This window comes from Tauraco erythrolophus, chromosome 22 (genome assembly GCF_009769465.1).
Source record: "Tauraco erythrolophus isolate bTauEry1 chromosome 22, bTauEry1.pri, whole genome shotgun sequence".
In the NCBI taxonomy this organism is placed as follows: Eukaryota; Metazoa; Chordata; class Aves; order Musophagiformes; family Musophagidae; genus Tauraco; species Tauraco erythrolophus.
Window position 1 is genome coordinate 12,185,436 of NC_141486.1, and position 123,723 is coordinate 12,309,158.

Consider the following 123,723-nt stretch of genomic DNA (forward strand, 5'->3'; position numbering starts at 1 on the left):
TCCTATGGTGGGAAGGCGTGAGGGTCTCTGCACGGCATGCGGTGGGCTGTGGAGGTCCGTCCTCACTATGGCCACGCTTAAAAAGGGCTTAAAAAGAATTAAGTCAGCATGGGGTAGGTGCTGAAAGCGTTTCTGCCCATGGGAAGAGGGAGTTTTGGCTAGCTCCCATGCCAGCTGGGACTGGTCCAACTCCGTATCGCAGCAGCAGATACAGATTTGATCCTCTCCATCTCCTGCCCGGACACTCGGGCAGCAGGAAGGGAAACGACAGGCTCTAAGCAGAGAAAGTTTGAAATCTGCTCACCTGTTTTGTCAGCTGATGATGGGGTTTAGGGAAAACTGTGCTTCCATCTAAATGGGAAGTTTCTGGCTAAGGGTAACCATCAGCTCACGGAAGGAGATGCACCTCGACACGTTTCGGGTGCTACAGCTCCAAGCGCCGCTGACCCAGCTCGTGGAGCTGGAGAGCGGGAGGTGACCGCAGGAGCTCTTCCAGAAGGTGGGTTGGGAAGCCAGCAGAGGCAGGGGCCCGGTGGCCTTTCGCGGAGAACTTCGCTCCCGTCGATCCATCCTCTGGGACAGAGGCTCTTTGCCCACAACGGAGCTGATTCATAACTCCTGTGAAAGGGCAGGGATGCTGCCCTGCTCCAAGAGCTCACCTTGGTCAGGGACCCTGCCAGGCGGGGCCGGCAGCACCGGCCTTCTCCAGGATTTTGCATTCCCCACGAGCAGGAGAGGCTCATCCCTGACACTGCTGGATCCATTATGCAGGATTGATGCCCGTTTTCTTGTTGCACCTTCTGTTGCGGAAATAATGCTGCAGCTTTGACTTGCTTCCAGCAGGGCACTGGAGAAAGCGGAGTTAGTATTGTGCCAGAGCAGAGGAGAGAGGAGCGGTTTTTCTTGGAAGCAGTAATGTATGCAAGGAGCTTGTGTCACCTAAAGCCCATTCGACATCGTGCGTCGCCTTCCTTGCCATTGCGTGTGAATTTAATAAAGTGGCCGTGACTCATCCGCTCTCGGCAGCGGAGCTGACATAAGTAAATACGCAGGCAGGAACCTCGCTGGAGATTTTATACCATCTGTATTTACAACATTAATATTTCAGCAAATTTGACATTTTGGAGACTTCTGTCTTCCAGGTTTAGTGGCGGCGAGTACCTGGGTCAGGAGTGCTGCAGGTTCACAAGCAGCATCCTGTCAATAATTCGACGCTCCGCGCGCTAAGCAGCGCTCGCAGGACGCACGCCGGCACTGCAGGGTTTGTTGGCTCATTGAGCCGACACAGCTCTGAAGCGACATAAAAAACAGTTTTTGATCTCTTGCTGCTGGCCTCTGCCTGAAAAGCATAAAGCAGGAGGCAACCCTGTGGCAGCTATTCTGCTAATGTCACCGTAACACAGATGCTGTTTCACTGTCACTTTTAAGATGAAAACAGCAGCACATGGGGCAGGATAGGACGAGGCGTTTCTCAGCCCTTTCCTGCTGCCGAGGTGTGAGAGCTGCCTGGGGAGGGAGGAGGGTGCCCCGTCGAGCGCTGGGACGTGCTGCACGGCCGCAGCCTCTGTGAAATCCCCAGGGGAGCTTGTGCTCCGGCAGCCCGTGCCCTGGCACAAGGCTGGTGGGGGCAGCCTTGCAGCCACCCAAGCTCTCCCTCCAGTCGCTGCCCGGACCTGAGCTGGTGCCACTGGAGCACAAAGGGATTCCTGTACACAGGGGCACCCTGGGAACTTCACAAGGTTTTGTCTCTGATTAGTTTTGATGGTTTTTACAGACACAAGGTCAGAGTCTCTAGTCACCATGTCATTGGAGATGGTGGGCAGGGTGCCCTTGGCATGGCCGTAACTGGGGCAACTTCGGTGGGCTGTCACAGCAACACCCGACAGCCTCTGTCCTGCTGAGAACGGGCACAGGTCGTCACACCTGTGGGAGATGGCAGTGTTTCCCCGGCGAGCTCTGCTCAGACAGTGGGGCACTAATTGCCCTAATGGTCCTGACCAGCCCCACCTGGGCCCCCCACACTCTGCCCAGGAGCCCAGCAGCCCAGGAGCCCATTTAAGCTCAGCTCTGGGCCCTCAGCCCTTGCTTGAGCTATGCTGTGAGGGGCCCATGCCCATGCCCTGTGGATCCTGCCCTTACCGAGGGTGCTGTGATGCCCTTGGGGCAGTGACCTTGTGTTTGGGGACAGCCATGGGGAGGCTCTTGCTGCTCCTGCTGGCTCCTCATTAAGGATATTTGGATTGCAATTTTTCTGGTCTCCCAGTGATACTGTAATTGTCCGGTTACGACCGACTTTGGCATCGTTATCCACACTGAGTCCTGTCAGACGGATGAGGAACTCGCTGGGGTGCTAATATGCACAAGCTGCAGCAGCCAAGGAGCCAAGCAGCAGTGCCTAATGCTGCCAGCTGGCCTGGGAATTGCAACGGAGGGAGCCGACGTGCTCTTGCAGGAGGGGACGGGGCCCCCGGTGTTACCCAGTGCCGCTGCGATGGCGGGAGGTAGGTGGGGCTGGGGGCTGCAGCAGTTTAGCTGATATGTGAATTATTTCTTCAGGTTTAAGAGGAGGGAAGGGTGCTGGCTGTGGCCCTGCTTTGGGGAGTTTGAGACCAGAGCTGTATCTTTGGGGTTCTGCACGGCCGAATGGAGAAGGGGCTGCACCTAGAGAAAGTCTTGCGAAGGCAGCTGGACTGCGACCGACTTCCCAGCGCCGCCTGCCAAATGCTCACCCCCAAACTCACTGGCATTCCCTCCTGCAAACACCCGCTCAGCTGAATGCCTCTTGCTGCCAGTGTGTTCCTGGGACAGCGGCTTCACAGCCCTGACAGTCACCATCCATGGATTTTCCCTGCAAGTATCCGCAGGGAAGGTCGTGGCAAAGCAGTAACGGTGTGTGCTCAGCCCAGCACCCGCCGGCAGCAGGGCACGGCACGGGGCTGGGGCAGTGCTGCAGGGCAGTGCCCACCCCGAGCGAGAAAGCAAGGCAAGCAGCAGTGTTTCATCAGAGGAGGTCTGCAAAGAAAACATTATTTCCCTAAATGTGTTCATCATTCAAAATTATTCAAGCAAAGGTTTCCATCTCGCTGTGGCTATTATTCATAATCTGAGAATCTGGATGTGTGGCTCTCCTTGGTAATTAAGCTGCACGGAGTTTTTTCTGCCCTCTCTTTGGGTGGAACTGCAGTCGTACCTCGGTCCCGGGGTGTCTCTGCAGGGCAGACAGGGCTGGTCCTACTGCAGGGCCTCGAAACAGGGCTCATGACTCCAGATTTCAGCCCTGTGCCATCGAATGGTGCCTGCTCCCTGTGCCCCCCCCGGGCAGGGGCTCCCTGTGCCCCAGGCAGGTCATAGGATGCTTTGGGCTTGGGTTTCCCTGTCACAGGAGGGAGCTGGTGAAAAATCCCTCCTCCTGGACCACCTCTCTGGATGAGGAATGCCTTGAGCCTCCTTCCGGGGGGTGAGGCTGAATGCCTGCCCTGGCCGGAGCAGTCACTTCGTGCCATGTAAATCACAATTATCGCTAACGGTATTGTGTATTCTGCACATCCTGGCTGAAATGGGGACTATAGTACAAAGTGAGGGTTTACCTATACAGCATCACTGCTATTCAGTAGCAACTATGGGATAGGAAAGTAAACAGGAAATAAATCAAGAAACAGTGCCTTTTCCAGATCACTTCATCTGTTCCAGAGTGGATTCCTGAAACAACAGCTGAGCAGTTTCCTGCAGAGGTTATTTTGGGAACTTTCCAGGCATTGCTCACTCGTGTTCTGTGAGTGTGATGCTCCAGGTAGTGAATCCACTTGCCAACAATATTTTCCTAAACATGTGTGTGGTGGGAACAAAGGAAGCTGGAACCAGTTGCTGCCAGAGCTGGATCCTGTGCAAGGTCCTGGAAATGCACTTGCAGGCGCCAGCGGGACACTGACCTGTGCGAGTGGGTAAGTGCCTCCTCTCCCCACAGCAAATGTGGTTTGGGGTGGCTGCTGACTCTCTTAGGGAGAGGGGTCAGAGCCTGCTCCCCTCGGCCCAGTGCCCCCCAGGCTCTGAACCTACCCACCTGCGGTGAGGGCGAGGGCATCGCCCACCGGTGCCCAGCCCTGCCGCTGTGTGAGCCTCACAGCCACGCGTGTGCCCCCGGAGGGACTCACCCTCCCCCGGGAGCCTGCCAGCGCGGGGGCATGGCGGAGGCTCCACCGCTGCTGTCGGGGCTGTCTGGCTGCAAGAAGCAGACACGCAGGCTCCTTCCTTTGGGGCTGCCATTGAGTCACCGACCCCGCAGCCATTGCTCTAGTTCAGGAGCCGGTTAAGCGTGTGCTTGAGTCTGAACGCCTGTTTGCAGCGCCTCGCTGACCCGGGGCTCAGTGGGAGCTGCTAACAGGGGATACAGCCCTTTCCTTTTGTTCGCGGGCTCCTGCGCGAGCGCGGCATCTCCTCGGGACCCGCCATGGCTGTGGCAGGAGCCACAACACGTGTGATGGACGGAGCCCGGCGCGAGCCGCCTGCCTGGTCCTTCTGCTGGAGGTCCTGGGTGGTGCTCCTGCCCTGGGCACCTTGTCCGTCAGGTGGGACAGGAGTCAGAACAGGACCACTGACGAGGTCATGTTACTCAGTGAGCAGGACTGTTCCTTCTCCATGCCGATGTCCCAGCCATGAGCCCGCTCTGGAGCAGGCTGGCTGCCAGTCTTCTCCGCGCGGGGCTCTGCCCGAGCGTGCTCAGCATCTGCGGGAGGGACCTTGCCCCAGGCTCCCCCTGGCACCTGCCCCCTGGGCCCCTCGCCCTGGGGTGCAGCCAGCATCAGTGTTGCCCCGGGTGGCAGGAGGGGGACAGGCGGCACCCACCTGTGCGGGGGCTCCCGGAGCAGCGCGGGGGCCTCGCTGCGGGGTTTGCCACCGTTGGGAAATTTATGAACAATTCATAAATGTGTTTTACAGACAGCTGTTAGTATGTGCTGAGCAATACTCATTCTGTCAAGGAAAACTAGTTACAGGGTTATAGCCAGGCCACTTAAATATTATGATCCATAATATATAAATAGTGGGCTGAGCGCTGCTGCCACTTTGTGCTGCGCGGAGCCCTGCGCATGCTGCAATCCTGCGCTGGCTGAAGGTGTCTGCCAGCCATCGACTTGCACAGACACTTGGCACTTCCCAAAGTCGCTTTCCAGCCTGTCCTGGGGTCACACAGCTTGCTCGCTCGCTGAGCCATGGGCCAGCAGCCTGCTGCAGCTGGGTGAAGGTGGTGCCGGTGGCTGCAGAGGTTGGCTGCGGGTGGGCAGCAGAGCTGGAAGCTGTGCCACCAGCCGTGGGAGCAGGCTCCTGTGCTGCCGCTTGTATATGGACAGACACACCTTTCCCACGTACTGAGGTGCCTGAATTAAAACGTGCACAGGAGACACGAGTACCTTCCCATTCCTTTTAGGATAATCAAGATTTAAAATAGAAGGGAAGTTGTAGCTGCAAAGAGACACTCTGCAGCACTGAATTAGAGACAGCAGGTTAAACCTGCCTCCAAGAAACCTTAGAACCAGGCAGCAGCTGAGCCTCAACCTGCAGCTGTTCCAGCATGAAACTGAACTCTGGGCTGCCTCTTCTCTAAAGGCAGGCATGGAAAAAAACGGTTCACGCAGCAGTATTTCACTGTTACACTAAATGTAGCTACAGAGACAGATGAATTCCTGCAGCATAAAGGCTTTTAAACAAGGGTTTGATCTCACAGTCAGGATGAGGATGCAGGATCCTTTAGAGGTTGTCATAGCATTTGTCCCTGCAGACTGGGAATCCTTTTAATGGTGAAGCCTGACCAGCAGTTGCCAGTTCCTGCTCCCCCTTGGGAGCAGCATGAGAAGCAGAGCTGGACCAGCAGCCCTGCACGAGGCTGCGGTGCTGCACATCCCCATCCTGGCGCCAGCGCAGCACCCAACACCTCTGCTGTGCCTTCCCGAGGGAGCTGGCAGCTGGGAGAGGTGCCTCACAGGCTGCACTTCAGCACAAATTTTGCTTATAATAAATGAGGACTCTGGATTTCATCTGTTCTCAGCTGAAAGTGTAGAAACCTGTGCTGTGCTGCTCTTCTGAGGTGTTGCCCAGGAATGGACAGATTTTACTTTTAGAATCTGCTTGAAATACGAAGAGGGTGGTGGGGCTCGACCACAATCCCTTGTCTCAGTCCAGCCCCTCACCGAGGAGCAGATTTAGCTGTTCCCCGAGGTGCTCTCAGGCTGGAGGCACACGACGTGGGCTCTGCCCTCCTGCAGAGAGCACAAGCTGGGGGTGCAGCGGGCAGGACCTCGGTGCAGCTAGGGACGAGCTCGCCAGTGCAGCACTGGCCTTCCTCCAGAGTGGCTGCAGGAACAGCTCCCTGAGCACCTTCGTCACCGCTGCGAATGCCACAGGCACCAGCCATCAGCACCCATGCAGCAAAGCTGTGCTGCTGCGGTCAAAGGGAGTGGGGTAACACAAATGGCAAACATCGTGCGCTGCTGACAGTCCCGGCTAGCACGTACATTTATTTGGAACAATGTTCTGGAGGAAGCAATTCTGGCATCTGTCCACTCAAGGATGAGTGAGCCGTGTTCATTCAGCCACAGCTCCAGCAGCGTAGCCAAGACCGACTTGAATTCCTCCTATTCAGCGTCCTGAAAACAAGACACTGGTACAAACTGGACAGCATGTACGTGACTGCAGAACTCGTGAGAAAAGACATGCTCTGAATAAACAGAAGTAAATAAATGCATTTTGAAAAAGATTTATGTAAAATATTCAGAGGAAAACATTATACTTGCAAATACTTATGCTTTTGAATAACTCCACACTGGTAGATTAACCAACTCCAGTACAGTTATTCACGTACCTAATACCAAGTGTGCAAGTATTTGCTGATTCAGAGCCCGTGCTTGCACTCTGTGAAAGAGCACAATGGTGCCTTTCCCCCAGCCTCCAAACTCTGCCCAGGTTTGAAGGTCTCCCCAGGCAGAAGCGCCGAGAGCTTCGCCCTGCGCTGCACGGGCCAGCCCCGCTGCAGCAGAGGCGTTCGCTCCCTCATGCCACGCAGGGCTCTGTGGGCAGCTTCTCCAAGGGCAAAACTGAAGAAGCAGCTAAACTGTGCTGGAAAGTGACTGTCTCTTCGGAAAAAATGTTATTGCAGATCATGCCACAGACACGTTGGGATATATGTTTGCTGTGTATCTCAGAATATTTCGTGGATACTAAGCAGCAGTTAGAGTCTTCCTTTGGAATCAATTCATTTCCTACCACCGTGGTAGCAGGGAGGATCTTATTGAAACTCTAGGATTTTTAATATTATTTCACTAAAGACTCTCTCAGTATCAGCATCTCCGTGGGGGAGCATTAGCACACTGTAATGTGTAACAACTTCTCCAGTTCAGGAAATCTTGTTGTATTTGTAATAGGGCATTTGGGGCATATATTATGTATGGGACATATATTTCTCATTTCCACCAGGCATCATCTTTCCTTCTCTCTAAATTACTCTCCAAATCAAAAAAATGCATTGTATTCCTTATCGCTAAAAAAAAAATAAAAATTTAATCTTTGGACCTAGAAGACACTACCAGGGCTGTAAGCGGTAGAAGCCAGAAAGCGTTGGTCGAACAGTGAGGGACTAGAGCCGTAAGAATACCCAATTAATTAAGAATACCCAATTATTACCATGGTTCAGCAAGCACCAGTCTAAAATGTTTTCCTGGAGACAAGCACCAGCCAGGACAGGAGGAAGGTTTGTGTCCAGCCCAGGGTTGTATCCAGGAGAGAGCGGGACGCCAGGACTCTGCTGCTGCAGAACGCTTTGCTTTATGGACAAAATGCCACTACTGTGCATGTTGCTTTTCAGACAAGCATCTCAAACACTAACTAGTGAAAGCTCATAGTGTTTCTCTCGGTAGTGTCTGACCCCACCAGGATGAAGAACAAGGAGCTGGAACAACCCTGAGGATCAAACCCAAGAACTCCCCTCGTCCTCAGCGGCACCCAGCTCTGCAGACACCTCAACTACAGAGCAGCCCCAGCTGGACCTTGGTCAGCCAAGCTCCTACCTGCCTCAGTGAGAACCAGATAGGTGCAAAACTAGCCTGGAGACACCCGTGGAAGGAAAGAGAAGGGCTGTTTGCTCAACTGCTCCTGCTCAGTTCAGCCTGGCTAAAAGGATGCACCTAGACAGAGAGTCTGAATAGGATGGAAGAAGCAAATGGTTATCCAGGTGGGAAAAGAACAGGCTGAACAGAGCTCCTCAAAATATTACCAAATCTGAGCAAAAAGAAAATGGGAGTGCGCAAAAAATCAGGACTATTTGGGAATTGGTGGTACAGTTAAAGGCAGAATATCAGGCAGGGAATCACCCTGTACAACAGAGATGGACCATCCATTAAATGCGCCACCCCTTCAGACAGTACCTGATTTTGTCAGGGCAAAAGAGGACAGCAGGAGGAAATTTGGGTGACATCATCTGAGTGAGATCTTTCTCCTCCTGTAAGTCACGAAGGCCACGTTTCCAGTGCAAAGGAAACCATGGCTCTGAGCAGGTGGCATATCATGGAAAATAGTTAGAGGAAACCAGCTCTAGAAAGGACCTGGGAGATTGTCCTGTCTGGTCTGAGGGAACGACTTGAGTAATGTCTGGTAAGTGCTTTCAGGAGAGCTTTTGACCGGTGGTAAAAACTCTCCAAGCTGTGCTCCGCTGTCTTTGCTATTGCAAAGTTTTTCACAGTACCTTTGCAGAATCCCTTGCTGCACTTCACGCCCATCGCTTCCCAGTCTAGCCACAAAGGACAGAACAGGTTACTGCCCTCCTCTTTGATTCACCTACAAATTAACATGTTTTCCTCCCTTCTTTATTTCATTCTTCACCCCAGGATTTTTCTTTTTCTTTAGATTAGCAGCAGACTCTTTCAGTCTTGCATCAAAGGCAATGATGTCAACCCCTACAACAACCTTGCTGCTCTCCAGATTATCGTTGATGACCTTCCTTGAGGTAAGGTGCTCAAAACCAAATGCGGGACAGCTGCAGGATTAGTTCATATGATTATGGCTACAGGCCATGCTACTGTTCCAGGTTTTGCTGTGATTTGCTTCATCTGCTAATTTAATAAGCGTGTCCTCAATTTCATCACCAGCATGTGGTAATATTGAGCAGAACCAGACCTCTGCAGAACCTCAGGCCAGGATGTCTTCAGTGCTGCAAGGGGACCCCTTTGGCTCTGGTTAGCCAAGCAGCCTGGCAAACCCTGACCTCTCTGCACCATATTTGCTTAGTTTGTTTTTCAGGCCGTGGTGAGAGAGAGCATCAAATATCTGACTGAAGTCAAGGTAGCTCCCAAAAGCGGTTTGCCCCTAACCCCAAGGACTGTTTCTCAAGACGACGACTAGCTTGGTTTGACACCGTTCGCCCTTCATCAGCCCACAGCAGCTGCTGCCGATCTGCTAGATGTAGTTTATTTCAGAAGGAAGATGGAGGTTACATTGCCCAAATTACAATTATTCAGCTCTGTTTCCACCTGGCATCGCCCACCTTCCAAAGGCTGAAGGACCACAGCTCACGGCTGGCACGGACCACCAGCCAGGAGAAGCCCCCACCCAAGCAGAGGCCGGCAGGCGGATCATTTTCTCCACGGAGTTTAATTTTGCGTGGCACGGGGCTGGCGGCGGCTGCCCCGAGCTGCGGGGCCCGTGGTTGCTGGCACCCAAGGTGGGGCGCGGGGGGTCCCGGGGCGCGCCCGCCGTGCGTGGGGCAGGGTCCGCGGGGCCCGTGCCGCTGCGGGCCGCACCGGGGGGCGGCGGCGGGAGGCACCGCCGCGCGGCCGCCACGGTGAGTGCCCGGGGGGGACGGAGCGGGGTCGCGGTGCCGCCGGTGCGGGGCGGGCTCTGGGCCCGGAGCGGCGGGTGGGCGCGGAGCGGCGGGGGCGGGGGCCTGCGCGGCGGCGGCGGCGGCGAGGGCAGCCCGGGCTGTGCCGTGCTGCGCTGCTGCGGCCGCGGCCCCGCCGCTGCCCGGGCCCGGCACACGCGCTCCGCCGGGTAAGGCTCCGCGCGGGGCCGGGCCGCGGCCTGCCCGCCGCTCCCCGCCCCGCTCCGCCCGGGCCCGCAGGCCGCTCCCCCGCCGCCGCCGCTCCTCCCGCCGGGCCGCGCCGCGCCGGCCCCGCCGGGCGATGAGGAGCTGCTTCTGCCTGCGACGGGGGAGCCGCGACCCGCCGCCCGCTGCACGGGCAACAGTTAAGTGTCCGCGCACCCGCCGCGGCCCCTCGGCGCGGCGCGGCCCGGCGCGGCCGCCGCGCTCCCGGGTGGGGGGCCGGGCCCGGCGGGCGCTCGGGGCTCCTGCGCGGCGACCCGGCGGGGGCGGCGCGTCCGAGAGGGGGGACCGGCCCGGCGGCGAGGGCGCTCCCACGGCCGGGGCGCCGCGGGTGCGGGCTCGGGGGGCCGGCCGGGACCCCCGTCCGCTCGGGGCGGCCCCAGGGCCCCGCTCCGCCGGCCGGGGCAGAGCCCTCCCGGGCCCCCCGGAGCGCCCCGGGTGCCCGCGCGCAGGGGCCGGCGGAGCGCCCCGGGCTCGGGCGGGGCCCTGCCGGTGCCGTGCGTCGTGGGGAGGCCGGGCCTCCGCGGTGCTGCCCGGGCGGCCGCGCTGCGGGGCGGTCCGGGGCTCCCGGCGGGGCCGGGGGCTGCGCTGGGCCGGCGGTCGGTGGCAGGAACAGCTTCAGCGGTCGGCGGTGGGGCGAGGCGCTGGTGACCTTGACCTGCTCAAGAGTTCACTGCAAATGTTGTTAGTGGCTGGTCAGAGAAAACGACATAAAAAGGGTATTTCTCGTGCTCTTTTGCTGCAGTTGTTTACAGAGTGGGTTTACTCGGCTGCCCGTTTTTCTCGGGGTTCTGCGTATCTGGAGGTGACAACGTGGGCGCTCCCCTTGCAGCATGCCCAGAGCGGCGATGCCGAGCTGCCTGTGTCTGTGTACTCACCTCTTGCATTTCTCGTGAGCTTTCACTGTGGTTTCTCGAGAGGTCCTCAAAGATCCACCAGGCTTCAGTGTTTTCTGTGCATTCTCAGAGCTGGGCTGTTCACAGCTTGGTCACGGTAGCGCAAGCAGAGCCCTTCGACTGGAACGGCACAGGCCGGGCTTCAGCTGGGGTTCAGCTTGTTGAGCTAAAACTTACCCTTCTCCATCTTGGGCTTTATTTTAAGTGAGTGCGAACATGCTAATGTATAGCATCATATAGCTATATATGTTATATACCTTAGCGGAACCTGCCCGTCATGTGGCAGGTTGGCAGTGCCATCCCTGTAATTTGTAGCTGAGAGCACCTTAACCGCTAGATTTTCTCAGCGTATTGGGATGAAGGTGTCTTTTGAGCTTCTGGAGGTGTGGGATAAAACACAGAATGCTTTAGTCTTGCAGCGCGTGCTGCCCTGACAAAGCGAACCCCAGGCTCAGGGGTTCCTGTGACCCCCAGGGACTTGTTCACACACGTGTAGGATAGAAACCACCGAACTGACTGTCATTTAAATTTTGCTGCCCTGGTGCATGGTCATCTGTGTACAGAAACCCATTTTGGTTTGAAATAGGGCACTTCACAAATGTGCGACCATAGTTAGAACTGCTGCGAAACAATAGATCTCAATTTCGCTCATTCCTCGACCGAAGTTCCTGTTTCCATGCAGTTCGGTCACAAACTGTAGAGATTTTGCAGCTGATATATCAGGGGCAGCTGTCTCAAAGATGGGAGTCTGGGTGCAGGGGTGATTCCAGACATACCTTCGTTTGGGGTGAAATGTGAAACTGAAATTCTGCCTGCTTGCGATGGAGGCCCCCAGGGCCCTGACCCGGTGTTCTGCCACAGTCTCCTGTTTTTCTGATTGGAACTATGTCCTATTCCATGAACAGAAATAGAAAATTGGCTGGGGCCGTGTCCTGTTCCCGGATGCAGTGGGAGGACTGGGTGCGCGGAGGAGGACGTCAGTGTAACTTCTAAGCAAGCCGCATTGTTGCAGCAGTACCTACTGCCTTTTCAAAATGATGGTGTGATAACCTGAGCGTGCGAGCAAGGGTTTTAGCAGTGTGTCTGCTTTGGTTTGATGGGATTCTTTCCTGCAGGGTGCAGGAACTCAGTGAGGTAGTTGATAATTTTTTTCCAGTTGTGCCTTAGCTCATACGTTCTGCCTGTGGGAAGAGCAAGTCAGTGTCAAAGTGCAGGGCTTGTAGTTGAAGGAAGAAACAATAAGACCATTCTCTCTCCAAGTCCCTCGCTATTTAACTTGCGAACTTGACCCGCTTTGCTGGCAGCGTGATGCTTCTGAAGCAAATACGTCGTCAGGCCTGATCTGATCATGTACCTACCAGCTCTTGAACTTGCCTAACTTGTTGAAAAGGAACGCTGAGAGGGAAAAAACGCTCTACAAACTCACAATAATACATTTATTTATGAAAACGTATTCCTTTGCTATGTGTGTGTCCCAGCCAAAGCCCAGCAGTGCGTGTGGTCAGTCACCTCAGTGGAAGAGTTGAAACGGACAGTGAAGCCAGCAGAAAAGCATGCCTAGGATAAACTGATAAAAGGCAGAGATGAGCTGGCAAGAAAATGGGGGTGAGCGAGTAAAAAGGACATAAACAGACAATCTTGAGGGTGCTGGGAGAAGGGGAGGTGTGTGCGACTGCAGGCATGGGCTGCAAGACAGCCCTCTCCAGGGTCTGGAGCTGCCCTTGGCTTTGCCATCTCTGCAGGGTGCGAGGCAGCTCCCTGGTGCTGCAGTGCCACTTGGCAGAGGGCTTTGTGCTGCCAGGACAACACAGGCCCCGTGTTACACGTCTCCTAGGGAGCAGACCGGTGTGTGTGTTGGAAGTAAGGTATGTCGCAGCAGGAGGACGCGGAGCGGAGCACCGGTGAGCGTTGTGCGGTGACAGATCAAGCTGAGATGCTGCCCGGGCTGTGTGTGCCCCTCCGACTAAATGTCACTGCCTGCTGCCTGCACTCCTCTGCCCGAGCCTGGTGCCTTGTCCTGCAGGCCGGTGGTATCAGGAGCAGCAGGACACTGCATTTCCCAGGACCCCCACGCGTCCTGCCCTGCAGCATGGCTGGTTTGAGGGGGTGGGAAGCGTTCGGGATAAAGCCAGCAGCGTGGCAGCTGCGTGCCAAGAGCGCGTTCTCTGTGTCTTGTCCTGTGGCCATCTTGCCCCTCTGTGCCGCGTGCTGCTTGGGTCCAGTGCCAGCAGGATGCATGGCGACTTTCTCTGGTGGAGGCACATCCTTTCCCCGCTGACTTTGAGCGGCCCCTCAGTGTTTTGAAGCTTCTTCCTGCCCCAGGGCTTGTGTCCGGCTTCCCTCCACCGCCTGCGTGTGCAGGGGGCTGGTGTGGCCCTGCCGCTGAGAAGGGCCTCCGGGGAGCGTGCTCCCGACTAATGGGAAAAATGCTCTTTTGATTGTTTTGGGCTGTTCCCAGAATAACCCTGGAGCAGTGGAGGCCCGTTGGCGGAGCTCAGTGAACGCAGCTCAGCGCAGGATGGTGAAAGGCCTTCTCCTGCTCAACGGGGCTGAGCTCAGCCACCACCACGTTAGCCGGGCACGACGGTCAGGCTCGCGTTGTTTAAAGAGAGCTCCATTAAAATAACAAGCTGTCTAATAGAAGAATTTCTAGAATCCTGCTCCTTAATTTAATCTGTTCTTTCACTGTTTGTTTTTTATTTTTAAGTTCAAAGGTGCAATAGAAAAGAAACCAAACTTTGCAGAGCCCCGGGGGAGAAGCACGGTGTAGCTAACGGTCTGTGCGATGGCCCGGCCGGAGGCTGCCCCTGACCTGCGCAGAGTGCACGGAAACGTTTGTCCGAGCGTGCAAACCGACTGCCGCAGCTCCACAGCTGTTCCAGATGCATCCTCGACGCCGCCTGCCCCAATGGCTGCCCCAGGCCTTCTCAGTGGGACGGGCTGCGCTGCCCAGAGCTTTGCCGTCTGGGCAGAGGCTCTGCCCGCCCGTGCCCACGGGCTGAGCGCCGGTGCCAGGCTCGCCCGGCGGTGGGCGCAGGGAGTGCGGCGGGGCCCCGCTCCGGGCCTTACCCCGCGGCTTCCGCCCTCGCGAGGCGGAAGGCCCCGTTCACCACCGCCGCCATAGCAGGGCTTTGTGCGAGCCGGCACAACTGAGGATTGATGCTGCGTCGCCTCCCCTGCCGCTCCCACAAAGGTCCCTTCTTCCTCCCACTGTGGCTGCGGGTCCGGCTGGCAGCACCGCGCTGCGGCTGAGGCACCCGCCCCCTTCCTGCGGTGGTGCCGAGACCCCCTGGGCCCCGTCCTTGGCCTCTGCCGGCCACCCCTGCTGCTGGGGCTCCTGCCCCGGTGCAGTGAGCCAGGGCGTGGGCACGCATTAGCCCCATCTGTGCCATAACTGCTGTGGAAGAGGAGGGAGTGCCAAGGGCTCCCTGCCTGCCGGGGCTCTCCTAGGGCCTGGGAGGGGACACAGCCCCTCCGCTTCCCTGCGCGGTGAGGTGCTGGTGCCATCCCAGCCGCCCTTGCTCCCTTGCCACTATGGAGCAAGTCGACGCTTCGTTGGGGCGGGTTTGGTGGAGGCTGGAGGTGCCAGGGGAGTGGATCCGCTTCCCCACGGCACAGCTCAGCTGTGCTGGAACCTGCCGTGCGGTGTTCTCAGTGCGCTGGGGAGTATCATCCATTCCCTGGATTTCAGTTCAAAACAGCCAAAGAGGAGCTTGTATCAGCTTTCGTTATCTGCCAGCTCCTCCCGACGCGTAATAACAAGTCATTGCGTTACTGGGAGTGAGTTGGGAAAGCTTCAGAGAACGTGCATCTGTGCGAAGAGCAGATTGTAAGTTCTTTGTTAAATTCACGCTACGTTTGCTCAGTACTGTGTGTTTCAGGCAGCAGGTTCTGGATTATTTGCAAGGCACCTGGATGAGCTGGTGGAGCAGCGCAGACGGCAGTGCGGGGCTTGTCTGGGCTGTGCCAGGTGTCACCAGCTGCAGGGCTGCCTGCTCCTCGCCAGCCCCATGGCCAGGGAGCCCGTCGGGAGGGGAGGCTGAGCCCCTGCGCCCCGGGGTGCCCTTCTGGTTGTGCTTTGGAGTCTGAAAACTGTGAAGGGAGCAAAGCGGGTCCGCTCTGCTCTGTGCCTGCTGGATGGCTGCCTGGGTGCCAGAGCAGAGCTCTCTCCGGGGTTTGGTTCATTGGCAATAGTGTTTTTGCCGTTACTGGTCACCAGCTTCTGTTGCTTTGGACTCCTCAGGTAGTCTGGCTCTTGGAGTGACATTATTATTATTTACATAGGGCCCCGACTTGCTCTTTTTTATTGCCTGCAGCACGATGTTTGTTCAGACTGGGCATTGTGAAGTGTAAACCCAGGTCCCACTGGCACCAGCACTCACCTCTGCCTTTTCTAGAAGCAGTAAGTAACCAGCTGTCTCCATGGCCTAGAAACGCTGGGATTTAATTGCTCTGAGGAGGGAATTGAATTAGGTAGCTCTGGTTCACGGCTTGTCTGGCTGCGCAGCAGTGATGCTTGTTTACACAAAGCACTGCCCTTTTATCTCGGGGTGCGTGGGGGGCGGTTTCCTGGGGCATTCCTGCCTGAAAGCCAGAGAAGACTTGCCCTGACTGGCTGCCTCTGCAGGAGACCACATGCTGAGGCAGCGGCACCTTTTCCTGTCCTCCTCCTCAGCGAGTTGTTTCAGCAGCTCTCTTGTCTTCTCCTTCTGCTTCCTGCAACAGCATCTCTCCAGAATTGGTTGGTCTTACCTGCTTCTGTCTCCCTTTGCGTATCTCCCTCCCTTGAAGTACTCAGTGATGTCTCCCTTCTCCTGGAAGATGCTCGGGCCTCTTCACAGGCTCTGTCTGCTTTGCATCAGACCATCCTGTGCTGCTTCATCTGTGTTCCCCCGGTGTCGAGGCTCTCTGCAGCGAGCGCGGTTTTGCATACAGCGCCAGATACATCTGTGCTGCTACATGAAAATGGTCTGGTTCAGGAGGGTGCGATGGGACCAAGGAGTCGCGGGGAAACCCGCAGTGTGTCTAACCCATAACAGATGGGGAACCTCCCAAAGAAACCATTAGGAGCAGACTTCTTGCTGCCTAAAATGGCAGAGCTGCTTCAACCAGCCTGACTCAGGGATGAAATTTGCTCTCTGTTTGGGAGGGAAGGGAATAAGCTTGGGTTTTCCCATCGTCGTCAGATGGAGATCAGCCCATGCTGAGTATCCTGGAAATAACAAAATTAATCTCAGAAGACAGAATTCCAAACCTATTGGGCATTGCACAAACGTACCCTCTTATCAAAAGCAAATGAAAGTGCAGAAGGTGTGTCTGGCCTAATCCCGTGTTGAACTTGGCAGTCCGTGGTGTGTCAGCACAGGCACTGTGGCATGCATGCAGGCGCTCGGTGCTCTCTGTCTTCTGCTGGGGTGTACTGCCGAGCAGCCCTTTAATTCTGCTCCTTTCTTTCAGGATCAGTCCATAATGCCTGAAGTGCGAGACCTCTCAGATGCCTTGCCCGACTTGCCGATGGATCCCATCACGGGTGTTGGTGTACTTGCATCCCGGAACCGAGCACCCACCGGTTATGATGTAGTAAGTAAAGCTGTTTCAGCTGCCGTTGCTGATGCTTTGGCTCTGCACTAATGAGGCACTCTGCCAGAGAGGGCTTGCCTTCAGCCGTGTGCTTTAAGAAGTAATTTGATATCCAGCTGCCCACCTCTCAGCCCACAGCACTTAGTGCTTTCCCTCAGTGGGGGTTTGTGGGTGCAATTGTGCTACTTCATCTGTGCCACTCCAGAGGAGCATAATTACCTGGAGGAGGGGTTTTCAGAAACATCTGGCCACTGTGGCATGCAAATTTAATAATCCTCGTAACATTCATCCTGAAGGAGTCCTAAGTATTGCACAAATTATATCTCTGAATAAATGGATCCCGCATCAGCTGTTTAATCCCACATATCAGCACTGTGCAATGATGATGAGAAGCTCCAGAATGGGAAGCAGAGTTTCGCATCCAGCTTGAAATTGCAAGGATGATTTTGATGGACAGAATGCAAACCTCTAAACTAAGCTTTGGCAGGAGGCTGGGCAGCAGAAAAACGCAGCTGGATACAGCAGAGATGAATATGTGAATGGATAAAGGGAGGTCACTGTTTAACAGCTGCTCGTTCCTTGGGTTAGTTGCTGTGTAACCAACAGCGTGATTTTTCTCTCTATAGATTAGAGTCCCAAACAGTGAGATATAAAATACTGACCTTGCAGAACTCTATATGGAAAGACTTGGCCTATAGTCCATCTGCTCACTTTTCTGTGTATCCTGCTCCAGCTGTGCTACATCACACCTTGGGTTTCCAGAGTCACGCAGCTTGCGTGGTCAGGGGTGGAACCCAGTCGGCTTGAGGCTTTGCTCTCACCTTTCCAGCTCTGCATCGTTGCATACCCTGCTCAGTGTGAGAAGGAAGAAAACAGATCAGGCTGAAGTAAGGACACAAGGGAGGGAGTTGTGAAAAGGCTTCTTAACGACCTGGAAGGTTTTTGCATTTGCTGCATTTTTCTGAGTGCTCATTACCTGTGTGAGCCAGGCTGTGTAATTAGCTGCTTGGCCTGATAAAGGAGCACAGGACAATGTGAGAGTTGCAATAACAGAATCGCGTTCTGCCTAAATGCCTGGGCTGAGAGAGCGCTCACCCCAGATAGCCTGTCTGTGGTTTAATAGGGAGCTTCTGCGCTAACGCAGTTTGCACTAAACAAGATAAAAGAGTCTTCCTGTGGCTTAATCCAATTACGGTGGTGGTGTAATAATGCTTGCGAATGTGGGTCGCTCTCTCCTGGGGGGTGCAGAGAGGAGGCTGCCTTTGCCCTGGTCCTCCTGCCTCCCTCTGTTTACAAGGAGCTGTCCTTGTCCTGCTGCCCCGGGGCCAGCAGTCCGTGGGGCAGGCAGCGGGGCGTGCAGCAGGCTGCAGGATGTGCAGCAGGCTGCAGGATATGCCAGCTGTCTGCACTTGTCTTACCCTAAGTGTGGCTTCCACACGCCTACTCCTTCAGCCTCGTGCGTGGCAAATCAGCAGTCTGGCTCTGTGCCTGGGTGCTGTGAGCCGCGGTCAGTGTCCTTTGCACCGTGGAGCACCTGCTGTGGTGGGACTGCTCTGGGTGCCACCCTCATGTGACAGGATGTCCTAGTGCCCAAAGCCACGGGATGGTGGCATGCAGGGCTGTGCTTTTCTTGCCTAGATGTCTGGGAAGGTGGCTTCTCTGAGTTGGAGCTTTGGAGCAGGATGTGGTATGTGGGGCTGCCACTTCCCCGGGGCCTCTCTGGAGCCCAGAATGCCCTATCTGAAGGCACGAAGCTGTGTGTGCAGAAGGGCACTTCAGTGCAGTGGAGAAAGTCACGTTCTGAGATGTGGGCGGTGTGCAGGCTTGGGCAGTCTCAGGCTCTGTGTTTCTCCAGATATGCAGTTTCCCTAATGAGACACTGACAGTTGATGTTGCTTGAGGGTGTAAAGCCTTGATGAAGGCAGCTGTGGCAGCTCCATCCTAAAGCCCTCACAGTTAAAGGTTCAAACTGCAGCTTGAAAAGCCAAAGCATGAACACCAGTTTATCTTGGGATGATGTTGTAGTCCCCTGAGGGATCTGACAGCTTCGCCTTTTGTTACAGCATCCTGCAGCATTCAGTTCCACAGGTGGATTCAGAGTTGCGTGAGAAAGTATTTCCTCTTTTTAGGGATAAATTAACGTCATATAGTTTCACTGACGGTTTTGGGTTTTGTGATGGTCAAGTACCCACTTCTCTCTTTCTGTGGTATTTATAGGCTTTACACAGTTTCCCTTTCGTTCACGTCCTTTCTCCAGTAAACAGCTGTTGCCATGTTTTCCGTCCTTTTCCCTTGGCTCCAACAAGCAAAGGCACGGGTGCTTTCAGCCCTAGTGTAAGTTAAATGCCCAGGGCATGTCCTGGTCTGTTTCCCGGGTTCGGCATAGTGCCTGGCTGGAGGTGGTGGTATGGCAGAGCCCAGGGTACCAGGCCTGGGGGGATCTTGGCGAATGTGTCAGAGATCTTTTTCCCTCGGTAGTTTTTTAATTACTCAAATCTCCAGTGGCTCTGTGTCTGCTTAGAAAACAGCTACTGACAGTTGAAATGACCAGGCAGGGCTTCGAACAGCTGAAGCATCGAAGACCTGATTTTGCCAGAATGTATGGAGTATGTCTGAACTGAGATTCCTGAAAACCTGCCCAAACTGGCAAGACTGAGCGTATGGGTGGGGAGGAAAGGGAGGAGAGGTGGGTGGCCAGGAGCCTGGGGTAGGAGAGAGGTGTGGTACCCGCGCAGCTGCGTTCCTTGCTGCGGGCTGAATGCCAGCTCCACGGTGGGGTTTGCTCTGGGGTGAGAGCCTGAGCATGCTGCTCAGCCAGGGCCGTGCTGGAGCAAGGACAACCTGGTGCACCACTGGCGAGCAGACCTACCTGTGGGCAAATGGTTTAGTGGGCTGTATTCCAAAGGCCTGTCCTGTGGCTGCAGTAACCCCTACTGACTGCTGGGCAGCAGGTAGGTCACCCTGCGTCTGGAGGGGTGGGCTGGGAACACCTTCCTTCCAGGGTGTCACTCTATCGAATTCATGTGTTTGTAGCATGTGCTTGACGAGTGTCTTCCCCGAGTTCCATGAGGAAAAGGGCCGTTCCTTCTGCCTGGGTGCCCAGTGCTGGGTGCTGTCCTCAGTCCCGCATGTTCCTTGCCTCTTGGCCAAGTGGAAGCCTTGGTGAGCTGGGGCTGCACAGCGCCTGTCCTGCTGGACAGGTCTGCCCCGGCCGGCTCCCTGCCCGCGCTGCCGAGGGCACGCTGCCATGGTGAAACAGCGCTGCTCAGGCACAGCTCTGCTGCCAGAGGTGGTGGGGATCCTCCTTGCCTGCAGGAGCCCAGCAGATGATGTAAGAAGTTTCCTGTTTACATTGCTCTGTTTTCTTTCCCCATGAGTTTTCTGACAAGTTAATGCATGCTTACATTCTCCTGGCTTGGATAGAGCCTTCATCAGGATGATGCGGGGGCAGAGCACTCAGGGTTAATCGCTGGGGATGTCGCCTGCGACTGTTTCGTTTCAGCAGAAGCAGGAATGGTTTTGCTGGTGTTCCCATGGCCCCGGGGCTGGCGAGCTCTTACCCCCAGCTGCTTTTTACTCTGCCACTCACTGCTTGCATCCTCCTGTGAGGCTTCAGGTAGCACGGTGTGGTGTGGCATGGCACGGTGCGGCGTGCCTGGTGCTGCCAAGGCAGACAGCTGGGCAGCGACCAGCAGCTCAGCTGGGCGGGAAGTGTTGGAGGGGCTGGGAGGGACTGCGGGGTCAGCCTGGACTGCTGTGCCTCCCTGGAGATGGGTGCTGCGCGCTGCACCTTGCGCCTCCCCGCAGAGCAGGCTTGGGTCTTTCTGCTGGCTATTTGATGGGTTAGAATGGCAGGGTTGTTCCCAAAAGGGTGTATGGTGGGAGTTGGAGTTTTGGGGTTTTTTCATTGTTAAGTCAAAGTATAACAGTGCTGAGCTTCCCTTCCTCTGGCGGGGCGGCAGTGCCAGCACCTGGGCCCTTCACACCTCTCAGCCAGCCGTGATCCAGCTGTGCCCTGGGCAGTGAGTTGTAGAGGAGATGATACCATCTCAAGTGATGTACCTCCACCTCAAAAATTATTTGGTATTGTTTTAAGTAATGTACCTAAAACTTTAGGAGGTTAAATAAACAGTTAAATAAACTTTAGGAGGTTAAATTGATGGCAACTTGGAGAGCACCGGTTTTACAGCTGCAGACTGGGTCCATTGCTGCGTGTTGAGTTTTGAGCATCTCTAGTGTGGGAACAAAGAAAACAAAACCAGCCAAGACAAGAAAGACTGAAACATAGAGCTCGAACCATATTAATTACCAAAGTGATTAAATCTGGTTGTAGTCCTTCAGACTGTTTCTAACAAGGGCTGGAGTTCAAACTAAGTGTCCCTATATGTCAACAGTTTTTTTGAAGCAGTCTGTTTCTGAATATCTCTTCACCAAGTCTGACTTACTCAAAGGGGAGGCAGATGCACATAGATTTTGCATGTTCCTAAGCTAGCACTTTAGGAAAGAGTTTAATTCAAGGGATAATAAATAAAACCCCCCAAAATCCTACCAAAATCCTGTTTTAAAATTTTACTATTTAAAAATGATGCATATTTCCTTGCAGAAGCCTGACCACAAGAGCTGTGTGTGTCGTACAAGGGCTTGAGCTGAGCAGGGGCTTGTGAACAGCAGCCGCCGAAACGCCAAGAGCAGCCCAGGCGCTTTGCTGATCCGACAATAAACACGCGCTTCTCTCCCGCACTTCGGATAATTGGAGGGTCTTGTCAGCACACATCTCCTGTGCAGTCTCTGCTCGACAAAACATGGGTGCAAACAGTGACAACAAATGTCAGCTCTTTGTTATCAGGCTGCTCTGGGGCCAAGGTCTTAATTCCATGAGATTAGCCTTGGAAGAGCTGAGCGGAGCGCCGTGCCCCGGCTGAGAGGCATGCGGCAGAAGTTCAGCTGTGCTGCGTAGCTTCAGACCATGCGGGAGCGTCCTGTTGGGAGCCCTCGGTCGGATGTTAGTCTGGTGGGCTGATCTTATTTCTGCTGCCCTTCTTCTGGTGTTCATCTGGTTGTCTCTTCTCTTACTTGACAACAAACCTTTTGGGGCAGGGGCTCTCGCCAGCGGGCAGGGCGAGTGCACGGCTGCCGATAGAGCAGAGCCCTTTCCCCGGACATGGTGCTGCCTCCTGCCCACTCCTTGAATCAGCTCAAAGGAGAGATCTTCTCCTGCCTTTCTCTTCCTGCACGTGTCTCTGTCTCTTTGGTGGAGGGCCCAGGGGCTGTTTCCTTTGCCCTCTGCGCGGTGCGCGCTGCTGGTGCGACTGGACGCAGGGATGCGTTTGCAGCGTGCAGCCTCACACGTGGCACTGCTGCTGAAGCCTGCGGGTGACCAGGGCTTTCCCCAGCTGCCGAAGCAGCTTTTTGGCCTGGGAGCCAGAATTCCTTGGTGGCTTTTCTGTGGAAATAGTACTGAGATCGGGCAGTTTCTGTGCTTTGTCTGCACAGACTCCTCCTTGCAGCTTGCCCCAACGCACCCTTCCCTGTAGGGTGGTAATGAGAGCCTCGATATGCTGACTTTTCCGAACTATTGTTTGGAGACTGTGGCCAAAGTTGCTGCTTCCTTATTAGAATAGCCTTTGTCAGAGCATCTTTAATCAGCGGGCTCCTGGGAGACAGCATTTTTAGAAACTCTTTTTATACCTCCTCTTGGAAGTTCTTTGCACTGCACCTCGTGAAGAAACTAATGAGATGCTGTGAGAGTTCGGGCTGCCGTTAATTAGGAGAGGTCTGAGGAAGAAGTACTGCATGTATATTAACTTTATCTTGGCTTACATGTCTCCTCTCTCCCTCTGTCTCTTCTTTCCAGGTTGCACAAACAGCAGATGGCTTGGATGCTGACCTCTGGAAAGATGGCTTATTTAAATCCAAGGTCACGCGATACCTGTGCTTCACGAGATCATTTTCAAAAGAAAATGTAAGTCCGTTTGAGTGTCTGCATGATTTGCATCTGTGCCTGGTATGCTCTTACCCATAAGATGATTCATTTTATGGAGCCAATTATAATTCAAGCAGGCATTTCACTGAGTTTGGGTGAGTCAGGAGGCAAGCTGCAATGCATATTTGCATTTTGTCAATGTTCTTCATGGAAAGAAATCACCGGCAAAACCTGCAATAAAAGCAGCAGAAAAGGGAATGCTTGCATTTCAGTGCTCGTGTTTCCTTGCTACATTTGCTAGCCTAGCAACGAGCACTGGATGAGCATGACCCTGATGAATTTCTAACTCTAATTACTTAGAGAAGCAAATGCTCCAGGTAGCGTTGATGAAGGAAGTGTTAGCTTCTGAATCCAGAGGCATCCTAGATATTTTCTTGCAGGATTAGCTTTTCTTTCTTTGTTTTTGGTGCTGATTCTTGAAAATTTGCCCATGTTGTGCATTTGCTACCATGTTCTTGTAATCTTCTAGTATGGCTATTAAGCATAAGTTAATTTCTGATTAGAGGCAGTTGTCTGCCCACATCTTCTGTGGAGGAGAGGAGGTCACGTGCAGTGACAGCCTGATGCCTTCTGTAGTGTTTTTGGTTGAGGCCAGTGTGAAAACTTCCTTTTTTCTGGAGGAACTATTTAATTCCACAATGAATGCACTCCATCTAGTGGGTAATCCTGCTTTTCGTCGTGTTTTGGATATTCACAGCGACTCAGTTGTCAGGGTTTGGAGATACCATTTTGTGCTCGTGCTTTCACCAACGACGGGAACAGAAAAGCAACTGTGACTTCAGAGGCTGATCGCGGGTCCTGACAGGAACGCCAAGGGCTGCCAATTTCCAGCATTTGGCCTTTGTTCCATCCACTTCCCTGCCTGCCTCTAGATTAAAATAAAGGTCCAGTGTTACGAGAAAATATCACCTCCTGGGCTGGATGATTAATAATTGTGCTTTTCATCCTGGAGTACCTGCAGTAGCAGGAATAATAGCCCCAGAAAAGGCAGGGAGGGTGTTAAGCAGAAAGATTTGTGATGATTCGAGTGTTAAGTTTATCTGTGGCTACCTTAAATGCGAGGTTGTCAGAAATAATTACAGGATAGGAGCAACTGCTGGCTACCAGAGACAGTGTAAATACCCTCGGTCGGTGCCTGTTGGGCTTTTGGCAGGAATCCCCTGCTCAGCACGGTTTGGGAATATGTTCCTCATGTTGATGAGGAGTGAATCGAAGGGATCGGGGGGAGGACTGCTGGTCCCAGCTGCACAGCAGCCTGGCGTGCGAGGCCTGGCACGAGTCGCTGCGTGCTGTGTGCGGGTTGTCTCGAGCCCCACGTCAGTGGCACGTTGGGCGTGCAGGCACCTCTGGGCAGCAGCCGCAGGCGGTGCTGCCCGTGCCCAGAGGCTGCCATGGAGCCGATGCTCCTGCAGTCTGCCATGGCTGTACCCGAGGGACGGCGGGAGCACCCTCTCTTCTCACAGAGTGGATTCCTGAGGCCGGTCAGCCTCCGCTGCCTGTCTGAGCAGGCCCATGCTGGACAGGACATGCATCCGTACCGCTTGAGGCCGTGGGCTTCACGTGTGCCTCATGAGGCAGAGCCCAGACCGGTAGGCACTGGCATGTCTGCCAGCCCTGGTAAGCACGCAGAGCTCATCAGCGTTCCTGGCCTCCGGCTGCAGGATGGCTGGAAGCGGGCTGATGGGCTGGGGGGAGGAGGGGACCCGAGCGGTGGGGGAACACCCTTCTCCCCTCGTGCAGGGAGCGGCATCCTTGCCCACTTAGCCCAGAAAGAGCTTTCCCTCTCCTCTCAGTCCACTCCAGCCATGCAGGGCTATGATGTGCTGCCCAACTGGGGACCTCCGAGGGTTGGAAGGCCTCGGTCCTCCCTGGCATCAGTGACCTGGAGCTCTCACCCGAGAGGCAGAGGCTCCTCTGCCTGGATGTTGATGTCTTGCTGCGCTTTGGGTTGAAAGTTTTACTGCTCAGGGCTTCTTGTTTTTAACAAAACACTGGGAACGGTTTGTCCTGAAGAACACATTGTAGTTAGCAGAGATAAAGCACCTCACATACCTGGTTTATAACAGAGATGGTCCGTGATGTCTCTTTATCAAAATCGTCATTCTTACCAGCTTGCAGTATTTGACAGATTCTGAGGACCTTGCTGGTATTCGAGTGTTGTGGTGAGGAGGCCCCGAATGGTGCAGCTCCCGAGCGGGGAGGCTGTGTGCCCTTTTCTGCTGTGCACGTGGCGGAGCGTCAGTGCTGACTCCCAGTGCTGCAGCAGCTAACGAACTTATCGGAGGCATCTCTGCTCGCTGTCTGCTGCTGATGGAGGGATGATCGTTGGTTCAGCTGAAAGTTGCACGCTGATGTAACACAGCCAGACAGTTTGGATAAATAAAACATGAAAGATGAATCAGCAGCGACCACTTCATCTACTGTTTGCTGTGCCAGAACCATGTTAACTGATAACATTCAGGCTTTGCAGCATCCAGCATTCCTTGCTGAGATGCCCTGGCCAAAGAGGGGATGGGGGCATGTGGGAGCTGCCCGACCTTGGCCACTTTGCATGAGCAAAGGACCTGTGCCACGCTTGTGTGTGGTGGGACAGGGCTGCAGGCGTGGTGGCCCTCCTGGTAAGGAGTTGATCGTGAAATGCAGAACCTCCAAAACATAAACTCAGACCTGATCTCCCCTTGTTTCAGAGGCTGCAAATTTAAATATGGTTTAAAATATTTCAGTGTAATAATCAGAGAGCAGAGGTTTGCCTGAAATACTCTGCCAGATAAAAAGTAAAGGAGGTACTTAGCAACCAGTAACAGTAAAACACACTGATGTGGTTTGATGGCTTAGGATGAAATTTTAATTGTTCTATATTGCGTTTCTGTTTATAAAGGCTGTGCAGTAACTAAAGTGTGTTTTTTCTTCCATACGTGAATCCAAATTATTGGCAGCGATGCTGGCTTTAACGAGAACTGCAAAGAAAATCTGGTCTCTAAACAATTGTGGAGGCTGTCATTCTCAATTGTGTTTTGAGCTCTTCAAGCCTTGATTAATAGGATAAGGCATCAGTTCAGAATTCATATGGACTCCAAATGAAGTTCTTCATTCCAAATGGCCTGCTCTTCTGGAGTGTGCTGTGTTTGGAGCTAGAACCATGTCTATTCAGTACTAATTAGCTAATGCATGTAATGACTTTGGCTGTGTCTGCATGAACCATCTTCCCGTAATGCTTTCTGCTGTAACTGTCACAGAAATGTCATGTTGCTGTTGTAGATGTGGAGTGTGTGAGAACTAAGGTGACTCACTTAGTGGATGAGTTGGTGGAGGTAATACTTTCAACTGCCGTGTTTCCAAAGGGAAGAATTTGATTCTGTTTCCAAGGATTTAGAAGTATGGCAGTGGATGAGGTGTGAGAATCTGTAAGTGCTGACAGTTGTCTGGTATCTCCTAGTCAATCATGGTGTAGTTCCTGCAGAAGGAACAGTTGCAAGTGTTGGCCTGATACCTCCTTACCGTTTTTGAAGTTGGTGGTCTGATACCATGACAAGGCGTCTTGGGGTTCAGCAGGCGAGGAAAGCTGGATTTGAATTTGGTGATATTGTCATAATCAACTGTTTCTATTCTCTCTCCAAAGAGTCATTTAGGCAACGTCTTGGTTGATATGAAGCTCATTGATATCAAGGACACTTTACCCGTGGGCTTCATCCCCATCCAGGAGACCATCGATACACGTAAGTTGGCATCTGTTCTCTGGTCCCATGCCTTGGGAGCAGCTGCTGCACTGGTGCCAGCGTGTCCAGGCGATGGAGGGCTGTGTCCAGGCACAGGGATGCTCTCAGTGCTGCTGCTCTCTGGGGTTACATGAGCATGTTTAGGGGCAGCTCTGCACTGCAATGAGACAGCCTTTGATTTTCCAGTACTCTTCAGGCTTTTTCACACTGCTGCCTGCCTGACTCACCAGTTCTCCTGCTAGAGCAGCACAGCTCCAGGGCGGGATGGAATACTTCATGCTTTCCTTTTGCAAGGGTGGACAAGGGTAGTGGGAGCAGAGCTGCTGTGCCGAGGGATGTTCACAAATGGATACCGAAAGAAAAGGCTTGTGCTTGTGGTTCTGGGTTCATGGCTTTACACCTCCCTCCATGAACAAATGCAGGCCCTTGTGCTTGGTGAGAGAAGGCCCAAGTGAAATGTCCAGGGAAAATACCATCCTCGTTTCTGCAAGACAGAAACGGCTTTGCTGCAGCATTTAAACCAGCAGTTCCCAACCAGTGTATTGGGAGAGCTGGAGCCGTGTCTGGTCGCCGCTCGGCAGCAGGCATCAAGCGCGTCGGGCTCACGGTGCGGAGGTGGCTGGACGAGCCCCCGGGGAGCCGAGCGTGGAAGGGCTGCAGGACACCGTGTTGGTGCTGAGCGTGCAGCTACTGCGCGAGAGCAGGGCTGGCACCAGTGCTCGTCAGTAACGAAATCCAGCCTGGTTATGAGTAGGAAGGAGTTACGTGAGCCTGCCTTTTCATCCAGATCTGCAGCAGATGAGGATGGTTTGTCAGTCACTACTGACCTGGTTCTGATGTGAACCCGTGACCTAGAATCGAAAGGCTCTGCAGCCCGTTTCCCATTCCCCTGGGTCACCCCCTTTCCCTGGAGAGTTCCTGGGTGCATGTGACACGGGGGAGAGTTGGCTTATCCTGCTCACCCTTGGGGCTGCCAGACATTTACCGTGTGCTGCTGTAATTTTTGTGAAAATCCTGGTGGAAAGGTGGAAGGAGACTTTGTGATTAATTTAAAATGCATTGGATTGCAACCCATCCAATCTTCAAAGCAGAGGCACTGTCTGTATTAACGAAGTGGTGCATGTCCCTGCCTCTGTTAGCATGAATGAACGCATTTCGATTGACTGTTTATAATATGTTTGCTTAAAATTAACTCTGGTTAAATATGTGTAATTAATGAATCCAGCCCCTAAACCAAGTTTGCTATAGACTGCAGGCTCTAGCCAAGTGTGAAAGAGACCGAAGACAAAAGCAAATAGTCAGCTTTTTACTTACTGTGGAAGTCAAATAAGAGGCACTGATTTTGTTCAGAGTTAAATTTGTGGTTATGTGTGTTTCTGTGCTCTTTAAGAGTGACAGTTGACTTGTAGTACTGTATTTCATATAGTACTCTCTACGAGGTTCTGAGAAAGTTTTCAGATGTGGAAGCCTTGAACTCTGGGCTCCTAAAATCTGGTTTAGGCATTTCAAAGAAAAGCCTTAGTTTTGCAAAGCAGGAGGAGACTAGACTTCAGGGATACGGGTATTTAACATCTCTGACAAGCAGCGCTGAAGCTGCAAAGCTGCACGCACAGATGCTGCGTTGTGACGCACCTCGCGCTGCCTGTGCGGTTAGTGGTGCTGGTGTGACAGCACGTTTCGGAGGCCGGGATGGATGGCTTTCTCCAAGGTGTGGATTACAAAGCAGGAGGAGCCTATAGAGACAGGGCTGCTTGCCATCTGTTGAAGTGAGAGCGTGTTTTTAAGCTGGAGCATATTTATTCATATTAAACTGAAAGGTTTTATTTTGCAGGCACTTGTTCGTAGCTGTTGGTTGTTTCCAGATTTTCATTCAGTGCCTGCGCTTTAGATTTTCAGTTTATCCATAGGCTTCTGTCATGTCTTTCAAGTGCCTGCATTCACAAACAAAAACCTGACCTTGCTCACACTGAGACTCTCGCCGATGCTTCAGGGTGAGAGCGTGATGGTTTCCCAGCACCACAAAGGGGTACCTGTGTGCCAGTACCACCCGTTGTCCTGTGAGTGACCCGTGGCTGGGTGTGGGTTGTACCTGCAGACAGACAGCATGCATGTACATGAATTCGTGATACAGATAAGCCTTAACTCTGATGGGCTTGAGTTCTTCTTGATGGATAACATGGAAACAAGAGAAATCTCTCTGCGGTGCATAGCAGGAAAGGGCCATGCAGGAGGTTATCCACGCTCTGAGCACAGGTCAGTGCAGCAGTTGCCCCGTAGGAGGTCCTGGCAATTCCTGCTTTGCAAATCTGGTTTATCCCTACGAAGGTACCAGGGCAGACTCAAAGGGAGTATCACTTCAGTGCCTGCTGACTGAGCCGGGAGAGGTCACTAACACCCGGGATGTGTGAGGTTCGGGCAGACAGCTTTTACTGTTAGCCACTCTGCATGGCAGTGGGCTTTTCCGCCTGCTTCTCCTCTTGGTTTGGTTGGCTGTTCGGAAGCACTTGGCAGAAAAAACTGACCAGTTGTGTGGCCTCCAGGTAGTTCCTAGAGGCAGTGCTTGTGGGAGGAATGTTTAGATATGACTATCCAGGCCAGTAAGGCAAACATTACCTTGGAAAGAGAAAGTGCGTGTGGGAAGTATGTGGAAGTGGAAAAATCAGCGGCCGTTTCTGTTCTGTGGTGCAGTACTGTGGCGTACATGATGTCTTATCTTCTCTGCAGAGGGTAGCAGGGAGTATTGGTTTATCGCAGTGCCTAATAACAAATCTCACGCAGCGTACAGAGAGCTCCTGATAGAAAATTTCTCCAGTCACTGAATGGCACTGCACTGTCTGGTTTGCTGACATATATCTGTTCCTTGGCTCCAGTTTCTGCCATAATTATCTGCCTAATATCTGGAGAGACAATAAATAACATTTATACCCTAATCTTGCATAAAAACCACCCTGTGTCCTGGGTTGTTTTTGCAGAAGAAATAGCTTTCAGAAAGAAGAGACTGTGCATTAAATTCATCCCTCGAGATTCTACAGAGGCAGCGATCTGTGATATCCGAATCCTGGGTAGATCTAAACAAGCCCCTCCTCAGTACACGTTCATAGGGTAAGTGAACTCCAGAAGCTGTTGTCATAAATTCAGTTGTGCTGAGGCTAAGCACCCTGTTTTCCTATTATAATTACTAAGTAGTAGTTCGTGAGAGCTGAGCTTGTCATTAGAAAGTCTATGTAAGTACAAGTGTTACTGAGTTTGATGTAGGAATTAACTAACCTCTTTTTTCTTTTTTTTCCCAATTAGGCTGGTTCTCACTAATCAAGGTGTTTGTGAACCACATCAGCGCTTGATACTTGTGCACGTGTGCAGCATTTGCTAATAGTGTTAATGTCTTCTGTGTTGGTTACACAGGGAGCTGAACAACATGGGCATTTGGTACCGGATGGGCAGAGTTCCACGCAACCATGAATCTTCGCAGCCTGCGACTCCCCAAGCACCATCTTCCACACCAGCTCCGAACCTGCCCAGGTGAGTTTTCTGCTCTCCAGCCCCTTCTGCTTGATGGTGTGTGATGCAGTTACTAACCTTGCCTGGTGGAATCAAGACCAGGGTACCGCATCGGTGTGCATGATTGTGGTGTGATCTGATACTGAGGGAATGTGTTGTTCTTTCAAGTGTTTGCCTACTGGAAGTTCCTTTGGCTGCTGTTGTTTAAAGATGTGAGAGTAAAGAAGTCAGAAGAAAGAGAAAGCCTGCAGAGGGAGGGGAAAACAGCAAAAACTACACCTCTTCTTTGCTTTAAACTATGGGGCATGTTGTAGTTTGCAGCAGGTACCCATGGGCCACCCTGGAGAGTGGGCCAGAACTGCAGCCAAGCCAATGTCTCTCCTTGACCAAAGGGAGGGAGGAACGTTCATACAGGTTTTAATGCCTAGGGAGGCAAGTTTCGCCTGTTCTCCAGAATCAGTCCACTCATGGTTTGAAGTACTGGCCCTGTTTTTTTTTTCTTGGACCCAACTACTGTGCTGCAGTCTTGCAGCTGTCATTGAGCGTGCAGAGCAGACTGCTCCTGCCACAGAGACTGACAGGAGCAGCACTTCTGGGCAGATGTTGGCATAGTGTCTGTCCAGGTGGTTTTCCCTGTGTTAGAGACAGTATTTGTGTGTGTGTATAGATGTATGCACTGGGGTGTATACTTACTTACAACAGTAGTCCTGTATTGAAAGCTTACTTGTTGGATTTCTTGGGACAACACAAGAGTGTTGTTAAGCAACAAAGCCCCCAGACAGAGGCTAAACTGAGCGCTTTATACTGCTGGTGCTTGGTGTGGAAGCACAGCATCATCCAGCATGAGGTGGGCTCCTGCTGGTGAGCCTCAGTGACGGAACTCTGGGCCAGGCTGTTGCTGAGGGACAGCATGTTCTCTGTGGGTCCCTCTGGGCTTTTGCTTAATTAAGCGAACACGTATTTTGCACCAGGCGTTTGATATGCTGCAGGTACGTTTACAGTATGACAAGAACCGCTGAGAGCTAGAATTTCACAGGAGGCAGCGGAGGCAAGTTCCAGGGGGATCGGTTTGTGAACGAAGGTCATGGTATTGTATGGGTGGAAAATACTCGTGTTCTTCAGAGTCTTGATTTGCAGGTCGTCTTGGAGAGTGACGCTTTCAAACTGCTGTAAGCTATTCCCAAAAAAGCTGTCGGGTATCTTTTTAAGGCAGATGTGTACATTTGAGCCTTCACCCGTGACCCCGACTTAAACCTGCTGTCTTGCGGTGGCTCTGTGAACTCTCCGAAGCGTTTGGGCGTTTCTTTCACTGAGGGTTTTGCTCAGTTGCCTGCCGTGCCGTGGCACGCTGCCTGCTGTCCTCTGCTGTCAGGGGTGCTGCCGGCAGAGATGCCGTCTTGCTTCTCAAACAGAGACGGAGGCAACAGGGATGAAACGCCGACAGTCTTCTGGAGACTTCAGCCTGTCCCACCGGGGGCTGATCCGTTGTTTTGAAGCTCCGCTGGACATAAGCTACATGCTAGCAGAGGCCACGCCAGATCAGAGAAAAAGATGTCTTGATTTTTAGAGCACGGATCTTCATTTTTTTTGTCTGCAAGAAATTCTGCCTGGGCAGATTTCCACAATAAAGAGAAAAAATTATCATAGCGAGAGAATGTCAATGGCAGTCCTTAATCACTAAGTGTGGAAGGGTCACTTTATGGCCAAGCAGGGAAGGCTGCAGAGCAGCGTCAGAGCTGTTGGGAACAGGGCCAAAATTAGAGCTCAGAGCATCAGCGACGGTCTGAAAAGAAGTGTTTACAAGGCTTATATATTTTATAACCTCTTGTTGTACAGTTTATGGTTTACAATGGCTGCAAGGAAATTGGATCAGTTTTGTTTTACTTGCCAAATAAAGCAAATGTCAAAATAGTCAATATAAAATGTATTCTAATTTGGCTGAGTTAAAACAGCCAGTATGCAGTGGAATAATTGAATGTTACATTAATGCCTCCTAGTAAAAACCACCTGTCTGTAGCCAGCTCCACTCTCGTGCCCTGCGTATGATTTACAGGTAACTTTTACACCACCAGCCTGATCATTCAAAGCATCTTTCATGTCTGTTTTTTTACTCTGATTATTTATTATCCAATATATTTTTTAAGAAATAGAAATGTATATAAAGGTGCACCCTGCAAATATTTCATTATTACGGGGAACACATACTACTTGAGAGCCTTCTCTAATACATTATCAGCAATGTGGTAACTTAACACCTAATGTTTGTGGAACACTGTAGTCACAAGTAACCTCTTAGTTTTACGTCACCATAGAGAGATGAGATTACCCCGGTAGCCGGTTTGCTGGTTTATTCCGTGTGGATATATCCTGGCAGGAACAACAGCGAGTTACTCTGATGCTGCTGAGCGCGCTAAGAGAAAGCAGGTGAGCAGTGCCAAACAGAGCACTGTGGAGATCCTGCTGTTAGGCTGGTCAGATGTTTGAGCTATTCTCTTCAGTTGCTGTCTAGCATTATAAAATTATTTTAAATCTGGAGAGTATGCTTGGGTGCTTCAGAGGAATTGCTAACACTGGCTATAAACTAAACCAGTGAAACACACCAGAGAGCTTCGGCACAGCAAAACCTTCCTGCATGGAAGAACTTTTTACTGTGGGAGATGTTTATTTCTGCGCCAGCCGTGTTTCCTCCTGTGATCCCTGATGTAAGTTACTGATGGCAGCGGATGGCGGCACATCGATTTTGTCATGTGTCAGAGGTTTGACCTCCACAGCTTGCTGCACGTCAGCAATGCTGCTTCCGCTGCTCGTGTCGCGGGGTTACGGCTCGCAGTCAGAACTGCACAAGGGGAGGCTTTGTTTGATATTCGTGCTGGACTACATGTGGTATTTTTCAGCCGTTTCTTCTCCTTGGTGTTTCCTAGTGCAGGCATCTGGCTTAATGGTCTCTAGCGGCAGCCCTGGCGCATCCCAGTGAGGATGGCATGCTGTGCCGCGGAGCACAGCCGTGCCATTGTGCACGGCATCAAGCTGCTTTACTGTCTTTTCTCTCCAAACTCTGCGACAGCTTCTTGGCACTAATGGCAGCCCGGAGAAATGCACTTGCAGTTTCCCATCCTAGAAGGCTGCCACTAAAGAACTGCTTTTGTTGCCTCGAGTCACGGGTGGGAGTTTAATGTCACTTTGCTCCGTACCTCTGCTCTGGGTTCAAGGCCCGCGCTCTCCCGTGCTGCGCAGTGGCACCTCTTTCGGGGACAAGCAGGTCATCCTCCCCCGAAGAGGTGCGAGTAGCAGGTAACTCACGTGGCCCTTTGCACGCTCCTGCCTGGCCCAGCCTGCGGTTGGGACTCGGAGAAAAGTAACGTCATGAGTGTTTGAGCAGTGTCTCGGGGCGCAGCCGCTCCGTGCCTCACGCTCGCTGGAGCAGGATTTGTGCGTGGCGTTCTTTTCGTGAGCCCCGTTCCAGCCTTTTGGGAGCAGGTCCCGGACTCCCGTGAACGCACACAGAGCCAGCCTCGAACCGTTGTGCCTTGCGGCTGCCCGCGCGACGGCTCCGGTCGCGGCCGCGGTGCTTTGTGAGCCCCCGTGGTTGCCGTGGTTCGGGAGCACGTTGCGAATCCCTTCCCGAGGTGCTGCAGGAGTCTCCACCGCCGTCATTCGAACCGCCCTCGCAATTTGTCAGCTGTGAGCAAGATGTCAGTCAGTGCTGCTGAAGTGTGTTTTACAGTGACAGACATAATTGCGCTTAACTTTTTGCGTGGATGTTATCAATCTGTGACGGATACTTTGGGAAATGGAGCACTCTGATTGCAGATGATGTGTCACAGGCGTTTAATCTTCCTCTCGGAGAGACCGGGATTCAGTCACAACTTTTACTTGTTGATGTCAGGTTTTGAAAATGTAGATTCGTGCTGACCCTGGGAATCGTTCAGTCATTTAGTTTGCAGGGCTGTCATCGGAAAGGTTAATGGCTTACCAGGGAGGAGGAAGATCTTGCTGCAATCCACTTACATTCATATCATGCGTTAGCGTGGCTGGGCACTCGGCGTTTCATTTTGGAAGGGCAGAACTCCCCCGGCTGCCTTCCAAGGGTGCCTGTGGCATGTCTGCATGGCTGTTCTGATTGAGAACCGCAGAGGTAGGGCAGGCTGGTCCTGGGGCTGGGTAAGCCCAAGCTGCAGGTCTGGGTGGGGCTCACGGTGCCCACGGCTGTCCAGGAGGCAGAGCTGCGAGTCGGTCGCTCGTGCTCTGGACTGACCAGAATGGCACACAGGTGAGTGAAACAGTGTCGGCCCTGAGTGCAGCACCTCCGAGCATGCCTGGAGCAGGGCTGGTGGGACGCCTGGAGCAGGGCTGGTGGGACGCCTGGCCTGGCTGGGAGAGGCCAGTGGCCTGGGAGCACCACAGCTGCCAGGGGAGTTGCCATCCTGGTGGGGTAGCAGTTGGGAACGCAGCCCCGTGCCAGTCTGTCCTGGGGAGGTGGTGGCCCCTCTGGATGGTGCCTGTGGGGCTCTGCCCCAGCCCAGCAGCAATGCCCAGGGACAGGGCAGCATGTGTGCTGCTGCCACTGCGGGCTCTGCAGGCGGTGGGGCTGCATGCCGTGCCAGACTCGGGGCCCCAGCACACGCCTGCTGCGCTTGTAGCCCCTCCTGATCCGCATGGCTCATGGGCTGCAGAAACAGCTCGTTTGTGCTGCAGCTGACACCCCTCGCAGCTGTGGGTCTGCAGTGTGGCCAGCAGCCGTCCCTCCCCACGCGCCCTCTCCGTGCTCAGAGCACTGTCAGTCTGTGCCACCAAGTGCTCAGGCCTTGAAATACTGACCTGGCAGGAGATTGCAGCGGGGAAGTGCTGCTCCGATTTCGGTAAGATAACAATTGCCCTACTTAAACCCCTGAAATAAGAGCAGGACATGTAAATTTTCCTCCCGTGCTCCCAGTTGCCTTTTAAGTAGCTAAGCTACCCCTCCTTAGAAAAGGGAAATTATTTGCTCCTGTTCCTCTGCTCCCAGTGGAGCTTAATGTTAAGGAATGTAAGAATTTCCTTTCTTAGGCGGAGAAACCTGATTTTTCAAATTGATTTATTAATGGTGTTTGAACTTTGTCGTGTAAGCTTGGAAAGTGATCAGTGTGTGGCTTTCTGCTGGAGCCTGACGATGTGCAATAGGTGGCAGCTAATAAAGCAGCTCCAACAAGCCGCTGTGCTGGAGACCTGAGCCTGGTCTGATGATAAGCCAGTCCTACTCCGGGCAGCGGGTTGGTTGAAGGGAAGTGGAAAGCCTTTTACTTTCCCTATTTTTTAAGTAGCAACAATATTATTTATAAATAACTATCTTAATTTTTTTCTTTAAGATGTTTAAAATAGATTTTATGGAGAGTCTGTAGAGGAAAAGGTTCCAGGGTTTCAGGGCTTTTCTGCTCTGGTGGGGAACAAAGCCAAGACTTCAGAAAGCTGCCGTGGACTGGAGGCAAACACCACTGGTAGCCTGATGGCCAGGATGCTTTCGCAGAGTGGTGGGGGTCTAACTTAGTCTCTCATCTGAACCAGGTGCTACCACGTAAGGAGTACTTTGGGATGGGTGTTTCTGGTTTGACTGGAAGCTGCTCTGAGAAACATTGCCAGTGGAATCTCTTGACAGTCTGATCCTTTCTACAAAACCCTTCTTGATGGAGTTGCATTTTCTAATCCGTTTCATCAAAAAAGCTCTAAAGTAAAGCTGCCTTCTGATTTGCAACTAATAAAACATATTCTTTGGCTTGAGTGGTCAAATCACTTGTATTGTGAAATTCAGCACAATATTCCTAGTTTTTAAATTATGTACCCTACAAGAGGCCAAGGATGGTACAAGGGCTGGGTTCACGTAGATATGGATTAAAAAAATCCAGTGAGAATGAAACAATAAGTTAAAGCTTGGAGGAAGTGTTTCCATAGACCCATTCCAGTGGGCACGGTAAGCAGCAAAATTTAAGGATGAAATGTCCGTGATGCGTGTATGCTGTGCAAATCTGAACATGATGGTTGGTTCGAGTGGGTAAGGGGTGCTGGCATACATTTATCCAGAGTCTGTTTCCCATAAGGAATTTGTTATGAAACTGCACTGACCGTATGGCTTGCGTCCAACTCAGCTGGATGAAGACGTGCAAAAATTGGTCACAGTCCAGTATGTTCTAGTGGTAGAAAACGATGATTAGGAAAAAACGTTTCAACAATATGAGTGGTTGGTTTCCAGGCACAAGAGTCCTTTGCAGCAGCGGAGGAAGAGCGACGTTAACTGCCGTTAGAAGTTTGATACAGCTGATTTTGAAGAGGCATTGAAAAATTTGGGGAGTGCTTGGAGTGAAGAGGGTTCAATGTCCTTAGAGTCATTTTTCTTTATAGAGCCCTCTTCCTGGTATAGTAATATTCCTGGAGGCGTATTTTCTTTAGGGTATAGCATAGGGTCGTTAAGTACAGCCCGAAGGTTTTCATTCTGAGAAGCTATATGCTTAGTTGTTAAATAAGCCCTGCAGGGGAATTGAGCATTTTTTCCCCTAAAACTTCTGTGTTGTCTGCTATTTAATGTGATCTCTGCCACTGTTGATTTGTAATCTGTGCTTTCACCCTGAAGTGCATGTGGTTGTGTTCAGATATTTCCTTCTTTAAATCAATCACTTTCACCATTTTCCAAAACACTTCTTGAGTTTATTGCTTTTAGTAAAGTGTTTGGACTGTCATTATTTATTACCAGCAAAGTGCTGACAACGTCCTCTTCCCAAATGAGTCTTTATGTGGAATATTTGTTTAACAGGTTTTGCAGGGGAGACGTGGCTGCTCCCCGTGGGCTGGGCTGTGCCGGCACCCCGGTGCTGCAGGGTGTGCCTGGGCGGCAGAGCCCCTCGGCCCCGGTGAGGGGCTCGCTTTGGCAGTGTGCTTCTGGTGGGACGCATGAGCCCAGGCTTCGTCGTGCTGATTAACTTGACAGAATTTAAAATCCTAGCCAAGGAAGCTTACGCCGTGTGTAATTTATCTTTTTGGAGTATTTCTGCTGTTTGGTGATTATTTTTTTTTATTTTATTTTTATTTTTTTCCCCTACTGCTTCATTATGTGAAAACTCCTGACTCCGGAGAGTAGGTAGTGAAGGATGCGGAAAGCCGCGCTCTTCCCGCTGCAGCCTCCGGAGACGCCGCGCTGCTCCTCCAAGACAACCACTTCATAAGCACTTGATGCTTACAGTATGAGGTCTTGGTTCTTTGATGCAGTCCTCTGCCTATAACAATTTAATGGGCTACAGCTCAGACTTTCAAGCAGTGTAAATTAAACTTGTTGGGTTTTTTCTATTGTTTGGCAGCTGTTCTATCCTGGTTACTTAAGTCCTCTGATCTAAATTAATCCCTGTATAGAGGAAGCTGCAGGAGCTTCATTCTGCATTAAGCCTTACATTTTGGGTTGCTGGTCTGCAGTAGATCATGCTCCCTTGTTAGCAACATCGGGGTTTGTTCCGTGCAGCTGGCGATTGCTTGAGTTTTGACAGAGTAGCGCAGCATCGCTTCCCCCGTCCTCGAGGCGCAGTCGTTTCGGGAGGGGGCTGCGCGGAGACGCGCTGTACGTGGTGCATCGGCTGCGTGTGCTGCAGATAGACCTTCTTCCCTTGCTTCAGCTGGGAAAATTAAATGGGTAAATCTAAAAGTGGAAAGAACACTCGCTCCCTTTTTCATTCTCTCATGTGTTTGGGCTTGTATAAAATCTGAATCTGGCACCACCAGCTCTCGTTGATTTTTGGGAAACAGGATATTTTAGTAGCTTGGAATGAGATGAAATGCTTGCAAAGCCCATATGTTGCTTGTTTTAGGGAAAAGGTCAGGAAGGTTTTAGAAAGTATTTAAATATTTGGTTTACACGATTAGAATAGATTGTCTGGAATGAAGTCCATTACCCGAGGTGATTCTTGCCTCACAGTTTTGTTTTTCATTGCAGTTCTTTGGAGTATGAGGTAGGTGTTCTGGCATCGCAATGCTTGAGCACAGTAAAAGTTAAGGACTGTGAATAAATACTGTAGATGGGATTCTGGACACTGCCGGAGCCACGGATATCTGCTGTGGCGTTGTCTGTAAGCTGCAGTTTGGAAAACACATTCTGGTAGAGCGAGCAGTTGCTGAGAGGTCCCTCTGATCTCTGGCAGTGAAACTCCAGCAGCTCCTTTCTTAGAAACCAGCTTTTTCCTCCCTCCCTTGGCAGGGCTTTCAAGCTGGATTATGTTTCTTGAGAGCTACAGCCTGATACTAACTTCTTGGGGGTGTTTTCAGCTTTCTACAACTTGGAATTTAATTGTTTGTCCTCAGTTTTTCCTGAGGCATGATCTTCGTGTAATCCATTGATTATGGAAGATACAGTTCTTTTTATTTGAAGGGATTGCTATGAGACTGTGGTTTTTGCAGCCCTGTTGCCGAGTTCGTTTCAAACAAATTGCAGTCGTGACAGTGGTACATCAAAGAATAGGGCGATTCCAGTCTGCGGGATGCGGTGTGGTTTCTAATGTGTTTCTTAAAGTTTTGCCTGATTTCTCGACCACGCTCATCCCGTCCAGTTGGAAAGCAAAAGCTTATCGTGTTCTTTACTGTGCATTGTTGATCTTTTTATATGAGTTATGAAGCATCCTTTGATATCTGGCATTTCCCCTTACGATCCTCTGTTACTTTTTATGAGTACTTGCCCCCTAACTTCAAAAGCAGTTCATCACCTTCCTGCAGACAGTTATTAATAACTGATTTGGAACCGTCAGGCGTTCCTGGGCCTGTTTTATGTGAGCTTCCCTCCAAAAACATTCAGAAAGCGGCCATGATGTGTGCAGACCTCGAACCGCCGGAGCTGGCCCGTGAAGGATCGCTCTCGTCACGTGCTGCTCCTGTTACTGTCGTATGTCGACTTGTTCTGCAGATTTAATGACTAAAAGAAAAACCGAAGTTAAGAGAGTAATTAAATCTACCCTGTCTTGAACCGTACTGTTGCAGTTGTTTCATCCTAAATTGCCTGGAAATTATCGTATGCTGGGGAAAAATATTTTTTTATTTAACCCGTGCTGGAACAGTGTGGTTTTGACTTCAGCATTGGGGAGCGTGGGCTGGAGCGCTGACGGCTGCCCTCGTCCGTCCTTCCCTCCTTCCCAGCACCGAATCTGCCTCCTTGCTTTCATTCGACAGGGAGGAAGAAAGCGACTTTTTGTGACAGTTCAGAAGGAAAATAATTGGCATGGGGATAGTTAATGTGAGTTGCCGTTCCTTAAGGTTAGAGATTCCACTGAAGTACTCATAATTACTGTTAATATCTTTCAGTGGAAACTTTCAGAGTAAACGAGCGCCGGTTGACGCGGTATTTAACGGCGTGCTGCTGGCATGATAAGAATGCAAATAAGCGTTATTAGCCTAATGATTTTGCTGTCGCCACGGCTGTGCAGCAGTAGTGTTGTGAATATGTCATGCAGTACCCGTGAATTTGGAAAGTGTGTCAAAACACAACTTCAATTAGTTTGCTCTAATTATGGCTCTAGAGAGTTCATAACTATATCACTCCTCATTAAAAGAGATTTTCTTATATGGATTAATACAGCACATAAAGGGACGTTTGAGCGATGTGAGGCAGAGCTGTGCCAGGGAGGATGCCCACAGTGCAGCAGGAGGTGCAGTGGGTCTGGAGCAGCACCGGGGTCCGGCCCCGTCCCGTGAGCTCCCGGTGCAGGGCAGGGGCTGGGAAACCTCCGGTGCAGGGCGGGCAGGACCGGGCGGCTGCACCAGCTCAGCCGGTGGGTGGCTGCTTCGGTATCCCTCGAAAGTGGGTTTTATCCCTCTGAACGTGAACCTGGTGGATGATTCTGGACAGGCTCTTCAGCTTAAAAAAACCAAACAAACAAAACCCCAAAAAACAAAACCCAGGGAAAAAAAGCAAACAAACAGAAAACCCTAAACCAAAACAAGAAAACAAACACAAAAGCCCTGGTAGCAGCCGTGCTTGCTGCTGAAATAGAGATCTGGCCTGAAAGCTTTGCTCTGATAAAGGTCGAGGAGTCAGGAGCCTGTGTCAGTCTGGCGTCTCCGAAGGAGCCCCGCAGGATGGGATGCCAGCCGTCCGTGTGCCTTTCCCGGGGTACTTGCAGTGGTTTTTCAATACCATCCTTCCATACTGCCTGGGCGAGTTCTTGCTTTGCAGAACCGGGAAATGATTCTTGTGCTCACAGGTGAGTGGTTGGTGAAGAGTTAAAGTAGTAATTGTTTAAATCTTTTAGGCTTTCCTCCCAGTTCTGTGATAATTTGATGAAGAACTTCACCCTAATTAAATATTCAAATTAGGAATAAGTGTCAATATGGCTTCCCATTGCCTGGAATGATGATTAATTGTATTCAAAACTCTAGTGGCCGCTGTAATCTAAACCAAACCGTTGTTCTTGATTATTTCTGCAACACATTTACCATGTTTTTGTTTTAAAATTTAAACTAGTAATTGATTTGCCATATGCCGCAGAGCTGCACATACTTCCACGATATGTGTTTAGGAACTTGGGGACTTTGTAATTGGGATTTTCTTGCTTTTCAATGGCAGCCCCTTTTTTTTTTGTCTTCTACAATGCAAAATGATTTGGCTTTCACAACGCATAAGGAAAATGCATTATGCAATCAACTTAGTAGGTATAAGTTATATTGATCCTGGCCAAAGTTTGCATTAATTTAAAATAAATTAGACTTTGTTTCCCATTTTTCCCTACAATATCATGCTTTTAGGGAAGGGGGAAGGGGAGAGCCGATATCCTTCTAGTAGTTACTGCCCTCCGTCTTGTGGTCTTGCAGTTAAGTGTTTTCCCTGCAGAGACCTGGCTGTCCTCGGTGCAGCTCGGTGGGAGTGATGAAATGCCTGTTCATCCTACCTCGGAGATGGAAGGTGGCCATGGCAGGTGGGCACGGGCCATCGTTTCCAAACACCCTCGTACCGGCCCAGGTTCCAGACCCCCAGGGGCTGGCAGGGCGGTGTCGGCAGTGGCTGAACTGGTGCTTTGGGCTCCAAGCCCCCTGAGCTGCAGGAGCACCGGCTCGCTGAGAGCAGGTCCTGGTGCATCCCTCGTGTAGCCTTTGTCATTCCCCCTGCGCGAGGGAGCGCCTCGGTGCGTCTTTTAACGTTGGCACATCTGAAACTGAGCGCAAGCAGGATACACTGTGGAGTTGGGCAGTGGGGTCTGGACACGTCGTCTTCTGCCGCTGGACCTGTGCACGTGTGGCCGCAGTGCCTCGGGCGGCGAGCGATTCGTTTTAATTACACGCGTGGAACGTGCGCACCGCTTCAGCATATGGCGCTCCTGAAACCCGGCGCTGGCGCGAGCTGCCAAGCGTGCTCATGGGGACCAGGGACTCGGTTTGGAAAGCCTTTTGCAAACTAAGGAGCGGGAGCTTTGCTGGGAGGCTGCTGCGTGACGGCTCCTGCGTGGCGCTTGTGCGGTGCCCGCCGTGAGCTGCCCATGGAACCGTGTCCTGTCCCTCTGGCCGAAGGGATGCCCGGCACCTCCCTCGCAGCCTGCGGTGGCCCGGCCAGCTTGGTGCTGGGTTGTGGGGAAGGGCTGTCCAGGGGGAAGAGGGTCAGCCTCTCCTGCAGCAGGAGCTGGTAGAAACTTCTAAAATGCTGTGCTCAGAAATGGGCTTTTAAAGATCTGCTTTGTTTACTTCCAAAATAATTCCTGCTGTTTTGTTTGGGAGGAAAAAAGCAGTCCCCCATACAAGCAAGAGGAATTCAAAAATCTTTCTGTTAGCTGTTCTGGTGCCTTGGAAAGTATTTTTGGATACTGCTATTAAAAAAAAAAAAAAAAAACAAAAAAAAACCAAAAGTGTGTAATGCCTACAGGCAGTGGTCTTCTGTTTTAAAGTGTTCATGACAAACCTGCCTCTGCTCGCAAAGAGTCTCATATGGATTGTGTTTTAAACAGCAAACTCTTAGCCAAATTTGAAAATATTTTCACACCATCTTTTTTTGGTTAGAAATAGCATGGGGAAGCACAAGGAAACTCAAACTGATGTTTGCTTTTTCTTATTTTATCCGTGCTGTTCACCATCATCTGCATCAAGGTCTAAAAATACATAGTTCTTCACAAAATGTGTCCTGTTTTTAGAGGCAGATAATTTCCAGATGATTTGCTGGATAGATAAAGCCTGCTAGCTGAGAACGTGGATGCAGTGCTTTGCTGGAGAGCACGCAGGGCCCTTTCTCACAGATAGGGTGCTTGCGAGAGGACACAAAGGCCGCCTGTTTTTTCTGGCAGGAGGGCGATGCCGAGGTCTTGCTGTGTCCAGGAGCTCTCGCTGGTGTGAAATGGAAGCTGCTGCCTCAGCTCGCACGCTACGCTCAGCCTCTCTGTGAAGAGGGAGCATCTTCATTATGTGTGGCAGTGGGGTCCGGAAGATTAATGATAATGTTTTGTAAAAATTCACAGAGACCCGGGATCAGCATTAGAAAAATACAGATTTGAATTAACAGGGAAAGGCCCAAATCTCTCATCAAAGCATAGAAATCTGTGGGCTATCAGTAACGGTTACTGGTAAAAAGTCTTTTCTTGCAGCAGACTTCTCAGTGGAGCTCGGCGGCTGGTGGGCGGCCACGCTGGCCAGCCAGGGTGGGCAGCATGACGGCGGGGCAGAGCCGCGGCCGTCACGGTGAGCAGCGTCGTGGTGAGCAGGTTCGCTCAGGCTCTCCCAAGTGCCAGCATTCCCCTGCCAGCATTCCCTGCCCGGGCAGCTTTGCTAGGCTGTGCCCCCTGGGCAGGGGGGCTGGCGTGGCTGTCCGTGGCCTGCCGAAGGGCCGTTGGGTCCCTCCTCAGTGCCAGCGGCTGGTGCGGCTCTGGGCTCTGACAGCCTCGTGCGCAGCCCCCTCCCCGGCCCTGGGGCCTCCGGGGTGCCACATCCTGCCCTCCCGCACTGCGGCTTCCTGGGGAGGTCGCCCACCGCGTCTGCTAGCCCGCGTCCAGCCTTGCTGTGTGCTGGGCTTTCCTTTTAATAAGCCACTGGAAATAGTTTGAACCTCACTTCCATGAGCTCTGTTTTTTCCTATTTATAGGCAGATTTAATGGAAGATGTAAAAATATCTGTGCAGGAGCGCTGGGCAGAGTGTTGTTGGGAGGGCGGGAGGGCGTCGTGCGCTGCTGCGGCTACAGAGGTGACGAGAGAAATTTGGCTTCACGTTTCCCAGGGGCTGGTGCAGGGGGGAGCTCAGTGTGTGCATCACCCGCTGCCTCGGGGAGCGTGGGAGCGCCCAGCAGGCACGGGGTGGGCTTGGAGCAGGCCTTAGTCATCAAGAGAGTTTCAAAGATCCTATTTATGAATGTACTCGGAATTTTTTGGCATGAGTGAATCCAAAGCACTTGCTGTTATCGCTTTCTACCTCAAAGGAGACGCGGTTGAGTCCCCCAGGGTGTTGGGGCGCGCTCTCGGTGCCGTATGTTGAGACTTGTGTTTGCAGAGGGGGGATCGCGCTCGCCAGCCGCCGCGCAGGCTGTCCCCGCGTGCCGGTTCCTGAGGAGCCGCCGTGTCCTGCCGGGGGGGATGGCTGCCTCCGCAGCGCTGTGGTTGTTGGCTGAGTCCAGTGTTCAGCGGGTGCCGGGGGCTTGTGCCAGGCTGTAGACAGTCTCACTCACGGCTGGGCTGAGGAGCGGGTAGAGCAGCTGAACCACCTTCAGTTGCAAAGGCTGAATCGCCACCCCGGACTCCTCCTGGTGTTTGGGGCTCACTCTGGCTTCTGCAAGCGATGTTAAAATTGATGTTTGCTGCTGAACCTGACTGGAATCGTCAGGCGAGAGCAAGCTGACGGCAGCAGAATCTCCTGCTCCGTAGTAATGTCCTCTCCGTTTCCCATCTCTCTTCCTTAGGCATATCTCGCTGACGCTTCCTGCCAGCTTTCGAGGAAAAAGTCACAGCACTCGTCTGGATCTGGAGCACCAGCACTCGAATTTGTACGCCATATCAGGTAAGCTGGCACACGCAGTGGTTTCTCCGCTATTCTGCGTAATCAGAAGTGTAGCCGGGCAAAGCAGCCCTGCTTGCGCGCACAGCTGCGGTGCAGGGAGACCCAGAAAATGCCCAGGCTTGTGTGTGACTGGCAGAAAACGTTACTGATCGCTGGGGAGCTCGCAGCCCTCGCAGAGCAATGCTGCTGCCCGCAGAGGTGCTGGATGAGAGCTCTGATGGAAAGCAACACCGACACAATCTTTACTCCCTGTCTCATGATCTTCACAGGTGAGTCATAAGGACGTCTCTGCCCATTTTGCAGGAAGGTTTGTCCTGCCCAGCAAGGATGAGTTTCATACACACTGTTCTTTGCTACACTCAACAAAACACCTTAAAAACAGATAGATCTTCACTCTTTCCCATTTCTATATTCTGAGTACTGGCACTGCATGGATTTGTTTCCCAAGTATTAGGGCAAATTTGAAATAAGATGTTGGGATACGAGAGGGTTCTGTGTTACTTTAAAAAGCATGTGCTTGCACATGCACGCTTGGTCTCTCTAGCTGCAGCTTTCTCTCTGTTCACTGTTCCAGACTGGTGTACAAGTGCTAAAGCTAGTGATAGTTTCCAGATGTCAATGTGGAAAAAAACTGCCAATGAATAATTTAGCTGGTCTTTATTTTTAACTAGTAGTAGTCTGCAGGGGAAAACGTATATAGACAGAGTGGTGAGGATCAAGCCTGTTCCTTCACCCATACAGGTACGGGCACTTGTTACTGTGCTGCAGGACCGCGCGGTGGGGTTGGTTTGGAGCTGGGGTCCCTCTGAGCTGCCCCTGACAGCTCTGCTTCCCTGGAGGAGGTCCTGCCTGTAAAAGCTTGCTTTGTTGAAGGAGGAGTGAGCTAAAAAGGAATGTAGCCCAGTTCTTGAGGCCCAGGAAGAAATGCCTCTGGGAGTGAGAGGCAGGGATGCTTTACAGAGTTGTACCTCATAGAGTCTGTCACTCCTGGACGTGCCGAGAGCTGTGTGGTCTGGAAGCTATTCACAAACCTCAGCAAAAGGACTTTTGGTTCTGCAAACTGTAGAAGAATGTTAGGCACAGCTGTGTCACCACAGTGCGTTTCACCTGCCTCCTGCGACGGGGCTGGCTCGTACTCTGTGCTTCAGCTGAGCGGTGCTGGGGTGCAAAAGATTTTTTTCCTTACAGTTATTTTTTTTTGAGTAATGTTGCACCTGAACAAATACCATGATAGGCATGGTAGAATCACACTTAGTCATGGTTTTCTTTGTTATGTCATTTTTGGAAGAGGAGAAAAATACTCGCTTTAAACCTGACTGTCCAAACCTACTTGGGTACAGTCCCCTCGTCCGGCTGAAGGAGATCTTGAGGACAGTTTGGAAACCCAGGAAAAGCAGCAGTGGGTTCAGTGGGCTGTACAATAGGTGATGCCTGTGCATAATCAGGGAAGAGAAGATGGCAAAAATGTGCCATTCACAGGTTCTTGCTATTAATAGTGAGTGACACTTCTAACATGGGAACATGGCATTAATTCATGTACCATAATCAAAGGGTTATTTAAAAGGTAATCTCTGACTGAAACTGCAGCTTCGGGTTCCTAAATAGATGGAATATAACAATTGCATAATTCTTGTCAGTACTCGTTTTTCTTGTTACTCTCCTGCCCTAATAGATTTAGAAATGTAAGGGAAGGCGTGCTCTTGTGTTCACATGAGGCAGTCCTGCACGGAGAGCGGAAAGCTGTGCTCTCTCTCCTGAGAAAGCATCGAACGCACAAACGGGGAGGCTGCAGCTCTGCAGGAACATTCCTGAGCGCGGCCCTGCGCTGGGACTCCCCGCGGCTGCCTCCGCGTGCTGCGGCGCAGCCTGGAAGGGTGACCGAGTTTTGCAAAGAACCCCAACGCTTTTCCAGGTAACTGTAGGCAAAGCGCAAAACCAGGCCTGCAAAACTGGGCATGGCGTTAGTCCTCCACGTTCACACGAGCACGTTTCAGTCAAAGTATAACACTCTCTTTTTTCCCCCCTAACTGCACGTTCTCCTCTGGACACGTTGTTGCACAAGTTGCTGTGCGTCCGTGTGCTGTAATGGCTCTTGCAGCTGCGAATCGTTTCTGAAGAAAGGGGCTTGTCCCATGAAACATCCTGTGCACTGGCAGGGATCTTCATCCATAACTGCTGACCCCTTTTCAGCAGCTGTGATGAGGTGCTGCGGCGACTCCCTTGGCGTGCTTAAACATTGCCGAGGTAGATTAGCCCCCAGACGTGCTGTGGAAACCATTCCGAAGTTTCCTGTTCTGTCGGTGTAGTTTGCAGCCGGTCGGTTTATCTGCGCCGCAGTGCGAGTGCCGCGCTGCAGCGCCATGGCAACGGGAAATTTATTAACGCGCTTCCACTGTCGTCCCTAATTGCTCTGCTGGGATGTGGTTTGCCACAGTGGGTCCTGGCTGCCGCGTGCTGCGGGGTCCGCGGTGCTGGGCGAGAGGGGGGCGCATGGAGGGCGCCTGGGCCATGGCAGCGAGCAGCCGGCACGGTGGCTGGGGCTCTGGTGGGTGCAGGGCTTCGCCCTGGTCCTGCCGGGGCGGCCGCACGCACAGATGAGCCTTCGGGCTCCCTCTCTTGGCTCTCGGCAAAATGGAAGGTTTCCTGCTGCTGGCGCAGGGAAACAAAAGCTGTTGTGGATGGTCTCTCGTCTTCCAATTTCGGTATCGCCTCAGTCTGAATTCTTGCGGTGGGGACAGGACGGGGTATTTAGTGAGGGCTGTAAAGGGGGTGAAATTAAGACTTGCAGCATGGTCGCTGCGCTGTCAGATTCTCTCAGTAGTAAATGAAAACGACACCTCCATCTGGGGTTCAGCCTGTTTGTAGAAGGTGAAATTAATTTTAGATGTTGAGCCTACTCTATTTCAAAATACATTTTGGCAGAAATTGCCAGATCCCCACCGGAACTGTCCTCTTACCCCCTGGGGCCGTAACATAATTGTTGTCACAAATCTGGAGTCAAGAAAAAAAAAAAAGTGGTCCTGAAAGTAGTAATCATGGTTTTTAACCAGCCTTTTGTCATTTCCGGTCTTGACAATGAAACGTTGGGTGACCACAAAGTTGGGGAGGTTCCTCTTTGCACAGTGAACTAATGGATCGGCCGTTGGCAGGGTGCGTGCAGGAAACCATTGCCCGGACCGGGCAGCCCCGCACCGGGCAGAATCACCCCGAGCTGATCTGCACAAGGTCTCTGGGCGCTGCTGGGCGCGCGGCGCGGCAGAGCTGACAGGTTTAATATGCATGTTCAAACGGGCAGCTGCTGGAAGAAGAATGCTTTGCTCCAGACAGACCTGTCGACAGACACTGCTCAGTATTTCACAGCGTAGTCTTTCTTCATGGCCTTCAGCTTAATTAAGATGTTGTTGTGACTACATACTGCCTTCATTTCAGACCTCAGCATCTTCTGGCTGCATATTGCTTTGGCTTATCAGAGCCACAAGGACAGTGAGGGAGAGCGGGAGCCCTCTCGGGCAGCCACAGATAATAAAGTACAGAGAAAATTCCTGAATGAAGTGAAAAATTATTTATAATAATGGTACTCAAATAGAAGGGAAATAAGTCACTCTAAGGGTATATAAATTTTTATGATAGTGTATAAACAGCCATAGCTTGCCTTGTCTCCCATCTATCCCTGCAGAGAATGAGGGCAACATCTAGCATAAAGAAAAATATAATAAGAAAACGAAGAAATGAATGGGAAGAGCTGGAGGATTGATCACTCGGTGTATTTGTATATCCTGATGCAAAAGGTGCTGCTGACAGGTGGCCAGGTTTCTCCTGTATAAAACCATGTGTGTGCTGTCAGGGCGGCGTGAGCAGCCTTGTTTCGATTGATGAATTGCCTGCTTTCTTGATTAAACCTTCCGTCACTTAAGAAACAAAAAGCCTGTGTTTGGATGGCAGAGTGGGACATGTCAAAAAAATGTGTCTGCTTTACCTTTGTGCAGATGTTGGGCACAGACTGTAACATGTATTATTAAAATGAATGTGGCATTTACTGTGCATTATTTCTTTCCTGGGAGAAAGGACCTGTAAATTATATGCTAATAATAAGCTTTAACCCTTTCAGAAACCAAGAGATTTAGGAGTGCAGATATTCCTGCAGGCCTCGCTAATTGGACGGGTTCTGATCCCGCTGTTGCTCTCTGAAGTTAATAAACAGTGTGTTTCAGAGCGGTACGCGGATGCCCCTCGGGATATTGCCTCCAATAAGTTTTCTGCTGTGTAAGTGCCACTGAAACGTAAACCTTTTGGATTCCAAAAATCTTCCGCTGAGAGCCCCCTTCAAGTTCTGATCACAGGCAGGAGCTGTCTCCTGCTGGGGGCCGAGGCCGGCAGCGGAGCGGCTGCACAGGCGGCCGCGCTCCGCAGGGGTCAGCGCGCTGCCCTCGCAGCCCGCACGGCCCCCGCTTCGATTCCGCGTGCGGAATCGCTTCGACCTGCCAGTTTGGGACGTACTGAACCAGCTCGTCTCGGGAGAAGGATTAGGGATGTAAGAAAGTCTTAGCACACCTTCCAGAGCGTATGGCAGGATGTTGCGTTGGAAACTAGTGACTGAGTTTGCAAAATGAGATTTTTTTAAAAATTTTTTTTATAGTTTCAGCTGTGTTTTCTGGGAAATCAGGGTGGTCCACGCTGTGTGCTTCCCCATAGCGTGGGTTTTCTCAGCTGAAGTCAGGTGGGCAAAGCCATCGCTGGCTTGGGCGTGTGACCCAGCACGCTGCTGGGTGCACTTGTCTCTCTTTGCCCTGAAATTTTACTGCAGCCAACTTCCGAGTCATGTAGCAGGTAGACATGTCTGCCAGCTGTAGCATACAAACTCACGGGGTTCGAATATAGGACAGTCAATACTCGTAGCTGCTCTCAGGCTCTCAAGACAGAAATCGCCTCGCAGGGGATGTATCAGATACTTCTGCAGAGACCCGTCAGAGTGCGGGTGCAAAGCAATTAGAGCCTCTCTGTACTAATTTTGTGTACGAAACAAGTGTATGAACTTGCAAGTACCGCTACAGCTGTCCTCTCACAGCCAGAAACCTAACTTCAGTCATCTAATCCTGTCTCTAAGAGGTTTTGTTCCAGCAGAAACCTGGAGATAACAAGATGATCACAGTTACCCTTGGACAGGATGGAGTTTAATTTTTTTGAACACTTAAATAGGGAAACTGTGTTGTAAAAGCAACAGAACAAAACCAGAACATGCCTTGATACATTTAGTATTTTCAAATAATGTGTGCCAGCCATCAGCCCAAAACAATTAAAACATTTGTGCGAGTACTTAGAGATAGTTCATGTCAGCTTGATGTGATGACATGCCAGCCTTAAGCTTGGTACTCCAGTTGTGTGAGTCCATAGAGATGACACGGGCCCCAGAAGCATGTGTCGCGTGAACTGAGTAAGGGTTAACTGAACTGGTTCTTAAAATATGCGTAAATCTCACACTGTTTGAGGAGTTCCCAGTTCAGTTATGGATCTTGCAGAAGGTTCTGCTGGAGCAGCAGTCGGGCTCTGTGCAGAGCCTGTGTTACAGCTGTGCCTGACAGAGCGGGGACACGGCGGAGCTGGTCACCCGGTGCCTGTCGCCGGAGCCTGAGCCGGGAGCGTGTGTGCCGTGTGCCTGCAGCCTGGCACGCCGCACCGTGCGGAGCCGCGCGCTGTGCAAACGCCGCTGCGCGCTATTCCTGAATCCTTAGCGCTCAGACTCCGTCCGTGGTTACGGCTGCCGTTCGTTTGCCCAAGAGTGGTGGGTTTTCAAAGCAGTTACTCGACGCGGCGATGCCTTTGTGTGTATTTCTTATCTTGAAGCGTTATTTTATAATTGTCTTTAACCACATTATCAACACAGTTGCTTGTGTGAAGTATTTCTCCCAGAGGAACTGGCCTGACTGGTGTTTTTCCCAGATAAACGGCCAGTTGCCAGCTTGGTGTTGGCTGGTATGTGTCTGCCAGCTCCCTGTGAAGGGTTTTCCTGGGCAGCTCTCACAGGTGGCACTTTCGCCCCATCTCCAATTTGTTTATTTTGGAATCGCGCACCAATATTGATTACCCTAACGCTTACCTTGAAGAAGTAAATATTTATTTAAATGGTTGGTGGTTGTTATATTTTAGATATAAATGTTTCTTTGTTATATTTAAATATCTATTTACCTCTTTAAGACACTTCATAGAAAGGTCAGAACACGCACTGTGATCGAGCGGGTGGCTTCGTGGCCGTGGTGGTGGCTTGGGCCGGCAGTGGCCGGAGCGGTGGCCATCGTGAAGTGGGACGGGCGGGAGGAGGCCATGGAGAGCCGCGTTGACGACGGTGTTGGCAGCCATGGGTTCCCTCCAGTTCCGTCTGCGAGGTCACCCGGCGAGCTTTCCCAGCACGAGGCCAGGTTGTAGCAGGAGAGTCCCTGGGGCCGGGTCCCTGCTGGGGAGGGGGCAGCGAGGGGGGCGAGCAGGTCCGCCCGCGGCGGGGGGCGCTTTAGCGGCTGTGGCAAACACGGTGGGGTTTGGTGTTCGTTCCTCGCTGGTTTATGGTCTGGATCTCTGGAGGCAGCAGAGAGTGGAAAGTGGCATTAATGACCTGGAACAGCACCGGAGCTGGTAGGTTCCCGAAAAGGAGCCCAAGTCACTTTTCTGCGCCGGCCAAGGTGGCTCCTGGTGGGGGGCGATTGCTCCAGGGGCTTCGGGAGCGTTTGTGGCACACGCAGCTCTTGGGGCAGCACTTTGCATCCAGGTTCCCCCTTCCTTTCTGGAGCTCAGCCGATCCGCTCAGCGTGGTGCGGAGTTTTGCTCCAAAACGCCGGCGCGTGGTCATGGAGCCCGGCTGGACCCTGCGGCACCCACCGCTGCGGGGCCGGGACCGGCCGGTGGGGCTGATGCCTCGGCGTCTGCCCGCACAATGCCTCTTTCCGTGTACCCCCCTCCTCCTTTTTTTCTTCTTTTTTTTCTTCTTTTTTTTCTTCTTTTTTTTCTTCTTTTTTTTTCTTCTTTTTTTCTTCTTTTTTTTTCTTCTTTTTTTTCTTCTTTTTTTTTCTTCTTTTTTTTCTTCTTTTTTTTCTTCTTTTTTTCTTCTTTTTTTTTCTTCTTTTTTTTCTTCTTTTTTTTTCTTCTTTTTTTTCTTCTTTTTTTTTCTTCTTTTTTTTCTTCTTTTTTTTTCTTCTTTTTTTTTCTTATTTTTTTTCTTCTGTTTTTTCTTCTTTTTTTTTCTTCTTTTTTGTTCTTCTTTTTTTTTCTTCTTTTTTTTCTTCTTTTTTTTCTTCTTTTTTTTCTTCTTTTTTTTCTTCTTTTTTTTCTTCTTTTTTTCCTTCTTTTTTTTCTTCTTTTTTTTCTTCTTTTTTTTCTTCTTTTTTTCCTTCTTTTTTTGCTTGTTTTTTTCCTTCTTTTTTTTCTTCTTTTTTTTTCTTCTTTTTTTCATCTTTTTTTTCTTCTTTTTTTTCTTCTTTTTTTTCCTTCTTTTTTCCTTTCTTTTTCCTTCTTTTTTTCCTCTTTTTTTCCTTCTTTTTTTCCTTCTTTTTTTCCTTCTTTTTTTCCTTCTTTTTTTCCTTCTTTTTTTCCTTCTTTTTTCCTTCTTTTTTTTCCTTCTTTTTTTCCTTCTTTTTTCCTTCTTTTTTTTCCTTCTTTTTTTTTCTTCTTTTTTTCTTCTTTTTTCCTTCTTTTTTCCTTCTTTTTTCCTTCTTTTTTCCTTCTTTTTTCCCTGCCTTGACAAAAAAAAAGCCTCTTTCAGAGGTCTTTCTAGATTATGAAATGGAAGAAAAATTAGAAAATTTCATTACATTTTAGTGCCCATGTGTCAACTTCTTTCTTGTTACAAAATGTCAGGTTATCTATGCCACAGCTGCCACCTACTTCTCTTCAATGTACATTTTCTTTTAAAAGATACTGTATCTTTTATCTGTATGTAACGCGGACAGACGTTTTAATCAGAGGTTAGTCATTTATTTTTGCAAACTATTGTTTTGCTTCATCATTTTTGCAGATAATTAAATGGTTCACTTGGCACAGTGTGTCTGCTTTATTAAAACAGGTAATTTTGAAAAAAAGGAAGATGCTATTTTTTGGATCACTGCACAAGAATTGCTTTTATCTTCATCTTCCAGCACAGTTTCTGGTGGTTTTGCAGTACTCTCCTATGTTCAAGTGTTTTAGTACACTCCGCTCTCTAAAGGGGGAGGCCCTGTGCTACATTTTGCTGTCGATCCAGATTCCCACGTGTACGTTCTTGCACTTAAGAGTAGAAGCGAACTAAATTTATTTTTTGTGACACTGAATTTTAATCAGGATGGTCCGAAAACCAGACAAGTTGTGACACAAGCTTTATTCTGCATTGAAGCCTCTTCACTGAGATTAAGTCAGCCTGTTCTTTTCCAGTCTTTGGGCTAAGAGACCTGGATAATCTTCAAAATATAAAAGGCTCTATTAATATCCAGCAGTTCAGGGAGACCGAAGTCTCATGTAAAATGCTGCAGCTGCGTATTTCAGAAAGGGAAATGTAAGTGTTACTTAATACTGTATGTAATGAGATTCAAAAAAGTGTAGTTCTTGGGAGACGAGCCATCCGTGGTACGCGGGTTCATGGCGTGCTTGCGGCCGCGGCGCAGCACCGGCGTCACCGGTGCCGCACTCGGGCGTGCTCGGCCCCGGCGCGGAAAGGTGAAGCCGTGGGTTCTGCCACCTGTGTGACTTTTCAGACGTGATTTTCTGCTTAACCTGCTGTCGTGCAAAGTGCATTCGTTATTTTCAACATCTCTCTCACGCGCACTTGTACGAGAGCGTGGCTCCGGCTGCGGGGCCGCTCCTTCTCTCGTGTTATCCCGCGGAGCCGCGGGCAGCGCTGCCTGCCGTGGGGCCGACTGCTCCTACAGGCTTCGCCCGTGAGATCACACGTCCGCTTCCGAGGAAGCTGCTTGTTGATCTCTGCCGAGAGGATTGATTGTCTGGCGGCGGCCCCCGGAGCCTTGAATTATGTATGAGCAGGTGTACGGGTGGGATGTGGCCGTTCCCCGTGCCGGTGGCGCGGGCGGTGGCGAAGGCGTTGATGCCAGCGGCTCCGAGGCAGCCAGGGAGCGTCCGAGAGCGCACGGTGGCCGGAGCGGGAGGGTGACACCGAGGGGCAGCACCGACGCAGGGGTGCTGCTCTGCCCACGCTCCACGCCCCAGCAGCGGCCGCCGTAGGAGCGTGGCTGCTGGAGGAGGACGGAGTGGTGGGACCTGCACCGGTTGGTCGTGGAGCACCACCTCTGCGGCGGGATGCGCCGTATTTGTTTTGCTTTTCCGAGTGCCGTAGTTTAATTTTTTTTTTTAAATAGGAAGCTGCTCTGTGGTTTGGATATTTAAACAGTTATTAACCGAATGACAATTAACAGATTGCATAGACAGATTTTCTTTTCAAAACCTCTGAAATTGAGTACAGTTTGCAAAACTATCACGGCATAGTAATGACAATGAATTTTGATTTCCCGGAACTGATATTAGACTCCTTATTAAACTATGTGCATCTGCTTTTAATTTACTCCAAATAATTGGAAAATGCAATGAAGCTTTCCAATTAAAGCACGGCTTTATGCTGTTTAATAATACCCCCATAATATTATAGCTTATGAAGTGACAGGTGAGTTGGTGTATGAATAAAACATAAAGGCAGCAATAAGGGACAGAAAACCGGAGACAGTTGTTGGGGATTTTAAATGCTGGATGTAATTTGCATATATTAATCTCTTCTTTTCAGCCTTATCAGGCGTTCTTCAGTATTTGAAGTTAAAATAGCGTTGACAGGCGGGAGTACGCTTAGTTTTTTCAAGGATTTATTACTTGTATAATTTCTGATCTTTAATAAGCAGATATGACTGATCCTCATAGTTCTATAGAAATCGGTTAATTGTTCCAGATGGCGTGTACTGATTATGCAAAATTACTTTTCACACCATTTTTTTTTTCTGATGGAGTTTGGAGTAAAATTAAATTTTTTATAGCCTTCTTATCATGCTGTTTTACAGTGGTTTTTGCACAGAAGTTGAATTTAATCTACTATATTACATTGACCAGCAGAGTTATTCTAATGTAGCATTCTGTGATTTGACAAAGAATAATAGAACACATTGCTCATTGTTCGTTACTGTGCTGCTAATAAAAAGGAGTTCTAGTGCAGAAAACCAGGCTGTTATTTATGAAGAATGCTTAATTTGCACAGTTAAAAATGCAAAATTGTTACAATGAGATGTTCTCTCTTTCGGATAGAAGACTTGGGCAGAACAAATGAAAATAGTCTTGTTGCTACAGATTTCATCTAATAAAGAAGGATTTTTTTAAGTGACTGGCGTGGCTGGGCTGCGTTTTATGGGGAGGAGCAGCCATGCAGGCAGCACGCTCTGACTCCTATCAAGAGGTGTCACTGGTGTTTTCCCTGATTATCGTCACCCGGATATCTCAATGGCATCATTTCATAATTGAAAACATTTATAAAGGTTGTTGGGCTTCGTTTATCTAATGAAAAGCTGTTTATACAAAAAAGCCACACATAAAGCCCTCTTGCTAATAAGGTTATTGCCGTTTGTTTGGGCGGCGACTCGGTGTTGGCGGAGACGTCGTGCTGCCGCGCTGTGCCAGCCGTGCCGCGCCGTGTCCCGGCAGCAGGCGCCCGTCCCGCGGGCGTGCTGTGGGCGAGGGTCCCACAGCTGCCGTGGGTTTGTCCGGCAGGAACAAACGTTGGGCCTCGGTTCGTTCTGGCGTTGTGTCTCGTCCCTCGCGCCACGGGCAGGCGTGAGGCACCACGTGGGCAGCGCTGCCGCCCTTCCTCCCGACGGAGGCTCACGGGGGCTTCCTCACTCTCCCTTCCTGGGGCAGCCCCACAGTGTGGCACCTTCTTCGCTCGCAAGCGGCCTCGCCGTGCCAGGGTCCTGCTCGTGCCAGGCTTGTCCTGGGGTCTCTGCTGCTGCCACGCTCAGGCCTCTGCAGAGAGGCTGAAAGGATGGTGAGGGGCTGAGCCAAGCCCAAGGCGTCTTACTTATCTGTGGAAAGCAAAACAGCAAATGTTTAAAAAATGACCTTGTGGTTAATGGAATTAAAATCTCCAATTAAATTAGAGAAGTAGGGATACAGTAAATGGACTTTCATAAAGAGCGCTTAGTTTTAACTCAGTAGAAAAAAGACAAGTAATTAACTCAGCCACTAGAAAGCTCAAAATTTCTCCTGTAGAACTAGAAAATTGTTTTGTGTGTACTCTTATATATATACAAATAATATATATGGAGACGACTAATGGCATAAATCAGAAATTATTAGAAAATATTTGTTCTAATGAAGTAATAATTTGGTAGTAATGCTTTTCATCAGTGTAGCTTAAGGCTACATTAAGTGGACAGACTTTATGTGGATTCTCTAATTTTAATCTTCAAAATGCTATCTAATGTCTCATTAAGACTTGCATATAATGTATCTTAAGTACAGTCATTAAATATAGTTTAGGGAGATTTATGTTCAGATATTGCTTAAAGATGTTTTAATAGGCCCATTTACTCTGATGATATTAATGAGCTCTTAACACGTATTAAGCTTCTAAAACCGGTGGTGTTCCTCTCACAGTGAGCAAAACAGCTCAGGATGGTAAATGAATTGGATGCTCCAACAAGGCTGGTTTTCAGCTGAGTCTGCAGACGCCCTCTGCAACCTGCGCCGGGCCGCGGCCCCGCGCTGCCGCCGCGCGCTCCTGCAGCGTCACTCCAGTGCGGTGCCGGGGCCCAGCGAGTCCCCCCGGCCCTCGTGCCGTACGTCGGCTCCGGGTCCCCCCGGCCCTCGTGCCGTACGTCGGCTCCGGGTCCCCCCGGCCCTCGTGCCGTACGTCGGCTCCGGGTCCCCCCGGCCCTCGTGCCGTACGTCGGCTCCGAGGCGCGCGAGGGCGATTGCTGTTGCTCGCGTAACTGTGTTTTTGGTAAAGAGCTGCTGGTTGAGAAGCAGCTACACCTGCATAAATATCCATAACGTATTGTGCAAATTCGGTTGTACATCTGCTAAAATAAATAAATCCAATACTTTAAGGAAAGGGCCAAGTACAGTCGTGCTTTTAGATAAATTCTGCTTTTTGATCATCTAAAGTTAAGATGCAAGGTTTGTAATTATGATAATAAAAACTGTTCATTCCCCTATTGTCACTTTAGTTCCAACTCAGAAAGTTATTGCAAACAAAATTCTCCAGTTTCATCACTCAGCTCTTCTTAAAAAATCCTTCTGAGTTCAGAGACTTTTATAATTACTAAATTGGTTTGTTAGAGGGAGATAATAGCAAATTTCTTCTTTTCATAATTGGACATTTCTTCCCTGTAGGCTAATGTATGCGCGGCACTTGCATACACAATAAGCTGTGCTTTTGAAAAGCCATAACTAGCTAATAAGTGCTGTGGTGTCATCAGAGAGTAATGGTTTGCTGATTAGCATAATTAATGACAAATGGTGGTGCGGAGCGGGTGGATTGGTTTAGCAGATGATGGATGCGCTGCAGCCAAGGCTGAGCCTGCCAAGGCCGAGCCTGCCAAGGTGGCCCAGCCGGCTGGCAGCGGCTGCTCTGGGGCAGGTAGCCCTCAGTAGCCACCGCCAGCCTGCCCCAGCGCCCGCCGCTCCGTGGAACTGGCCACGCGCTGTCGCGGCTCCGTGCGGTGGCTCTCGGCGCTCCCATGCCCGGCCGGGCAGCGTGTCCCGGCGCAGAGCTTGGGTCGCTCCTCGGGGCAGGGACCTTTGGACAAGTGCAGCAGGAGAGGAGCCGGGCCTGGCCGTGTGCTCCTGTGGCCACCGATGGTCCGTGTCCTCCAGGGGCCGGAGGGAAGCTCCGGGCGGCCATCCGTGCTCCGAGACGGGCGCGTTTATCTGTGACTTGATTAATCAGGGCTAATTTGCATTGGCAAATGAGACTGATAAAAATGGAGTTACCTTTTCACCTTTAAGGGGGAGGAGGGATTATTTCTAGGCTGCCTCTTTTTTAAGTGATAAGCAACTCTTTTACCAATAAGGATGAAAATATTTAATTTGCATTAACAAAAGAAGCTAATTATTATACAGTTAATTAGCATCTGGAAATGAGGATTATCTTAATTACAAAGTACAATTTCCTTAATAGCTACAAAACTGTAAGTTTGATCTGCGTGGAGATTGGTGACTATTATTATGTAATTAGTGATCATATTAATGGTGCAGTGTATTTAGATATAATTTGCATATGCAGATGAAATTTACCTGATGGAAATATGTGGCTCCACTAATGACTCTGAGCACTTAAAAATTAAATAACATTAGGAGATCTGGATCCTGAGTTGCTGTGCGGTGGCACGGTGGATCTCCTCCTGCAGAAGAGCCTTTGGCTCTGCGGGACCGTGGCTCCGTGGTCCGGCTGTCGGGAGGACAAGGAAACCTCCCCCCTCTCCTGCGCTGACGACCTCGGCGTCGGGTCCTTCTCAAGGCTCGTCTGGCTTAGATGAGTATCGCATCACTGGCTGGCGGGAGCACGTGTTCTGAGCTTCTGTGAGCTCCTGGCAGGGGATGGGAGTCCACGGCCTCTGTAGCCGTGCTCGGGATGAGGTTCTGCTTTCCATTCACAGTAGGGGTGCCCGTGGTATGGAGAGCGTGACGCTTTGAGGACAGCTGATTCGTCTTCTTTTCCCTGCCTCGATTGGAAGTAAAAAGCTGCTTGTGTGTTTTAAAAAACACAAAGTCTTTTGAAACAAAACCACGTTGAGAGGGTGCTGTGCACCCTTGTCTCCCCAGGGAGTCATGTGGGACAGATGTTGGTGGCTCGGTGCACAGCTGGAGAGCGCGCGGTGCTGCTGCGGGGCAGGATCGCAGCCATGGCCGCAAGTGTGAGCGTCTGCCACTACCCGGTGTCCTGGCCCCCGTCCGGAGAGGTTTTCGAGTCGGGGAGCCCCGTACCCCCACAGGGACAACCTCCCAGCCCCCCTTGTGCAAAATCACCCCTCCAAAGGTGTCTCAGCAAAGGAAAACCAAAGCTTTCAGGGCCAGATACTGTAACAACACGCAATGTGTTTCTTTAATGTACCCTGCTCCTAACCTGCAGTACTGGAATGACTGAAGTGCAGAAAATACCAGTGCTGGGAGGAAGGAGCCGTTACCCAACAGGATGTTTCTCTCATCAAGAGGGAGAAATTTACAGCCGCCGGCCGGGGAACACTGCAGCTATTGTGGGTGCTTCCCGAGATGCTTTTTGCAACTGCGTGCTCCAGCCCCGAGTCCTGCCTGCGCCTCTCCGCTGCAGACACACATTACATGTTTAATGACTTCCAAGGAGTCTGTCTGTCATTACAGCTGGAGCTGAAAGTAATTGAAAAGCGTCTGTGTTTCTCTTCAGCGCGGAGGCTGGAGCCGTGCCTCCGCTTCGCTGCCCTGTCCTCGAGCGGGACCTGCCCCGGCTCTGCCGCAGCCCCGCGCCGGTGCCCTGGTTTGTATCTGCTCTGCTCTAATTAATTAAGGGTTGTTGCTTGGAAGTAGCACGTGCTTAGGTGTGATCTTTGAAGTTTAGTGTGGTGCGGAGACTTCAAAGGAGAGGTTTTATTAAAAAATAATAAAATCAAGAGCTCCTAAACACTCGCAATTCGAAGAGCTCGTTTGAAGTCTCTCCATGTTCTCTGGTGCTGATACAGCCCCAGTGCTGAGGTACTACGGAGCCGTCACCGTGCAGTGCTTAACCTTCACTTTATTTAAAAAAGAAAATAATCAAAACCAGGAGTATTTTCTCAAGTGTTTTCTTGGCTTGATCCAGCAGTAAAGAACTAATTGTGCCGTGTCATGAGCTATGCAGGAAACAGAGAAAATCAAGGCTGACAATCAAATTAGCAAAAATGAAAATTTAGTCCAGGCCTGGTTTTTTAATCAAAGTCATTTCAAGACGAACAGGAAAGCTGTAAACCTTTCCCATCACGGAGGTTTCCTTCCACAGCCCGGGAGGCCCCGGCTCTCCCGCTCGCCGTGCCGAGCGTCGCGTGGTTCGGCACTGCCGCCGTCCCGCTGCCTGCCCGGGGCTGGACACCAGGCAGGGCGCCAGGGCATCTCCGGCTGGGCTGCGCTCCCGCTTCCTCGCTGCCCCGCAGCAGCTCCTGCTGCGAGCTCCTGCTCCCCTGGGAGCTGCGGGGCGGGCGGCGCAGCCGCCCCCGCACAGGGTGCAGTGCTCCGGAGCATCTCGGCGCTGGCATGAGCTATCCGGTGGGGCTGAACAAGGGGAGAGGTGGTGGGCAGAGCCCCCCACCCCTGCCCATGGGCCGGCTGGGCTGCAGCTGCCAGATGCACCGGCGGGGCAGGGAGCAGGACGCAGGGCCGGGTGTGCAGGCAGAGCCCACCCAATGCTGCCAGCGGAGCAGAGCGTGGGACCATCCCATCCTCTCTGGTCTCCTCTTGTCAGCACATCCGACTAACGAGGGGCTGCGCAGGGCCGGCAACCCGCCGATCCCCTCGGCACAGCTAGCTCCTCTGGGAGCGGCACAGATGGCGAGCCCGAGCGACAACACAAACTGCAGCATGTCTTGGAGACAGCGGCGGGCTGCGGCGGGTCCGTCACAGCGGGGCAGTTCTGCGGGGCTGGGGATGGCTCTGCGCTCCCCTGCCCTCGCCCAGGGGTCCCTCACTGTGGGGTGCTCCAGGTGAGCTGAAAAGGGCCTGGTGAGGAGCCAGAGCAAATGGGGTCAATGCCTCAGTATTTGGGTGCTCCATTAAATAAAGAAGTCTGTGCATTTCGGGGGCGGTGTCTGCAGCCAGGGAGCGCAGCCCGGGGCGGTCGCAGCGTTCCCCATTGCAGCCGGCTTGGCAGGAGCTCGCGGGAGAGCTTGCTTTTGTTTTCCCCCTGAGGTTTTGCTATCATTAGTGATTTGGAAATGCAGAGTGGTGGTGTTCCATCTGGGACTCGGTGCACGGTAGCACAGAGAGCACACACACATGTTTACTATTCCGGCTGCTGTTCAAATTACCGTGTACAGCAATACAGAAGTAGGAGGCTTAGCTGTACACGATGGAGAGCGGGGTTTATTCTGAAAAGCTCACATCCTCCTCTTGATGTGTTGCAGACTGCTGTAAAACATTTTTTCCATACTTCTGAACGCCTTCCCCCCGTACCGAGGTCGCATGATGTTCCCAGGTCCGGGCAGGTGTCCTGTGCCGTCCCCGCACGTGGCCGTAAGGGCTCAGGTGCACAGAGCGGGCGCTCGGTGGGAAGCAAAGGGGAGCCAGAGCTGCGCGCGGTGTTGGCGGGGCTCGTCTGGTGGGCGCCCGTGGTGTCCGCGCAGGACAGGGGCTCGCGTGTCCCTCCGGGCAACCGTGGCTTCCCTTGGTGGGTGCGCGCAGCTGCCCGGTCCGAGCGCTGCCGTGCCCACGCTCTCTGCCAGCCCCTGGTTCTCACCCGCTTCCAAATTCCCAACGGAAACGTGGAGACGTTATTTCCTCTGGTGTCATTTAGCTGAAAATCAAGTTTTCTCTAAACAGGTGAGGTTTGCTGCTTTTATGGTGTTGCCGTGGGCTGGTTTAGGAGATATTCATCTTGGTACAACATAAATGCTCTGCGAGCGTTTCAGGTCTGGGGAAAATCCGAAGACTTTTGCAGTATTACAGGAAGCCGTTTCTAAAATCTAGGATCGTTTAAATTTTAAAGGTGGCAATAGTACGTTCAGCGTTGGGGTTTTTCTGTTGGTTGAGATGAGCAATGCTGAATTTTCAAAGTCATGCAGGCAAATGTTTTGCAAGGGATTTATTTATTTAAATATTTTTAATATTAGCAGTTGAAAATTCAAGTGTAAAAGGCCACGCAAAAATAGCAATAAAGAAATCCAAAGCTATAAAAGCTTATGGTGAGAATTTAAATGCAGAAACAGCTGTTATTTCCTTGGGAGTTGAGGTATATAAACTCTTCCATGGCTGTGTATCCCCACAATCGCGGTGTGAAGAATTAGCGCTCGCTGCAGTGTGCAAACTGAACCCGCCAAGCACTGAGGCAGCTATTCATCTATACCCAGGAGCTAAATATGACAATGTTAGCATTTTTCATTTCCCTGACGTTACCATTAATAAAGCAATGATCCAAAAGAAGCTTTGCTGAGTCTGTTCTTTATGCTTCCATCACTCACGACTAGATAATTTCACACAGGATCGTTTTTAAATTAAATGACGATAAAAGCGCTCTGCTGTCCTGTGTTCACTAGTTCATAGAAGTCTATCAAGTCATTAATGTGTCATGACAAACTGCTAGTTGGATACAAGAGTAATTAATTATTTGCATAAATAACAGGTTGAACTTCGTGCTTTGAACCGCAATGACGTATGCGTCACATCGTGGACATCTTAGAAGCTCTGGCGAAGTTCAGGGGAGGGGTGAGGGCTGAGCCGGCGCGTGTGCGATCGCGTCCTCGCGTGCTCTGAGCGGTCAGGAGCTTGGCTTGAGCTTTGATGCTTTTTGTGCTTGTAAGTTCTTCGTTAATGGCTCTTTCAAGAAAGCATCTGATCGCCGGAGATTTCAATGAACAATTATACAGATTTTCATAATCACCATTAATCACCACATATTTTTCAAGATAATTACAGCAATTATTATTTAGATTCCTCTTTTATGTGCGCATTGTAGAAAAGAACAAGTGCTTATTATGCTGGGTAATGTAGAGAACTACGGTCTGAAGTTCTTTGTCATCCAGAAACTCATCACGTTAGCTGATGGTGCCTGTGAAAGTTCGTCAGCATGTTTAAATTAGGGTAGCATTGGCAGGTCTGATTATTTAAATCTGGTAGCTTTGCTAAAAATATAGTTATTCAAGAAAGATGAATTACTAATTTGACAACTGAGATTTAGTTGGAGTCTACGGCACAGAAGGCAGCATCTATCGTGTGCCTAGAGGAGGGTGACAGTACTTTCAGATTAAAGAGAGAATTTCTAAGCGAGCTAACAGTCGTATTTATAGAGCACAGCGTTGTGGCCTGCCCTTCGAAGGCTGGGAGGAAGTCGTAGCGTGAAGAAGTAGCCACCCGTTAAAAGTCGGTCGTGCTTTTCGGTGATCCTGCACCGACGACAGCAGTGGCTCCGGGGCCCTTTCGGGTGCCCCTCACCGGTGGGGTCTGGCCTCCTCCCGGCTGCCGTTGGGGATTCACGGGAACGCCGTCCGTCGGGGTTCAGTTTTAGGAGTGCGGTTCTGGCCGCTGGCTCCTTTCAACTCTTCTGTCAAGTGGCTGAGCTAATTGGATGGGACTCCCGGAGACCCCCTGGGAGACATCAAGCAGCCATTACAAACATTTTTCTTTCTGAAATCTCTTTTTGTTTTGTTCTGTTTTGAGGGAGGAGGGCACAGGTGCCTCCCTGATCTGTTACTGATGTTGTGGGTGTAGTTGCATGGGGAGAACCAGCTGCCTCCTGGATTCAGGCGGGCCCCGGTGCTGTGGGCATCCTCCCAGCGGGTGAGGCTCTGCCGTGAGCAGTGATTCCCCGCACGGGGCCAGGAGCCGCGACCCGAGGGCTGGGGCTGGCCCCGGAGGCGCTGGCGGAGGTGGTGGTCCTCCCGGCCCTGCCGCTGGCCCCGCTCGGAGCAGCACAGGGCAAGAGCAGCTTTGCCCGCCTGTGCAAGGAGGTCTTGGGTGAAGCGTGCATGGTGCAAATGTTTTATAGGTCTTTAAAAATATTTTACAGTCATAACCTTTTAAAGATGTTAAAACCTCCGTGGGTCAATGCGTGAGCTTACTCGCAGGGTGCTATGAGTAACGCTGCTGGTGGCAATGCTGTAAAAATGGGACCCTGCCCATCGTTTTTGTTCTGAATTGGTACATGTTGCCTTTGGAAAGAGAGCTGTACTTCATTTTCTTTTTAATTCCTTTTATCCCTTTGTGTTACTGTCTGCTGGTCTCGAACGTGCCGCAAATTGACATCGAGGAGCGCTGAGTAGCTCTTGGCCAGACTGAAACAAGAGCTGCAGCTCCAGGCCAGAGCCTGGCTGGGACGTCTCGACACGGCCATGAAAACGGTAACACCAGGCAGGATCTCAGCACAGTGCTCTGCTCGCCAGAGACTGCCAGGAATGCGTCAAGAGCAGCAGAGGGGGAAAAAAATACTAAAAAGGGAGGAATCGGAAGCTGCTACTGATGTTTATTTACAGCACAACATCAGAACAAGAGACATGGAATTAAAAGCCTCCTACAGTTCTGGTTTCATTTAATTTTATTATGAAATTAACTGGCTGCTGTAAATGGCAATTGCGTGCTGTCTCGCGGTGCACGGCAGGAGCGATGATGACACCCGTGCCCGGACCCCGGTGCCGGACACCCCGGCAGACTGCGGCGCAGCGACGGGAGCTCTGAGGTGGGGACGCGGGTATGTCCTTCCCTGAAGCATTTGCTTTGTCCAGGGCCATCGCTGAGCCTGGAGGCCGAGGTGACGGACAAGGGGCCCATGCCCACGCGGCTCAGGGGGGTCCCCACCATCTGCCTGCAGCCCCTTCTGTGCCCCAGCAGCTCCCTTCAGCAGGCTGGTGCCGTGGGCACCCGGCTAAGCCTCGTGCTTTATTTCTGTAAAGTTTCCTGAATTAGTGGGTATTTAAATCCTCGTGACTCCTAGTGCCTGGCTGCGAAAAGAGCCGTTGAATGAGCGTGTTGTTTTCCCGTTTCTCCCTTTAATGTATTTCACCAGCAGCCGAGTGACGGAGCTGACACGCCGGCTCCTGCGCACGCTCCTGCGCTTCGGGAGTGCAGCATTAATAACACACTTCCATGCGTCATGCCATTTTTAAGCATGATCGTTATGATAAAGGGCATATACTTAATTACAGGCCTGCTTAATTACAGCTCTGTTGAAGCTCGTTTGTTTAGGAGAGTGCTAATTGCGCTGCTGAGCCTTTGGCACACCCCGCTTTCATCTGCTGCTTTGCTCTGCAGTTCTGAGCTCCGGGAGGGCTGGAGCGCGCGAGGACCGCAGGACGGATGGAAGGACGGATGGAGGCGGTGTGGCGGGGGCTGCCGGGGAACCTGCGCGCTCGTAGCGGCTTATTCTTTAAATTACTTTACAAAAGCCAGCGTGTGACTGATCAAAGGAGGTTTCTGTCGGGATAACAAATGCAGATGGTCTTTCAGGTTCAAAACTTCCTGGGTTTGGTGATGCTGCTTTTCATCTGTTTCCTTTTGTTTCATGTAGCGCTGTGGCTGCCACATAGCACCTTTGATAATGAAATGACTCCAGTGGAGGGGGGTTTTTTAAGTCAAAAATATACAAAGCAAATGTAAAATGCTAAGTACTCTTAAGTAAGCCTTGTTAAATCACTAATGTGGTACCTCACTGATGCTGATGGAAGTTGTAAACAGCAAGCAGAGAAACGCCAGATTCATGAGTGCAGATGCTTTGCGAAAGAAAACACTATTTGAGGATTACTTGAGGGCATTTCAGGGCTTAAATTTGCTCTAGTTTGAAGTTTTTATTTCTTTGGGAGCTGAAATTTAAAGACTTAAAATGTTGAAGGCGTAGCGGAAGTAAAGCAGGTGTATTCGGGGCTGCACTCTGCCTTAGAAACGTGCCCCTTTCCACAGTCCTGTGTGGAAATTGCTGAGTTACATGTTTTAAAAACAAGTGTCTTCCTTGTACTGACACGTCTTGCGGGAGGCTTTCTGTGAAGTTTCCGAGGTGGTGACAGCGAGAGAGAAACGCTGAACATCATTGCACTGCCTAAGAGGCATGCACAAGACAACACAAAGGCAAACAGTCCTCTTAGCGTCGTTAAGTTGTGCTGCAGAGAGCTTGGCCCAGCGACACGCGGCTGCGCCGTCATGTCCTTGTGTCTGTCCTCACACCGTGCTGGTTTCCCTCCTCCAGGTGTGGTTTGCGGGCGTTTGAGCTCCGCCGCTCGCTGTTGGGTTTGGGCTGGCAGCAGCCGGGGGGGCTCGGCCCCGGCTGTTGGTTTCCGTTCTGCCCCGGCAGCAGCGCTCGCTGCTCCGGGAGCTGCAAGTACCCGAGCCAGGCGTGTTCCTTACTGCCTGCCCAGACACCACCCAGTTTGCTCAGGTGGTTCTGTGTGCCAGCGGTAAATAGATCTGTCCTCCTAAACTGTTTGTATTTGTTTTCAGTTTCAAATACTGCCCTGTTTTGGCAGCTGAACCAGGTTGGAAGACTCAAAATTGAGACCCCGAAATTTTGTATGGGTTGAGCAGGGAGGGTTCATTGAATTCCTGATTTGGTAGGAACTAACCCAGCTGTGTCTCGAACAGAGAGAAACCTCTGGCAGGTTAGAGGGAGGAAAAGGCTGGCAATAACCTCTACGAGCATCAGTCATGTGTCAGTGCCGTGAATACTTGACCTGTCACTGGGAATGTCTGAAGTTGCATGTCAGAAGTCAGCTGGAAAAGTGACGTGTCTGCTCATTTTGTCCCTTTCAGCAATGGATGGAGTGCCTTTTATGATTTCGGAGAAGTTTGCCTGCGCTCCTGAAGGGGTGAGTTGCCTTCATCATTCTTCCAGTGTCTGAAATTTATGTTTTTGTGGAGAGTGATCACAAAGCATCAACATGAATTACCTGCTCTGGGAGCTTTTCTTTTGTGGGCCTAATATATACCCAGTGCTTGAGATGACCCACGGTTGCCCTTCACAATACTTCCCCATAGGGTGGGAATGGCTTTTGCCAGATCACTTCTAAAACTGAATTCTCCTGGGAGGTGAAGGTTTTTCACCATCAGAAATAGGAATGAATGGCAATGGGACTCTCTGGTGCTGGAAGCATTTCTAAATTCCTAGCATAGATTGTAAAGACAGCTGCAAATGTACATCTCTTGTAGATCTAGCCTGCTGTGGACATGATGTTGTGCAGTCAACTTCATGACTTTCATTTTGTGCCCTAGAAGTTCTGGGCGATGGTAATGGCGTGGTGCTCCCCGGCACTGGCAACTGCTGCAGCTCGGCGGGCTGCCACGAGATTCCTGCAGCTTCCAGATCGTCCAGAGCTACTCAGTCTTGGTGGGCGCTGGTGGTTTTGCAAGTGGGGCACAAGTGGCTGTAGCTGACCGGGGATAGCGGGGTTGCCACAGCTGCGCTGGCCAAAATCCAGTTTGGTGGGGAGGCTGCACCCTCCTGTTTACCAGTTCCAGCCTGGGAATTTCGGGGAGGCGGCTGTGTCCTAATGACACTGCAGCTGGACCTTGGCTGGGTTCCAGAAAGCAGGAGCAGGAATGGGAAAATGATTTTAGGATTCCCATTGCCCTCTGGCATGGGAGATTATCTGAGCCAGAACGCCTCAAGTGCAGCAGCAAACCAGACTGGGTTACTTTCACATAGGGCACATTTCTCAAGTGACTTCACTCCTCAAGCAGAGTCCCGCTCGGCGTGTGTGTGCCGGCAGCACAGCTCCTGCCTGGCACAGCTCCTGCCTGGCACAGCTCCTGCCTGGCCACGGGATGAGCTGGGGATGGCACCGCGTCCTGCTGGCTCGGTGCCGGCGGAGGGTGCAGCCGATGGCCTGGGAAGGGCAGGATTGCTGAGCCGAAACGGAGTCCCCGGTACCAATTCAGAATGGCTTTTGACGTCACTGGCCCAGCGCTAATTTAAGTTGGTGATGCAGAGCTCAAAGGCTCAGCGTCCCGTTACCAGTTCCCTAATCCATCCGATCCTAAAACATTCTCCTTTAAAAATCGATTTACAAGAAGCTGTTATGGCAAACACGGAGCCATCAGCTGTGTCTGGTTTTTCAGGTTGTGCTCCCGCTTTGTGCTTTCTTCCTGCTGACACAACCTGCGTGTGCAGCCGGACGTGGTTTTCACAACCATTGCTTTCTGAAAGGGTTGTTTATGGGCCGCTATTCCCAGAAAGCCGGAGTCCCTGCTGCGAGGACAAATGCAGGGAGATTAGGTCGTGCTAATCCTCCCCTCGGATCCTTTAGACACCATTGCCACCATATGGTCAGTTTGGTCGGGGCTTCCCGCAGCCAGTGCCACTCGCACCTACGTGCTGCGGCCATACGAAATCCATAGGGTGTTACAAAGTGCATTCCAGCAACAGCCGTCCTGCGGCAGGGAGATGGCTAAAGATCTCCCTGCGCGAAGCGGCGCTGACACGAGTGTCAGCTGTCCCCGCTGAGGGAGGAAGGCGTTAGAGCTGTTATCCCTGACCCGTCTTCTGCTTCTTCGCTCTTGTGGTGCACAGAGAAACAGGATTATACATGTGTTTGCAGATGGTGCCTCTAAATCTCTGGTGATGGAGTATTTGCTGACTTCAGACAAAACAAAACCAAAACAAAAAACCCCTACATTTGACTTTTTTTTTTAATTTTTTTTTCTTGCCAGATGCAGCCAGTTGATCTTTTGGGCATCACAATCAAAACCCTTGCAGAAATCGAAAAGGAGGTACGTACCCAGCCGGGCACTAAGCAAAAGTACCATGAGAGCGGTGTTCGCTTTGTCGTAAGATCCCTTCCCTTACGGAAAAGGCCTCTCTTGTCTTTCCCAAGTCACTGCTGATGGATAAAGTCAATGCGGAGTCAAACAGTAAGCTCTGAATTAGGGATGTCCTCTGTGATCTGTCCCGGGTGGAGAAGCTTTAGGTGTTGAATCTAATGGCAAAGTCTGCTGCCCTCTGTTTAATTCAGATGTCTGTCTTATTTAACCTTTCTTTCTCATTTATTAACGAGACGTGTTACAAGCAGGACGCTGTTTGTGTTGGGTTGCCTCTTGCATATCAGGGAAGCAAATGAACTTGATTAAGCAGTGTCAGGTTTTTCAATTTAATGGTGCTGGCAACTCATTATCGGGAAAAACAGGCTGCACTTTCAGTGAGCATGAGTCTTCCAGGAGCTTTGGGAGGAGACAGCCGTCAAAGCAAGGGTGGTCTCATCTTCCCGAGGGAGCGTTTTGGCACGTGCCTGACTTGGGCTGCATGGTGCCGAGGAGCTGCCTGCTCTGCAAGGGCTGCCCCTCAGCTGAAGTCTCAGACCAGGAGGAGAGTTCTCTCAGCAGCACGTGGGCACCGTTGGTCACAACCATCTTCTCTTGTGCCAACCAGCTGGGTTGAAGGCAAAGAGTAAGAAGATGGCATAGCGAAACCTCTGGACTGTTTATGGCTTCTCCACTTTTTGATTCCAGTTGTGAGTCCAGTTTCATAAATCCATCCTCTTCTCCTGCCTGGAAGTTTTGTCTGAGTGGGAAAAGAAGGTGGTTGGTTGCCAGGGCTTTCCCAGCACCCGACGCGCCAGGGGAGCAGTGACGGTGGCTTTTGCCAGGAGCTGCCGCGGGGCAGTGAGTCCTTTTTGCCACAGGGGAAGCGAAGTGGCACTGGATTTGCTTCTGCAGCCCTCTGCGTGTCGCCTGGTGCTGGGAGAGATCTCCGCAGCTCGGGGCGCTGTCCGGAGGGGTGGGCCGTGCCCCTCGCAGGCCGGCGGAGTGCGGGGACACCTGCACCGGTGTCGTTTGCGTGGCCATGGGAGCAGAGGGTGATACCTGCTGGCTCTCCCCACACCCTCCTGCTCCGTTACAGGCTGCGTGCATTTCAGAGTAATGAAAAGTATAATTATGCAGCCCATATTCCTTGATGAAGCATCTTGTCTGCACATAGATAGCTACGCATATAAATATTGTGAATTTCTGCATGGCTTTATTTCCCTTGCAAGCAATAGCACCATTACAGCAAATCTTCTGGATTTCCAGAGCAGCAAGAATATTTTCCCTGGAGCTAGATGCCTTGCAAAACATATTCCCAAAGAATTCCAAGAGTTACTGTTCTCTGTCGCCACATTTGCAGGCAGATGTATGCACCCATCCTCCAAGCTGCGAGGCGACCTGAATGAAGGGACTCCACCCTTCCAGGAAAGCGGATGAAAATAGGTGCAAATCCTGTACTGCACGCTCGGGCTGCACCTGGAGTCGGCGCCTCATTGCAGCAGGACTGCACAGCCGTGCCCGAAGGAGCGTATGGAGAGGCGGGGTGTGAGGAGGTGGTGGAGCCCAGCGGGTGACGGCAGGTTTAAGCTGAGGGTGCCATTCACCCACGGCTGTTTCGGTGGATGTAGGGCAGAGAGGAGCGGAGCCCTGGCAGCGCCGCTGCTGCCTCTCCCTGCGGGGCTGCAGGGGTTTGTCCTCGCTGCTCCCGCCTGACCTGGGTAGAGGAACATCACCGAGCGGGCAGGCGGTGCAGGTGGTGGCGAAGGCGCTGGCACCATTCATGGCGGCGGGGGCGGCAGCAGGTGCTGCTGTGCCACGTGGCTGTCGGCAGCACGGTCAGCCGTCGCGCTGCCGCGGGCCACCCGCGCTCGCGGGGCGCTGGGAAAGAGCATCCCGCCTGCGTTTTAGCTTGGCGTTGAGCGAAAGGTCTGCAGAGAGTCCAATTAGTCAAGTGAGCATCTAATATTAATCATTCCTTTTAAACTGACGAGGAAGGCAGTTCATTTAACCACTTAATTGCTACAAGTTTTCGTGGGCTGCTCTTTGCAAATATGTTTAATGAAGAAGTTGTAAATCTAAAAGAGCTTAAAATTTTAATTTTATACCGAAATATTTTTCCTTGTTCTCATGTTCGTAGTCAATTCTCCAGAGTGTAGTCACATGAAATGTTCTTTAAATGAACATATTTGCTAACTGGCATGATTTCAGTTTTTAAAACATTGGTTCCAGCAATTAGGCGTTTTTTTCAGTTCCCAAATGACTAGAGAAATTCGTCTTGATTATAATTGCTCTTAGCCACGCATATCTAATTTGTGTCTTTTTAAGTGTTAATTAGTAAACAGTTTGAGCTGACATCTTTATGTGTTTGCGTGTTGAAAAATGAGGCTTATTGCTTCTTCAGCTCGGGGCTGGTGCCGCTGGCTGTGACATCATGACACTGAGGCAAAATTAATGAAGACGCGTTTGCCAATTAAGAGGCAGCCCGCAGAAGGACGGCTCGGTGGCGCGGCCCCTCGCGAAGCGCGCGCCGTCCGCGCGAACGGGAAGCCGCGCGCGCGTTTCCCGGCGCCGGGAGCCCCGCGGGGAGCGGGGGGGGACGCGCCGCGCGCGCCCTCTGCCGGCCCCGCGCCGCCCCGCAGCCCCCGCGCCCGCCGCCCCGTGCCCAGCCCTGGGCGCGCCGGGGCCGGGAGGAGCCGGGGCCGGGAGGGGGTCTCGGCGCTGCAGCGGAGAAGGCCGAGCCGGCGGCCGCCGGGAGCCGGCCGGAGGAGCGGGGCCCGCTTGTCTCCCCGCAGGCAGCGCGCAGCCCCGCACGGCGCCGAGGGGAGCCCTGGCACCGGCAGCCCACCGGCACCGCGGCTCCGCATCCACGCTCGTGGCCGCCGTCAGGCGCTGGCGAAGTCGCCGAGTTCCCGGTTCCCGTGCCCCAGGCTGGCTGGCGGGAGTGGTGACAAACGGGCCTGGCCCGAGGCAACCGGGGAGCGTCTTGCTGACATCGCGGGAGCCGCAAACGGGACCCTGGGAGATGCGGGGCAGGACGGGCCGGAGCCGGAGCCGGCACGGGGGTGTCCGGGGCCGTGTGCCGCTCCCCGCGCAGCCCCAGTGCCTGACTCCGCTTCGGCCGCCGCACCCGCGATGGCGGAGCCTCCGCGGCCCCGGCTCGTCCCGGGGGTGCCGTGGCACGGCGAGGGGCCGCAGCCGCGCCCGGGGTGGCCCGGGGCTGCCGGGGCGCGGCCCGCGGCGCGCCACGAGGTGGCGGTGCGGCGGCGCGGAGCGTCCCCGGGGCTGCGGCACCGTCCCGCCTGCGGCGGTGACATGGGGGGGACATCTAGATGGGGGTTTTCACCCACCTTGCCAAAGCAAAATGTTAATTGGGATGGCACCAGCTCGTGTGAGCGGGGCCCGCGCGGGGCAGCCTGGCTCGATGCACGGGGTGAGCGCGGTCACCTCTGCGGTAACGTTGGGGTTCAGAGTTACTGACGTGGGGTCCAGTGGTGCCGGTAAACTCACCCGGCGCGGCCCTGCCTGGGTCAGGCGGATGAGATCACAGCTCAGAGCGCTGCCCGGTTCTTGTCTCTTTCTTCTGCTTGTTGGATTGCCCAGGCCCGGGCCCGGAGCGTGGCCACATGGTTGCGTGCCCTGGCCCGGGCTACCATCGGGCGCTGGCTGATGGTTCTCTCTGTCTTGCTTTGCCCCGCAGTACGATTACAGCTTCCGGACGGAGCAGAGCGCGGCTGCCCGCCTGCCACCCAGCCCCACCCGGTGCCCACCGGTCCCGCAGTCCTGAGAGGGGCCACCAGCGCTGGAGCGGGCGTGTGCGTGCATACTACTGAGCGGGATGCGGGACGCGGCGCCGGGGCCGTCCCGGCAGACCTCCGCTCGTCCGGCCATCGCCGCCCGCCCTGCACTGCACCACCTCCTCCTGCACACGCCGCTCCACGCGTTGGGACTGCACGACCCTTCGGCAGCTGCCCCCACCCTCCCTCGCTGCTGCGGACGCCTCTCCACGTGAGTACGTGACTGGGAGCCTGACAGCAGCCCCTCGGTCGTCCCCACCTCGTAACCCTGCTGCAGGACAGTCAGAAAACCAGAGCTGTAACAAACTGCTGCGAACAGCAAGCCATGAGCTCGCGGACCATCAAACGCTCAGCAGCGAGCCCTAAAAGTAAGGAAGAGTAAAAGATACAGTCGGTTAATCCGCAGGCCCCCGGGCATCCTGCCCAAGCTGGCGTGGAGCTGCTGATGGGCTCTTGACAGCTCGTGGCAGGAGGCCCCTGCGGTGCTCGGTCCAGCGGGCAGCACCGAGCCACAGCAGACACCCCATCTGCCTCTGCCAAGGTCCGAGCACGCAGCAGCTCTGCTGCGGCCGGGATCAACCCCAGACTGTGATCACTTGGTTTTACTGTAGGCTGGTGGAGCCAGGGTCGCCTGCACAAACCTGCCTTGGGCCCTCTCCCCAGGCACCAGCGAGGCAGAGGGGCACGGAGAGCACAGGCTGCACTGCAGTTCCCGAGGTGAGGCACCTCCGCTTCGCACAGGCTGTTCTTTGTGTCCATCGGGACCCAGAGTGACGAACGTCCTGTACTTCTTTCCCGGCTGGATGCTGGCAGTGGCCCAGGCAGACCCCAGCCGTGCCTTGCTGGTCCCTGGCCGAGCTGCCTGCAGAGCTGGGCCCTGGTGACAACGTGGGTGCTGTCACCTGCCCCTCACTTCGGACAGTTTTCTAGTATTTGGCCCGCTAGCTGCTAAAACAAAAGAGATGTGCCTGTTCCCTTGTGCACTCACAAGGAAGCACTGAACTCTGACGTAGTGCAGGATGAGAGTGGGATGCATTAAACCCTGACCTCAGCCTCCTTGTGATCGCTGACCTTAGCTCGCTCCCGAGCCAAATGCATGTCTTGGAGAAGTCTGTTGCTGTAATAAGTTATTTAGAAGTGCCCATCTGACTCTGTGCTGCTTTTTCAAGTCTCTGCTGTAGAACAAAGCTACATCACGGCAGCAAAATGGCAATTTTTAAGTAAGTGTTGAAACGTACAACTTTTTGTATTGTAAAATACTGATTACCTAACCCTATTGAAATGCAATTGCCATAGTAACAAATAACAGTATTGCCGCTCTCGGTCCGGGCCCTGCGTGTGCCCTGACCTGCTTTGCACTGCTTTTGATGGATCTTGCGTTTTCTGGTTGGACAGAATGGTGACTAACAGTAGGTTTTGTACTGTCAGCTTGTATTTTTTATTTGTATATATGTAAAATATTTCTTGTCCAAAGATTCATTTCTGGTTTTAAGGCACCATACCGTATTGCTGGGATAATGAGCACAAAATACCATAACGTTCAGGATAGACTGATTCCAGGTCCTTGCTTCAACTTCTTCCGATCAGGTAAATCATTTTCTAAAACTGCCTCTGTAAAGCAGACTGTGCGACTGGGAAGCAGAGGCCAATTTGGTTGCAGGTGTGTCATATTTGGGCAAAAGAATTAAAGCTATGCCATTCACAGCAGCTCTGGAGGGTTGGGTGACCCCCTGGAAGTGCTCGTTTACTTGGAGGTTGCAACACCATTTTTAGTTCTTATTTATCCTGCAGGAAAGCAAAGCCAGACCTCGCTGCCAAGCTTCACAAAGGCTAGATTGATGATGCCGACATCGACAAATGAACATACCATGGCAGCCTGGTCATTCGGCTCAGGTTCACTTGAAGTTCAAATCCACTCCATGCTGTAGTAGTGTGCCCATCTCATCCATCTTTTGTCTTTCTATTTTTCTGCTTGTAATTTGTTCTGTAGTTTTCTGTGGCATCTGTTTATAGCTTCTCCTGTGGCTTAGTGGACACTGCAGGTAGGTAGAAGCCATCCACAGCGATGCGTTCTCATAGCTTTGGGATGAGGGAGCTGCGGAGAGCTGACCTTCCTCTTCCTGGGGGCGGAGGAGTGGGGGCTGCGGGCTGGTGCGGGGCAGCCCGCGCAGAGTCTGCACAGCTCCAGGGGCAGTTTGTGCTGCCGGGAGGTGGGGGGGTGGCGGCAAGGAGCCCGTCCTCGAGCCGTGTCTTCCCGTGCCGAGGGCAGGGCTGACTGCGCAGCAGCCGGAGCGCTGAGCGAGGAGCGGGTTCGGATTGCTGCCGAGCCCCACGTTCAGTGGGGCACTCCCTGCGTATGTCCTGGAAAAATGGGCACGTAGCTGTGGGTCCCTTCCCATGAGATTTAGCTTAGGGAGCACCAGTAGATAAAGTTGGCCCTTTAGTATTTATAGCAGCAGTTACATTTGTGCAGCCTTCTTGGAGACAGCGAGCTCAGCTTTCTCTTCATGACCTACAAGAAACACTGGATGGCTCAAAACGCTGACAGGACTTGAGCTGGGACACACACCTGAGAAATCTTCAGGATATATTTGTATAGTTGGTTCTCACTCTTCCCTCTCCTACACTGGGCTAGCAAAGCTGTTCAGGGGGGCACCTGCAAAGAAACTGGAGAGATGAGTTTGATCCTCCCAGTGTGTTTCTGTACTGGGGCACTGCGAGGACGCCCTGTACTGAAAGCATGAATAGCACAAATGCCGTTCCTGTGGAACAGCCGCGATAGAGGTGCTTCATTTAGCAAAAATAGCAAAGAGCTACAGCTGCGGAGAGCCTGCTGAGCTCTCGGACCTGCTCACCAAAGGCTGGAAAACTGGGCATTTCCAAAGGGAGAGGGCCCAGGGCCAGTGCTTGGAAGCACAGCGAGACGCACAGCGCAGAGTGGTTGACTGTGTGTGTCACCTTCTCAGACCACTGGTTCTAGGAAGCTTTTTATTGCACCTCTGATTTCCTAAGATCTTGGGCATCAGATCAGCATTTCCACAGGCAGGTTTTATTTGCTGTTGCATAACTTTTGTACTCCCAGCAGCTCATTGCAAGGCTGGTCCTTGCATCCTCACAGCGAGTCTTCCCTGTTGGCACGTGCCAGAGCCAGTACCAGCATCTCTCTGCATCTTCCTCCCTCCCTGTCCAAAAGGCGAGAGTGGCAGCGTTGGCCCAGGCAGTGGGTGTTCAGGGAGCCCAATGTTGATGTTCTCTGGCTGTGGAGAAGCCTTCTGGAGTGTAAGGGGAGGGGATGAGTCAATGGAAAGCAGCAGAGGTGGATTTGCAGAGCTTTACCAGATGTGCTCAGCTACCTTGCCTCTATTTCTAGAACAAAACTAGTCTCTAGGTAGCTTAATCTTGTGGCTGATGGAGAAGTTAGTTTGCCAAATTATCATATGTGTGCAACAGAGACCGAAAAGCAGCAGTGAGGGGTTTGCTTACTGTAAAATACACCTTCTGATGTAAATTAGTAGTGACGTGCTGCCTCCTGGATTTCTCACGGCCAAGAGCAGGTAGCGTGCCACGGTGGCTCGTGGGCTGTCCAAGCCAGGCCGTGCTGTCTAACGTGTTAACAGTGGAAAGGCAAGAAATAGTCCAGAAAGTAACGTAGAGTGTGAACCTTGTGATAAAATTCAAGTGTGGACAGATATAGCAAGTGTCTCCCCTGTGGGAGCATCTCGTAGCCGTAGTTACGTAGGAATAAACTTTGTCAAACTTTTTTCCTTTGACTGTCACTGAGTTTGCCCGCGGTGTTTGTAGGAGAGCATCCCCGTGATCTCCGGTGTAGTGAGAGGTGGTTGGTAGTCTGTAGCTTTGGCTTGTTTGGTTTCACACCCGCTCCTGCCCCCACCGGTTTCCTGAGCCCTTCACAATGAACCCACACGCGGCGGAGCCTGGCGGGAGTCCCAGCACGGGCAGAGCACATGCCAGCCGGACGCTGGTGGCGAGGGCGTGCATCCATGGGGCTGGGCACCTCCTCTTTAGCAGGGCCCTGAAAATCCCTCGGGGGACGGAAAGCGGGATGCGGCACCTCCGGCGCTGGCCAGTCCCACGCTGGCCGTCCCTCCCCGCTGCCCCGGGGCGACACAGGGTCTGTCTGCCCAGGTCCACCACGCAGCCGCAGGAGCCCAGCCGGGGTGGCAGCGGGCACGTCCCGTGGGTGCCAGCAGGGAGCTCCCTGGAGAGCCCCTCCCGCTCCTCCTGAAGGGCACACGCACATCAGCTGCGCTCAGATAATTACCTCAGCCTTCGAGCCTTGACGAACAGACGGGGATCCCTCCGGCAGCGGCGCAGCCGAGCGGTGCCGGCGCGAGTTATCCTGAGCCATGACACTCGGCAGCGTTGCAGCAGGGAGGGCGCTGCCCTGCTCATGGAGAAGCTCAGTCAGGTGCTGCTCAATTTACCAATACAGGGAAACCAAACAGTTTGGGTATTCTGGTTGTCTATTGTGAAATTGTTTCCTAACAGCAACAGTTTTAAATGTCATCATGCAAATGGAAGAGAGTAAACCTTTTATGCAGTTGCAGAGTGTTTTTCTAAGATGCTATGCATTTTGTTGGGTTATTGAAAGTGAATTTACTGTGCATTAATCTTATGAATGTTACTACGTTTTATATTTATTTTAGATGACCCTCCTGTATTTTACAAAGGGAAGTTTCATTGTGTGATAACTTAGTCTGTATTCTTAATATAATTTGTTAAATAAAACTTGTTTTAATCAGTTTATTCTGTGTGCTTTGTGTTTTAAATTCAGAGTTTAAGAAGCTTAAAACGCCGCACCTCTGACTTGCGGGAGTGGGAAGGGGCGTCCCTTGGGACCAGCCGCTCTTCTCCCTCTGCGCCAGCTTTGCGTCGACCTCTTCAGATCCCAAACCTGGATGTCTTGAAAGTAGTTAAAAACATCAGGAGGAACGAAACATGAGTCAGTGCTTATTCTGAACTGAGCTGCCACGTAGCGCTTGTAGCTGTGGCGCCTGGAACCACTTCTGTTTCTGGGTGTGATCGCAGGTTTGGTTGGTGCAGGTGATGGTTCTTCCCGTGGCTCGGACTGCCGCAGGCACTGGCTTCCTGCCCTGACGGAAGTTCCTTCAGGGATGAGAATGGTGGGAGTTGCAGGGAGGGTCTGTCCTGCATGGCCCTGCCCTGCTGCCGTTCGGCCAAGCTCCGAGCACTCTAAGGGCACCGCAGGGATGCGGCGGGATGCGCCTCGGCCGCAGCGACGGGAGATGGCACCTGGTGTCCGTGCAGTACCGGAGCATGAAATCCCTTTGGCCACCTCCCAGCAGCGGGGAGATGCCTCGTTACTGGGCAGGACAGGGCGAAACTTGGCAAAAGAAACAGTCCGTGCAGAGGCGGTGCCAGCAGCAGCGAGGGCAGCGTTCGGCACGGGGCACAGCCCTTCCCGCCGGGCTCGCGCAGGCGGCCACAGGGCTCCCAGCTGCAGTGGCCGCTGGGCCGGCGTCGCTGCGGGCAGACGGGTACCTGGGTGTCCAGCGGCGGCGAACCTCTGCGGGGAAGCAGACTTCTCAGCCAGGGAGAGGCTGATAACCCACCACTAAAACTGAAAAGTGTTATTCCTTGTGTTAAATTATTCTGAACTTGACCCAAGCCAGTGGTGCACAGTACAACCTCTGGCATCTTCTCTCAGCCCAGCTAGTATTTCTGTCTCACTTGTTTTGAGTGGTCTTTGAATTAAAGGAGATTAATACCCAAGTTCCCGACATTCTCTTCAGGCACATGTTTTTATAACCTCCTTTTGAAAGTGACTACCACTTGTTCCACCAAAAAATAAGAAACTGCTTCTCGGAGCTGCTGTGGGAGCCATCACCAGCACCTGATTGAATATCCTGGCCGGGGAGGAGGTGGCGAAGGGGGGACATAAACCAGAGTGGGCCCATCCTGCGCTCCGGCTCACGTCTTCCCGTGCCGGCGCATGGCAGGCAGGGACATGAGCTGCCGTGGAGCCATCGCTGGGCGGGCGATGCCTGCGAACATCAAAGCCACTTCTGCCTAATTAGCTGTTGCCACTGGACACGGGCTCTGTTCTGCGGCACGGGGAGCCGCGTGGGGCTGTGCATCTGCTGCCTGGAAGTCCGGCCGAGCTTCCAGGCACGTGTGCCTGCGAGGACCCTCAGCCCCCCACCCTGGTTTTTGGTTGTGGCTGGACCCAGGACCGCTCTCGCGTGGCAAGAGCTGCCCTTCCTCCCGCTGCTGGTGAATGGCACTCCTACCCCCGCGAGGTCTCTGGGATCGCTCCGCTGTTGAAATTCTCCAGACTTTACCGAAATCCCAGTACTTCTGCTCAGCCTCTCATTTTCACATTTCCTAATTCAGCTGCTCAGAATTTTGGGGTAATTACTGAATGTTGAAAAAAAATAATAATTCTTCACCAAATCTCTCTGCCATTTCTGCAGCGTTTCTTCTGAAACAGTCGTAATCTGAAGAGTTGCTGTTGCTGGTGGTGATGTGCTGGAAGGGGGTCTCTGCCACGAGGAGCAGCAGCGACGCTCCTTTGTCGGACAAACTAAGTTTGAATTTGTCTCCGAAGGGATTCGTGATACCAGGCACAGCGTCCAGCTGGTGCCGAGAGCGGCCGTCGCCACGAGCCCGCACAGGGTCTCGGCCGGTGCACGCGCCACGGTGCAGAGCCCTGGGCGATCGGCAGCACCGACCCACCGGCGTGCCCGGGCGCTGGGCGCTGTCGGCTCCATACGGCCCCTCCGCCTCGCGCCAGAGGTCGCGGGTACCTGCAGGGACCCGGCCCGGCTACGAACCCCAGGCGGGTGTGCAGGGTGAGGCCGGAGGTGGTTTACGTTGTCCGTCGTTCACAGAATTTGTTTTCTAAGGAAACTCAATGAATTAATGGTAACTTTCACGGCAGCCTTCTGCTCGGCTTAGTGCTCCTGGCGCTGGGAGCGACCGCTTGTCTCCAGCCAGGGTCTCCCGGCCGTTCCTGCCCCACGGAATCCCTCCTGTTGTCAAAGGGGAAGCAGCAGGCGCGAGGGCTGGAAGGAGCCAGCGCGGTCCCTGCGGCGTTGGGCGGTTGCGAGAGGCTTTGTGCGCCTGTGGTTTGGTGGTGGTGTTTGTTTTCTTTGCTCCTCTCCCTCCTACAGCTTTAAAAATTAACTTGCCTTGGGAGTTTCTCAAAATCTTTTCCTTTCTCTGAAATGATGGATAAGCCATGTAACTGATTGTCATGGCCCTGGAGAGGATAAACATCTTCTGCAGTTTAAAATAAAACCTCCTCACTTCTTGGTTAATAAGTGTTGAAAGGAGCATAAATAGAAATAACACAGGATTTCCATGACTAGCAAGATGACCACATCAGTGAATGTTGTTTGGGGTTAAAAATGACTCAGCTTTTGCTTCCCTCGGGTAAGACGTTTTATCCCAGAGCAGAGAGGCTGCCAAAGCACTTTGAAGGTCTGGCGAAGTCGACGCAGCCTGGATTGTGAACTGGGAAGCGTTTGAATGTGTAGTTAAAAAAGTCCTAAACTCCGCTCCATGTGTGCAGATTTCTCGAAGATAAAGGAGCCCACAGCTTTATCCAGCTTGTGCTGACTCTTCTTTTCAAAAGCCGTTTCAGATGTTTCCACTTTTCTGCTTGCTTTGTTGAAAGATGTAAAAATTTAAGACAACCACAAAGTAAACATTTCAAAACTTTCTGTTCTGAAAATTAGTGACATTTTCAAAATCCCTTGAATTCCATTTCTGCATTATCAGAGACGAAGATGTTTGGCGTTTTCCGATTCACAAGTTTTCCAGGCAGGTTTTTGTTTATCGATAACCTTTCTTTTATTTTTCAAAGAAAATAGATTTATTATTGAGTAGAAACACTAGATAAGTAGATGTCTTGTCAAAATAAAGCAGGTTTTCTTTATTAGAGTGAAATAGTAATGAACTCATCTGCTTCCAATATTTATAAAGAGTAGGGAAGGCCATTAATTCTACTGCTTGTGAATAAAACCATCTGTGATTTCTTTCCATTTGATGTGTTTTGGTTTTAATATACATTTTTCACAAATAAGTGCAGGGATTTTTTTGTGAAAATGTCACATTCAGAATCTCATAAAGAAGGAACGCAAAGAGGGGGAAACGAAATGTTTTGTTAGCTAAGTAATTTCTCACCTTGCACAGAGAATAAAATTCATGCCAACTTTAACACATTAGGCGACAGAATTACATGTTCAGCTCTAATGCAATCCATGACATGTAACAAGGCAAATAGAGTATGTTTGGAAGTTTGTTTTCCTTTGGGAATCACACAGTACATTTAACCTAATCTGTCCTGACACTTGAATTATAACATTATGAGCTTCTTCAGGGAAGCAAAACGGTAGATGCCTCTTTTTAAAGCAAAGCAGAAGTTAATAAAATGGGTGACGTGTCAGGGAGAAAAAGCCCGATCAAACCGTGATGCGATTCTCCGGAGGAAACAGGTTCTATGTTGGGTTTTTTTTCCACCAGAAAAGCTGGAAGTCTCGTGACGTACTTCTACTAAGGCTGAAATTTGACCTCTAGAATTTTCCTCGATTAAACCAAAAACTGCGAGAATACCCCAAGTGGGACCACTTTGTAGTTTGACTTGTGAGTGTTGGATCTTAAATTAAACTGAGTGTTCATCCAGCTGCTCTGCCAGATATTATTTTACAGTCGTCCCACCGACTCGTAGGGAGACGGTACCGTAGACACTGATTGTCCAGAACCGTTTTTTGACCAAACCAGGCTGCACTGTCAGGTGGGCCAAGAAAGGCGAGCAGGGTCGTGTCTCAGATTAGGCTGAGTTTGGGGGGGTTTGTGGCAGGTTCAGCCTCGCTGGCACGGGGGCACCCTGGCCAGGGGACGGTGCTGGACGCGCCGCAGCCGGCCGAGCTGCTGGGCATCAACTGGGGAGGGACACGCTTTCGTGGTGATGGAGCCAGGACCCTCTGCGGGTCACCTCTCCTTTGACAGAAAGCGCTGGGTTTGAGTGGTAACACGGAAAACTCACACTGGATATTAAGAAAACATCCTAAAGGGGGAACAGGTGATGCTCGGGAGGACCGCGCAGCCGCCGCTGTTAAGTCTGTGCTAAACCCGTGTCGGGAGCAGCAGAGGCAAAGCTGAGGCTCTGCGGGGAGGAGGGTGCAGCGGTGCCCGACGCCGCATCCCTCCCTCGGCGCTGCCCTTCCTCTGGGAGCACACCAGTGGGCTGTTCCCACGGTCACGGCAAGGGTTTGGGATTTGGGTTGTTTGGGTTTGCGGGAAGCTGGGGGAGGGTATGGCACCAATCATTCTTACCCAGCTGGACTGAGTTGAGATAATGAACTAATTACTAATCAACTCAAGCTACCTATCCTGCCTACAAGAGGCAGGCCATTTTCCTCCTGGCTGTGGAGGATGCAACAGTGTCCTTGGTGCTGCAGCCCAGGCTGGTGAGCAACAACTGGTGACCCTGACGTGATACATCCGTGAGACCCTGGGAAGCCCCGACTCCCTCGCCGGAGCTGAGAGCCCGAGCCGAGCCAAAGGAGCCAGAGCCGGGAGCTCGAGCGAGAGTCCTTTGGAGAAGAAGGTAAAGCCGCAAGCCCCGACGTGGTATTCGCGGGAGGGAAGCGTGCTGGAGTTGGATGAATGGGCTGGGTCTCTGCTCACCCATAAAGCCTTTGTGAAAACAAAAAATGGTAAAACAAAAAGGGGGAATTATGGCACCAATCATTCTTACCCAGCTGGACTGAGTTGAGATAATGAACTAATTACTAATCAACTCAAGGTACCTATCCTGCCTACAAGAGGCAGGCCATTTCCTCCTGGCTGTGGAGGATGCAACAGTGTCCTTGGTGCCGCAGCCCAGGCTGGTGAGCAACAGGAGGGCACCTACGAAGTCACTGGAGTGTCAGGAAAACAGGGAGCCCGAGCAGCCGACGTGCCGTAAGGTCGTGTTAGGTCATTTCCCTGCCAGGGAAATGCTCCCAGCAGGAGTGTCTGAAAACAGTCATCCTCCAAAAAATAGGTGATTCCGTTATTGCAGTTCCCTGTAGCGTGTCCTGCAGCAGCAGCGGAGGGCTGGGGTGGGACGCATCGGGCAAAAAACTCTGGGCACCAGGTGAGCACGGGAAGGAGAGGGGCACGGTGACTGTGACCGGGACGGCTCTGCGGAGCCGCCTGCCCAGCCCCGCAGCAGGGATGTGGTGGTGCTCCGGGCAGGGGATGTGGCAGCAATGCTATGGCAAGAGGCACTGCACAGCATGCTGAGACTTGCTGCCAAATTGGACTCAGTTCTGGAACACCACTTCACCTGCATAAAAACGCCACGTACAAACCTCCCCCCCACCCCCAGATCACAAACAGCCTGAGTTGCCCCGGCCACATGGCGCAGACTCCATGGGACAGTAACCCAGGGCACTGGAACCCCCCACCTCCCCCCCAACAGTGGCACCGGGCAGGATGGGAGCCAGAGGCAGCCCCGGGCTGGCAGCAGTGTGGAGCAGTGCCCGGCTGCCCGATGGCATCACCCTGCTGCCCGACGGCGTCCACCCGCTGCGAAGCGCCCTGCCCACAGCCAGGCTGAGCTGCGTGACATTCCGATGGACGAGGGAAGCAGCGAACAGGCTCCACAACGTGCCCTTTTTTATTTATAACGAGTTCGCCACTGGCTGGGAAAAAGCCACCGTGCCCACGAATCGGGTCACGCTGCGGCAAAAACTGCGTGGTGCAGACTTCGGGGTACGTGAGGATCGGTTTGCTTCGCGAGCACTGGAGGTAGTGGAGGTGGTTTCCTGCGACTGGCTTTTCTCGGAATTGCACGAAGAGTCCCTGCTCTTCCCACCCACACCGAGAGCCTTTCCCACAGTCTCCGGGCAGCGACCTGTCGCAGTCGGCAGAAGCCCGTCGTTGGGCTCGAAGCCCGTCGTTGGGCTCAAAGCCCTTAAAGCAAATGTTTTGCCTGTTCTAACTCTAAATTCCTTTTTCTGCCCAAATGCCTACTCGCATGAAACTTTTAGGAACTTAATTATCCTTGAGACTTCTACCTCTCTGTGAAATCTGTTTTAAATCAGTAAAGAAAAGAGTTCAAAGTTATTGGGCAGGACAGGCAGACAGACAAGCATACAGGGATCACAGGAACCTTGTTTTCATAGGAAACTAGATTAAAAAAATCCCACAGCAGTTACCAGCCCTTTCGGTGGCACCCCCCTCGGCCCCGCGCAGGGCGATGCTCGGGGCGGGGGCCCGTGGCGCAGGCGCAGCGCTCCGGCTCTGCGCTCTCCGTCCAAGGGGAGGGAGACGGGGACCGAACCCGCGCGCTCGGCAGCAGTGATTCTGCAGCCTGTCTGCTTCTCCCAGCTGGATGCAGATTCATGACATCCCTGCTCGCTTTGGCATGCAAACCTGTACCTAATTTCTTCTGAAAAGGGCCCTGAGGAAGTCAGCAGATGTTATTATTAAAGCATTGAGTATCAGCAGCTCCTGAGATATTGTCAGTCCGTTAATGAGCTGATCAAACTGGGAAAGCGAGGGCTTTCCCAGCTACTTATTAAGGAAAATAAGACCTCCAAGGTTAAAAGACTTCTTTTAAACTGCACCAGGTTTATAGGTTGCAAAATGTTCTTTAATCAGTTTATTCTTGGAAGGCCCCAACTATCCAGGCACAGGAGTGGGCGTTACCTTACACGGTCCCGTAAGGAGACAGCAGCCCTATTTTGTAGTGTTTGCTGGCATTTTCGCTTGCTAAGTAGTCGCCTTAACAACCCAGATCTGTGCAGTTTCTGTCATTCTTTTGCGAATACTTTGAGTGTCACTGCCAGCAGCTTTGCCCCAAGACTTCTGCCGATTTGTGAATTAATTAATATGTTTTGTTGTTTGAAAGTTAAACCGATTTTCCTATCAATATATTTCTATTCTCAGTGTGGCAAACCTCAAATCTCAGCTGTTTCCCAAGGCTGCAGGAGACACAAGATGCCCAAGTGAGCAAGAAATGACCCTGAATCAAAAGTCTCCCTGCCCCTTTCCTGGGCACAACCTCACTGCGCCCGTTTCTGTATCCGGGGATGCACTAGATACTGTTCTCCTAAAGGCAATGGCTAATGCCATACTATCTGGAAGTTTCCTTGGGGTTTTCAGCTGCAGGGATGTTTAGAATTTGGACAACACTGCTAATTAGATTAGAATGAATTGGTAAGAGCTAAAAGTTTAGGAAAACAATTTATTACTTCTATGGTTCAGCAGAGGAGCATGATGTGCCTTAATGGTGCTTCACCACCAGTATCACAGGAGGCAGGTCCAGGGTAAGCTGAGACAAACCCTTGTCTTGGGAAGCGTCGTTACATCCAAAATGCAATCAGGTGAACAGCTAGAGAGGAGTGATCAGAAAAAGACAACACAGAGAAAGCTCCCTTTAATCTTCTCCGTTGGCTCACTGGTGCAAGTATGAAAGAAAAAAAAGGCGAGTCCCCATCGAAGTGCCCAGTGGTCCCGATCTGCCCTCCCCACGGGGAACTCGCCCAGCGCGGGGGGCGGGCAGCCTGCCCCGTGCCCGCAGGAGGGTCTCCACGGTCCAGATGCTCATCAACACTTCCTTCTCGCTATGGGTCACCGAGCTTCACATCCATGTCTTGATTTATTTTCGGACGGACGTATTTATACCATCTGATAAGCAGCGACTGCTATAAATATGTCTGTGCACTCCCTTTGGCTACGCACCACTGAGGAAGGGGCATGTTGTGATAAATTGACCCTGAAATACAGTGTATGTGCATGATTTTAAAGACAGAAAGGATTGGGTCAGTTCGCTGCCTCTCTGTTGTGCTTCAATTAGGTATTTTTAAAGGCGTCTGCTGAACTGTGGCTTCCAGGGAGCGTTTCTGACATTACCTGTATTTTTAATCCTTACGTGTGTCACTTGGCAGAACTCTGTGGACACTAATAAATAAACAGGCCCTGAACTATGTCTCGGCATCAAAGCAGCACTATTCCTTTCCCGCTTTCCCAGCCCTCTGCATCTTACTGTCCCGCCGGCAAAGGCAGGAATCTTTGCTGGCACCACCTGCACAGCCGGCAGTGTCGCGGCGGCAGCACCGCTCCTACCGTCGGACTCAGGCTGCCCCGAGACAGGGACTTGGCCCGAGAGGTGCAGGGAACCCCTCGGAGCCCCCACGCTGGCAGCATCCCGGGCCGTGGCCTTGGCCGGTCTCCTCCTGGCCACACAGTCGGGGCAGCAGGACCAGCCCTGGCGGGAGCCTGGGAACAGCATCCCACTCCTCCGACCCCGAAGGGCACCCGCTGACTCCGCAGCATCCGGAGTGCACCAGCATCTCTCCATCCCCTGCTCTGAGACCGCCACGTAACCCACAGAAAACCTTCACACCGCACACGTGTTTGCGGTCAGCGAGTGCCCTTCTCCATCCTGGGTCATTTCTGATGGCTTCAGACAGTGACGTGTAACAGAGAAATAACAAACCTGAAAAGAGTCAGTAGGAAAACAACCCCAGCAATCTAGAGCTGGGTCTGTTTATGGAGGAGGATGAAGGGCGCTGACACACTCCCAGCAGTCCCGCTGAAGCCAGCGTGACCCCACGCACAGAGCGCTCGCCAGGCTCTCGGCTGACAACAAAAGGAGGGACCTGGGACAGAGCCGCCCTCCGCGAGGAGTGCTGCGAAGGCTTTTCCCCATCATCTCTTCCAGATATTAGCCACCATTTGCAGAATCATAGCATCACAGAACACTTTGGGTTGGAAGGGACCTCAAAGATCATCCAGTTCCAACCCCCTGCCATGGGCAGGGACACTCTCCACTACACCAGGTTGCTCCAAGCCTCATCCAACCTGGCCTTGAACACTGCCAGGGATGGGGCAGCCACAGCTTCTCTGGGAACCTGTTCCAGTGCCTCACTACCCTCATTGTAAAAAATTTCTTCCTTAGATCTAATAGAAATCTCTCCTCTTTCAGTTTAAAGCCACTGCCCCTGGTCTTATCACTATATACCCTTGCAAAAAGTCCCTCTCCATGGCTGTGTTGGAGTTGCTGCTTGCTGTATCTTCTCCCAAACTGTGTATCAGCTATATTTTTCCATCTTTCATAAGAAGTTCATAATTAGGCTGGAATTCTTCAGGAAGAAGCAAAGGCCGTGCTGGTTTGGGTTAGGTTGTTTCGTTAAATCTCAAGAAAAACTGTTCTTCATTAAAGAATGTGTGTTGGCTTCTGAAGAAATGGCTGAAGGCTTTTCCCCTTCTGGGATCCAGAGTCTCGTGCATTTCCAAACTTGAATTTATTTTCTATTTAAATATTTAAAGCTTGTTTCTCCTTTTGGTTTCATAAAGCTTGAACTGAACTGGAGAGATGGTGCGTGCCGCAGGCTGCGGGAGCAGCAGCTGGGGCAGCCCCGGCTGTACCGGCCTCGGCCGTGCGGACACTACGGCGCGCGTGGCACCGCCTGGGGGGCCCGGGAAGGTTTGCCAAACAAGCACGGAGGAGAAGGCTGCCTTCCCAGGAGCTTCGCGTGGTGTTTGCCCCTGCGCAGGGCAGAGCAAGAGCCCTCGGCAGGTGAATCGGGCGAAGTGCCCTTTGCTGCTCGGTGTGTGCGAGGCGGCGGCCGCCCCCCCCGCTGCACCATCCTGCCTTTGGCTGATGCTTGAGTTGTGCTTGAGCAGTGATGCTTCTGGGTGTCCACGGCCAAATCATTTAGCGTTTTAGATGTGTGTTGTAATTTTTCAAAATGCCTTTCAGCTTCGGCAGCGTTCCTCCTGTATTTGATCCGGGTGAAAGAGCCGCATCCGACTCTTTAAGTAGCGGGAGCCGGATGAGCTGCGTGTGTCTGTGCTTACGCGTAGCACAAGGTCTCCGTGCCGTGTCGGGCAAAACGAGCCGGGGAAGGGGCTCCTCACGCAGCCAGTCGTTACACCGCGAAACGTGTTACTGCGGGTCGTGACGAGAGCTGGGGGAAGGAGCTCACCGAGGGCTGTGGGACACGGAAACCACGCGTGTCTCGGGAAACTCCTTGGCTGTGGAGTGTCAGAAGAGCATCCGCGGGATGCACCACTCTGCTTCGGGCGTTTGCTCCTGTCGGTGTCGGAGAGCCTTGGTGGGACAGCTCCTGCGTTGACCTCTCCTGGTTGCTCTCATGGTTTCCATTAGCCGGTCCCAGATTTTAGGTGGAAGGTTTTCCTGCAAACTTTGCATCACTAAGGACACGGAGCAGGAGAGAGAAGTCGGGATATGGCTACTGCTCTGAGTATAGAAACGTCCTCCCTGTGTCTGGCTGGAAGATAGACCTGGAAACGTGGCGAGGCTGCCTCCGCGCCTCGGAGCTGCCCGTGCCGTGGATGCGCCGTTAGAGCTGTCCACGCAGCCACGGCGGCTCCGCAGGCGAGAGCGGAGCAGGTGATGCCACCGGAGATGGACACGTCTGCCGGGGGCAGCAGGGCAGGTGCTGCCGTGCCAGCCCGGCTGTGCATGCCCCTTGAAATGGTGCAGTGGTGAAGGCTCCAGACACTAGTACATCACCGGGTGGTTTTTTGCTGAAAATAAACCTGAAAGGATTAAAGAGGCAATCCTGTACTTTTTTGGTAAAACACTCACGGGCTGTGTGTATGTTGGTTAGGTCACCGAAACCTTAGAAAACAAGAAAGCACTTCGTGTAACCAAAAAGGCCACTGGATACAGACCTCCTTCTGCATTCACAGACTATTTTGGAAGAAGAAACTTTATGATTTAAAAGAAAATATATATGTATCAAGATACAGATTATTTTTTTCTTATCATAGCACCAAAAGGAAGCTGGTGCAACTTTTGGCAAATTAGAAACAGGCTTGAGTATTAGACTTTACATTGATGGTACTCGGGTATTAATCCATTAAAGTAATCAAAAGAGCTTAAATAAGAATCTGAAGGCTGCAATATATATGTCAATGAACAAGCTGTAAAACTTCCTGAAAAGGTGATTTCAAAGCCATATTGCCCAAGCTTGGCAAATTGCATATTTAATTATTTTGTCAGTCCCTCTTTCTACTCTAATCTTTTGGTGAAATACCTTTAGACATATGAAATCAGTTAAGATAATTAGGGTATGATGGAATTAGGTGTTACTTGATTTTTAAGAAAGATACCATCCTCTGCCATGGTATAAAATGTGTGCAGACCCCAAAAGCTAGACTGTATTGTAATGTTTTCTTTTCTATAAAGATCAAAGGTCTCCAGCCCCTTTCAAGATGTTTGCAGAATTTGTTTCCTAATTATCCCACATTTACTTATTTGTGTGCTGGGACATCAGAGTTAACTCTTTGATTGTAAAGATGAGATGGGACCTTCATCCAGATGACTGCAGGCCAGCAAAAGCCTTGCATCTCTAAATTGTTTTTTAGATTACCTGGCTTCTCTAATTCTGGTGTTCTGGTGCAGCTTAAGGCATGGCAGATGAGGTGTTGTGTTTGCTTTATTTTAATACCCCAGTCCTCTACAGCAAAGATGTGTTTTTCCTCAGTAAGAGTTTGCACCTTCATTAATATCCTTTACAAGTTTACATACTCTTCGTAAGCAATAGTAAACTATTTAGTCTTTGATTTGTCTGGGAGTTGGAACTGTTTTCGCCAAACTTTTATGATCTTTCCATGATGTGGTGCCTGCGTTTCTTCAGGAGAAATTTCTATAAAAGTTTTGAAATTAGAATTTTTTGGCTCACTTCATTGACTTTATTTTTCCCCCCATCTAGAGAGATATAAAAGACTGACAGGACACCCCAGAAATGTGAAAACAGGCTGTAAGGTTTGCAGTTTCAGTTGTGAAGTTACAAAAATAAAGTTGATTAGAATAGCATGAAATCTATAAAATAAAAGTAAAACGTTTATAGGGGAAGTCTAATATAAAACATTTTTAAACAATGTGTTTTATTTACTTTTTATACATTTCCTTTCTCATATTCTTTTGAACTTTTTTGAATCTTCTCATATGTTTTCTAATTACATTTGCCTCTACAACTCCTGTCTCTATTTTTTCCTCTAGTACTGAGGGGGCTGATTAGTTTTCTGGGTTTGTTTTGTGCTTTATTTTTTTCTTTGAAAAATCAAGATGCTATGTCAAACTTCTCTAAGGAAGTATTTTGAAACGGCAGCCACTGGGATGCAGAAATCACGGCTCTCGGGGCAGCCACGTGGGATGCGGGTTGGGATAACGAGCGAAGGAAGCGCGCCCGGCTGCTCGGAGCTCCGACGGGCAAAGCCTGGGACCTGGCAGCATCTATAAATCCTCTCTCTTTGAAGATGATCGTTCCTACTATTTGACCCCTTTAAAAAGCAGCTCGGTCAGAGCTGCAGGAAGCCCGAGTTGCTGCCCTCGGCCCCGTCCCGCGCAACGCAGCCACCACCGCCGACCCCGGGGCCTCTGCCCTCCTCCCCGCACAGAGCCGGGCTGGGGGCTTTCAGCGGGGCTGGCAGTGCCAACACCCCCGGCTGGTGTCACACCATGGTGGGGCCAGTACCCCCAGCCGGTGTCACACCACGGTGGTGCTGGCACCCCCGGCCAGTGTCACACCGTGCTGCCGAAGAGCCGCTGCCCACCCGCTCCACTCGCTGGGGCTCCACGCAGCACAGCGTTTCCCTGCAGGATGGGCTCCGGTGGCCCGTGCTGTGGGTGGGCACAGTGCCCACTGGCAATACTCACCCTGCGCCCACCTGGAACACAGCCCCTGGCGTGGTACAGCCTGGGGGTGCCTCCAGGAGCTGCTCGGGTGGAAGGAAATACCTGTATGGATGTTTTGGGGGCAAAATCTACTCAAGTGCTGCCTGCTGACAAGTATAAGCTTTTTTTCCTTTTATCATTAAGTCTTACTGGGCTGTTTGTGGCTCAACACACCACGACGTGCCACAGCACTGGATGCAGCTCAAGCTGAGCAGGGCTTGCCGGAAGCCTGTGAGGAAGAGGAGGGCTCTGAGTGCCACAGCTCGCCACACCGTCCTCCACCTCCTGCCCGAGAGGGACGAGGATCCCTGCTCATGTCACTGCCCCTCATGCCCTGACCAAGTGCCCACTGATCATGACCGTGGTCCTGGGAGTCATTCTCACCTCTCTCCCACCCAGGGTGGGGTCAGCAGGGTCCCCTCAGCAGTCCCTGCTCCGCCACGCAGCCCCCACCACCCACCTTCTCCCAGGACAGGCTGGGACCGCTGGCACAGGGATGTACATCTCAGCTGCCCCATAGAATGGTAGAATCACAGAACAGTTTGGGTTGGAAGGGACCTCAAAGATCATCCAGTTCCAACCCCCCTGCCATGGGCAGGGACACCCTCCACTACACCAGGTTGCCCATCGCCAACACTGGGGGGCTTTCCTGGCTAAGAGCCCCAAAAAGCCACCTCTTGTCGGGCAGTGCCAGCGGGACGGGAGCGGTGCCCTGTACGTGTTGGGGCGCAGAGGGAACAGCCCTCGTGCTCCTTCCCACGGCCCAACCCCGGCATTCCCCGCTGCAGGAGACCCCCAGAGCCTCTCGGCAGCCCCTGCGCTCCGGGATCTCCTCCCGCCTCCCGCTGCAATATTTTCTAACGAGCCCTCGTAGATGCCGTGCGTGTCATTGATGCCCTGCTCGGGCACGCAGCTCCGCAGGGGTCAGAGCCGAGCGCCCGGCTCCGGCGCAGCCCTCTGCGTGTGCGCGGGGCCTTAACGGGGCTGCGTGCCACTGACTCATGTGTTTCAGCGCTTTCCTCATTTTTGCAGTGCTATTTATTTCTTTGCCATCTTAGCTCAGGTGTGAGGTTACTTATCGTTTCTTTTTTCTCTGCCTTTTGAATTCAGGGAGATTTTCTGCAGAATTCACCATTTCAATCTTTGCTCTTAAATATTTTTTGTTCTGTTCTTTTTTTTTCCCTACTATTTATTATTTATTCCCATAGGACTCTAAATTTGTGCCTCTCACTCACTTCGATGCAAATAGTTTTCTTATAACTCAGTAATGAGTAAATTTACCTTCCCCCCAAGAAGTCAGGATTCATTTTAGTATATTTGTTTGTTGTTATTCTTGACTTCAGTAACATCACAGCTGAATTTTTACTTTAGGTACCCAGTTCAGGAAGGCATTGGTGAAAAGTAAATATTTTTTTTAATTAAACACACACCTAAAATACTTCTCAGATTCTTACAGACTTTTGCTGATCTTAAATGCTTCAGTTATTAATAAATATTTCAGGTAATGCTTTGGACTATGAAGCGTGTGTCCTTTTGTCTGGGCTAGTCAAAATGTTTAACTTCTTAATCTTGCATATGGTTACAGTTTTCAAAAGTGCCCAAATTCGAAACAAAAAAAAGCATCGTTAAGTGTTTTAGTGAGAGTCCTGTTAAAGGTCAAAAGGCTCTTCTATGCACTTGGGTACAAATTTTAACTAAACTTGGATTTTTGAGCATCACAGGAGCTTTTGAAAAAGTTTTCCGTATGTTTCAGCAAGGGGTGCATCGAGGGACCGTACCACTGCCCTCCGAAAGCTGCTCCCGGTGCCCTGCAGTGCCCGGGCAGCTTCAGACCGAGGCATCTGATCCAATCTCACCCCAGAGTTCTAACCTGAGCTACTCGAGATCTCCAGAACCGCTTATTTGGGTTCTAGCTGCAATTTTGCTGTGATAGCCCTTCACTAGGAAATCGTATTGAGAAAGAAAAAAAAAAAGGGGAGGAGGAGAGGAAGGAAACATGCAGGGGTTTTACTGAAGAACTTGTGTAAGTTCTGGACTTTGTAACCAAACTTAGAAATTCCTCAAAGACACAGGCTCTGCAGTATTGCCTCAAATGGCGACACAGAACATTAACTCTCTGGTTTTCGGTGAACGTTGTCCTTGAGACATGCCTACCGCGTGCCCCGGGATAGGAGCGGGAGCAATTCTCTGCTCACAGGTAGCGCAGGAGTTCCGGCACAACACGGAGAATTGGCAAAGCAGCTGCTCGAACAACAAAGAGCTTCAGCATGTGCACGCGATGCTGCTGCTAGACGGGGATTCTCTTGAAACACAGAGTTTCCGTTCCCATTAATTGCTGTGATGAGCAAAACAGCCCTCTCCATAAGTGTCCATGGAAAACCATAAATACATCTTTGTTCAAATGGTTTTTAAAAAATCATCTCAAAATTAAACACTTATGGCAAACCTATCCTCACTGAAATATCTAAGGTACGTTATTATTGGTAAGAATTATGTTAAACTTTCTTTACTCTTAATTCTAAGCAGATTAATAAAATATATTAATTCCATTAAGAGTCTTACATAGATAACTTCCTACAAAAGTAAAGGAAAATCTGCCATGCATTATTTTCCCTATCCTTTAGAGTGCATTTAATCGATTGTAATTTATGCTGCAATTTTAGCCAAAGCAGTTATAAATATATCTGAATATATATTAAATTCACCTCGATTTATTTGCTAAGCTGGTTAAACCCAACTGTAAAAAGCCAAGCATTTACCTTGCTGTGATTAGAGGCAGCAGACGCCCTAGAAGGTGAGGCGCGGTGATGTGTCTCTGCGCCGCCGAGAAGAAGCCCGTGGAGGATTAGGGTGTGTTAAGTCTCTCTTCAGACAGGTGCACAAACACTTCCCCCTTTTAGGTGCTACCTGCTCTTTACTGGACGTTTATTACAAGTCAATGCAATTTCACAAAGCACCTGCATGCAATAAAAACCTATTACATGTGTGAGGCCTTAAGGAAATTAACGGTTCCTCCCTAGGGATGCATATTTTGTTAAGATGTTTATTACAGATGAAGTGGTCCTGGGGTAAAACATTAACAAGTTGTAGAGTGATAAAAGGAATTTTATCATTTCTCAGTGACATAAATAGGAAGAAACCTTTAACTAAATCTATAAAATTCCTGTTTCCTAATGAATTTGCTTTAACTATTTATTAACTGGATGAACTTGTTCAGGCCACGATTTGTTTTTCTGCTTCCTCACCCCCTCCCCTTCCCCACCCTGTCTGTCCCCCCGCAAAAAAAAATCCAAGCAGAAGCAGTTCAGGGTATTGTCTGTTAACTGATGTGAGCTCTGCTATCCAGAAAAACTTTATCTCAATATCAGTGTTTAAAAAAGAAAACCACCATTAATTTTCCCTTGTGAGTTTAAGGCAGAGCCATAAAACTCAGCTCACTCTTGCAATACTGACTTTAGAATTAAATACAACCTTAACATTCTGTAGTATTATAATAATGCTAACTCATAACACTTAAATTGCATATTACATTTGAGGGTTCAGTCTAGCAATTTATTTTTGGTTACCATTACAAATGCAAATTCTTTTTTTAACACCATATTAACCAAGTTTGCTGTGCACCATTATTAGAGATGAAAGCACAGAATACTGGCTTTGGAGTAAGAATGCTCAATCTAATTGAATTATATGAATGTAGTTAAATGTCTACTTCAGAAAGGCTATATTCACTTTCAAGATTAGTTACTCCAAGAGTTAATGGGCTATTTAAACAACATGGTCCAAGAGCCAAACACAGGTGGGCTGTGTTAATAACTTTATTTAAACCGTTTTTTCCCCTTTTGAGAGGCACAAGCCATCCATTAATGCATTCATTAGAGTTTATGGCATAGTTCTGCTTTTCTCCTAATGACACTATCCAGACTCAAACTTGCTCAGCTAATTTAGCCCAGCTGCCCTTTGCCTCTCAGCAACAGGTCTCTTGTTCTTCGGTCATACATGCTGAAGTGTCGTGATGATTAGTTTTTGGTCGTTGCTGCTCTTTGCAATATTGTTTTGCGTATTCTCTGCATCACAATTTGCTTTTCCTTCAGATTTTTTGCTCAAAAGTTTGCATGAAGCAGCTGTTGGAAAGGGCACGGCAGCACAGAGGCATCGCGGCACTCGCTGCAGCCTTTGCATTCCGATGTGATTGAACATAGCGGTTTATTACTTTACTCTGACCAAACAAGCTCACAGGTTTTAATATCCAGCTCTGCTGAAGGTATTTGTGGCAGTTCCTCACAACTGCGGCATCTGAGCTTTGCCTCGACTTTTCAGTTTTAAACGTGATCCAGAAATGCCTTTTCCTGACGTCATTACAGTTGTCACATACATAACTGAGGACAGAAGTGCCTGTTTCTTCCAGTAGCTGCAGTGGAGGTAACCTGTGTGTGTTTGGTCAGGAATTCCCCAGGTACTAATGAACATCACAATGAATAAGAATGACCAATGCGTCACTCGGATATTAACAGCCAGGCTGGATTAGACTCTGCACTGTCGCTCCTGACATTTGCAGGGTTTATTTTGGAATATTTTATCAGTTTGGGTTTGTGTGTCTGATGTTCCTGGGAGTTCTGCGTTAGCTCTTGGCTTCCAGTCTGAAATACCATCTCTGCCCTGTACAAACAGCAAGAGTTGTCTTGACCATTACGAGACACTGGACCAGCCCCGGTCCTGCTCAGGGAGGGTCGCGGTGCCACTGAGCTCAAACGACCACAGGGATGAGTGTTGGCAGATGCTGACTGACGGGTGTATTTGCAGGGAATAATGGCTTGGAACATTTCTGGACTTGTACCTAGAGATAAGTAACATAACTTCAGTGGGAGTACAGTGTGCTGCAGATATAACATGTGTTTCTACTTTCCCCCGTATCAACTGTATGAATAATTTCTAGTGATTCCCACTGCAGAATCTCTACGCTTGCAAACCACAGTGGTAAGGCATTTCCTTTTGCTAATCTGTAAGGCAGCATGCATGCTCCTGACACCATATAAATAATTATTATATATGTTGTCTATTGGATCGCTTTATGCAGTACCTGGTCCTGAGGGCGGCTGCTGGGTGGGTTCCGCCCGTCACTGCTGCACTTTGCAGGTTCAGTTTGGCACCTGCAGCTGGGGCTGTGCAGGCTGGGACGGGCTGGAGGGGCCAGACAGGCATCTCGTTAGTCCATCACCTGAAAGGCGTTAAGCTTTCTTAAGGTTCATCTGAGCATGTGTATTGTTGCCATGTCACAACACGGCTCCTTCCCAAAGCAGAAGTGCTCTTCGGCTGTGCACAGTCTCCCAAGAGCAAGAGGGACAGCTTCATATACCTCAGTGATGCTGTGCTGGGCTCGGGGCTGGGCTGCCCTGGGTCGGGCAGGCTCCCCAGTACAGCAGCCAGCCCAAAGGAGAGAGCGTGAACTGGATCGGTGTTCCAAACTGGCCCAGAGCGCAGGCAGCACTGGGACACATGCAAGGTGTTGTCTAGGACCAAGGCACAAGGGAAGGATGCTGACACTGGTGCCTCGGTGGATGAGGAAGAGAAGAAGAGACTTCATTCGTATCTGACTTTGTTCATGATAACTAACGTTAAATGCCAATGTGGAAGAGCAGAGACCAGAGAAACCTGTGCCAGGCCCCCTCGAGTCCTCTGTTTAGTGCTTGCTGACCTCTGTCCATCTGTTCTTGCACCAAATAGCTCTTCTGAGACAGGTGAGTGTGTGCCTGAATGCCAGTGCATCTCCTCCTGGGAACCAGTTTGTGGCTGGTGGAAGGAGGCCTGCAGAGAGCAGGGGAGGGCACAGAATAAGGGTTCTGATGTTCTTTGATGCCAGAAGAGCTGTGTGCTGGTGCTCCCATCTGTGTCCACCTATTTCCAGGAAGCCTCATGCCCAGGAATCAAGGTTTTGCCAGCTGTGCTGAGTGCAAAATGAGTGGCAGGATATTTTATTTTTCTCATTCCTTTGTTCATCCCAAGAGAGACAGAAGTATTTTCACTTGTGATGAGAGGTGATCTGGGACCAAAACCCTGCAGTGAGTCAGGGTGCTAATGCAGCACAAGATGCTTCCCAAGGAGAGCTGCTCCACTGTAGGCTCCGCAGCCCAGCAGTCTGTGCAAGCTGCAGCTTCAGCCTGCCCTACCGTGTGGGGCAGACCCCACTCGCTCACAGGGCATCTCTGCTCTGCGCTGCTGGCAAAGCGTGAGCTCCTGCACGGGGTGCCCATCCCTGCCGACCCTGGTGGGCCGGGTGCCCTTGTTCTGCTTGGTGCATCAACAGAGCTCCTGCATCCGGCCAGTTACCCAGTACTGACAGCAGCCAGGCCGTTGTGGGACCTGTGAGAGCCTAAACCCCACTATGGGGGTGATGCTCTGCGCGGTAACAAATCCCCACTATCGGGGTGATGCTCTGTGCGTAACACACATCCTGCAGCTCCTCAGAGAGCTGCTTCTGAAGCTGCAGAAGCAAGGGAGGGGGAAGGAAAGAGGCAGGATTTGAACATGCATAAATCTCCCTACGTGCTGCTCATATATCACAACCTGTAAACCTGCCGGGGGGGAAACTTTAAACACAAATGAATTGAACATTTTTTCCATACATCTTCATTTCGGGTGGTCTTAGTTTTGTCTTTGACTTACCATGATTTTTACTTTTTACTCTGGAGAATCATTCTGCGCTGCTCGTAGCTCATTCACGGTCCCTGTTCATCCCGCCCTGTGGCTCCGTCTGCCCGGAGGAACGCCCGCACGAGCGGCACGTGCATAAAGGGATAGATTTGGGTAAAGAAACGCCAACTTCGTTTCGCCTTTGCGCGGGAACTAACGGCCGCAGTTTCGCCGCTGTGCTTCCACCGCGAGTCCCTGCCGGTGCCGGCCGACGCGGGCGCGCAGGACGGGGGTGTCCGTGGGGACCCGCCGCCTGCGCCCGCCCCGTCCCCACGGCCGGTGCCACGTTCCGGGGGTGCCCCCCCACCCCGGCCCGGCCCCGCGCGTGGCGCCGAGCGGCCGCCAGGTGGCAGCAGCGGGACGGCGGAGCGCGGGCGGGCGGGGGGGGCCGCACCGGCTGCCGGGCCCGGGGCCAGCCCGGTGCCGCGGGCTGTGAACCCCGGACAGAGAAAGCCCCGCGGTCGTGGGCACGCAGCGGCCTCGGGCAACCTGAGACTGGCACTCCGGGACCGCACGGACGCGCAACCCGGCTCTGCCCGCGGCGGGCGGTGACACGTCCTTGCCTCGGCCCAGCACAGCGGGAGCGCGCACCCTGCCGGGAGCGCGCCGGGCCCCGGCACCTCCTGCCCCCCGGCACCTCCTGCCCCCCGGCACCTCCTGCCCCCCGGGACCGGCGCCCCGTGCCGCGCTGCCGCGGGCAGCCACAGGGAAACCCCTGCGGCAACGCTCCCGCTGCAGGGCAGGAGGCAGCGCTGTAGCTGTCGCGATAGCGTCCAGTAATGGTTGCAGCGCACCCAGGCCACGACGAGAGCAGGTCCCCCGGTGATCCGTCACCCACGAGCTGTCCCGTACCGTGCTCCCTGCCGTTTGTGCAGGGCCCGCGTTTGGAGATGTTCTCCCCTTTGGGTGCTTTGGTGTCAGCTGCTTCATTACCCCGAGGAGTTGTCTGGCGCGGGGAGCAGAGTTGTGTTGCTGATGCTGCTGTGATGCAAAACATCTGAGAGCAACTGCAGCACAAGTCAGGTTTTGTCACCCTGCCCAGTTGATGAGTTTATCCATGTTCTGGGAGCCCTATTTCTAGCAATGAGAGACAGACTGTCTAATTTTTCTCCCTTTCAAGAGTGCTGTGAATTGTGCCAGGACAGGTGATGCTGTCAGCTGGAGGACACAGGTGAGAGGTGTGAAGTTACCACGCTGTCATGGCCAACGACAGCCCAAGCAGCTGCTTCTAAAGCTGCCTTTGCAAAGCAGTGCAAGTACTATTCAGAAATTATTTTATAATTGGCACCACAGGCACACATTCAGCTTGGGAATCATTGCTGCATCATGCAATTCTCCCTGCAGCTGGAGATGGCAAACAAATGCCCTGTGTGACCCACCAGCTGTGGTGGCCCTTCCAAGCTGCCTGCCTTGCACTGGGCTGTGGGCACCCCTCCTCGCCACCCACCTCTGTCCTGCAAAGCTTAACTGCAGTCCGTTGTAACACTTGCAGGATGAACTCTGACAGGGCAGAGAGAGAAATTATGCTATTGTCATTGTGCTATTTTAATATTTAGTGTATTCACTGGCACGGCTGAACGCACGTGCTGGCGGGCTGGCCTCGCTGGAGGCCTCGGTGGCAGGAGGGAAGTCGCCACCAGCAAACAGCCCCTCTCTGCTGCCCGGTGCCTGCCCAGCGCTCAGCCTGGCTCCTGGAGAAGGGGAGGGAACCAGCACTGCATGAGGCTTGGAAAGCTCACAGGTGGATTTGTGCCTCTTTTAAATGTTTACAAATGAAATTCAGTGCTGCACTTCACTAGACATTCTGCAGACAGTCATGTCCTCATGTTAATCAAGATTCCCGACGTCAGACCTGCTGCCTGGTATGCTCGCCTGGCCGCGGGCCTGCCCGCTCCCCCTTGCTTGCACCGCTGCTCTGCTGCCTGTCGGCTTCCAGGAGGGAACAGGCAAGTTCTCCAGGGCAGGACATCAGCATTCAGTGACTCTGGGAGTCTGATGAGGTTTCCAGCAGTGAGAAATGAGCAGCCGGGCAAGGTCACCATAGAAAGTGCTCATCTGCTGTCCTACTGCTGTCCTACTGTTGGCCTCAGCACCTCTTTCCTGAGCCTCTGGCTTACCTGCAGCCAGGTACCACTCAGGTACCGCTCTCTGCACCGCAAGAAGGGGACTGGGGGACCGACTGCAGAGGCCAGTGGTAGCAAGGTGGAGCAGGAGGCAGCAAGGGAGCAGCATCCCAAGGAGAAGTGCAAGGCGCTGAACCAGTGTGATGCGTTCCATGTCACTCCACCTCCCCTGCAGAGCCTCTGCATTATTAACCTTGTGCTTAAACCAACTGCAGTCTCCGTGCAGCTATTCAGAGCAGCAAGCCACATCCCTTTTCGTGCCACACACCTCTGTCTTCCCCGCAAAGTGGTGAGGAACATCACGCTCTGAAGGGTGGAGGTGAAATCTTGGAAGACCCTGTGAAGTGAATCCAAGCAGCAGAGCAGAGGAACGATATTAAGACATTAAATAAAGCGTGCTCTGTCCCACTGCAGTGTGGAACTGAGTGCTCGGGGTGGGGGATCTGCTCTGACTTTAGCCCAGCAAACACTGAGACGTGCCCACCACTGGTACTGCCACATCGTATGGGGCTGTGCTGGAGTCGCCCCAGTAGAGCGCAGGACAGGGAGCAATGGCAGGACTGGGATTTTCTTGTTTGTGGGCATTTATCTCAGCAGCAGATGTAAAGACATTCAGAGCGTACCATGGAAGCCCAACGAGTCCTCTGGCAGCACTGTTTGAATAAAAAGCATTGAATGACAATTATAGGTTATTATTTTTATTACTTTTTTTAGCCTCTGTGCAAGAATTGCATGTTGCAGGCTATGAGTATCGTTATGAGGGATTACCAGTAATACCTTTCCCTTTTTCATGGCTTCTTCACTTGACGACTTCTAGCAGACTTTTTCTTGTAGTTGAGTTCCCTGTTTTCTGCAATACTCTAATGATTAATTAACACTCTCAGCAGCTTTGAATGTGAAATCTCACTCTGCAGAAAGGGGAGTTGGGTCCAACAGGCACCTACAATATATCTGGATGAACTGGAGCAGGATGTTGAAATTATAACATCTTGTGACCCTAACGCTTTCATCTGCAGTAGCAGTGAAAGAGTTAATGCATTAGTTGAAAAGATTTTTAGCGTGGGTCTGAACTGAGGCTGACAATCCATTATTCATAACTCCTCAGAAACCTGTAGCCTAATTCTTTTCTCTTTCTTTCGTGATTTACAGAATACTTCAACAACTGTAAGCACTTTGCAGTTGGATTTTTATTGCATGCTCCAAAGTGAAGAATTATGATTCGGGATTCACGATGAGCAAATGTGTTCTGGTGTTTGTACATCCTTTTCATCTTCTCTGCCCCCATCTATAGCTCGCCCCTGCTCGGAGCAGGGACCTTCTGCCACGCGTAGCAGCGAGCACCGCTGAAGCAGCTTTGCAGTGGCGCTTGTGAGCAGTGAAAGACCGCAGGCCCACCGCAGCAGGCGGGGTGCCCTCCGCCCCGGGCAAACCAGCTCTGGGTGCGGGTGGCAGCTCCCCGCACGTCCTGGGGGGTGGGTTTGAGGGACCTCTAGCAGTGCTGGGACAAAGGGGAAGCGCTACGATGGGTCCGGCACAGGGGTTTCGCTGTCGTACCTGTTTCGCCCTGGCGCTGGAGCCTGAGCACCCGCTCAGCACCGAGCAGTGGTGGGCTGAGCCTCGAGTGCGGCCGCCGCTTGAGTTGCTTGAGGTTAAAGTCCTGTTCCCACCGAGGCACAGGCCATTGGGAAGAACAAATTTCGGGACTGGTTGGAGACCAGAAAGCTCCCGCTCCCGCAGCAGCCTGTGCTGGGGCGTGCTGTCCGCATCCTGCCCCTGCCGCTGTCTGACAGCTGCTCACTTCTGCTCCGATCAGCTCCTCGAAGATAACGGGCAAGAAAGTTCCTGCAGTTATGATTTGGGAATGCCTCCCTCGAGGGGTTTGCAGGCACAGTTGAGGACTCCTGTGGCAAACGTAGTTAAGGGGTGGCCCGCCATCCGAAAAGCATCGGGGTGCCTTTGCTGCAGCTCTCCTTGGCTCTGCACGGACAACTGCAACAAGAGATAATTTTTCATTATGGACAAGAGAGTTATGAGGTACAAACGAGTGAGCACAAGAAGATTAGTAAATTTATTCAGGATTAGGTCCAGTGATGGGCAGATCTGTTGTGTGCAGCGTTGGCCTGGCAGTTCAGGCAGGATCCTGCGCAGTGTTTGTCACAGATCAGAAACACTAGCCCTTTGACAGATGCCACGTAGATCTTCATTTCCAAATTCACCCATCTGAGAAACATCTGTGCGCTTAGGCTGGCAAATCTCAAGGAATGCTCTGCCAAGCAGTCCGCTTCCGCTTTTATAGCTCCGTAATCCTCGCCTGGGACTCCTCCTCTGAAAAGAACAGAAGTGTGTGCAGCTCTTCAGGAAAACTGCGTAGGTCCAGGAGAAGTCTGTGAGGAAAAGATTCATGGCATGATCAAAAAGCACCCAGGCCTTTTACAGACAGGGCTCAATAGGTGCTTTACGCAGTTATAAATAACAGCACGGAGGAGTGGAACAGATTAAAGAGCCAAGTGCTGAGCCCTGTGCTGCACCAGGCGAGGCACGGCCGTGGCGCGGGCTCACGGCGCTTGCGCGGCGCGATGGCCCCGCCACCTCGGCAGCGCCGCGCACACGCAGAGGCATCGCCCGGCGCGGGACGGTGCGGGCTGCACCGCGTCCCTGTTCGTCCCACCAAAACTCAGAGCCCTTCAGGGCTCGGCTTAGGCGTCTGATGTTCAGAGGCTGCGGGAGTTTTCCCTGGACATCCAGCACCAAGTGAGCTCTCCCGCAGAACTCTCAGTGGTTTGCTGATGCCGGGGTGATACGGCTCTTTGTAAGCAGAGCTGTCAGTAAGGGTCTGGCCCCCACGCTGGTAGCCCAGCCTGCGAAAGGGACCACTGGTCCAAAGTACTGAACCCACGGGGAACTCCGCCGTACATGTGTTCAGTCCTGGTTCCAGCCAGCCCAGTTCGTGACATCCCAGGGCAGAACATCCCACTGCCGAGCCCTTTGGGGCTCTGAGGCTCTGCTGGTAGGATGCATGTGCCCCGGCTACACTTTTGTAGCACTGTTTGCAAATTTGTGTTTGCTTATTCTGGGGACAAATGTCCCTGCTTCTTGTGCTGATAAGTAGAGGGAAAGGTAAGGGATGGGAGAGAACAGTGAGGGAAAGTTACGCTCGCTCAGTACGCAGCTTTGGCTGTTCAAGATATCCTCGAGGAAGGTCCCCGGGGATACAGCACAGATACTTCTCTCCTTGGTTTTGTATCGGGGAAGAGATGTGAGCGACGGCACAGGTATTGCTCACCGCGTGCTTCAGAGCAGGTCTGTGATGGTTCCCCGTGTCCCTGCTTTCCTCCCTCCCCTTCGCAGCCTGCGGGTGAATTCCCTCAATACCACGTCTCATCCTGTGTCTTTTTGCCTCCACCCCTTTTGGAGCCACCAGCTCCTGCACTAGTTATAAAACAAGGCCCATTTCCCCAGGGGATTTTGAATTTGGAGCGATTCTGGGAAGTCTGGATTTTCCGTACACAATCTACAGCAGTCACTAGTTGGATTTTTTTTATGCTTTTGGTTTTTGTTTTATTTTGAGAGAAACCTTTGGAGAAGTATTAATGGCCTAGGGGCTGCCCCAATTTTTTCCATTTGTGCAGGCAAAAGAATACTGATGGGGAGGGGCAGAGACACCCACAGCACCCTTAGGGCTAAAGATCTTTCATAGGAAATTGTTGTTTTCAGACAGATGAAAGCAGATCCCTTTCATTTTCCGTAAGTGCACGCAAGGAAAAAAAAAAAAGCGCTGTTCAGGTGTGCTAATATTATCCCCTTGGATCCAGGCTCTGTCGTGGTGGAGCTTGCTCTCAACTAGTCTGAAAATGAGATGTTAAAAAAGAACAGCAGAAGCGTTTTGGTTTTAACAAAGCACTCCCTGAAAACGGGCCCCAGCAGGTTGTCGGCACAGCGAGGCTTTCGGCTGCCGCGGCAGGGAGAGGCGCACGCGGTGCCGGGCTGCGGTGGGTCCGGTGCCTCTGACGGAGGGAGGGTGGCCACGTGGCTCCGGGTCGCCCGGTGCTGCCACGGCACAGCCGGGCCGGGGCTCGTCCACCCTCCTGCCCGGCAGCCTTTGGCCTGGGCTGCTTTGCCGCGGCACCGGGACACCTCGCCCGAGCCCCTGCCCGCATCTGCGCATCTACTGTGCGCTCCTTTTTCTCCCCCTCTCCTGCCAACGAGGAAGGCAGTGTGTTTTCTTAACATTTGAGGGCATGATTCATAAACAACCATTAATGCGCCTTTTAACCTCTTTTTTCATTGTTTGAATTTCGAATTTTTTGGATGCAAACTCCTTAAATCAGTTCAATATGCTCTGAAGGGCTTTGCTCGAATTCGAATGGAATTGCTTCCAAATGGAAACACAACACACGAAAAGGCACGTCAGGATTTTAATTGACTCTCCACTGTGCGTGTACTCTTAAATAATTGAAGTGTTTCCAATACTTATAGATGCTTCGATTTGGCAGAGATTTGGGTATAGGCATAAAAAAAGGCAGAATATAGAAGTATTATACCTAGGGCTTCACAAGGGATTCGCTCTGGATTTAACTGGGGCACTTTGGCAATGGAACTGGAAACCAGGTGAGCTCGTGGTGAATCTGTGTGAGTTTTGGTATGACCTGAGTGGCTTTGAGGATTTGGATGGAAACCACGCAAAATTCACCGATTTCACCTCATTCTTCTTTTCAATTTCAGGGTTTATTTTTAGCTTAATACACGAAACGAAATCTGAGGGCTCTGAATTTTCCTGTTTGGGGGCCTTTCTGTATGAGGCAGATTGAAAACCAGTCGTTTGAGGATTGGGCTGTTCCTCCCTGGAGGACCTGTGATGTTCTCCACTGGCTCGAGCTGCCCCGGGGTTGGCTTCTGCACTAAGTCACAACGGGCTGGTGATGTGTTTCTTCACGGCCATGTGCCAGCTCAGTGCAAGCTTGAGCTCTGGTTGCAAACAAGAAGAGAGTCATCGAGAGAACAGAAAATTCACACCTGAACACCATAAAACTGCAAGATTTGCTCTCATGAACTTTTACTGAAGTGAATTCCTCTTAATCCATCTAATTTAAAATTTCGTAGGTGTGATTTTTACAGTTGCGATACTACTGGAGTAAGAGAGACAAGGTGTGTTGTACAAAAGCTGCTTTCTGGTGCAATAAAGGTGCCCGTGCAGCACTGTCTCAGCGGGACAGGTGTCTGCTCTCCTTGCCCGGGCCAGCCAGGCTGCTGCCCCTTCCCTTCCTGCAGAGGCACCTTCCCCTGTGCCCCGCGCAGAAGGACCCTTCCCCAGGGTGGGGGGTCTGTGCTGCTGCCCCCGCTCGGCACCCCACCGCGGTGTCGGTGGCGCATGCCATGCCCACGGAGAGCTGGAGGGTGTCTGGGGTGGGGAGGAGACTGCTCTGCTGCTGGAGCAGGACGGAGTGCAGCAGGGGAGGTTTTGGGGGGCAGGTGGCTCCCCTGCCCCGCTCGGGGCAGCTGGCTGCTCCAGGGCACGGGAGGAGAGGGCAGATCCCGCACGCCAGCTGGGAAACACCCAGTGAAGGCTTCGTGCGGTGGCTCCCTGCTCCTGAATGGGCTTTTCTCCCTCTTTATACCCCGTGACATTGGCAGGTGTGGAACTATCGTCCACCAGGGCTGCGCTGGTGCGGTACAGGGTGGCAGGAGAGACCGCCCAGTGCGTAGGCACCTGAACAGGAGAGGATGCTCCGTAGCAGAGGGTGCTCTGTGCTTAGAACTAGACCACTTCAGATGATTGTTCAGCTAAAAACTCTCTTCTTACCATTTGCCGTAATAAACAAAGTAGTTGGTTTTTTTAAGAGCATCATGTTACATTCAAGTAATTTCATGTAGAAATACAAATTTTGTCATAGAGCGTTTTTACTACCAAATTTGTATTAAGAATTAATCTCTCATTTTAAAATAAGTAGAAAACCTTTGGTTTTCCACTGTATTTTTCCTTGTTTTCTTCTTTTTGAATTCATAATAGATGAAGAGAAACTTAGAAAAAGGAAGTGGAAGGAGAGCTCTGTCTCATTTCTTTCCTTTTTCCCTGAGGAAAACTGGGGAGGGGGAATAATTTTTCTGTTGTTTACTTGCTTTTAAAAATTAGAGAAATAGTAGCTACTCTTGCATCTATTTTACTCTTACATCTATTTTTTTCTTATTTAAGGCTATTTCACTAGGGCAGAAAGGGACAACCATAGAAGTGAGACTGGATGCATGAAAATGCAAGAAATTAATGACTGCAGTGTTTTAAGCAATAATAGCTGTTTATTTCACTTACAGGAATGTTTTGTTAAAATCTGAATGTTTTCTTTCCGTAACTTCAATATAATGACACAATGTTTTAACAACAAAGAAAAAACAACAAACAAACTAGTAAACCAAAGTTTTGACAACTTCTGCTTGGGACACAGAGCTAGGAGACTCTAGCACCAACGCACCAAAATAGGACTAAACTGGAATAAGGTGTTCATCTTTAGTAGTAAGAGTAATTCAGCTTTCCTGCAGATAACCAACGACAGGGCAAACTCTGCCTTCTGCGGAGGTTTACGTCCGGATGAGGCACAAGTTCAGCTCAACACAAGCGTTACTTGTCCAGACCAATGCAGAGATCAGCAGCTGAATCGTCTTTTCTGAGGATAAAACATGAAAATGTAGAGGCTGAGGGGTTTTTCTTTTCCGCACATTAAATACTCCCGTGTCAAATTTTAACATATGAAACTTCACAGACTTCGCTTCATTGTTCGTGTCTGGACCCCAACTGAAATAGTTTCCCAAAATTCACTTGCTCCTGAGACAGGGTGGTTCCGCCCTTCCGCGTGCCCCGGCCGGCCGAGGCTGCCCGCTGCCGTCGGGGCTGCAGAAAACGTCCGGTTTCCGCCGCGCGTCCGTGCCGTGCAAAACCGGGCGGTTGGCGCGAGCTGAAATGGGCACCGGCAGAGCGGGCACGGGGCGGGGGGAGCCTTCGGCCTCGCAGAAGGGCAGTCGTGCAGCGACCAGAGCAAAGGCTCCGAACTGCGCTTCCCTGGTAGCTGGAGCATTTCAGTTATGCACCAGCAGGATGTGAAACGCCTCTTGCTTTTTTCTGCTTGTGTCTATTAGATATTCCTCTGACCTCTCTTATTCTCCCCAAAGAAGGAAGCTGTGGTTTAGTAGTCCAAACACTGCGAGCACGCTAAAGAAATGCCAAAAACATTCAAAACACATGTATGATCCCGTGTTAGTTTAGGCTCAGTTTGAAACACGTCAGGATGTCACTCAGGGCAGTAACTGGCCCCACGTGTAATCTGCTGGGGTTTTACTCCTGCACACTGAGTGCAATGAAATCCTCCCGCAGCCCTCACGCCCCGCGTGCGAGGCCCGGCCGACGGGCGCATGGCGGGGGCACGCACCCCGGCGGGTCTCTCCTCTCCAAGCCCAGCTTGTTGCTGCCGTCGAGAGTGGCACGGGGCAGCCACTGCGCTCCTCGCACAGCTGGTGCTGGCGAGTGCCAGGGCTCATTAGCGGGGTGCAGCCTCGCGGCGAGGCTCGGCCGCTGCTGCCGTGGCACGACCAGGGTGGCGGTGAGGCTCGGCTGCAAATGCCAGTGCTGGGTCCGTCCTCAGGGCCACCCTCTTCACCCTCTGCACTGCAGCAGCACCCACAGCGTGGGACAACCCTGTGATGTCTTGACTTTTGTTTTTACTGTTTTCACTTGTTCATCAACACTGGGGATGGGCGCGGGCCAACTCCAGCTGCAGGTGCTGGAATTTGCCCAAATGATTTTGCCAATTCTGCGATAAGTGGCAATGTTCAGGATGCCTCTTGCCGCTGCCATGAGCAGCCGGAGCTCTTTGATCAGAGCAGAGTGTCCCATGGGACTCGACACGCTGCGGTGTCCCCGGCTCCCCGGGGCCCAGCCAGGTTGCGGCGCTCCCCAGGACGGACGCGGCGCGGTGGTGGGTCGCATCCCTCCCTGTGCGTCCCCGAAGGCAGAGTGTGAATCTGTCCCCGTGCTGAAATCAGGTGCGTGGGACCTCAGGGAGAGGAACTGGCCTCTCCGGTTACACCTGGCGCTGAAAACAGCACTAAAGCTGCAGCCGGCTGCCCGCTTTGCCATGGATGTAGCTGGCAGTGTTCGGTGTTCGCAGAGGCGCTGGGTTACTGATGTGAAGCAGAAGATCTCGTGGATCTGACGTGTGCCTCAAGTTTCGATGAGGAAGCAAAAGTAGTCAGAAGTTATTTTCAGGATTTTTAAGAGCTGAAGGTGGGAAAGTTATCCCCAGTCATGTAGTTAGGAAGGAAACTTTACTTTCCAGCTTTGTTATGAGCAAATGCAGTTCAAGGCTGGACTGCGGATTGTTACTGACAGCACCAACCACATCAGTTTTTGCTGTGATAAGAGTGGGAGCCGGAATCGGTATTAGAAGGAACCCAATAGAAAAGCTGTGTGTGTCATTCCTTCATTTAAAAGGCTGCTTTTATCTTACTGTATCTATTCCTTTGATTTTAAAAACCTCAGATGTGAAATCCGGATTCCAGGCCAAATTCTGCCTGTCTCAACGTATTTAATATCACATTTGTTCAATAGGTTTCCAGCATGGACAAAACAAGCAAAGCATGGCTTCTGAAGCGTGTTTACTACACAAAACCATACAATCCTCAATGGCATAGTAATTTCCCTCTCATCTTATTGCAACACATCTCTCAGTCCGAGTTTAGCATCCCACAACTGGGCTGCATGTTCAGATTTCAAACAGATTCTCCAATGCCCTCAGAACCCAAAAGACCGGGCAGCAGAGGGGTTTGGCCACCATAACATACTAAATGTTTCTTTCTTGGATACAAAATTTGTGCCATTGTGACAGCATCTAATATCCATTTCTGAAGTGTGTGTTATCTGCATAACGGTGCGTATGCTACAGCGTGTGAAACAAAGGCACCCTCTAGATTCTTCCATCATTTCTTGCTAGAAAGGAGACAACGCCAAGCAGGCTATACCAGAGCAAAACGTACACATATGTATATTTTCCAGATCAAAGTCCGATACATCACCTGCTCCTGCAGCAACTAGTTCATTAGATTTCACAGCACATTGGTACAAGTTGTTCAGTGTTTCACATCCGCAAGGAGTCTGCAAACCAAACAATCCGAGAACCATGTGGGCAGAGAAGCTCATCCCCTGGCATGCAAACTATGCACACGGGGGGAAGATGCAGAGGAAAAAGAAAAAACCTGGAATTTCCAGTGACTGCAAGTCACAGCGCCCAGAGCACGTCTCACAGGATGAGTGGCCTCACGAAGCCCTGCGTTGTGGGGCTCAGTAACCCCGTCCTCCAACCCACACGTTGGTTGCAGATCATCATCAAGGCTACATCATTAGGACATCCGAGGCAGAAAAAATTGGAGGGGTTGCTCCTTTCCTTTCCTGTTGCTCCCTGTGACTCTGTGTGTTTCCTCTCTCCCCAGCCTCAAGGTCAGACCCTAACGAGTCTGGGCTGGCTGAAGGGCACAGTGCACTCAGGTTGGGGCAGCAGCAACCAAACGAGTTAAAGATGCTAACCTTCCTGCAGTCTGGCAAGACAAACTGCAGACAAATACAGACAAACTTTCTTTCAAGCCTCAGAAAGGAATCACGTTTGAAGCCTGAGAACATCCTGCAGCCGCGTGCGCAGCAGGAGGCTGCGTTTTCGCCTCCCGCCCCGGCCGGAGGGACCCCCGTGGTCCTGAGCTGTCCCGGGCAGGGCGGGAAGCAGCAGGAGGGCAGCCCAAAGCTGCTGCTGTCCCGGCTGCCAGTCATGCCCTCAGTCATTCGCCTGTTCCCGGTTACTGCCTGCCATACCCAGTAGCTTTTTCCTGTGACTTAATTGCCTTAATCCTTCCTCCTGTGCCCTGAGCTTCAAGAAGAGAGGAACAGCCTGAATTTGGCCAGGAATTAATAGATACTAAAGCATCTCTGCTCTAGCTGTTGACATGTTTCCAACCTGGAATAATTAGGAAATATCAAGCATCTTGGAAAGCAGTTGACTCCCATTAGATTTCCAGCCTCTCTGAGCCAAAGGAAGCAGATAAGATGTGGTGATGTTGGGGAATGCTTATACAAACCAGACTCGCCCCTCTTGCATGCTGTATACATGAAGCATTACAAGCACCGATCTTTCAGTAGACATCTCAATAAGTAGCCTCTGATGTATGAAATCATTAAATCCGCTTCATCTCCCTGGTAAATCCTTCCTGTGTTTCTCTTCCTGAGCTGTCTCACTGACACCGGCGGGATTTCTGAGCAGTTACGGTCCCTCGTGCATTCACGGCAGGACTAGCTGCCACGCGTGACCGTCGCCTCTGTGTTGTGGCCCCGCGCTCACCTTTGCAAGGTGCTGGCTACCTCTGGGCAGGGGGCCAAGAGGTGGTGGCACGAGCTGTGACCCCAGTCACCCCTGGGTGCTGGAAGACTCCAGGACTGGGCGCTGGGTGCTGTATCAGCCCATGAGGCTGTGGTGGTGGCAGGGACCTGAGCTTTTCTGGAGCCATTTGCCAGGCTCTGGGTAATGCTGGTGGCCAGCACTCCCCCAGCTGCCCAGCTGCAAGAAGCCCCTGCTTGATGGTGGGACCCGCTACGTGGTCTTGGTAGAAGGCTGGGTACCCTGTGTGGGGTGAAGGTGGGCTACAGCTTACGGCTGAAGCACCCCGGGCTCCAGACAGTCTCCTCCTCCTCCCTGGTGCCTGTGCAGCGCCAGGCGCAGAAGCGGGGCGGCGGTTCGGTCTCCCCAGCTCAGCCGCAGAGAACCTGCGGGCGCCCGTCACGCTTCTCACGCCTCTCAGGTCGTGACAAGAAATACAAGTGTTTTGAGGTTTCTCTCTGTGTCACACATATAGGACCTTGCGTCATGTAATTAATTGTCCCCATGGTGCAAAGATCCAAGAGGAAATAAATAGTTTTAAAGGTGCATAATGTCTGGGAAGCGTGCACCGTGCGCTGATCTCCGGGGAGCAGCTTGATTTCCTGAACGCGTTTGGAACCGACCACTTCTGACAGATCTCAGTGTTTCTCCAAGCCCTTTGCCCATCAGTTACAGAACCCACTTCAAGCCTCAAATAAGGTTACCAATGTTCTCTAGTATTTTTTTATTAACCACCTCCACCATCTTGTAATTTAAAGCACCTGTCCGTTTAAATTTTCTTTCTGACCTACTAAATAATCCTGCGTGATACATACAATGAAACTAATGGCTTTTGGATGATGTTGTTGAAAACCAACTTATGAAAAGTGAGTTGCACGAACCACACTGCAGGAAATCCTTTTCATACCCCCTGGAAAACTGAGCTGGAACACCTTTCTGGTTCAACCTACGGGGCTGAATTCTTAAACAATTATCACTCACTTTGCACTTGAAAAATGAGGACCGTTTTGTGATTTCTCGGCGTTGTTGGTGTCACCGTGCAGCCCTTCCTGTGGCATTTTGTGAGAAATGCCAGAGGCTTTGCACACCCAGGTGCATGGCAAAACCAAGAGCACTTGCCCACCAAAGACAGAGCCGTGCAAAGAGACTCTCTGCTGCCTTCTGCTCCGCTTACTCCTGTTCTTACAAAAATAGAAAGCTTTGGGTTTTTTCAAGGAGTAATGAGCAGGTTTTCTTCCAGCCAGAGCAAAAGCAGCTCTGTGCTTTCACTCCAATTACCGCCTCAGTGTCTGTGAATCCTTAAAGCTTGAGCTTGGCAAGTTCACGAGAAGTTCGCAGGCAGCGCGAGGCGCCGGGTGAAACAGCACGTTGTCGTGGTGCTCCCGGTGTTCCCAGGGACGGTTTCCGGAGGGCTCTGGAAGCTGGGAACGCCAGCACCGGCACAGACCGTGCGGGAGGCGTAACTACGGAGCCGTCAGGTGCGGAGAGCCCCGCAGGGTTCGGGCGGGCGGCCGGGCGTGCTGCCCGCGCGTGGGGCAGGGATGGCTCCACCGCGGCTCCCCCAGCAGCCGGGGCTGCCGATGCCGGTGCCGGTGAGGCCTGCGGCGTCTCAAAGTGCTCCGCTGAACGGGGCGGCCGCGTCAGCCCTGGCCAGGAGTGACGGGGCTTTGCAGGCTCATCCTCTGGCAGGTGCATCTGCGCAAGGGGCAGGAGCCCTGGCAGCAGCCCTTCCCAGGGGCAGCTGAGCGCTGCTGAGGGGCAGGAGCACTAACGCTGCTGCAAGGGCTCCCCTGGGCACAGCGTGGCCAGTGGCCACTGCAGGGGCAAGTGGCAACAGCCTGCCCGGTGGCCCATTTACAGAGGCAGCATTCCTGTTCAGCTGCGGGCAGAGGGGAATGCCCTCGCTTTCGGAACAAAGTGTGCAAATAAGCTGTTACCAGCCCAGAGTGACACGAGCTTTCCCTGATGTCAGGCAGGTGCCCTCCGGGCTCTCTGGCAGCCCCCCCACAGCAGCAGCAGCAGCAGCAGCAGCTCTCGCCAGCTCCGAGCGCGGTGCGCGGTTGTGCCACCCTGGTGGGAGCTGCAGCAGCGGCTCCACGGGCCACCGGTGCACGGAGCTGCTCCAGCGCTGCAGGAAGTCGACAGGAGGCAAGTACACGCACAAAAAGGGGCTTGTTTGCAGAACGCTTCTATGGCATCCAATTATTATTACCCAGCTGGCTTGAATTGAATATAATTAACTAATTAACTAAGGCTGAGACCCTGCCTACAAAAGGTGGGCCATTTCCTCCTGGCTATGGAAGGTGCAATGGCATCCTTGGAGCTGCAGCAGGTGAGTAACATGTTTCCTCTTTGATTTTTGATAGATTAAGACTTTGCGGTCAAGTCATACAGATCAGATATAATCTGACTCTTTTACCTGATACACCTTTAGAGAAGCTTCCACAGGGGAATTTTTCATTTATTTATGTTTTTTATAGGAAAAATTGGACATGAGAGAAGTAGAGATTTTATTTCTTCTGATCCTGAGGAATTTTACTTGGACAGGGAGCTGCACTGTATGCAGTTTGTTGAGTTCAATTTCGGTTTCTTATTTGGCTGCTTGTCTTTGCCGCCAGCCCCCAGCGCCGCAGCCTCCAGCGAGGGCGATGGGGGGCCCAGGAGCCCTGGTGCCTTGTCAGTGCGGGTGCGGTGCCTTCCCTGTGCCAGCGGGCACAATCCTCAGCTAGAGTGGGTGCGTTGGGTGAGTGCGCGAGGGTTGGTGTGGGCAAACCCAGTGCCCACCAAGAGCGGGGCAGGTGGGAGTGGTGCCATGCCAGGGCGGTGGTGCCATGCCAGGGCAGCCATGCCCTGGGACAGCACGCTGCTCATCCCACAGTGCCTGCAGAGGGCACAGGAGAAGTTGCTGTGTTCACTCTGAGTTGTGATTTTTGAGCCTTCTGCCCACTTCTGCCAGCTTCTGACGAGTGATCTCGTGTGCATCAGCAGCAGCCCAGGAGGGGCTGTGCCCGCAGCCTCTTGTCCACTCTACCACTGTGTGCTACCAGCCAGCCCTGACGGGTTCCCAGCTAGCCAGCCTCACCCTGCCTGGGGAGTTGGGGGGTGCCAGTGCCTGGTCTCTCTGGCAAGTCTGTCCCAACGGACTTGCAGAGGCAGCGGCTGTGTAATGTATGTCCACTGCCCACAAATGAGCCCCGTAGAATTTTGTCTGTGCAGATACCAGACAGCATCTGTTACCCCTGGATCAGCGCTCCGCAAGCTCAGGGACGGTCCCTGAGAGAGCGTCGGAGCTGATGCCACTGCAGAAGGTCCGTGACAGCTGGGACGGAAAGATTAGCAGCCATGCGAGAGGAGGGAGTCCCTGGGGTTTGGTTGTATATTTAGAAGCTATTCTTAGTAACGGTGTAGGATAACACTATCCATAGTTAGTTACAGATTGAGGTTATGTGATGCTCTGTGGTGTTGTCTGTGGATCATTAGTGACATCCACTTCTGAATTAAATGCAGCATGAAATACAGATAAATAAGCCAGACAGTAGGTGACCGTACACAGTGCACCATGCAGGAAAACAGCTAGAAAGAGAAGATCCTGGAAGAAAAACAATAATCATGAAAGCACAGAGACTAGCCAGAAGAGACACGCCAAACAAATTCTCTCAAGCAAATCCTCACACTTGGAGAGTTCACAGGGCCATAAAGAACATCCTGATCGACTCTGGATAATGTTTGATGAGGTTTTGCCTTTCTGAGCAAGGTCTTTGGATCTCTGAAGGCTCCGGCATCAGCCTTCAGGTACGCTCTGGCTGCCCCAGCTACTCATGCTCGCTGCACCCAGCGTGAGAGAGGACCCCGACACCCTGGAGCTCGGGGTGCCAAGGACAGGATCAGGCACCTGCAGACAGGAGCAACGCCGGCTTCCATGCTGTGGGCCCCACGGAAATCTGCTCGAATTTGGCAGAGCATCTTGCGCTCGGACGATGCCCAAGGCGAGGTGCCTGGCAGATGCCCACATGCACAGCTGAGGTCACAACAGCTAGGAGTTTCTGTTTTTTTACGGGAAGCCACCTCCCTGACGGCAGGTCAGGCGTCGTTAGCTACATCCTGGCAGGGCTTGCCACAGGCCTCGGAGGCTTTTCATGGTGAGCAAGAAAAAGATAGTTCAAGAGTTAGGTAATGATGTGCGCTGAGAATTGGAGACTGCAGAGATAAAAGGCAACTAGTAGCAAAGCAAAAAGACTGACACCACTTAAAAGGGCAGGAGAAGTAAAATGGCTAGACACATCATAGCCTTAATAGGAAACACATGAGAGATGTTGATCAGAGAATGCTGGCAAACAGATGAGGTCTCTGAAAAAAAGAAAAAAAAAAAGGAGGAAACAGAAAACAAGATGGAAAGATAAAATTTCAAAGCAAGCCCTAAATGGGTAGCAGTTCCAGCTAATAGGAAGACCTGTAGTGATTTTGCCAAGTAGTACACAGAGAAGCTGATGATCATTAACATCTTGATAAATTTATTATCAGACAATTTGGTCCTGTCAATGTCAATTCCTTCCAAGGGACTAGACATGGTTTTGTAATGTGAGTAAAAGTAAGTGAATCCCTAAAACAACCAATCCTCATTGTTTACATCTTCATACGCAAAATATTTAGGAGTCACCAGTACGACAGGCGTGACAGCAACCATGGCCCAAGTCGAGGCCTGCAGCCACATCACCTTCCTTCATCTTCTCCCGGCGCCTCCTGCATCCCATCACGGCAGTGCCCGCCAGCCCCTGGCACAGACCGGGAGCAACAGAGCGAGTGTCCGCTCGGTGCCGCAGCTTCTACCTGCTGCACAGTGCCGAGGAAAAGCTCTTTTTCACCCTGTGAAAGTGGAGAAAGAGGCAGAGGGGCTCCAGCAGCAGCAAGCTGGGGGCACGTCTGTGGGGCCCGATACCACTGCAGGGCTCGGGGGCAGGTTCCTGCTGGGGAGATGCGGGATGTGTGTGTGTGCCACTGCTGGCAGGGGTTATGCACTGCAAAAGCCACATCTCCGCACACTCAGCTCAGCAGGGCAGGGAGCATCCCGGCATGCATGGAGCCACCAAGCCCTATGGAGAGAAGAAAAAGCAAACTTCAGCAGCTTTGTCTGCTCCTGCCACCGCCTGGAGAGCTGCTCTCGCCTTTCCCCCATCACTTTCTGCAGGATTTGCCGGCTCTAAAACACTGCTGAAGCTGTTCATGGTGTGGGGAGTCACTAACTTGTGACTCACCGCCAGAAAGACACCAAAAAAGCACAGAAATTTCAATGAGAGCTGAAGAGCTGGCTGGGGCGCAGGGTACGGCAACAGCAGCGCTCCAGGAAGCATTCACTCGTTTGCTTTATGGAGCTTGATATACCTTGACTTTTTTTTAAAGTTAATTATTCATGCCTCACACCATGTTTTGCAGCGAGGCTCTGCCTTAGCTCTAAAACTAAAAATAATCTTCTTACATTTTTAATCAGGCTTCGTTATGAATGGCAGATGCTTGAAACCGAAGTGAAAATCATCATCAGTTGTGTTTATTGGCTAAATTCCTGCTACACTCAAAGCTTGAGAAAAATCAAACACACTTGACAGCTGGTAGAATGAAAGGAAAGGATAAATCTTGTCCTGACAACATACACCATATTTACCATGAGCTGTTGAACTCAAAGAAGCATCAGCCTTTGCCCAGAATACCATCACTGCTGTAACGGGGCCCTTCTTGCTGTGCCGTTATCAGAGGGAGGAGAGGGATGCGCTCGCAGTCCTCGTTTGCGCGGTGCCGCTCCGTCCAGGTGCTGCAGCATGGCACATGGCTGTGCCCACCGGGGCAGCGGGAAGGGCAGGGTTCCATGTCTCTCAGCCTCTGGCTCAGCTGCAGCTGCCACTGGGTGCTCTGGAGCAGTGCTCCCAGTCTCACCCACCCGCTCCCAAGCAAGGCCAGTGATCCCGCACCTCCAGCATGGAGGTGTTGGAGATGTGGACAGCTCCTGAGCTTCTTCTTATCTTCTCATTTAACAGCAAGCTACTCTTGTTGTCTGTAGATAAATGCCTAACAAACATGACCACTTTGAAGGCTTCAAGACCAGAGATGCGTTGCCACGGGTGCGAGATGGAAACCACACGACGTTTCCCAGTTGTGGAGTGTGGGCTGCAGCGGCGGAGCCGCGTGGCGGGGCCGGGAGGACGAGGGCAGCGGGGCCACGGCGGGGCTGGCTGCAGCCCAGCGGTGCTGCCGGGGCGCGGGACGCTGCAGCGCCCATCCGGGGACAGCGCCCGACCCCCGCAGCCCTTCTGCAAACAAGGGATGAGCGATATCTCTTCCATCAGGGCAGCAAGACGATTTCCCAGTAATTTAAGTACAGAAAGATAAAGTTTCAGCTAACTTGTTAACCTGATTGGTGAGCACTAACTCCAGTGTCACATTTCACCCCCAAATAATTGGGGAATTATGATTTGCATTCATCCCCTCTTCACCTGCGGGTCAGAGGTCCGCTGCGTGTCCTACAGCATTTGAACAGCTGGTTCGAGGTAACGGTAATGCGTCGCGTACTGGGGAGTCGCTTGGGTGGGTTACATCACAGCGCGCGGCCCTGGCGGGGCGACCCCTCCGTCCCACCGAGCGAGCGCGGCGCAGCCTCTGTGTTTAGCTCTTGTCACAAGGAGTTACCAGCTCTATAAAACATTTGCTGACTTTCTGCTGATACGTATTTTATGGGCTTGTATTGCTCGAAGACTGTCTGTCTGTGCAATACATTCCTAAAGAGAACACTGAATAAAAAAAATATGTCTGAAATAGAAATACATGAGTTACAGAAAAATCCCATTTTACTAGTGGAGGTTTCCAGATTATTGTTTGGGTCTGTTTCCACTTGATTTCACACTATGCAGATTTATTAGGTTGCAGTTAAATATTGGGGTAAAATAATTCTGCAAATAAGTGATGCACTGTGGTTATAACATGATGCTCCCTATCTATAGCAATTAGTTCGTTACAATTTAAGTATTATACCTAGCTTTCTACTGAATGTAATCAAACCAAAATTCCAGCATCTTTCACAAAATAAAATCTGTCTACAGAGGGCAATAGCTGTGGCTAACCTTATCTAACTCAGAAATGAACAAGGACTTTACACTAATAAGAAGGAACCCAGCTTTTCAAAGTAGAAAATATTTTATTTACCCAAGCTTCTGAGCTTCAGGTAGGATTAGAAGATGCAATAGTGCTAAAAACCAAGGGAAGTGTGTAGGAAAAGGGCATTACTTAGATTTCGAGCGTGCGAGAGGCAGCGTGCCCTGACAGATACACGTGCTGCGGTGTGATCTGTGTCTGGAGGACATTGTGGCAAGGATGGGTTTTCATCTCTGATTTCCCATCTGCATCATCAGTCATGGACTGTTTCAGCCTGGCCCAGTCCCCTCCCCACACCCCCCCTGCCCCCCATCCCGCTGCCCCGTGGCGGTACCCAGGGTCCTCTGCCGTGAGCCGTTGGCCCACCTGATCTCCAGCTGAAGCTGCAGCGAGATGGCTCTCACACACCGTGGTGCATCTGCTTGGCCTCGGCTCCCGCTGCCATCGGCACCTTTCAGTGCCAGCTGGGAAAATACTTCACCCTCGTTCTGACGTGTCAGGGGCCCTTTGCTTTGCAATGGCACATTCAGCAAAGCAGGGAGGAGAGCCGGTCCGGCAACTTACAGCTCTGGCAGATCAGCTTATGGGTTAGCAGAGGAAATCGGTCTCCGTGTCCCTGCCATGACCGGCAGCACTGGGACCAGCAGCGTCCTTCTGCACAAACACGTTTTCCTCTGGCTTAGGCCCTTTGCAGCTTTGTCTTGTGAATTCCCCCACCAAATTTATTTTGAGCCCGTTTCCTTCCCTCCACACTTGCAGGGTGCAGAGGGAGCGACTCCCATCCTGCGCTGACTTTCCAGCCTGCTCCGTCAGCTGCCGCATGTGCTGCAGGGCCGGGGCTGCCGCCCAGGGGCCGGGGTGGGCTGTGGAGCTGTGACAGATGCGTTATCGACTGCTCACCTCGAACCACCAGGAGAAGTGATCTGGAAACTCTGGCAGCTTTCTGAAGCCAGCAGTTTTCCCACATCTTTGCCTTCCTTATATACATGTATTTCCCATGTTACTCACTGGGTTTGCTTCTCAACCATGTCTGAGCCTCTGCAGTTACTCACATGCTTTGCTGGGGTCTCCTGCTCAGACGACTCTCTTCGTTGTGAGGAACAGCACAGAAACCATTTTAAAGCCGGCATTTTAACTAAGCTTCTGCTTTTACTCCCCTTGGGACACAGGTGAAGAGTCACATCAGATAGACTGACCCTAATTAAACACCAGTGCGGGCAAGGCAGGCTTGTAACTTCTACTCAGAGGCAGCAGCTTCAGTGATCTGAGAACTCTGGCACGTAACTTCACGCCTGACCCTTCCCTGTCCGGGCTGCTGCTCCCCCTCCAGAGCTGTGTAGCTCATGGCCACAGCTGGGAAAGGCAGAGGAAGCTCTTTCTGGGCAGCCCGTAGAGAAGATGCCGCCCTGGTTGCTGCTAAATGCTTTGACCGGAGCCTTCATCAGCGCCGCGGGCGCACGAACGAACAGCCTGTGCTGGAAACGGGCTCTTGGCACAGGAAGGGAGACGAGATTGGCAGAGGGAAAAACTCTTTTCACACTTCAAAGCACAGTTTGCCAATTAGGAAACCTGTTAAAGTCAGACGCCAGGAAGCGTACCGGAGTGGGTCTGCGGCGGGCGCTGTGCCCGCGGAGCCGGCGGGACGCAGAGCGATGCGGCTCCTCGTGGGCTGGGTGGGCCCGGAGCAGCCGCCTCTCCTTTTGTTTGTCGAGTGGCGCTTTACACAGAGCCACAGTGTAGGCAATGTGTAAACTGTTGGGAAAGTAGAAAATGATTTTGGGTTGAGCGCTGTGTCTGAACTTTGTCCTTTTCTCAAGCAAAAGAAAATATTATTTCACCCTTTAAAGAGCCACACATAATAAGAGGCAAAATGTCAAGACCAATGTTGATATAAACCCCCAAGGAAAACAAACATCTATGTGGCTTCTCCAAAAGGTCTCACTTCCTCACCCCTCTCCCCTAGTTTAAACAGATTTAGTAACTGAGGAGGAAGGGGGGAGGGAGAACTTCCCCTCCGGTCGCTGCTGAAGGTCCTCTGCACGGACCCGCTTCTGCAGCGTCCTCGGTGTAAGGGTCCAGCCCCACATGGAGCACCCGGCGTGGTGCGTGTCTGCCATGGTGGAACCTCCATCTCTCCTGAGGAAAGCTGAGTGCATGGGGCGGAGAGGGGAGCACAGAGCGGGACAAAGCCACGGACCCGTTTTACCACACAGACTCTGCGACAGAAAGTGTCCTGTGCCGCTCCGGAGGATGAACGCGTACCAGCCCCATCAGAGCTGATGGGCACACTGAAACCGCCAGACTGTTACCTGTGCGGGTCTGTTGGCTTTTTCAGAGAGTTGCCTGGGGTTAGAGCCATTGGCAACTGGCTCTGAGGAATCCTGTTCTTGCATTATCTTTAGTAAGAGGTGTGGGGAAGTCCGGGGCCCCTCGGAAGGCGTGCCGCGTGCTTACAGAGCAAGTTGCCCTTCTGCTCCCACCATGTATCTTCCCAGTTCCTGTTGGTCTCATCTTTCTCCTTGAGCTCTGCGCTCCGCAGCGTCCTGATGCTGCAAAGGGCCGAGTTCTAAATGACGTTTGTTCCGTTGCTGGGGACAGGTTCAAGCTGTTCCAAAGCAGTTCAACAGTTAGCCTGAAATACGAAATTCCCAATGACGATGCTGTTACCAGAAAGCACAGACACCGTAATTCCCACCCACAGCAGCAATAACTGTCACATGGTGCCACACAAAGTACAGAAATTAATAATTAAAAGCCTTGAACAGGCTTTGGAAGAGCTGTGTTATTATGTGCATCAGAAACAGGATAAATCACGAGCAATTCAGAAGTATATTCCCAGGTTCACTCATAACCATCATGGTATTTGGAGTCCCTTTGGGAGCAATAAACGACAGAGAGTCCATATTATAAAAATAAACATGAACTTAAGTGGCAAGGATTCATTTAAACAGAAAGGGAAAAGACTTTACTACTTGCACTATCAGTTTAACATAAGTAGAGCAACTTTTACCTTGGAGTATATGCCCAGTGCTAGGAGGAGGGGACCACAGTGGAGGGAAATCATTGAAAGTGTCTGCTTCTCCTTGAAGCTGTTTGCCCCAGTAACAACTATGGGTTTTCTAAGTCAATTCTGCAAAATATGAGCCCTTGAAGTGCAGTTCCAAAGTGAAAACAAAAGGCAAAACGCAGCTGTTTGTGATCCCCCTGCACATTTATTCAGCCTTTCCTCAAATGAGTGACCACGAGCCCTCTATATACAACATTGGGGTTTATCATAGGTGTCATGGGATTCAATATTATTGCCTCTAAAGCCCCAGCTCAGCCTATATGGGCTCCTGGCGCTTACTTTAAAATGTGAGGTTCTAGTGCTGGTGCTCACAGCTAAGAGCTGATAGGGTGACTCGGGGTGCTCTGGGAGCAGGAGGCAAACTCAACCATTATTTATTGACACTAATGGTTTTAAGCCATCTGAGTGGACTTTAAGAGCCTGATATTGAAGCTTTTTTCTGAATAAGGATTTCAACATTTTGCCACAAAATGCTTGTTCGAGTTTAGATGACGACCGGATTTTTCAGTCTGACTTTTTTTTTTTCCTTTGGTAAAAATGAGCTTAGGACATCCTGCAGCACAGAGCAACAAAATAATGAAAATCAGACAATATCACTAGACCGGATGTGAAATGCCATCACCTGCCTGGTGGGTTCGCGCTGGGAGGGGGCATGGCTCGGCTGGGTGGTTGGATTCTCAGCAAAATGGAGAGTCAGGAGAGCCAAGCGGCAGAGCCAGTGCCAGCACTTGTGAAAGCAGATCTGCACCACAGCCCGGGAAAATTACCCAGAGGCTTGAGCTGGCACGCCTTTCCCTGGCAAACCCCCTGCAACTTCAACCCACCCCAGCCAGTGGGAGCTCTGCCTGGGTGAGGGCTACCAGGTCTGGCCCCGTGTACACTCTTCGCTATTTCTGCCCACAAACGCCGCCTTTGCTCAGATCTTAACTGCATCTTCCCTCTGATGTCGGCTCCTCCTTACAGGCTCCGTTTCAATTAGCTCCCTAAATAAACATGATTCTGATGTGTGGTCTCATGGTGGGTTATTGAACTGGCTCCAAAATGCTTTTCACCAAGAAGCAGCTAACTTTCCTCTGGGTTATCGTACCCTGTAATTCACGTCGCACTTCTGATGTAAAAACCCCGCGGGGTAAACATACACAAGCACTTGTCTTTTGCTTGATAGCAGTTTTTTTCTAATCTCTGGAAGAATTAACCTTAAAATTATTATTCATGGAAGACAGAGCATGTCTGGTATGTGTAGCACAGCTCTGCAGCTCTGTGCAATCTGCTGTGGCATCAGTAGATGGAGCTAAGTGAGAAAAAAAAAAAATATTTGAGTGGTTTAGTGTTTCTCCCACGGTGCAGGTTTAGCTCTTGATTTGACCCAATTAGGAAAAAATCTCTCATTTAGTTCCTTATGCCTTGGAAGTAAATTAGGGAATAGTTTTGTGTAGCCCTGCCAGCATGACACCCAGTGGAAAACAGTGACTTTTCCAAAAGTAAAGACTTGGAGGCAGTTAAGGCTGAAGAATGAAGTAGAGAGGGGAAGCAAAAGAAGATAGTTGTATTATTTTTCTGGGAAGTGAGAGGTGAGGAGAGTAATCTGTGAGGGTGGCAATATTTGATCACTGAAATATTCCTTCCTCTTCAGTGAGCCCTGGAAAGTTACTCAGCTGGACATTAATTACCCCCAGCACGTCGGGATGCGCTCTTGATGTGACAAGCCTGGGAAGCAGATTCAGAGAGGAGGTGCAGCAGCTTAGGATGTAAAAGCACGTGAATCTGAAAACTCTTAATCCTGCTTGCACCAGGAAAGATGCTCACACGCAAACTTACACTCCAAAGTCATCCCTCATGTTGGCCATTTTTTGTGATGTCTGATAATCTTTTCGAACCTCATGACCATGATTTTATTTGACTCTACTGTCTCAACAGCACTGTTGTTTTAACATGTTGACCATATGAAAACCTCAGATGGGAGCCCAGGAAGAGCCCATGATACTGCCATGCCAAATGCAACACAGAGAACACAAGGATTAAAAAGCAGGAAAAGTATGACTGAGCTCCAGGAGCTGTGAAGCCTTTTCTTTTGCTTCTTTCTGCTACAATATGAGTAGTAGTCTGTGAGGAGAAAGAATTATAATTGCTAGAAAAACAGAGGAAATTTGCTTTCTGAATGCTGAGTAAACTGTACATCAGCACCTGTTACACCAAAGTGAAAGGCCACGTCTACACTGACAGGCAGCCTACTTCATTGAGAAAGATATTGGAATGGTAACATTTTGCCCAAGGCGTATTTTTAAACATGCTCAATTTTGCTCACACCAAAGCATCTCCATGTTTGCAGAAAAAAACCTGTGCTTATCAGGAGAAAAAGAAAACCCGTGGAAAGAACGAGAAGTGCTCACCGAAGTCTCTGTTTCCAGTGCACAACAGTTACTAAGTGAAGTGATGGTTCCACAGAGTTGTGCTGCTCCGGCCTCAGCGGCACCTCACCGCGGAGCACCGCGGTTCCCCTCCCAGCCCAGCACCATCCTGCCACGCTCTGCCAGCTCCATGCTGCTGGCTCGGCCGGCCCCGGAGCTCGGGGGGCTGGGGCGGGTGAGTGCCGGGTGGGAGCTGAGCAAATCCTCCGGGAGCCTTTGCCCCCACTGCCGCGATGGCCTTGTGCCGTCGGGACGTGTTTCAGCCCGGAGAGGAGAGGAGAGGAGAGGAGAGGAGAGGAGAGGAGAGGAGAGGAGAGGAGAGGAGAGGAGAGGAGAACCATCAGCACCTACGTCCCTCTGAGTGACTCACAGCAGTTTCTTTAAGGTACTGTTAGTGGAGCTGAAATAGTAAAGGACAAAGGAGCCCGTATTAAACCCTCCTGCAATTTAAAGAAACTGAGGATGTTTCTTTTTTTAATGTCTTTAATTATTTTTAGCTCTTGCTGAATGTTGCTTTATGCAGATGCTATTTATTTTGGAAGCTGCTGCATTCTAGTGGTCAGTAAACACATCTCTGCATGTTTGCAAGTCATCTTGAATGTCATATGGTGAAAGGTGGTAAAGAAAGGCAAGATGTAATTTAGTACGGTTCTTTCTGTTTCTCTATTTGTTTTATTTTCAGCATCCAAAGTTTAAAACTTTACCAGGAATACTTTGCATGTAAAGAATAGAGAAAGGAAAACAGCTTAACTTCATTCCAAGCTTCCTCTGCTATTACCTGTCTTCCTCCCTTCCTTAGACTGCATTGGGTGTGACGAGGCCAGCATCGCTCCGCAGAACGGACGTTCGGGGGCAGAGGTTGGCAGACACGTCTTAATTCTCACACAACACATTTTTGCACCTTTTTTATGTGACCAACGGTACCAACGGGTCGCAAGGCGAGGCATCGGGTGTTTTAAGGAGGTACAGACAGTGCACAATCTACATAGCAGGATGGTTTATTAAAGCAGCATTTGGGTGGATATGTTGGGCCTTTCGGTTACAGGCGTTCTGGGGGAGGAGGAGGATGGTGGAGGGAGGATGCACACGTGCTCTCTCTTTACTGTTTCCCTGGGAAGGGCCAAGGTGGCTCAGAGAAGGGCCAGCCATGCCTCGCTCTTCTCGGTGCCTCCTTGCACCTCGTTGCAGAGACAGAAATGAGTAAGTAAGATCTTTTCATGCAAACAGGTAAAAATTCTGAAGATACCCTATTTCTCTAAAAGTATTCAGAAGGTGAATAGAAAGAGTAGAGGGGTGGTTTTAAAAAGCGCTCTAAAACTCAGCCTTTTTTACAGTCCATTACTGCAAACAAATTATGCCTGTAGCGCTCAAATATAAGTCAGTCAATGCAACTGGCAAACAAACCAATGCTTTACAGTTGTAATTATCCAAATGTTCTACACTTAGCATATAAATATTAAATCCTCATAAATAATGTTGTCAGGTCTATTTGATTTCAGCTGTATTGTATTGTTGTTAAATGAAACAAACACCATATTTAAATTTATTCCCCTTGCAGTTCCATTGTTCAGTTTTATTTTGATTTCTTTTAAAAGACAAAGAGAAAAGCACATCCATCCTATACAGCAGGCTACAGCCAAAACAAATGCACATCAAATAAGTTTATTTAAACAGACATGCTCATAAAATGTTAACAAGACACCAAATAATTACAGGAAAATGCTGAAGTCCAACTCTGTATGGAATCCAAAGGTCTGAGCTGTATTTAAGACACAGATCAAATAAAATACGCATTGACAGCATAACACCAAGTCTTCTATCATCAGTGATGCATCCATTTTTTCAGGGCTAATAAACTTTAATACGCTAGTGGAGTTGTATCCAAATCACATAAAATGCCCTGCCATAGAACATGTAGAATATACTAAAATGAGGATTGTCGTTCAAAATATTATCCTATTACGTTTTTTTTTTCCCTTCCCACTTGCACTTTGGAAGTTGCTTACTACATCATGGTGCTTTGAATGTCAGTGTTTCCACTACAGAGAAAATACATCCTTATTATTTGCAAACTAATTATCTTTAACTAAAGCAGCCCACAGGTTATGCTGATCGCTTTAGGTGCCACACAGGATTTCTCAGTGGGCAACTGATGGGCTGTTTGCTCTCTCGATGTCACCTGTGAGGGTCTCTGCCACTGGGGTCTCTCTTACTGGGGTGCTATCCCCAGTACAAGTAGGTAGAGGGGCTGAAGTCTTGAGGAGTGGGTTACTGCAGGATTTCAGCTGCTTGTGCTGCTTTGCATCCCTGCACACCAGTATTGCTGGTTAGCAGTGCCAGTTTGTTCTCTTGGTTTCTTTTGTGTAGGGTACCCTGACGTTAGCTCAGTGGAAGCTCAAGGGCTGAAGAGCTTCTTTGCACTTAAGGTCTCTGGGCTCTGAATAAATCGCTTATTCTCTATTTATTTCAATTTCCTGCTTATAGAAAGGGTTAAAAACCCTCTCTTCTTGCTAGCTTTCCCACAGCTGTCCTCTCCAGTGGTCTGCCAGATGCGGGTGCCATGCAGAGCCTGGCAGAGCAGTGCGTGCTCTTACCCAGAACAGGAGGGAGAGGGCCCTGGTGTCTCCCTGCTTGTGGGCGTGCAGGAACGCGAGGTGCCCAAGGCTGGAAGGGGACAGAGCGTCTCTGCTGAAGCCGGGAGTGCTCCGGCTTGTGCAGGCAGAGGCTGCCCGGTGAAGCAGCTGTTGATGTTGGTTCTGGCTCCGTGGTTGGGGCTGGCTGTCTCCTCTCGGTCTGTACCGAGCCCATATGGGATGCTTGGTGGAGGGAAGTTTGGCTTTGCCCTGCATGTCCACACATCCCAAACAATGCTTGCCTCTGAGGTTAAAAAAGTTCTTTCTTCTTCTGGCTGCAAAGAAAAACATACAAATGTGACCTGAAGGTACCCTCTGCTTTAGCCTCTAGGAATAAAAATAAAGGACGGTTTAATATCCCACTCTTTAAACTGCTCTTTTGATATTTTTAAAGCTAAATGATGGATTTTGAACACCTTGGGTTAGTGATACTCAAATCAGCTGCCCTTCATTGATTATTTTATCGTTACTATGCAAATACGGGACACCAGCGTTCTTGTCTCCACCTGCTGGGGACCTGCAGGCCTTGGCGGGGTCGTGCTGGAGAATCCCGTTACCATTTGAATTTTCATAGATATTCTCCGTGTATTGGGGTTGTAGGATGGTGCTCAGAATGTGTATGTTGGCGGATGATCCTTTGTAAGTACTTCACCATAGTGAAACCAGGCTGAAATTCAGCTTTT

The 123,723-nt window shown here is 51.4% G+C and overlaps 1 protein-coding gene across 6 annotated transcripts; it reads left to right on the forward strand.

Moving 5' to 3' along the window:
* Nucleotides 1-10,160: 10,160 nt before the first annotated feature.
* MVB12B (multivesicular body subunit 12B) lies at nt 10,161-70,902 on the forward strand. Of its 6 annotated transcripts, none has more exons than XM_086625215.1 (10): nt 10,161-10,223; nt 16,435-16,557; nt 22,412-22,519; nt 26,160-26,256; nt 29,229-29,358; nt 29,659-29,775; nt 43,620-43,717; nt 65,114-65,169; nt 67,010-67,069; nt 70,797-70,902. In XM_086625215.1, the coding sequence occupies exons 1-10, from the start codon at nt 10,161-10,163 to the stop codon at nt 70,881-70,883; spliced, it is 939 nt and encodes a 312-aa protein (XP_086481341.1). In that variant the 3' UTR covers nt 70,884-70,902. The 6 variants fall into 6 exon arrangements, with proteins under 6 accessions (XP_086481341.1, XP_086481344.1, XP_086481343.1 ...); XM_086625218.1 differs by lacking the exon at nt 10,161-10,223 and adding an exon at nt 10,695-10,800; XM_086625217.1 differs by lacking the exon at nt 10,161-10,223 and adding an exon at nt 14,403-15,379.
* The last annotated feature ends 52,821 nt before the right edge of the window (nt 70,903-123,723 follow it).

What these genes read in the sequence shown, in the direction of transcription:
- MVB12B (XM_086625214.1), top strand. Translation starts at nt 16,357, where the DNA reads ATGCAGGCGCTCGGTGCTCTCTGTCTTCTGCTGGGGTGTACTGCCGAG. An exon ending in CACCCACCGGTTATGATGTA is followed by an intron (nt 16,558 to 22,411) that starts GTAAGTAAAGCT and finishes TCTTCTTTCCAG; the next exon opens with GTTGCACAAACAGCAGATGG. An exon ending in GATCATTTTCAAAAGAAAAT is followed by an intron (nt 22,520 to 26,159) that starts GTAAGTCCGTTT and finishes CTCTCTCCAAAG; the next exon opens with AGTCATTTAGGCAACGTCTT.